General features: G+C 41.3%; 30 protein-coding genes across 32 annotated transcripts; 16 read left to right on the top strand and 14 right to left on the bottom strand.

The window, feature by feature from the left end:
• Positions 1-249: 249 nt before the first annotated feature.
• GL218_05902 (uncharacterized protein) lies at positions 250-1,486 on the bottom strand (the record flags this gene model as incomplete). Its single annotated transcript, XM_033582595.1, has 2 exons — positions 250-294; positions 374-1,486. 2 exons carry the CDS (start codon positions 1,484-1,486, stop codon positions 250-252), a joined length of 1,158 nt encoding a protein of 385 aa, XP_033434810.1.
• A 13,926-nt stretch (positions 1,487-15,412) lies between these two features.
• GL218_05901 (uncharacterized protein) lies at positions 15,413-16,641 on the bottom strand (the record flags this gene model as incomplete). Its single annotated transcript, XM_033582594.1, has 4 exons — positions 15,413-15,678; positions 15,750-16,188; positions 16,240-16,355; positions 16,407-16,641. The coding sequence occupies 4 exons, from the start codon at positions 16,639-16,641 to the stop codon at positions 15,413-15,415; spliced, it is 1,056 nt and encodes a 351-aa protein (XP_033434813.1).
• Positions 16,642-20,659: 4,018 nt separating this feature from the next.
• On the top strand, positions 20,660-22,700 carry GL218_05900 (High-affinity glucose transporter; the record flags this gene model as incomplete). Its single annotated transcript, XM_033582593.1, has 9 exons — positions 20,660-20,855; positions 20,920-21,099; positions 21,158-21,356; positions 21,419-21,427; positions 21,487-21,540; positions 21,593-22,170; positions 22,226-22,305; positions 22,362-22,521; positions 22,576-22,700. 9 exons carry the CDS (start codon positions 20,660-20,662, stop codon positions 22,698-22,700), a joined length of 1,581 nt encoding a protein of 526 aa, XP_033434812.1.
• Positions 22,701-24,255: 1,555 nt separating this feature from the next.
• GL218_05899 (putative oxidoreductase C4H3.08) lies at positions 24,256-25,247 on the top strand (the record flags this gene model as incomplete). Its single annotated transcript, XM_033582592.1, has 3 exons — positions 24,256-24,647; positions 24,711-25,117; positions 25,213-25,247. The coding sequence occupies 3 exons, from the start codon at positions 24,256-24,258 to the stop codon at positions 25,245-25,247; spliced, it is 834 nt and encodes a 277-aa protein (XP_033434908.1).
• Positions 25,248-25,519: 272 nt separating this feature from the next.
• On the bottom strand, positions 25,520-26,188 carry GL218_05898 (bzip transcription factor; the record flags this gene model as incomplete). Its single annotated transcript, XM_033582591.1, has 1 exon — positions 25,520-26,188. The coding sequence occupies one exon, from the start codon at positions 26,186-26,188 to the stop codon at positions 25,520-25,522; it is 669 nt and encodes a 222-aa protein (XP_033434907.1).
• A 6,572-nt stretch (positions 26,189-32,760) lies between these two features.
• Positions 32,761-34,043, top strand: GL218_05897 (1-aminocyclopropane-1-carboxylate oxidase; the record flags this gene model as incomplete). The annotated part of the gene is made up of 4 exons (XM_033582590.1): positions 32,761-33,150; positions 33,236-33,537; positions 33,603-33,742; positions 33,808-34,043. 4 exons carry the CDS (start codon positions 32,761-32,763, stop codon positions 34,041-34,043), a joined length of 1,068 nt encoding a protein of 355 aa, XP_033434884.1.
• Positions 34,044-36,796: 2,753 nt separating this feature from the next.
• GL218_05896 (Alpha-ketoglutarate-dependent taurine dioxygenase) lies at positions 36,797-38,139 on the top strand (the record flags this gene model as incomplete). The annotated part of the gene is made up of 3 exons (XM_033582589.1): positions 36,797-37,115; positions 37,171-37,509; positions 37,589-38,139. 3 exons carry the CDS (start codon positions 36,797-36,799, stop codon positions 38,137-38,139), a joined length of 1,209 nt encoding a protein of 402 aa, XP_033434883.1.
• Positions 38,140-38,799: 660 nt separating this feature from the next.
• GL218_05895 (uncharacterized protein) lies at positions 38,800-40,413 on the top strand (the record flags this gene model as incomplete). The annotated part of the gene is made up of 1 exon (XM_033582588.1): positions 38,800-40,413. One exon carries the CDS (start codon positions 38,800-38,802, stop codon positions 40,411-40,413), a length of 1,614 nt encoding a protein of 537 aa, XP_033434882.1.
• A 2,874-nt stretch (positions 40,414-43,287) lies between these two features.
• On the top strand, positions 43,288-44,004 carry GL218_05894 (uncharacterized protein; the record flags this gene model as incomplete). The annotated part of the gene is made up of 2 exons (XM_033582587.1): positions 43,288-43,765; positions 43,850-44,004. 2 exons carry the CDS (start codon positions 43,288-43,290, stop codon positions 44,002-44,004), a joined length of 633 nt encoding a protein of 210 aa, XP_033434881.1.
• A 632-nt stretch (positions 44,005-44,636) lies between these two features.
• GL218_05893 (1,3-beta-glucanosyltransferase gel1) lies at positions 44,637-46,171 on the bottom strand (the record flags this gene model as incomplete). Its single annotated transcript, XM_033582586.1, has 4 exons — positions 44,637-44,867; positions 44,925-45,362; positions 45,416-45,987; positions 46,045-46,171. The coding sequence occupies 4 exons, from the start codon at positions 46,169-46,171 to the stop codon at positions 44,637-44,639; spliced, it is 1,368 nt and encodes a 455-aa protein (XP_033434880.1).
• A 1,987-nt stretch (positions 46,172-48,158) lies between these two features.
• GL218_05892 (Protein tumorous imaginal discs, mitochondrial) lies at positions 48,159-49,244 on the bottom strand (the record flags this gene model as incomplete). Of its 2 annotated transcripts, none has more annotated exons than XM_033582585.1 (2): positions 48,159-48,889; positions 48,944-49,244. In XM_033582585.1, the coding sequence occupies 2 exons, from the start codon at positions 49,242-49,244 to the stop codon at positions 48,159-48,161; spliced, it is 1,032 nt and encodes a 343-aa protein (XP_033434878.1). The 2 variants fall into 2 exon arrangements, with proteins under 2 accessions (XP_033434878.1, XP_033434879.1); XM_033582584.1 differs by having other exon boundaries at positions 48,778-48,806.
• Positions 49,245-50,474: 1,230 nt separating this feature from the next.
• Positions 50,475-50,857, bottom strand: GL218_05891 (uncharacterized protein; the record flags this gene model as incomplete). The annotated part of the gene is made up of 2 exons (XM_033582583.1): positions 50,475-50,578; positions 50,635-50,857. The coding sequence occupies 2 exons, from the start codon at positions 50,855-50,857 to the stop codon at positions 50,475-50,477; spliced, it is 327 nt and encodes a 108-aa protein (XP_033434877.1).
• An 890-nt stretch (positions 50,858-51,747) lies between these two features.
• GL218_05890 (putative eukaryotic translation initiation factor 2 subunit beta) lies at positions 51,748-53,386 on the top strand (the record flags this gene model as incomplete). The annotated part of the gene is made up of 3 exons (XM_033582582.1): positions 51,748-51,774; positions 52,305-53,148; positions 53,217-53,386. The coding sequence occupies 3 exons, from the start codon at positions 51,748-51,750 to the stop codon at positions 53,384-53,386; spliced, it is 1,041 nt and encodes a 346-aa protein (XP_033434876.1).
• Positions 53,387-55,176: 1,790 nt separating this feature from the next.
• Positions 55,177-56,088, bottom strand: GL218_05889 (Vegetative incompatibility protein HET-E-1; the record flags this gene model as incomplete). Its single annotated transcript, XM_033582581.1, has 3 exons — positions 55,177-55,216; positions 55,263-55,799; positions 55,865-56,088. The coding sequence occupies 3 exons, from the start codon at positions 56,086-56,088 to the stop codon at positions 55,177-55,179; spliced, it is 801 nt and encodes a 266-aa protein (XP_033434516.1).
• A 2,360-nt stretch (positions 56,089-58,448) lies between these two features.
• On the top strand, positions 58,449-60,449 carry GL218_05888 (uncharacterized protein; the record flags this gene model as incomplete). The annotated part of the gene is made up of 1 exon (XM_033582580.1): positions 58,449-60,449. The coding sequence occupies one exon, from the start codon at positions 58,449-58,451 to the stop codon at positions 60,447-60,449; it is 2,001 nt and encodes a 666-aa protein (XP_033434911.1).
• A 1,930-nt stretch (positions 60,450-62,379) lies between these two features.
• GL218_05887 (putative glutamine synthetase protein) lies at positions 62,380-64,465 on the top strand (the record flags this gene model as incomplete). Its single annotated transcript, XM_033582579.1, has 2 exons — positions 62,380-62,763; positions 62,819-64,465. The coding sequence occupies 2 exons, from the start codon at positions 62,380-62,382 to the stop codon at positions 64,463-64,465; spliced, it is 2,031 nt and encodes a 676-aa protein (XP_033434522.1).
• Positions 64,466-65,720: 1,255 nt separating this feature from the next.
• Positions 65,721-68,818, bottom strand: GL218_05886 (Protein BOI2; the record flags this gene model as incomplete). The annotated part of the gene is made up of 3 exons (XM_033582578.1): positions 65,721-68,431; positions 68,503-68,646; positions 68,779-68,818. The coding sequence occupies 3 exons, from the start codon at positions 68,816-68,818 to the stop codon at positions 65,721-65,723; spliced, it is 2,895 nt and encodes a 964-aa protein (XP_033434523.1).
• Positions 68,819-73,499: 4,681 nt separating this feature from the next.
• GL218_05885 (Zinc finger MIZ domain-containing protein 2) lies at positions 73,500-75,068 on the top strand (the record flags this gene model as incomplete). The annotated part of the gene is made up of 2 exons (XM_033582577.1): positions 73,500-73,542; positions 73,744-75,068. The coding sequence occupies 2 exons, from the start codon at positions 73,500-73,502 to the stop codon at positions 75,066-75,068; spliced, it is 1,368 nt and encodes a 455-aa protein (XP_033434530.1).
• Positions 75,069-76,882: 1,814 nt separating this feature from the next.
• Positions 76,883-78,947, bottom strand: GL218_05884 (Pheromone-processing carboxypeptidase KEX1; the record flags this gene model as incomplete). Its single annotated transcript, XM_033582576.1, has 3 exons — positions 76,883-78,292; positions 78,345-78,705; positions 78,781-78,947. 3 exons carry the CDS (start codon positions 78,945-78,947, stop codon positions 76,883-76,885), a joined length of 1,938 nt encoding a protein of 645 aa, XP_033434531.1.
• A 1,846-nt stretch (positions 78,948-80,793) lies between these two features.
• On the bottom strand, positions 80,794-81,327 carry GL218_05883 (uncharacterized protein; the record flags this gene model as incomplete). The annotated part of the gene is made up of 1 exon (XM_033582575.1): positions 80,794-81,327. The coding sequence occupies one exon, from the start codon at positions 81,325-81,327 to the stop codon at positions 80,794-80,796; it is 534 nt and encodes a 177-aa protein (XP_033434526.1).
• A 5,014-nt stretch (positions 81,328-86,341) lies between these two features.
• GL218_05882 (uncharacterized protein) lies at positions 86,342-87,394 on the bottom strand (the record flags this gene model as incomplete). The annotated part of the gene is made up of 1 exon (XM_033582574.1): positions 86,342-87,394. One exon carries the CDS (start codon positions 87,392-87,394, stop codon positions 86,342-86,344), a length of 1,053 nt encoding a protein of 350 aa, XP_033434527.1.
• A 250-nt stretch (positions 87,395-87,644) lies between these two features.
• On the bottom strand, positions 87,645-88,773 carry GL218_05881 (Lipase 2; the record flags this gene model as incomplete). Its single annotated transcript, XM_033582573.1, has 3 exons — positions 87,645-87,705; positions 87,752-88,493; positions 88,563-88,773. 3 exons carry the CDS (start codon positions 88,771-88,773, stop codon positions 87,645-87,647), a joined length of 1,014 nt encoding a protein of 337 aa, XP_033434528.1.
• A 1,982-nt stretch (positions 88,774-90,755) lies between these two features.
• GL218_05880 (Sphingoid long-chain base transporter RSB1) lies at positions 90,756-91,892 on the top strand (the record flags this gene model as incomplete). The annotated part of the gene is made up of 3 exons (XM_033582572.1): positions 90,756-91,217; positions 91,271-91,445; positions 91,510-91,892. 3 exons carry the CDS (start codon positions 90,756-90,758, stop codon positions 91,890-91,892), a joined length of 1,020 nt encoding a protein of 339 aa, XP_033434529.1.
• Positions 91,893-94,186: 2,294 nt separating this feature from the next.
• On the top strand, positions 94,187-95,821 carry GL218_05879 (uncharacterized protein; the record flags this gene model as incomplete). Its single annotated transcript, XM_033582571.1, has 1 exon — positions 94,187-95,821. One exon carries the CDS (start codon positions 94,187-94,189, stop codon positions 95,819-95,821), a length of 1,635 nt encoding a protein of 544 aa, XP_033434464.1.
• A 4,676-nt stretch (positions 95,822-100,497) lies between these two features.
• Positions 100,498-102,480, top strand: GL218_05878 (Ferric reductase transmembrane component 3; the record flags this gene model as incomplete). Its single annotated transcript, XM_033582570.1, has 4 exons — positions 100,498-100,763; positions 100,817-100,969; positions 101,027-101,904; positions 101,966-102,480. 4 exons carry the CDS (start codon positions 100,498-100,500, stop codon positions 102,478-102,480), a joined length of 1,812 nt encoding a protein of 603 aa, XP_033434463.1.
• An 8,068-nt stretch (positions 102,481-110,548) lies between these two features.
• Positions 110,549-111,764, top strand: GL218_05877 (uncharacterized protein; the record flags this gene model as incomplete). The annotated part of the gene is made up of 2 exons (XM_033582569.1): positions 110,549-110,684; positions 110,833-111,764. 2 exons carry the CDS (start codon positions 110,549-110,551, stop codon positions 111,762-111,764), a joined length of 1,068 nt encoding a protein of 355 aa, XP_033434260.1.
• Positions 111,765-113,273: 1,509 nt separating this feature from the next.
• GL218_05876 (uncharacterized protein) lies at positions 113,274-114,674 on the top strand (the record flags this gene model as incomplete). Its single annotated transcript, XM_033582568.1, has 2 exons — positions 113,274-113,576; positions 113,628-114,674. The coding sequence occupies 2 exons, from the start codon at positions 113,274-113,276 to the stop codon at positions 114,672-114,674; spliced, it is 1,350 nt and encodes a 449-aa protein (XP_033434259.1).
• Positions 114,675-116,980: 2,306 nt separating this feature from the next.
• GL218_05875 (uncharacterized protein) lies at positions 116,981-118,299 on the bottom strand (the record flags this gene model as incomplete). Its single annotated transcript, XM_033582567.1, has 5 exons — positions 116,981-117,312; positions 117,365-117,437; positions 117,491-117,535; positions 117,586-118,154; positions 118,248-118,299. The coding sequence occupies 5 exons, from the start codon at positions 118,297-118,299 to the stop codon at positions 116,981-116,983; spliced, it is 1,071 nt and encodes a 356-aa protein (XP_033434814.1).
• Positions 118,300-123,440: 5,141 nt separating this feature from the next.
• On the top strand, positions 123,441-126,554 carry GL218_05874 (uncharacterized protein; the record flags this gene model as incomplete). Of its 2 annotated transcripts, none has more annotated exons than XM_033582565.1 (5): positions 123,441-124,125; positions 124,188-124,537; positions 124,595-124,917; positions 124,969-125,506; positions 125,583-126,554. In XM_033582565.1, 5 exons carry the CDS (start codon positions 123,441-123,443, stop codon positions 126,552-126,554), a joined length of 2,868 nt encoding a protein of 955 aa, XP_033434466.1. The 2 variants fall into 2 exon arrangements, with proteins under 2 accessions (XP_033434466.1, XP_033434465.1); XM_033582566.1 differs by having other exon boundaries at positions 123,468-124,125.
• A 508-nt stretch (positions 126,555-127,062) lies between these two features.
• Positions 127,063-128,859, bottom strand: GL218_05873 (Inositol-3-phosphate synthase 1-B; the record flags this gene model as incomplete). The annotated part of the gene is made up of 3 exons (XM_033582564.1): positions 127,063-127,363; positions 127,465-128,067; positions 128,135-128,859. 3 exons carry the CDS (start codon positions 128,857-128,859, stop codon positions 127,063-127,065), a joined length of 1,629 nt encoding a protein of 542 aa, XP_033434261.1.
• Between the last annotated feature and the right edge of the window lie 1,179 nt (positions 128,860-130,038).

The following is a 130,038-nucleotide window of genomic DNA, read 5'->3' as shown; positions in this document are numbered from 1 at the left end:
GTTACCTAGCTACCTTACGTATGTTTTCGTGCTTAAGCTCTAAGAATAAGCGTATTTTATTATGAGTGCCCGTTAACTAAGGCAAGGGGAATATAAAAAGTACATATTTAATTCATGAATCCCTAAACGTTACAGGTAGTTTTCCCATAGTTAGTCAAAACATAATTGGGGACATCTCATTCCTAAAATCCGAAGTAGAAGTATTAAAAAATTTTTATAGCTAAATGGTAACTTGGTTAATGTATCCCTTTATGGCGGTGCCGCATTGCCCGTCATATAGGCACTGAATGCTCTCTACACAACATATTAGTCAATGAAAGCCCAGATATATCAAACATGGAGTGAAGAGAATAGGAGAAACGGAAATACTTACCGGGTTTCTCGTTTGGAGGAACACAGTGCCAGGTCCTGTGAATTTACAGACCAGCCCCTCTCCACTAGCAAGTCCTCCCATGATACCACCGCTAGCTACACGCTCCATCACATATTTAACATTCCAGGCAACCAGGTGTCCATTATCGACGATATATTTCTCACCGTCAGCAAGATCCTTGCGGATAATTGCACCGAAACTGGTGATCCAAAGTAAACCAACACCACTGATCTTGTGGACCCATAGACCTTCCCCGCTGAACATTGCCTTGCCGAGTCCCTGGCGCTTGTAGTCGCGGATGACACCTTGAGTGCTAGCGACGTAAGCGTCTTTGCCAACGCTCCACGATTCCTCTCCTGTCAAGCGGATGGTGGTCATGTCGCCGAGCATGCCAGGCGCGAGTAGCAGCTCGCCGGGGCCGATAAATGTCGAGTGTCCCAATTCGCTACCGCTGGCCATCAATTTCTTCATGCTAAACTTGTACTCGCCCTTCAGCGTAATAGTGGGGCTCATGGCGATTAACACCCCTGGCTTCGCGGCGATCGGACATCCCATTGCTAATTGGATCGTGATTATCGTATTACAGTCCCTATGACTGATGCGGTATGAGCCGCCATTGAATGTCCCCACATCATCTAAAGTCGCGGCGGCGCCTTGGAATTGCGCGGCTGTAGGAGCAGGCGCAGGCACAGGCGGAGGCATTGCCGCGGGATTTGATGTTGTCCGCGAATGCGCCGGTCCCGTTCCTAGAATACTCTGTGCCTTCTCATTCGGGAAACCCTCTGGAGCATTATGTACTATATCCCCATATGCTGGCGCGGCTCCACTTGGTGGTGTGAGAGCACCTTCATTTCGAATCGGTAGGGCTCCATGCTGTGCTGGCTGAGGGGGCGGAGGTTGGTAAATAGGTGTTCCAACTTTGGGTGGCGGAGATACGCCTTGTTGCGGAGGCGCAGAATATTGTTGTTGTGAAGGAGCTGTGTATGTTTGTTGCGAAGGTGGAGAATAGACTTGACTATGAGGTTGTGATGGAACGTAACCTGGTGTGCCTGGTGGTGGCGGGTAGAATTTGGACTTGTTCGCAGGAGGGGACGTAGGCGGTGGGTAGTTCATCTGTGATGCTGTAAATGTTTCTGTTAATTTACTGTTACTGGCACAAGCTTGCGATCCTGCTATGAAAGCATACCTGGTGGGCCATTGGTGCTGGGAGGCGCTATATTATTAATATTAGCTATATAAACCAAAGCTGAAGAGTGTGAGTTAACTAGACGATCACATACGGGGATAGTAATGAGCAGACATTGTCGCACAATGATCTTTGAGCGTCTTGATACAGAGGGTATTCAAATCAAGCTGTAGAAAGACAAGTCCTAGACACTATTATTTGCCGTGTTAGTTTAGAGTCGGCATAAGACCGGATAAGTTGAGGCGGTTATGGTTGCGGTTGAAGTTGACCGCGAAGGATCGTCAATGTGCCATAAGCCCCGCATTCATTTCGCACTTACATGTAATAGACATGGATCGTATAACCATAAGTACCTAATATAAGATAGCTAAGACAGATTTCTCATATATTTGACGACTCTAGATAAATGTTTTTAAAAAGGGAAACCTAGATATTATGGAGGAGAGGTAGACGAGCAAAGCTGGAAGACGTCTTTTAGACGTGATCGACAAATGGTCGCCTTTTTGGCCGCCATCTTCTCAGGGGCGATCAAGCTGCATATGTATGTCCTATGCCTGTAGAAGGGATAAGCCGTAGCTAGACCTTGCTATACAGCTTCGCCCGGCTACTCGGCGTCGATGAGATTTACCCAATCATGAATGAAGCTGGACAGTTGTACGGGATCGAAGACTGCGTGGCCAAGCGCTACAATGTTTTGATAGGCGCTAAACTCAGCGCTTAAACACAGCCCTAGAGGAAACAAAAATTATAATTGGCTTGAAAACTTGGGGGTTATTTTGATTGGGTGTTTAGTAAGTAAAATTGGAGAGTGTAAGAGGTACTTATCACAATGTACCCGCTGAGATCTCTTCGAGCTCCTGCAGTTTTCCATTAGAACAACATTATGTACATACAGCGATCGAAAGGTACTTGTGGATACTGCAAACAATAGGGAATTTATCACGATTTACGCGTATTTGCCTGTACTCAATATTGACTACAAATGTTATGTAAGGCCATTAACTTAGCATTGTAATTTCGGTATTACGAAACAGGTACCGAAGTAATGTTACGGTGGACCATTATGACATTAGTGTTAAAATCAAAAAAATAAATGACATTATATTTAATAAAATAATAATAAAACAAAAATACAATATAAGTTCAATTAATATATGTTATATATATAATTAACATTTTTTTTAATTTTATATTATAATAATTTTACAAATATTTATTTAAATATTTTTTAAAAATTATTAATATTTAAATTAAAAAAAATTAAAAATTATTATTTAAATTATATATAATTTAATTTAAAATTTATAAAAATATTAAAATAATTATATATATATAATTTTTTTTATTTTAAAAAATTAATTAATTAAATATTACTTTTATTTTAATTTTAAAATATTTAAATTTAATAATAACATTTATATATATTTAAATAACTTTATTAATATATTATTTTAAAAAATATAATTAATATTATTTTATAATTTTAATTAATGTAAAAATAATAATATAAATTACATGTATATATTTTTTAATTAATATATTATATAACGTATTAAACAAGTGTAATGTTACAATGACATCGTATATAAAAGTTTATTATGTAATCTTAGCTTTTAAAACCATATAAAGTCTTTAAATTATTGCATTTTTTTGATTATTATTATTGATATAAATTCCTTTATTATTAATAATTAATAAATAAATATTATTTATACTTATTAATTTTATAATTATTTACATTTATTATATATATTTTCTTTTACATTAAATATATTTATTTTTTTTTCTTTAAATTTAAATTTTATTTTTGATTAATATAATCCCGATATATATTTAAAAATAAAATATTATTTTTAATTATTAGGAATATTTTTTATAAAAATCTAATATGTTAAATATATAATTTTATTTTAAGAGTTATTTAATTTTTATTTAATAGTAATTACTATAAAATTTAAACCTATAACTTTAATTTTAAAAAAACTAATTAAATATTGATTAATTAAAATAGTTTTATAAATTAAAAAATTAATTTTAAATATTTATTAATAAAATATACAATTAAAAATAAAGAAATTATAAAAATTTTAAATTTATTAAGTATTAATAATAAATTATTATTGAAATTTTAAAAAACATTTTTATTTATTAATATTACTTAATTAATAAAATCTTTATTAAATATAAAATAATTATAATCAAATTATGCCGAAGAAATATAAATAACGTTTAAAAAATATAAAATAATTTATAAATTAAAAAGCTTAAAATAATAATTAATAAAATAAATTTATATATTAAATAATATTAAGATATTAAAAATATAACAATAAATAATAATATATAATTATAATAAAATAAATATAAAAGATTATTAAACTAGGTTTATTTAAAATAATAAATAAAATATAATTAAATATTAATATAAAAAAGATATAAATCAAAACACTATTTTACAATTATATTATTGAAATTAATAATATAATATAAATAAGGAATAAACTCCATAATTATAAAATCTATTTAATTAATATTATAATTATAATAAAAAATTTATTAATTAAATTATTAAATTAAAATAAATAATATATTATTAAAGTTATTATAATAACCTTATTATTATTTATTTTATTATATTTTTAAATAATATAAATAAAGGTTAAATTTATAATTATTTACTTATAAAATAAACTTTTTATTAAAAAGAAAATATTTTATAAAAATTAAATAATCAATTAAATGTTTATAAATAAAAATAAATATTTTTTATATTTTTATATTGATTATATAATATAAAATTATTATTATTATTTATTATTAAGTTAGATATTTTTTATATTTTAAATATAATAAAATATTAATTAATTTATTAAAATTATATTTAATTAATTTTAAAATAGCGATATTTTTATTTAAGATTAACTATTATATTAAAAAATAATATTTTAATTTAAGATTTAATTAAATTTATTATTTTTTAATATTAATATATTATTTTTATTTATTATATTATTAATATTATTAATTATTAGATTTATTTATTTTAATTAATTAAAATTTAATGTATATAAAAACGTTTTATATATATTATTTAATAATAAATTAAAATAAGAAATTTTTTTTTAAAAATTATTATTTAATTGAAAATAAATTTAGATTATATAATTTATTAATTAATTTTAATAAAATATTATATTGTTATTAAATAAGAAAATAATATTCCTTAATAGAAAATTAATTAATATTTAATTAATTATTTAATAAATCTATTTACCTATTATTTATATAAATATATTTAATATATTAATAATAGATTTAATTACTTAAAAATAATTAACTATTTAAATATTAATATAAGAATTAATTTTTAATTTAATATTATTTATATATCTTTATTAAATCGTTTTTCCTAATTTATAAAATTATAAAGATAAATTATTTAATAAAATAAACGTTATTTAATAATTAAAAAATATTAATAATATTTTTTATTAATATAAAATAATTAATTAAGATTATATAAAAAAAATTAAATTATAAATAATCAATAATAATATATATAAAAAAATTAATATAATTATTAATAATTTAATTAATTAAAATTAAATTTAAATTTTATTAAAAAAAGAATTTATTATATAAAACCTTTATTAATATAAATTATATAAATTTAAATTATAAAATTTTAATAATAAATTTATAATTAATGACCTTATTAAACTATTAAATTTAATTATAAATTATATTATATTCTTTTAAAATATTAGAAATAATATAATTTAATTAATTAATTTTAATAATTATATTAATATTATTTTAAAATATATTATTAATAAAACTTTAAAAGATATTATTTATTTTATTAATTTATTATTTATTAATATATAAATTACATCTTTTAATCAAATTAAATAAATAATATAAAAATAATTTATTAAAGAAGTTAAATTATTAAATTAATAATAAAATAATAAAAGAAGTATAAATGATTTTAATAATGTACCGTAATAATCTTAAATTAATTAATTAAAAAAAATAATATTACCAACCAATCTTAATTAAAGATTTTTACTAAAAATAATAAATTTTAAAATCTTTTAACAATAAATAGTTTAATAAAATATTTTAATATTATATAAATTAATATATAAAAAACCATATTTAATTAAATCAAATAAAAATTAATTATTATTAAAGATATATTATTAATATCTATTTATATACTACTTTAAAATAATTTTATTTAATATTTTACTTAATTTATATAAATTAATTAAATTTAAAATTATAAATTATTCCAATTATTTAATTATTATATAAGAAATTTTAAAAAAGTCAAAATATTTCCGTTTTATTTAAATAATTATTTACTTAATATTTATTATTTTTATAATATTTAAAAAGACCTTTTTTTATGTTATATAACATTAAAATATTTAATATTATATAATATAAACGTTAATGGTTTTTTATATTTTAATTGTAATTGAAATATATATATTATAAATAAATATAATAAATAAGGGATAATTAAAAACTTTAATATTTTTAACTAAATATAATAATTTATTAAAATTAATAAGTAACTTATTAATATTATAATTTATAAATATATTATTAATTAAAATATTAATAGATTTTATATTAAAAGAAAAATTAAATATTATATTAAAAAAATTGCAATTAAATAATAAATAAATTAATAATAATTTATTTTTAATATTATAATTATTTAAAATTAAATTAGATATATTTTATTTATAATATTAAAAATTAAAACAATTAAATTTAAAAATAATAATAAAACGCCTAATTAATCTTTTTTTAAATACGGATAATTTTCCAAAATTATAAATAATAATAATATTATATATATTAAAAGTATAATTAAAAAAAAAATCTTTAATTAATTAAAAACTGCGCTAATAAATATTAATACAATTAAATACCAAAAAAAACCAAATAATAAAATTATTAAGGTTAAATATTTTAATTTATCCAAATTTAAAAAAATAAAAATAATTATATTTAATAAAAGTAAACTAAAAAAGCTTAAGAAAAATAAATATATTAATTAAATAAAAAACAATAAATTTATATTAATAAAACTTTTTAATTTATATAATAAAGAAGTTATAAAATTTTAAAAAATAAAACTTAAAAAAAATAATAAAAAGAAATTTAATATAACCTAGGTTAAAATAATAAAATTTATATTTAAATTTAGTAAATTTATTCTTTAAGAATTAATTAAAAGTTTGTAAAATTAAAAGATTACTTTTAATTTATTTATTAAAATTATTAAAAAATAAACTTAAAAAAATACTAATATTAATATTAATTTTTTAAAAATTAATAAATTAAAATAATTTAAACTATTTATTTTATTAATAATTAAATTTAAATAATTTATAATTAATTAATAAAATTTAAAATTAATTTTTTTATTATTAAATAGTTTAAGTTTTTATTTTAAATTATATTTAAAATTAATAATAAAAATTAAATTTTATAAAAATAAAAAATTAATTACTAAAATTATTAATATAAAAATTAAATTATTTATTATAATTTAATTTTATGCTAAAAAACATAATTTACTTTATAAATATAATAAGATATTCTTAAAAGGTTTTAATTAAAATAATATAATTTTAATAATAAAATATATTAAAGATTTAATATAATTAATTAATTAAATATTATTATTATTTATTTATATTATTAAAAATAAATATTATATAAATAAATTTATATTAAACCTAAATTTTATCTTTTAATTTTAATTAATTATATTAGTTAAAAATAGTAAAACTTTAATAAAAATTATGATTTTTAATTTAATAATAATTAAAATATCTTTATTATTTAAATTATTAAATAATTAGATTTTAGTAGATTTTATTAAACTAAATTATATATAAAAAAATTTTTAATTATTAATAATTAAAGTTTAATTAATAATAATTAAAGGCTTAATAATTTAATTAATTTAATTTCTAATAATTAATTAAATATTAATTATTATTATAAAATAAATTTTATTAAGTAAATTTTTATAAATAATTATTTTATAAATAAATACCTATTTTTTCTAAAAGAAAAAAAAGAAATTAAAATAATATTATTTAATAATCAATTTTTTCTATTTATAATAAAAATTTCTTAAAATATTTAAAATTAATATAAAAATAAACAATAAAATAATTAAACTATTTAAATTAATATATTATATAAAAATAAATTATAAAAGATTTATTTAATAAATAATATATTTTTTAATAAATTAATATTTTTTAAATTATTAAATTAAAAGAATAAAATATTTAAAAAAACTTTAAAAAATATTAAAAATTTAAATTTATTTAAAATAAATAGTTTATATTAAAATATTATCTTTAAATTTATTAAGAAATTATAAAAAATATAATTAATTTTTAAATAATTTAAAATTTTAAAAATTAAGTTAAAAAATATAAAACTTATTAATTAAAAAAAAGAAATATTTATTAAAATCTTATATTGCTATAAAAAAATTTTAACGTAAGATTTTATTAAATTTAATAAAATTAAAAATAAAATTATGTTATTATATATTATTAAGATTATTTAATATAAGGTTTAATAAGTTAAAAATATTTCTATTTTAATATTATTAAAAGATTATATAATTAAGATTTTATATAATAAAATTAAAACGGAAATATTAAAAGAAAGTTATAATTTTTATTATAATATATAATTTATTATTAAAAAGAAAAATGGTAAATTACGTTTAATTAATTTTATTATTAAATTAAATATTTAAATAATTTAAAATATATTTTTATTTAAAAATTATAATTTATTTATAAAAAAATTTATAATTTACGTTATATTTTTATACGTAAATTTATTTTTAAGTTATAATTAATTAAACCTTTTTATTTATAATTAAAATATAATAATATTTATTATTTTAATTAATTTATTAAAATTTATAATTATTTTAATAAATATAATAAATTTGATTATTTATTTTTTTAAAATAATAAATTATATATTATATAATTTAATTTTAAATATTTATAAACCTTTTTTTAATAATGTTAGTATTAAAAATTTAAATATTAAATATAATAATTAAAAAGTTTACTTAAAAATTTAATAATTTATATTTAAATATATTAAAAATGTAATATAAGTATTATTAAATTTCGAATTAATTAAAACTATAATAAACCTAATTAAATCAGAATTTTATAAATTTATAGCTAAGATTATAAAGTTTATATATAGATTTAATAAATAATTTTTAAAAAAAGTTAAAATTTTAAAAATTTTTATATAAAATATATATAAAAATATTTATAAAATTTAATTATTTTTAAACTTAATAATATATTTTTACATTTAAATTGAAAATTATATTATAAAAATTTTACCTTTAATAAAATTATTATAAAAAAAAAATTATTTATATAAAGAATTTTACAAATTTAAAATATAAATAAGCTAAAAGAAATATTAATAAACCTATTTTATTTTATTATAATCAATTATATTTTAAATTATTTAATAATATTAAAAATAAATATATTCAGAAAAGAATAAAGATTAATATTAAAATAGTTTAATAATTAAAAAAATTTTAAACTTTATTATTATAAATTAAAAATATAAAAAAAAGTTAAATTTAAATATAACATTATAAAATAAAAATATTTTTCAATTATAAAATTATTAAAATAATTAAAAAATTATTTTTATAATATTAAATTCCTAATTAAAACCAATATAAAAATCTTAATTTTTTAATTAAATAATAGTTTTATTAATTTATTAAGCGTAGTGTTATTAAAATAGATTATTTATATTAAAATATTTAATTTTAAAATAAAATATATTATAAATAAATATAATATAATAACTAATATTTTATTAAAAAAATTAAATAAATTTTTTAATTAAAAAAATAAAAAGTAGAAAAAAAATTTAAACGATTTTATTAATATTTAATTTAATATAATTACCTTATTTTTAATTAATTTAAAATTATTAAATAATAATAGTATTAATTTATAAAATAAACTTTAATTTGCAATATTATACTTAATTAATAATTAAAACGTAAAATTTCAAAAAATTATTTAATTTTTAATAATATTAAAATTATTAAAAAAATTATCCATTAATTAGATAAAAAAAAGATAAAAAATTTATATAAATTTTAAAAATAAAGTTTTAAAATATATTATATTTAAAAGAATCTTTTAAAAAAAAAATAAAAAAAATTAATTAAATTATTAAATTATTAATTATAAATTTATAAAATAAAAATTTATTATTAAATTTTATATTTAATATAATTATAAAAAATAAAATTTAATATATTAATATATCTTTATTATATATTATTAAAAAAGAATATTTAAATATATTATAAATATAATTAAAATTTATTTATAATATTAAAAAATTAATTATAATAAATTATTTAATTAATTAAATTATTTAAACCTAAATATTATTTTAACCTATTAAATTTTAAACATATAATATATACTTAATAATTACAACTATAAAATAATTTTTAAAATATAAAAATAATTATTTAATTATTTTAAAATAATATCCCTAAAATTGGTTAAATTTAAAAACATTATAAAATTCTTAAGAAAAAAGATAATTTTATAATATAATTAATTGTTAAAAATTAGAATAAATAAAGGCCTAAAATTTAAAAATAAAATTATTAAAACTTATAATAAATTTAGAATTAAAAGAATAGTTAAATCATTTTACTTTTTTTAAACTTAAAAATAAATCGAAATAAATTATAAACCAATTAAATTTAAATTTATAAAATTAATTAAAAAAATTAGTAAAAAATAGATTTAATATTTAAATACTATAATATAAACCAATAAAATAATTATTAAAATTAATAAATTAAATTTATATAAGATTATTTATAATAAACGCCTTATTTTCTCAATTAAAGTAGTTATATTTTCTTAAAAAATATTTAATTAAAAAAAAAATTAAAATTTTAAAAGATTTAATTATTATATATATATAAATAATTTAATAATAATTAATTAATATTAATCGTATTATTTATATTATTATTAAAAAATAATAATAAATAATTAAAAAAATAATTAATAAAATATATATAAATTAAAAAAAAAGTTTTAAAAATTAATAATTTGGTATTATAATATAACATTTTTAAACATATAAATATATTTCAAAAGTATTAATTATAATATAATTGGCAAAATTTTTACGTAATTAATAATATTTTAAAAATAAATAAATATATTATTAAAAACTTAAATAAAAACAAAATTTAAGAAATAATAATAGGAAATAATTTAAAATTATTTATATAAAATTATTAAAGATATTAAAAATTTATTAACTTTAAAAATAATAAATAAATTAATAAATTAACTATTAATAATTTTAATTAAATTATTTTTAAAATATTAAATATAAATATAGTGAAGTTTAAAGAAAATAATTATAAAATAATTTAACAATTTAAAAAATAAATTTAAATCAAAATATTTAAAGGAATAAAAAAAGATTACAATAATTATATTAATATTAAATTTAATAAATTTAAATTAAATAAAAATAAAAAGAAATTAAATTATTACTTATTAAAAATAAAGATATAAAGACTTAAATCAACTATTTTTCTTTTATTATTAATCAATTAAAAAATTTATAAAATATATATATAAAACATAATTTAATTAATTTAATACGTTTATTATTATTAAATTTTATTATAATAAAATTATTTTATTTATTAAAAATTTTTTATAATAATAAATTATTATAATATTTCTTTAAATATAGTAAATTTTTTAGCGTTAAATTTTTAATAATAAAAGAATTTTTATTACAATTAATTTTTAAACAATAAAATTAAAGCTCCCAAAATAAATATTATTTTATTATAAATAAATAATTATTATAATTATTATTAAATTAATTAAGTATTAATTAACAATTAAAAAATGGTTATATATTAATATAAATTAAAAATTTAAAAAACCGAAAATACTTTTTATAAATATAATATAAAACTTTATTTAAATAATTATAAACTTAAACAATTAATTTTTAAATATATTTTAGATTTTATAATTAAAATATAATTTGTTTAATTAAACTACTTTAATAAATATTTATATAAACAAAAAGCAGATTATTTATAAATTAATTTTAAACGTAATTAATATATAACATTAAAGTTTTTAATAATATTTAAAATTAATTATAGGTAATTATTTAGTAAATATATTAATTAGCCATTATATTATTAAAAAATTAAATAATTATACGTTTAAATAACTATATTTATTAATTATTAAAAACGTATATTAATTATTAAATGTTAAATTATTTATAAGTTAAAAAAGTAAAAAATAAGATTTTTTTATATTATTAATTATTTACTAATATTTTATTATTTAAAATTTGCTAAATTTTTAATTAAAACGTTTTGGAATTTTTAAATTAAAATAAAACCTAGAAATAAAAATATTATTATTATTATTACTATTACGGATATTATTGTTGTGATTATTAAATAAAATAATTAAAGTGTTGTAATTAAAAAAAAGAATATACGAAAATAAAAAAATAGTAAGTTTTTTAAAAGTTTTATTATTAATAGTTTTAAAAGAAGATATTTTAATTAATTTATCCAAAAATGATAAAATTTGAAAAATGGGGAGTTATTATAAATAATATATTATTGCAAAAATAGTAAAATAAATTTGCGATTTAATTAAAGATTAGTTAAATATTAATAAAAAAAAGTAAAATAATTGTAAAGGTAAAAATATATTTATTTTAAAAAGATTTAAACGAAATATTTTTTTTAAAAAAAAAAGGAAAAAAAAAAAAGGTATTTATATAAATTATAAATATTATGGTAGTTATTTTATATTAAAAAATATAAATATTTATACATATATATAATATTTTTTAATTAACCTATTAATTAATTAAAGTTTTTTTAATTGAAAATAATAAGGTTTTAAAATGTAATATAAAAAGGTTATTAATTATATTACTTTATTATTATCTTACTTTTTTTTTTATAATATTATTAAAAATATTTTATTTTTTTAATTAAAATAGCTTTTATTTTAATATTAAATTTAAATTTATTATATTATATTATATTATTATTTATTAATAACATTTTTTTATTTTATTATTATTAAAATATTTAATTTTTTCTTTATTAAATTAAAAATAAATAATGTTTAATTAATTGCATATAATAATATTAATTTATTTATTTTAATTATTTATATCAACTTATTATTTTATTTTAATAATTATATTAATTTTAATTAATAATGTATAATTATTATTAATAAGATTATATTTTTGAGTAATTAATTTAATAATTTATTTAATATTTAAATATTATTGTTAAAAATTAATAAAAACAAATAAAAAAGTAATTTATTTTTCGAATTTATTTATATTTTGTAAATATATAAAAAAAAGGAATAATTTTATATTAAATAAATATTAATTTTATAAAAATTAGTAATGTTTAATATTTTTAATTATATTAAGGTTTATAAATTAATATTAAATTAAATATTTAATTATTTATTTAAAAGTAATTTTAATATAAAAATAAAGCAAATTTTAAAAAACCTTTTTAAAATAATAGTTTTTTTAATATTTATTAATTTAACCAATTTAGAAAAAAAAAAAGAAGTAATTAATAAAATTTATTATTATTTTTTTACTATTTATATATTTAAATAAAAATATATTTATATATTTAATATAATTAAAAGTAAAATTACGTAACAAATTAATTATATTAATAAATAATTAATAGTAACGTTTAAAAAATAAAAATTAATTTATATACCAAAAAAAATGGCTATATTTAATATAGTAAAATAAAAAAACGGATGGATATACAAATATTAATATATCTTTATAATATATTTAATTATAAAAAACTTAAAAACCTTATTTAATAATATTAAATATAAAATAAATATTTACCTTTTATTTAAATAATATATATAAACATTTTTAATTTACCTTAATATTAAAATAATTAATAAATTAAATAAAAATTTAAAATTATTAATACGTTTATAGTTTTTAAAAGGTAAAAAACCTAAAAAAAAATTTAAATTAAAATCTTAATCTTAATTTAAAACTTTTATTATTTAAATTAAACCTTTAATATTTAAAGAAATATTAATTAAAACCTTAAATATATTAAAAATGCTAAAATAATTAATAAAATTATTTATTAATAATAATAATGTATTAATTAAAAACTTTTTAATTATAATAAATTTAAATAAACGTTATTTTTATAATCTTAACTTATATAAAATTAATTAATATAAATATAGAAAATTTATATTTTATAAATAAATTATTAATATATATAAAAATATTATTAATCAACCATAGCTTAATTTTTTAATTAAATAATTAAATTAAAATAAATTTAAAATATAACTTAATTAAATCAAATTTAAATTTAAAAAAGTTATTAATTAAACTAAAAATTATATTAAACACATTATTACAAAAATTAAAAAACGAACTAAAATTATTAAGTTTAAAAATAAAGATATAAAAAATTTAAATTATTAAAAAATATTATTTTTATTAAAAATATATTAATTAATAAATTTTATATTAAATATAAAGTTTATTTATTAAAATTATTTTATTATAATTAATATTATTAATTTTAAAAAATATTAAATAAATATAATATTATAATAATATTATATATAAAGATTTATTATATAATCTTAATTTTTAAAATTATATAAAATTTTTAAATTATTATATTTTCTTAATTATTATTATTAATATAAATTCTTTTATTATTAATAATTAATAAATAAATATTATTTATATTTATTAGTTTTATAGTTATTTATACCTATTATATATATTTTTTTTTATATTAAATATATTCGTTTTTTTTTTTAAAATTTAAGCTTTATCTTTAATTAATATAATCTCGATATATATTTAAAAATAAAATGCTATTTTTAATTATTAAGAATATTTTCTATAAAGATTTAATATATTAAATGTATAATCTTATTTTAAAAGTTATCCGACTTTTGTTTAATATTATATTAATGTTTAATAAATTATATATAATATGTAATATTTTTTACAATTATTTTAAAATTTTATATTAAACAAAAATAAAATAACTTTTAAAATAAAGCTATATATTTAACGTATTAAGTTTTTATAAAAAGTATTTTTAATAATTAAAAATAATATTTTACTTTTAAATATATAACGGGATTATATTAATTAAAAATAAAGTTTAAGTTTAAAAAAAAAAAACGAATATATTTGTTATAAAAAAAAGTATATATAATAAATGTAAATAATTATGAAATTAATAAGTATAAATGATATTTGTTTATTAATTATTAATAATAAAAGAATTTATATCGATAATAATAATTAAAAAAATGTAACGATTTAAAAACTTTATATGGCTTTAAAAGTTAAAATTACATAATAAACCCTTGCATACGATGTTACTGTAACACTGCACCTGTTTAATATATACATTATATATAATATATTATTTTTATAAAATAAATATAAAAAATTATATAATTAATTTAATAATTTTTTAATATTTTAATTAAAATAATAATAAATTTTTTTATATTTTTTAAAAAACTATTTAAAAAATTATTAATAATATAAATAAATAATAAAAAAACTTGTATATACTTTACATAGTATATTATGCACTTTTCATACTAGCCTTTTTTGGACAGCCCTGACCTATTTTCTTGATTTTGGCACTAATGTCATAATGGTCCGCCGTAAGTGTCATCTACTTTTACATATTGCCCTCTAGCCTTCATTCGTCGGTAATCTTCCTGCACAACTGGCTCATGCTTGATAGGGTGTTCCTCATCTATACAGACGGACAAGCATTCGATAACAGATTTCTCATCCGGTGAGACGAAGTAAGGAATCGAATATCTCGACTTGGTCATGGGCTTTCCGTCGATTTGCATATTATTCTGAACTGGTGGAAGGGTGACGCGGTGAAGGGTCGACTTTAAGAAGTCTTCAAGTTTACGGTTAGTTAGTTGATTTATCAAGGAGCACTGACCATCAAAAAGATATAAGACAACCAACCATTACTCCATCTCATTAGCAAATCGCCAACGTTCATAACTAATGCATTCTTCATCGGCGTCGCATCAATAAAATGGCCGGGCGCACGAGGATGTTCGACTTGTAAACCCCCACAGTCGTCTTGAAAAAGCATCGTTATCGTCCCCCAGTCTGAATGGGCTGGCATTCGTGCCACGACATTGTTAGAAAGCTTCTCTACTTCAATTGATGGATAATGAAGTAATCGTAGCTGGTTGTTAATTCCGCTATGGAAGCGCAGAAAGAAGTTTTCGTCTTCTAGGCCGACGCCGATTGCCAAAGCGCATAACAAATCCTTCGCCACCCCGAAACATTTCCAGTAGAATTGCGTTGTGAATTCGCGGAAACCAGGGAGAACCTCTCCGGGTAGCCAGACATTCGGCTGTGTCTTAGACTCCTCGCTACCAATTTCATAGCTCTCCTATTCAAGACTCAATATTTGTTCATTCGACAGGTTAAGTGAGAAGTTTACCTTAAAATCTGAGACTTTTCGGTTCTCAGTTTCTTTTAATTCGTCCCCGTCTTTGATGATATCCTGCGACACTTTCTCTAAGCCTGGCCACGAATATCCTCGGTGAACATTGGGGCCTAAATTATTTATTCAGCAACTTGCTCGTTGACTTGAGGACTAAGATTCACCTGGTGGGTGAGGAGCCATCATCTTCTTTTCTTGAGGAAGATCGAAGAGTTTCTTGGACCAACCAAACGCCTCCTCGAGTATATCACTCGGTACACCGTGGTTGACAATGTATACGAAGCCAACTCGACGGCATGCGTCGGTCAGTTCCCCGCCAATGCGTTCCTTGTCTTTTGTCGAGCCCTTCGACCATGCACCGAAGTCTACCACGGGAATTGCACCTTCCTCTGGAGCCATAAGATAAACATGGGCTTATTAAGGCCCCTCCGATGTTGGTAAGTTCTAAATCTTCAATTGCTAATTGCATTAGATCTATGAGGTTATGGATATGAATGATCGGAATTGTATGTTGCCACGAATCATTATTACATATACGGAAGTCGCCTTCAAAAGTTTTGTCCATAGGTCAGCCCTTGTCAGCTTGGCAAATCTTGGCAACAACTGTTGGCCTCAATGACAGATGTACTCCTCCATATATACCAGTTTAATATATTTATTTCACCTTGAATATATAAGCTATAATATTAAAATTTATACCATGATAAATCCAAGCCTTTATATTTATAACTAATCTAATCGCTATATTTTAAAAAATATATTTGGCTGTATAATTATCCATATAATAACGGGTAGATTTCAATGTACATTATAATTTTTGAGTGCCAAGTGGGTCAGGCCATTCACAGCTGGTCAACAGCTGTGGCCAAGCCTGACAGGTGCCTGGTATGGACAAAACTTTTGAAGGCGACTTCCGTACGCGATGCGGGGTTCCCATGGACACCACCACCCAGCTATGATAATAACACTTTCAATTCCTCTTCAAAACTCAAGTAATTATTATCTTTGCTGCCGTTGATATTAATTCTATATCATAGGTGACAGCACGCAGTTAGCAACTAAAATGTTCGAAATTAACGAATTCCTGTGCAATTACCGCTTAATTAGAAGGTGATATCGGTATTTACCTAGACTTAAGAGATAAACAACACGTTAATTCTTCACGAGTAACTCTTGTACATAATCGGCGTTAATAACAGATTATGAATTGATATTTAAAGAATATCTAATTTGTGAGATGAAAAAGAAGTTTATATATGCTTGTTGTTTTTATGTATAATTATATGATTGAACTGCGATCTAATAGGAGATCAAACTCCATGTATGATAGTTCCTTCCACCGGGCTAAGAGTTCCAAATCAGCTTGAAACTATATACTCTACGTGGAAGGTAAGAGTAGTTACCTAAGTTATAAGACTAACTTAAGCAATTTTTATCAACATCTCCATCGTGATACATAGTCTACATCTAGCTACTTGCATAACTAAGGAATATTATCAACGAGGCAACATTCAGGCTTAACATCGTCAAGTTTTGGTGCTATTCTTATATACGAAAGCTAGTCTACTTTTAAATCGAGATAAATCATACGCAACCGTTTCCTAGCCATTAAACTAGGCATCAACTAGTGGGAGGCTTTATATTCTTGTTGAAGCATTATGTCGAAATTAATAAAGACCGCAGAGGGGGAAAGTCCCTATATGGCTCCACTATCAGGCCCATTACCATCAGCAGGGGGACCTACTACTATAGCAGACATTATAGACACTCAACATTTAGGGTATAAGTTGAAAGTTCTAGTATGGGATCTGTACCATTTCGAAGATCCGGATTCATCAAGTCGCTTATGCACCGCCTTCGACAACCTTGATTTCATCGGTTATCCGTACTTTTCCGATAATGAAGCCGCATATATTTTAAGTGCACCTACCCGTGTGTATCGAGATCGGACAGATGCCCCACGTATCCAATGCGTGCGAGATGCCCTTTTCGAACATCTCGATGCATTTTATACCAACTGGGATCGGAGACAAAGATACGAAGTAGGAAGTCGATTACCTGTTCACGGAGATATTGCACATATATTTTTGTTTGTGTTTGGAATCACGTTTATACAGCTAGGCAGCATGCGATTTCAACGTCAGCTCCGCGAATATGGCCTCAAACTCGTTCCGAAGAGATCTCGCAAGGAAAACGCTTATGAAAAACAAGAAACTGGCCCGAAATGCATCGTCTAATACCATGGTAATGGTGTATATTTACCTAAAAATACTGCCTAACGTATTCTAGTGGTTTTGATTCGGTTCTCTTACCATCCAGAATTTTGGAATAGAGGACCTACTGTGGAACTATGGCTATAAAAGGAGGGGAAAATGGAGATTAAGAGTTAAGGGTTGGGGCTCTCTTGGGCCCTACTATTAGGACTGATAGCAAATACATCCTGTGTATTGATTATAACAAAGAAAAAAACATGAGGAGTATCGCTGTAATAGAGATTAGAAACGCATTGGTGTATTAGGTGGGAAATTGTCAACTACTATAAGAGGCTAAGAGGAAGTACTTAATTGTTATACTCATTAATAAAGAACTTACACGTTCGAACTGGAAACTGCACTCATCTATAGTCCGGTGTTAATAATAACCAACTACTGAACCGGCTAGCTGCGGGTTTCGAACGTAAAGAGTTAAGTCAAGTCAGTGCATAATATTTTATGGTAAACTGTGAGTAGAATATGAATACATTGCCTTAATATACGGATCTTAGGCAATCCATTTCTATCATTAACACACTTAACTCCGGTGGCCTTCCCTGGCGGGATATGCTTTAATAAGAAATAGTTAGTAATCGAAGACATACAGTTTCTAGACTAGGACCTATTTCATATGACCCTAAGATTCATCACGAAGGAAACGTTTTACTAAGGTATTAAAAAAACACTTGCATTTAATATAAGATGAACAGGTTATCCGGAATATTTCGGATCATATAAGCACTGTGCCCGAATAACGCGATGAGGCGCGTCGTATCAGCGCTAGCACGTATTGGTATATTCATAGACTAGACGTTATAGATGGAATTGTAAAGGAAGATAGAAATAAGGAAAGCTTAGCAGGTTGCTGTCTCTTCGGAGGATAATATTAAAAATCATAACAGTGAGAGACTTTTAGGATATCATAACAGGTACCTAAATTAGTCTACCTAAGAACCTAAGAGAGAATGAATGGGTTTCGAAGTTGACATTCATATTGTTAACAATAATTGAGTCCTTATACCCTCAACTCCACTTGCTATCCTACTTATTGACGTCTCCAATAACTATTACTTTAAGAGTATATGAACACTTATCTTGTTCAATGTTAAGTGTGGGAGTATCCGATGGAAATAGGTCCGAAGAACTACACGACCGTAACCTAGTTGAATATCGCGAAAAGCGGCCTTTGCTTAGGTGAGGTTACATGGTTTCTGACAAATGTCGGTACGACACAGTACCTGTATATGGGGACTCAAGATAACGACAACATTCCTAACGTGTGAAGATATTTTCTACGTAAATGCAATAAAAGTCCTTCTAGTGTAGAATTCTTATAAAGTCCAAGTAACGAAAATAGGGGTTGTCAGAAGTTCCTAACACGTACAAGTTCGTCAAGTCGACAAATCCATACTTTTGCAACACCCCCAAGTCTACCTATAATAGAGTTTCGGTTGACTATCCGCCGAGCCGGGACCAAAACGGCCCTTCGCCTGATGCCAAGGTAATAGCTGAGCTGTGACAGGCTGGGAGCTCTGCATGGCAGCCCTGCCCATGGGGTTATGGAGCTGAAGTCGGCATATATCACGCATAATTATCATTAATCTGAACATAGTCTAATCCAGGTGACATTAAAATTCGTCCCACAGCGCCCACAGCGAGGGATATTGCGGATGCTGTGTGGGATATTGCGGGGGCCCATCTTACTATTCCGGGCCTTTTCTCGAACGACCTCGATCATGGAGAAATGGAACGTGGCGATGGAACCTAGTTAGCCAATCGGAGCCTATCTATCTAACCATAAGTTATGAAATTCCGGGGTCTCCATTTGCTGTGCCCTTCGGTTGGTACTTTACGAGAGGGTCTGGAAATCAGGCTTGGCGGCTAAATAGGAAAATGGCTATAGCTATTCGTGACCTCTCATGATTTGCGCGCAATCTAGGTATAAGCTGATATTACCTTATTAACCGCCGAATCCTACTGGAACAATCGGTCCGAGTTAAAGGCCTTTAGTTATATATGAGCGAGCACATCACCATGGCCCGACTCCGTAGGATAGATTTCACTGGAGTTGAGAGACCGGAACTTGTCTCATCGGACTTTGTCTCTCTACGCGAAAATTAACCCCGGTCAATTATCATTTCGGTTCGTGAGAAAAGTTCGACAAGATGGTCGGCGGCGGCGTTCAGACGGACAATATCGTCCATCGCATGGCGATGGAGGATAAGGTCCCATGGCATAAGAAGAGGAATTTGCGCTACCTGTACTTCATGCTATTTCCGTGTTTGATGGGAATCGAAATGACCTCCGGATTCGATTCGCAAATTATCAACGCCGTCCAGCTAGTTCCCGCGTGGAGTAACTGTAAGTTTCAGGCAGCCAGAGCCAAAGCGGTCAGGAACGGAAGCTAATCACGGAAGGATTGTAGATTTCGGACATCCAACGGGTGGTTACAAAGGCATATTGGCCTCGGCATTACCGCTCGGCTCCGTTATTGGTCTTCCTTTCATCCCGCTCCTGAACGATAACCTGGGTCGACGATGGTGTGTGATGTTTGGCAGTGTGGTGATGATCATCGGGTCCCTAATCCAGGGTTTCGCTGTCAACGGTACGTGAGAAAGTGACATGAGACTGCTATAGTTCTCTCAAACTGATCATGATTGAAGGCGCGATGTATATTGTCTCTCGGCTTATCATTGGGTTCGGACTTCCCTACGCTATTGTTGCAGGATCAAGTTTGATAGGAGAACTTGCGTATCCTAAAGAGCGTGCTATTCTGACATCCCTGTTCAACGCGGCCTACTTTATCGGTGCTATCGTGGCTTCATCTGTAACTTATGGAACTCAGCAAATCCCATCAGACTGGTAAGTCTATTGCTATGAATTTCTATTATCGTGTGTCAAGTCTAATATACCTTTCTCGTTAGGTCCTGGAGGTAAATCGATACTCTGACATTATATTAAACTACCGACTGTTCTAACGCGTATATACTAGAGTTCCTTCCCTTCTTCAAATGTCGCCCTCCCTATTACAGGTTGCCTTGATTCTGTAAGACTTTCGTAGCTTACTTGCCATAGTCTTCTTTACTAACTTCTCCTAGGTTTCTTCCTGAAAGTCCTCGATTCTTGATTAGTAAGGAGCGATATGAGGAAGCCTTCAAAGTCCTAGTTACATACCATGCTGAGGGTGACGAAAATTCGGAGTTCGCCAAGGCGGAAATGGCCGAGATTAAAACTACTATTGACATCGAGATGGAACATTCGAAGCGCTCTTGGATGGATATGTTCAGCTCAGCAGGAAACCGAAGACGTGTGATTATAGGTTCTCTCGTAGGTGTTATGTCGCAGCTTTCCGGAAACGTGGTTATCTCCTACTACTTGGGCGACATCCTTAACCTGATCGGCTTTACGGACCCCAGCTTCCAAGCCAAATACAACATCGGGAACCAGGTGTGGGGTTTAGTTTGTGCCGTATTGACCGCACTTCTGGTAATGAGATTCCGCCGGCGAACAATGTACTTGACGTCCATCATTGGAATCTTGGTGATCTATGTAGCATGGACCATCTCCGCGGCAGAGGCTATCGTGGGAGGTTCAAAAGCTGCGGGTAAACTCTGCTTGTTCTGGATCTACGCATACCAACCAGCCTACAACATTGGTTTCAATGCTCTCACATACAGTAAGTACTAAGATTTCATAATTATGAGAAATATTTGCTAATAATGACCACCTAGCGTACCTTATCGAGATTTTCCCGTATGCCATGAGAGCTCGTGGAATTTCAATCTTCCAGTTCTTTGGAAAAGCCTCCCAGGTAAGATTTATGAAAAACTGGTTTTATTTATACCAAACTCGCTAACCTGAACTCAGTTCTTCGGTACTAACGTGAACCCTGTTGGTTTGGACCCAGTTACCGGCATCGGCTGGAAGTTCTTAATTGTGTACTGCTGTTGGATTACCGTCGAGGCCGTTCTCATTTATTTCCTCTGGCCCGAGACTTCGGGCCGTACCCTAGAAGAGCTTGCCTTCTGTAAGATCACCTTAAGATTTCTTAGCTGAGACCATATGCTAATCGTGAAAATAGTGTTCGAAGACGACGAGCGTGCTCACGCTGCGACGGAAGCTGTCGAGAAGCAAATCCATCATGAGGAAGTCAACCACCACGAGGAGGTAGACGTATCCAAAACGGCTAGCAAAGACCAAGTTTAAACCCCCAAATGTTGCCTCTGATATTATAGCCCATTTGGTCCTAACTTCGTTCACCACGGAAGATTCTAATCTTGCCATGGGTTGAAGTATTGAATGAGTAGCTTCAAATATTATCTTAAATTAAGGAATATTAAGTGGCCTCTTTCGGGGACTGCAACTTGAATACATATTAGAGAGATACGTATGTGTCAAAAACCTCAATTGTGAATGAGTACACCCTTTTTGATTTTTCATTGACGTCTAAATCCCACAGCTTGTGGATGATATCTCTTAATATATATTCTCATTATTAAACACTTCTCTCTCGGGTACTATATCAAGCCATTGCTAAAAGTATTAGTCACTAGACTATTATGAATACCTTACGATCTTTAATCTCGATATCTTTATTTAATCATGTGATAGGACCTTGGGGAGATTACCGTGGATAAAAAATAACATCGGAGTTTCAATTCAGTCATAGTCTTCTTAATAGTTGGTACTTTAGGTATCAATACCCATACAAATAAAAAGGGGGTCTGTGGTGGTAAAGGGGAAAATCTATTGGCTGCCAGAGATAAATCTCGATGATATGCCCATGTGGGTTATGCGCTGGTCGCATACGAGTTAAAGTCGGTTCGTCATGTGAATGAATGAACAACTTATCTTACAAAGAGCCCTTCTTAACACTCGTGTCAAGGATACTGGATTGAGTTAATGAGTGTGGTTTATATATTCCGTAGACCAATAACCTTCTATTGAAATCTTTGTTACATGGTAACAATTAGGAATTATCTTGCCGAGTGGTTGCCACGCGTCTCCATCAGGCTCTGAGCCGCATGGAGCTCGCAGTAAAATAATAAGTCGCTCATACCTCTTTGTGTTATGTATGTGGAGATGGGTAGTATGTAGAAGCCGGATGTATGAACCTGTGTGGTATGTTACCAGAGAACCAAACATATTGAAAGAGTGGTTGAACGCCACTGTCAGATCACGGCTGCATAATTGATATCCAATACATAGAATTAGTTGACTAACTACATAGGTAGGCAGATACCCCGTAGATCATTCCGTTATGGTCTACCAGTCTGTTGGGAGCTAGTTAAGGGGAGATAAGGGGGTACTTCTGGCTTCAAGCGTAAAGGTACATGGATGACACCGGAGCTCGCTCCGTAGAAACTAGGAAGGATGTCGGCTCCTACTTAGGAATTGCGACTGATGACATTATATGACGATTTCATTGTGAATAATTGCATAGTAAGAATAATTTTCTGATTTAAGCACTATTACGCCAAATAACGTAGTGATAGTACAGTTCAATTAACAGCTGCATCGTAGAGTTTCGTATGATCGGAGTCTGAAGACCTGTTTTCATAGATGTCCTTCCGTCAACAGTATGATGTACCTAGCTCATAAGATTATGGTATATATATAGTAATATTGGTAGTAGTGATGGTATTGAGACGGATGAATACTACTCACCATGAGGTTGACGCATTGTATGAGAAAAGCACTGATGAGTATATGAAGTGTCAGGCCGGTCCTGTAAACACGATCGTAAACAATTAGACGAGACATGGATCCGAAGCCAACCATGACCCATATCCCATCTTCGGACTCGGACCCCGGACTGACCCTCTATCGACCTGCTGGCAAGCTCGCGGAGAAGAAAGTCCTCATCACAGGGGGAGACTCGGGGATCGGTCGGGCCGTAGCGATTCTCTTCGCGTTGGAAGGTGCCCGAGTAGTTATCAGTTATCCTCCCGAAGAAGAAGAGGATGCACAACAAACCAAGGCACAGGTGGAGAAGAATGAGGGTGAGATCTATCTCGTCGCCGGTGATTTAACCCAAGCCGCAAACTGTACCTCATTAGTGAATCGTGTGGTGACGGTCTTGGGCGGTATCGACATCTTAGTCAACAATGCGGCCACGGGGAATGAGAAAGGAGACATCGTTGATATCACCGAGTAAGCTGTGCTTGACCGGGTAAGTTTCCAATATATTAGCTAACCTCAATACCTCAATAATAGAGACCAGTGGTCGGCGACTTCGCGCACTAACGTTGATCCTCTTTTTCACGTCACCAAGGCCGTTTTGCCACACCTATCTAGCGGTGCAGTTATCATCAACAGCGCATCAGTGGACGCTTACATCGGAACCCCTAGCCCCGTAGACTGTGCTACCAGAAAGGGAGCCGTCATCGCGTTTACCCGAACGCTATCTAACCAACTGGTGAAGAAGGGGATCCGTGCAAACGTCGTGGCTATCGGTCCCGTATGGCCTCCTCTCGTTACTAAGAGAGTAAGCGAGCAAGGCCAGCAGGGGAAAATTCTAGGGAACTCGATACCGATAGAGCGACTCGGGCACCCCAGTGATATCGCGAGAAGCTACGTGTTTCTCGCGGGGAGCGAGAGCGCGTTCATGAGCGGCCAAATATGTACGTGACACCGAGAGTACTCCTCTATATCTCACGATGTTTTTATAAAAGATACGCCTATGTGCTTCGAAAAGATAATTGATAACTTATTGTAGTACACCCTAATGGAGGTATTGTTGTGGATGGCTGAAAAGGGGGATTTGTACGAACTTCAACAACATCGGAATTTTGCACGTAGGTAGTGCGTGGAGGAATCCATCATATCGGTAATGGCTATTATCATCACTAATTATCGTTTGAAGTGATACAGGTTCTCGGAGAATGGAAGATGATTCGGCATTTTGGTATCTATACAATAATATTCAGCAAGTCATAGCATTTAAAGTCTCCATAAGCGAACTATCCTTTCATCAATCTCGTAGGTAGGTCATTAATCGTCATCGTTACACGTGGCCAAACTTGTCATAGCATACAAGCTTCACGAGCAGCAGTATAAGATAGTTGCTCATGTAGTTCTTCTGCATTCTCCCTGCTCTGAGTCCCTTCATCGCGTCCTCTAACAAACCTCCTCGCGGCTTGCATCAGGTAATCGGTGATAGTCTCGCAGCCACAGCTTCCATGGAGCAGGAGTTCGTTCTTTAGGTTAATCATCTCCAACTCGAGGGAAGCTTTGTGTGCGATGAGGTAGTCATGCTGCTCGCTCATAACCCGCGCCCTTTCTTGTAGCTCCGAATTTTCCAACTTCTGTTTCTTTCGACATTTTGTCGCAGCTACACGGTTTCGCTGACGTTTTTCGACCCCAGACTCATCGCTAGTTGGCTTATTACTTGATCGCGATGACCGGCGGCTATGCGATCCAATTGGGTTTGTAGTGTCTCCTTTGAAGACCATATCGTCCTCGCGCTTTTCGTTGCTGTTTCTAAAATGTGGTCTCTGGATCGTATCGTTGCGATCTTCCCGGGCTAACCCCATTTGCTGACAATCGGGGTCCATGGGTAATGTCAAGTATTTGATTATATTGGGGCTGACACTGTAGCCTATATCTGCAGGGCTGTTTTGCCCGATGAGCAGGCCATCCGTATTGGATGTTTTCTCGAACCCCAGTGAACTGTCTATGAATTCTATTTCCATTGGTAGTTGTGGTGTGTGGAAAGACAATATAGAGACGCAGCCATGCATAGGAGATGGGAAGGTTGACAAGTCCATTCGTAGCTGGACTAACGATTTTGGGTCTACATATAGCTCGGACGAGGGATCCATCCGAATAAGTACTGCCTGTGTCCCAGTGTATGAGGTTGAGCCAGGTACATAGAGTGGTGGAAAGGTAGGGAATAGAAAAGATAGATCAAACAATAAACATGTTGATCTAGTTACATTAGGTATGTAAAGAATAGATTGTCATTTATTGCCTATCTTATTTGGATATCTCTATTGGATACAAATGTCGCAAATGGATAATAACTAACTACTCGTTACCAGGGGTAAATTTTGTGATATGCTTTCTCAAGGGAAGCTATACCGACCTAAACTATGCAAAATGGCGTAAACCACAACTGTTCGCGTCCACATACAGCTACATTATAAGGCCGCAACCTTTGGGTACCGTCATCCCAGATCTCTGGTTGATTTATCGATTGGATGGTGAATCTGACATGCCTTAAGCTTTCCTTATAAGTCTCGCGTACCTTGATGTTGAGATTCGATCTTGAACAACTTTCAGTTGGTATACGTAAGTCTCCACTAGGTAGTGTGGGTTCCGTATATCAAACGTATGCCCAAGCGGTAGTAGTGAGAGTTCTCTATTCGGAGCACAGTCCGGAGCGGGGCTGACCAATCATATCCTATATGGCCTCCGCCCCTTACCCCCTACTAGCGACGTAAGGTAAAGCGAAGATAGAATGCCTACGGCCATGTCGCGACAAGGAAAGGAAAATCTGACCTGATATTGTTTCCATACGAAATACTGATGTCACTGATTGCTGATCGGGGTTCTATCTGTTTTATCCTATCCACGTAATTGGCAGATCCTACGAACATATGCTCGCTTAGAAGGGCCTGCTATATCTCAGTGTTGGACGACATCGACGTTCCTTCGGGCATACCGAATTGCACAAAAATATAGATTGATGTAACTACGGAAATAAGTCTGTCTCGGGTATCTTACTCCGTGTTTGTGGTCCAAGTATCTCAACCAACATGTCCTTATAGGTATTTCATATTCGATGCTCGATCTACACTATATTCTGTGATAGCAAACTTTCTCAAGGAGGCTTGGCAGTAGTATCGTATTGATTTGGGAGTCGAGAAATATTACAAATCTACTATTTTATACTCTATGAGATATGTATATATTACTACCCTTTCTATAATAGAAGCATGTATGGGGGATGTTTGTGGCAGCAAGCTTCCGATCTTTAGGTAATATCAACTTTCATTGTGAAAGCAAACAAACCAGGTACCTACCATAGGGGAGGTCCGGGGGTATAGGGAATCATTCCGTATAAATGAAACCATTCTACCTGATAGTAACATGGGAATCAGCTTGGTGCATTCCAACATCGTAGAATGATTCTATTACTAAAATGATTCCGTAAAATAGAACGATTTGCCTTTTCACGTGACTTTCACGTGATATTCACGTGAAAAAGTGGGATCAAAAAGGAAAAAAAGTCAAAAAATTAAAAAGACTGGTCCTCGAACCCACTACCCTTGCGTTTGTGTAACCTAACCATTAACCCCACTATTAAGGTTAAAGTTTAAAGTTCAAACGTTTGAGCTAATGGGACGAGGTGGCCAATCTCATCGAATTATTTCATTGTGGAGATTTTCCTGTTTTTAGGCCTTATAACCTTTACATTAAAAAAAGTAAAATTTTAACTTAGAAAAAAAAACTTTCGAAAATTTTATTTTTTATTTTTTTATTTTTTTTTCATTTTAATTTTTTTTAAAAAAATATTATTTTTTTAAATTTTATTTATTTTAATAAAAAATTTTTTATTTTTAATAATATTTTTTATTTATTTTATTTTTTTTTCCTTTTATTTTATTTTTTTATTATTAAAATTTTATATTATTAGTAAAATAGTTTTAAAAATTGGAACGATTTTACGGGATGGAATGGTTTTACGGTTATAAAACGCTTTCTTTAAAATAAGATATTAAAAGTGGGTACCCAAACCCACTATACCTAAATTCTGACCAATTAAAGCCCTTAAAACCCAAAAACGTTCCGCCGCACGAAATCATTCCAGTTTTAGAACGATTCCCCCAAACCCCCCTCCTCCGCTATGGTAGGTAAGCATGTGAATTCCTATGTGACCAAGAGAAATCAAAAAGAATTCAAATTAGATCACCTTTAGCCTTGTACTTTAAACGATATGCCGAAGGGAGAAGACACTAGGCCCTTTTCCATACGAATGGACGATTTGTCGCCTATTGTCTGTACCGGTCAAGCCTTGGCTCGGCACATTCTCCGTATCCAGAATATCCTTCTGGTCAATTCTCAGCGCATAGTAGCATGAAATGCGCCACATAATGCAGATGCTTGGTTTCGTTATTGTTATATTAAATAGGTATCGTTAGCAAACGGTTATCGTAAAATAACAACGAATCTGTCCATATTAAATATTAATCTAAACTTTAACTAGCAATTACAGTTACTTATAAGGTTTAAATAAGAAAAAAGTTTCAATTTACTTCTTTTTTACATTAAGTAATGATTAACGTTTTTTTTAAATGGAACGAAAAGCTTTCCCATTTTTTTTTTAACATATTTTAAATCTTAACGGCCACTTTTTTTTGCTTTACAAGCCCCGAACTGTTAGTTGGTTAAATAAACATGACCGAAAAACTATTTATTATATTAAAACCTTGAAAAATACGGAAATAAAGAATTATAATTCCTTTTTAAACCGGGGTTCAAAAATAACTAAACCGTTTTAAAACAATTTTGAACTTAGATTATGCATACCTAATAAGTTGATAATTAAGCAAATTTTATTTTTTAATGAATCATGATAATAAGTACCTATACGCTTGTTTTTTTCACCTTGTAAAACATTTACAAGAGAAAAGGTTAAGCTTCCGTAAATCTTGTCACTTATGATACTAGAAAAATAGTCACCTAATGGTCCGCAATTAAAATACATTATAATACATTATAGTACATGCAACGTCATTGTTCGTTGTGGTCGTATTTCAGCTAGGTTTATTGTTAATACCCCTGTTGTACATTCCTAATCTCTTTTCACTGTAACATGACTTATGTTAGGTACCTAATTCATCCTGACGGTGGATGTTGGGATGTTATGTACATGCCAGCTGTCAGCTGTCATGTCGTTGGCGACATTGAGAACGTAACGCAGGGTTGCTACACGACTACCATCTGAATTGTGAGCTGCTTAAAGTATCCTCTCACATTGTATTTTTATTCCTTTCTGTTTATGTGCTCATTTTCCGGTCATTACCCACTATCCCTATGAAAGGATTCTCTTACCACTTTGTACCTTACCCCTCGATCGGATATCTACCACACTTGATGATTGGTGACGAGTGATATTGAATATGTACCTAGAATTGAAAATCATTTATAAATAATCAATAAAATCAGAGCATTTCAGAGTCCTACATCACCCACCTCATTATACCAGCTAGAGACGAGTGTATAATTGAATACACCTAGGCCTTAATTTAAATATTTACGCTCGGATATAGAATTTTAATTTATTTTCATTGCGATGATGGAAGAACTTTGGTAGGGTTGAAAGAGTATCTTGACTCAACCTAACTCATTTTAACCCTTGCTTATTGCTATGGCATTTGTACTTATAAAAAGGACTATCCTAAGATGCTTTGTAGACGTCGTAAACAAAAGGATTGTATTTCTCAATACTCACAAGTAGAAATTAGGCAATTAACCTCATGGTTACCTACCTGGGTACTTAATCTAACATATTCGACTTCTCACCGGCTCGGTCGTATCGTGATACCTAGTGCCGTCCTATTAAGTACATGAAAAGGGGGGGCATGTTACCACCCAAAGAGTATGCCGCACGGTCTGCCTCAACTTGGATGTCTGACGATTTGGCGAAGAGGAAAAAAGTCAAAAATTAAAATGGAATTCTTTCACAATAGCTAAACGCTGTGATGTTAGGATCGGGCTCCTGCGATTCGCTGTGGTATAGTCACGTGACACAGAGACATGTGAGCCCAAGGGGGTAGATTGACTATGTGCTAGTATAGGATTGAAATAATTGAAGTACTATACTTAGAATAAAATAGGCTTACTGATTTAGCAAGGTTCGACACATTAATATTTATGGACGAGCGCCTATTACAATCCCAAATAAATCTTAAATATAGGATGAGATGCAATAATATCGATGGGAAAATGTGACTAGACCTGAAGATTATACTGCAAAATCGCAAGATAAAACGGAACAAATTAATTAGGAAATATGATTATAAGGTATGGAACGTCTTAGTCATTTAATCCTACTCCATGTCAACTTTCTTGCGGTTTTGACATCATGTATACTATGTAAACAGTACCATTGGCAATTCTTATTTGGTATTAATTGAAATTATAGATGGCTCCTCTCGACCTCTACTGGTACTGTGGGTAGCCCACAAAGATTCGGTTGCACGCGGTGTGCGGTCAAAGTTTTGCATGGAGTATCCTGAAGAGCCGGAGTGGTAACTCCTCATAGTAACACGACTCCAAAATAGGCGGCGGTATTCGCGGTCCTTGTCTGAGGGGGAAACTAAGAAGCGGTATGATGGTAACTGACTAATAAGCACAGAAACTAACAGTTCGAGATAGCTGTAGAGGTTGGTGAGGTGATTGTCCAACTGGTGTAATTTTACAGATCGCAGTGTCTCAAATGCAATTGTAATCATTGCCAGGCTGCAGATGGCAGATAAAGCAAGCTTCTGGTTCGTGCCCATATTCAAGCGCCAAATCACAGGCATCGGAAGCGCAATAACTAGCAACGTCAGTAATAAGTACTTCTGTTGGGCTTAAAGCCCCATAATATCATAACTCTAGGAACTTACCAACAATATCAGACGTAACATTGAAGAAATAATCAACCCATACTAGCCTCGAGTCGAGCAATGCAACGTAGGGCGTTCTACAGCCCTCTTATGAGTAGTCCAGTTAGTATGAAGATTTCTAAAGAGAGGAGATATATGCAGTTGAACAAACCGTAAGATAATAGATTAGCTACATCACCACACTGGCCGTATACACCAATAAGGCAAGTTCCATAACAAAGCACGATGTAAATCAGACTCCATAACCAGACACGATTAAACTTGTTGTGGGAACAAAAAGCAATTTTATAAAGAAATATGAAGGAAAGCTTAACACAAAAAAGCGATGTCCAGAAGAATGTCTCGGTGGCTACATCCCACTTGCGTAGCCTAATGGCCATATTTGCGAGTTCGGACTCAGGGGGTGCTGGAGACTCGCCTATTAAAATCGAAGAATATTGATAACTCAGTGGGAGCTCAATTGTTGCGATAATCATAGCAAGGATCATCGAGAGCCAAGATATGGCCCCGAACATGTCATCCAAGTGGAAACTCTTGAGTATAATACTTCGAATGAGTAAGCGGCCGACAAACAATACAGTCGATGCGCCGGCCAGCGTCCAGATAACCACCTATAAACAAATGTTAGACCTAAAAACTAAGTGTATTCGTGTATATAGTGAATTGCAGCCTTTCATATCTCATGACAAGGATTACGTACCAAAAGACCCTCAGATGAAATGCCTTGGCCAGCCTCAGACATGTTTTATGAGTGGATGCTGTAAAACTTGAATATAGAAAGGCGAGGTGGTAATTCCGGATACCAAAAGACTTCCTTATTTATGGCCTGAGATTAATAAAATGATATATAAAAGGAAATCTTATATTTAGGCCTCTAAGAGTAGATTCTTCCACTCATTCACTTCATTTATATTGTCAGAGACAAACAATTACACAAGATATTTTTAGGTGAGCACGGTCTCATATTAAATAGCGCCACTTAGATGATATATATACCTATATATGCCTATACCGGCTGGCTGGTATATTTAACGCCGAGGTGTAAGGGATGGATCGGCTATCTCAAATGTCCCTAAGGGTATGCGACATGCAGAGCTACCTAAGGACTCGCCTACTAGGTTACCGTTGGTTCGCTTTAAGCCCTTCTATATCACACGACGCCTATTTTGGTGAACTTGGTAGGATAGTTAACCGGTCAAGCTTTGAGAATTATAACCATTGTGAGCACCTGGTGTTACAGCTTGGAGCCTATATTGTCTGCTGCTACCCGGTAGGATACGAAGTAGTAGCACCTTTTATTGAGACATTGACGCCTCATACTCCCTTATCACTTGGGGTTGTACTTGCTTATTATTCGTAGCAGATGGGCACCGCAGATAAGCATGCTCCTCATGATGCAAGGGATGAATGGTAAAGATAAACCCGTATCTGAAACCTAATAATAACATACCCATCAATATAAGTTCCGTAATGAAATTCCTATCATTTACTAATGTAGTATTACTTACGCGAGACTGCATTCATTTCTTTTTACAACTTTACCGCTTTTCTTTACCCCCAGCGCCCAAATCCTTGATCACTAGTCTTTTTGGCTATTTGTACACCTGTGTGGCTTGACCGCCATTCTCTATAACGATTACACAGAAACAATGGCATACCATCCTTCTCACGTTGGAGAAAGCCCTATCCAGACAGTTGACATTTCCCCCTTTCTTACTGAGGCTGGCGATTCTTTCGATGATTTGGGACTTGTCAGAGCTGGACAGGCTCTTGTCAGGGCTCTCCATACTCTAGGGTTTGTCAAAATCTCAGGTCACGGAATTGAAAAACATGAAATTGAGACTGCTCTTGCTTGGTCTAAGAAACTTTTCGATCTATCGTACGAAGACAAGATGAAAGCCCCTCACCCCGCTGGAAACATGCCCCACCGAGGCTACTCAGGGATCGGCCGGGAGAAAGTTTATTCTTCAGCAGATGTAGAGGCCAATACAGCGGCCGACAACATTGCCCAAGAATTGCGAAAGATCTCTGACTTCAAGGTATAAAGTCTAATCTCACTTTTGTCCTACCCCCCTTTGCCTAACCGGGCGTTTCGTTCTCCGTCGGATGCTAACCAAGTACCAGGAGAGCTATGAGATAGGAAGTGAGGACGATCCCGTGCAGCAGAACATATGGTTACCCGATGATGTACTCCCCGACTTCAGGCGTCGTATGACAGACCTCTACAAGAGGCTATACGGTGTGAGCGAGCTCTTGCTTCGGGCTATTGGTGTTGGCTTAGGCCTTAACGATGAAGAACGCACCGCACTTGATAGGCTGATTTCGGACCGCCATTGCCAACTGCGCCTATTACATTACCCTACTGTTAGCAAAAGCAAGTTACAGAATGACCTAATAGCACGCCTACCACCCCATACTGACTGGGGGTATGTCCTTCGAATATACAACCTTAGCGCGACCAGATAAACGCTAATGCTGACCCCTATCATAGAACATTTACGATCCTTTTTCAAGACGGTGGTGGGGGATTAGAACTAAAGAGCCCCCGATCACAAGAATTCCTTCATGCAGAACCCGAAGACGAAACATTTGTATTGAATATTGGTGACATGCTCCAGCGGTTTACTAATGGTGGGTAATATATTAATTCCTAGCCCTTCATTGGTCGCTCATATAGCTAATATACTCCAATACAGACTATTTTATCTCAGCCCTGCATCGAGTATCAGTCCCCAAGGTCGATAAAGTACCAGAGACGGGTATCCCCGCTCGCTACTCTATTCCCTTCTTTACTTGTCCTGACTTCACTCACGTGGTAGAAACTCTACCACGCTTCATTACAACTGAAACCCCCAGTAAGTATGAGCCGGTCAGGTTTGATGAATACGGTTCACTCGTTAGCAAATATCAGTACGGGCGAGACAACTTGTAAATAAATGTGCGAGTAGCTCAGGAAGGAGAATCATATTCTCTTCACTATGAGTACGTGAATTACCATTAAGTGAACTACACACCGCGATATATTCTTTCTCACGTAGCGAACAAACTTGCCAGCATTAACCCACGCTTCTTTTATCTCCATGAAACCTCCGTTTTAATCTGACTCGTCTGTAAAAGGGATGTCCTCCCCGTCAGGAACATCCCATTGATTCTCTATGGGGGACACAATGAAGCCAGCCTCGGCAACCTCTCGACTAACAAAGGAACAAGTTAGGGTCATAATTATTAGGTCTCTTTAACAATAGGTCTGATAAATCTTACTTGACATCAGGTACTCGCTTCACCATGCTGAGGATCCCTAATTGGTTTATTAGTGGAGTGCTCCAAGTAATCATATATGCTTATCAAATGCGTACTTCCTAAAGGTGCAGCCATAGCAATAGAGCTCAGAGCAAGCATGATAAAAATAGGCTTCATGTTGGCGATTAAAGTTACGTAATGGGCGTAATTGTTAACAGATAAGTTGTTAATAAATTGGCCTTCTAGAGGACTTTTGATGGTTAACGTGGAAGTAAATTATATGAGATCAATACTAGCGATAGATTGACAGAAGTCCCTACATAGGTAAATATATATATCCAGGATGCTTGTTGAGCGGAAGACTGTGATCCCCGTCGAAACAAATAATTGGCCGCTCAGAAACGCCCTCTCCTAAACAGTCCTATTCTTGTATAACCGCACTTTGAAGGAGAAAGATGATACTTGAATGAGTAATTAACAGATTCCTTAGTCTCTTCGCCAATATTGCAAGCCTCCTAATATATCTGTAAGCTTCCGTGATAAGACAACTATAGTTTGTGATACTTATCGTCCTACGTGGAAATATGCACACTGACCAAGAAGTATCGAAGGATCGTGCCTACATCCGATTGCTGATCATGTTGAAGTGGGTTGTCAAAGTGATTAATTCTTCAAGGTGGATTTCTCTAGCTTCTCGCGTTTCTCTTCTCCTCTATCCATCCCCACGAACCATGCTACTACGGACTATGATGGACTGCTACAAAATTGACGAAGAGGTTTCTCCAGACTGCGAGAGATTGATATACGACAATGACTCGGGAAGTGCGCAAAGCCTAGTGCCGTTTGGGCTTAGAAGATATGATTCAGTACATCGTATCATTAATTATGCCCTTACTGCAACTCTGCTTTGTTCCGTCGTCGGCGTTTGGATATACGGCGCTACTGAGAAACGGTCATGCGATTTTGATATAGAGCGCTATTATTATTATTGTATGTGCTCTTTCTAACTCGTGAATATGCTTGTTCTGTATCGTTACTCACTCATACGTCCCATAGCCCCTGCTCTTAAGGACACAAACCCCGGATCTAGAGTCACTCAGTTTAATCACACTAAATGGTCGCCTTTCAGCCCGAGCAGTACCACCTCTCTTGAATACGTCGAGAGTAATTGGACGGCCATATTGCGCGGTAAGTCGAATTCTATCCTGATGGCGAATGAGTATAATACTGTCGCTGACGCGATAGGAGTGTTAGTGGGCATGATGGGCCTCAGTGAGGAAGAGCTACGCCAAGCAGGAGGCTCGCCAGACTCTATGCGTTTACCACCAGAGAGCGGTGGTGGGTATATGGCATTACTTGCCAGTCATCATTACCTTCACTGCCTATATAAACTCCATCAAAGTTTGCACCCGGATTATTACCAAATACGCAGCGTAATGTGGAATCAGAGCGCCGAGTGGCGGGTTTCACATTGGGACCACTGTATCGAGACGTTACGTCAATATGTAACGTGCAACGCAGATACTACCGTCATGACTCACAGTTGGTTCGAAGGCCATAGAAAGCCATTTCCCGTTGCCGGAAATTCGCGCCGATGTGCTGACTGGGATGCTCACTTTCGATGGCAGCTTAACCGTCAAGTCCCTGCACCTGATAAACCGTTTTCCAAACCTCCTGACGCCGTGGAACTTCCTCTATTGTCTATATTACCCCCTTCAGGATATATGTCAATGTATTCTTCGGGATAGATGGAGAGAGGGAGAAAGGGAGAGAGGATGTATATTATCATACTAAAGGACACTCCTTTAGTCTCATCCTATCTCCGAGGGTATCATACATATTAAGCCTGGGAATTATATTGAATAGCTGCCTTAGGTAGACCTCGGTATGACACTTTCAGTATAACGACGTGACAAATCATTAAGCTGAAACCCCTGAAATGATACAATATTTACACAGCCCCATAGTCTGTTCAAAGTTGGAGTTGCGGGGATTTAGTTTATCGGCTGTCGTTCTAAGTGAAAGATCATTTGTTGATCGGACGGCTATCGAGCACGTCAGGCCGGTTGTATATGTCACAATCCCCCACATAAAGCAGCGTTGCCCCCCAGTATTGCGAATTCGAGATGCGCCTCGCCAGTCACGACATCTTTATACTATCTTGCATGTAAATGCCTTATCTGATCAAAGATGTTATCCAATCCGGAATTCACCTCCACCTAAGAGATGATATCCAAGCATATGGCGTTAGAATGGTTTCGCTTACGCCATCTACTAACCGGCCGGGCTCGGCAGATCGCTATTATATATACGTCAATTGGAGATATTTATATAGAGTTTCATATAAAGTCCAGTCTTGAAAATTCAATATTTATTGAAATACGCTGTCCTCGTGTGAACTTGACGATTCATCCTCATCTACTTATCGCCCGCACATCCTAAACAATGGCACCATCAGCTACCGAAGCCGTTGCTCCAATTGCTGAGCATATCAAGCAAAAGGTCATTCCTGACACCCAGAAGGAAACACAAGAGAGTCCAAAGGTGGAGAGCTCTCTTGCGGTCGGCGAGACGAGCTTAGAGGACGAACCACCAAAGCTTGAGACGAACCACAAGGAGCCCCTGAAACTAAGCGGTGCCCTAGACCAGTTCAAGCAGTTTGATGTCACACCCGTGATTGGAAAGGAGTTCATAGATGTAGATTTGGCTGAATGGCTACGAGCCCCTAACTCGGACGAACTCATCCGTGACCTTGCTATCACAGGTATGAGAAAGAAACGGACCCCGCGAATTGATTTAGTCTAATAAATATGCTTCAGTATCTCAACGCGGTGTGGTCTTCTTCCGCAAGCAGGACAACATTACCAATGACCTACAAAAGGAGCTAGTACAGAGGCTTGGTGAATTATCCGGCAAGCCGGCTACCTCTAAGCTACACATCCATCCCGTGATCAACTCTGGTCGCGAGCACGGTGGTAATGATGACGAGATCAGCACTATCTCGTCGCAACAAGCCAAGAAGCTCTACTCTAGGAAAGATATATGGGCTGAGAAAAAGCAATCTCAGAAGAATCAATGGCACTCGGATATCACATTCGAGCCTATTCCTAGCGATTATGCGCTTCTAAGACTTACTGAGCTACCTAAGACTGGAGGTGGTGCGTACCTTTCAATCCTTTCTCTCTTATAGTATAGCAAATAGGGGCAAAAGGAACTTGAAACTGACTTATCGAACAGATACCCTCTGGGCCTCCGGTTACGAACTATACGACCGGATCTCGAAGCCGTTGCGGGGTTTCTTAGACACGTTAACAGCGTACTACGCACAACCGGCCTTCAACGAGGCCGCAGACCGCAACAACTTCAAGATCTACTCCGCGCCGCGCGGTGCGCCCGAAAACGTAGGCGAGGTCCTAGAAGCTGTGCACCCGGTAGTGCGCACGAACCCCGTGACTGGGTGGAAGAGTGTGTTCGCCGTCGGCCACCACGTCAAGCACATCCACGGATTATCCGAGGCCGAGTCGCGAAACTTCTTAGACTGGTTCGTGCAACTCATCGTCGAGAATCACGATCTCCAGGTTCGCCTCCGCTGGCAGCAGCCCAACGACCTGGCTATCTGGGATAACCGCAGCGTCTACCACGCCGCTACGCCGGATTACCTCAACCAGGGGCTTGGTGAGCGCTCGGGTTCCCGCGCGGTGAGCTTGGGCGAGAAGCCATATTTTGACCCTGAGAGTAAGAGCCGCAGGGAGGCTCTAGCTGCTGAGGCGTCTGCAGCAGCGGCGTAGTGTGTTGGCCTTATACTCATCTAGCGGGGTTATTAATATAAGTCAGTTACTATTGCTTACATGTCTTCATTATTGAATATATGTACTTGAGGCTGAACCAATTGGATTAATTACATGGTGAGGAGAAAATACGCCGAGAAGATACACAGCAGGTACGTATCCTAAATGGGTATAATAAAGGTACCTATGTTTGATATAAGATATAACACTTGATGATCTAATTTATTAGAATGTATCATATCACAGGAATGAGGCATAACATGTGTGTGTGACAAGAAAGCAGAGTTTGGCCGGACTCGCTTCCGCCATCAAGTTATCCTGTCCCCAAGTGAAAACCAGCTTGGTTAGCAACCAATCAATTCAATATATCAGATAGTATGAGCATCAACTTGTCCTCGATAGAAGAGCGATAATGATCCTTAGCAATGAGCGGAATGGGGGGTGGGATGCGGTGATTAGTTTACACCAAGAGCAGTCTGACATAAATGCCATGGTAGTAAATAATTGGTGGAATGCTGTCGAATCGTACTTTACAGCGCCTCCAGCGGTTAGAGGAAGATAAAAGCAGAAGTATCAAAGTCACGCCACTGAGGGGTCTGAAGTATCGCGCAACTACGTGGAGACAAATCTTTCCAATTCATTATTGAAGACTGCAACAAGATGGCCTCTAAGAATATCGCAATTAATCAAACTCGGAAAGCCAAGGTACAGTGGTGGGATAATCGGGATATGCACATCCTATGCCCATGGTGTAAGGAGATCCATCGCCACGGCTTTAATGGGAACTATTCCCAACACCATCGACGCGTCCCCCATTGCGATCCAGTTTTCGACGGAAAATTTCGACACTTTGACTACGATATACAATTTCCACTAGGCGTGTTGTCAGCAGATAGCTATGAGATTGACAAGGACAATCTTCGGTTTGTAGCAGGTGGAGCTCATGTGCCTGACGACGACGACGTCATCCCGGAGGATGAGGCAGATCATTTGAGGGCTGATTTCAGGAGATTGATCGAGAAGAAACGAAAGTGGACGGAGGCAACCGAGACCGAGATTATTGAGAATTTCCCAACCAAAAAGATAGGCTTGGTGGTAAGCCAGATGGTGCAGGGCAAAATCATGTATGTTCGAGAGTACCTCGAGTCCTCCTCAGAGGCCGATATCTTCCTTTGCGGTGTCGAATCATGGGAGAGGCCTCAGTACAATGCCTCTGATAATGAAAGCGAAGAAATAAGTACGGAAGATAATACAACGGAGACATTAGGAGATACAGCATTACATATGGCCGCATGCGAGTCATCGTCTGAAATGGTTCAACTTCTTCTCTCAAAGGGCGCCGACCCTAACGCTATGAACTGTGATGGTCGAACTGCTCTCATGGAGGCAGCACTGTGGGGTCGGTTGGAAAACGTTGAAATCCTGTTAGAATGCGGGGCTGACAAGTCTAAAACATGCATCGATAGCGGAAAACTTCGGTGCGCTGCTTATTTTGCAAAGCCGCTAAAGCAGAACGTAAAGGTACGAAGGAGGCGCGCCGGTGGTGATGAGAGGCGGTCCAAACCCATATATATGGAAGATACGTATGCAAGGGATAAGGATCGCGAAGACATTGTCTTCCTTCTTGAAGATGTGGTAGACGAGCTAGGTCCTCACCAGCTAGACACATGTGTCTATAAACGCTCGCCCAACGACCGCACGATGCTCTCCCTAACGACTCACTATAGTCTTCCCAACGAATGGAAGACAGTTGCGTATATGGACCGCGGTGGAGGGCTTCCAGAAATTGCTGCCATGAGCGGTTGGTCGCATGCACAAAGCAAAAACATCTGTGTTGCTGGCCGAGACTGGACAGAGGCGGTACTCGACCTATGTAAATTAGTTGGATTTTTCCCGGAATCCAATTACCGCGACCGGGGCGTACCAGGACGATTCAATGCTTGCCACGCAGAGAAACAGCTAATTGCGTACTTTGCTCACAAACATCTATTTTTAGAACTAGGCATCCGTAAGGGGTCGGGGGTTGAGTCAACATTCTCGATGCTCACTTTGGAAGAGTTGGCGGATCAGCCGTATGATGAATACAAGGTGAAGCTTGCGAACCTACGGGAAGCATCTCCGAGTAATTCCTTAAAGGAGGCCAAGATAGTTGTCAGTAGCCCTTTATGCGATGACTGTAAACGCTTTGCGGCAAAGGTGAATCGTGTACTAAGGCTGGATTTGCGGCTATACCACCGTTGCTTGGAGTCGTCATGTACTGTATGTCTGAACTAGACTTACCTGATACTATCAATTAAGCTATATGGAGTAGGATTTGATGGAGAAACTAGTACCGCATTTCAGATAGCCACCTGTATATACAGCCCGTAAATCCTTTTGGAATTCTATTTGCTAGAAGTGATGATCTATGTAAACTTTGCATAGTCCACAAACAGAAATCTTTCTGGAAACCGCTTGCCAACAATAGTGACCAGACTATCGCATATTTTTCCATTGTCATCCTCTCTGTGAGTGTATATAAAGTCTTCTTTGTGGTGCCGTGGCTTTATAGCCAAGGCATGTTTGAAGCTTTTCGTTTTCCAACAAACAACGACTGAAAGTAATCCACGCCAATAAATTATATGTAAACTGTGCGTTATTTTGTTCGACCCCAGAGAGACTCTTTGGCGTATCTTTTTACATATCATAAATCTCTTCGAGAGGACTGTAGGGCTTTTCTTAAGCATTAGAATATACTAATCTGACACAATAATGGAGATCATTAGATACGTGGGAAGGACAGATGGCTGTATAAGACACTCGTCAACATAACCTGTTTCCTTTGGGTACCTATTCAGTTCATAGATGGTCAATGTTCCAGCACCTTAATCGGTTGTTAGTCTATTATAAAACTACCTCCTAGCATACGAGCACTTAGTTGCTTAATAATTCCTGCTAGGCAGTCACGTCAATATCAAAATGAGCAGTTCCAAGGTCCATCTATATCTCCTAATTATAGAATTATAATTCATATAACTAAGCTTGATCATAGTCTTCTCTTATATAAGGATTACCAACTAGAATAGTCAGATGATTCTTATTAATTTCCCTCAAATCTCTACATCCTTGGCACTTAACAGCTTTATCCTACGTCGAAATAACATTTCTGACAAGCTAGGAAACTTTATAATAAATGTTGAAACTGTGCCCAGGGTCAGAGCCGGGGAACCGTTACATTGCATGCGAATGTATGGGTCTACGTCAAATTGTCAATATCGGTACCCGGTTAACACTACGAGGAAATCCATACATATGCCCCGACTAACTATCTTCGTCAAAACCTCTGCTTATCGCATCACGATTGCTATTTGATTATATAGAACTTCTAGTTTGCTTCTTTCGTCAGACTCAAAAGGCTTCTTTGAAATTGAGAGATATCTTATGTTAGATGACTATAAGAGCGTATTCACACTTATGAATGCACATATTTCAGGGTCCTCTTATGCCGAAATACGCTGTGGACTCCACTATGGCCTAGCCCTGTCTGATATTGCTATTCCGTAGACGTCTAGTGTCAGGATCGATCGCTGTCGGGAAATTCCATCGAAAATACATATCCTGGCTTGGCGATGATACCCTACGGTATTGAAACATGGGTAAGGTCTTGGTCCCTTGATTAGACCAGCCATAACTCGAGCCATCCTTCTCGTCGAGAAAGGTCAAGAATCCGATGATCTACAGCATGGGGCTGGGACAAATCCCGGATTGGATGAGAGCAGACCACGTCTCAAACCATATGCCGCGTATGCATATGAATGAACTCCTCCTAGTCTCGAAACATATACGAACCTCAAACTCTTCAACTGGTCGTCTGGACCTACCCTGGCAGCCCTAGAGAAGACGTGCCGGCGCGGCAGAGTCATATTCTATCTTAATATCCTTTATACCCCTGCTCATTGACTCCCGAAAGGGAATACCCTGGGAAAGGGGACTTTACAATCGGATAGTCCTAATTAGGAACCCGAGTTACCGAGTGGTAAGAAGAATGATCCATGCTCTCTCCTCTTAATTGTTGTCTATTCCCTAAAATAATATTTTTAACTTTTCTGTTCCAAGGTTCATATTGAATAATTACCTCATAGGGTTATATATAGCTCACCGCTCTAGTTGAGTGTCTGTACCGAACTGGTTTATACCTAACCGAGATGACACCGCGTCCGTCGGCAGCAGCCGAAGTCGATAAACGGGCCGCCGAAACCACTTCACCCGAACCCGTTCCGAATACAATCGGCCCGTTATCGTCCAGCCCTTCGGCTACGGATGCCGACTCATATTGGACATTATCACAGGCACGACACCCATCTAAGACTCCAGGAATCTCATTGTTGTTATGCTGGCCATGAACTTATTAACTCCCGAACTCCAGGATGACTCGTATGAAGATGATATGGATTCGTCGCTGGGCGAGGATGAGTAAGTAAACAAAGTCTTTGGCAACATTAAATATATACATTTACTCAAATTGGTGTAAAATAGCTCGAGCTCGACTGCCTCGCTATCAAGCAGCATTTTAGAGTACCGCACGATCCACGGGCGAAGGTATCACAGCAAAAGTTGGGGCGATACCGACTATTGGTATGACCGTTCCCCATTGTGTAACAACAGGATAACTTTATATTAACCAGCGTAGGACACCTAACGATGAAATACAAGCAAATTCCATGGACCTTACGTTAGTAGACTTTGTCTGGGTCATAAAATACAAAAACCTAGTACTTACGTCTGAACAGCCACCACACACTCACACTACTACTACACGATAGGATATTCCTGGCCCCCATCGGCAATGACCCTAGGAAAGTCCTAGAAGTCGGATGTGGAACAGGTAAGCCTCTTTGCCTCTCCCTTCGCAACTATCATACTAACAGACGGTTGACCCGGTACAGGAATATGGGCAATGTAAATTCTTCCCTTCCTTGCCTCTCAACCTACTCGCCATTTTCATTATACTCTTCTTTTCTCCCCCTTCCTCTTCCCCTCTCAAACCCATCCAGATTCTAACCCCACCCTTCCAGCGACTTCGCAGACGCCTTCCCACACTGCGAAGTAATCGGCACCGACATATCACCAACCCAACCATCTTGGGTCCCGGGTAACCTGCGTTTCGAAATGGACGACTTCAACCTAACACCATGGACCTTCCAGCCCGCCTCCTTCGACTTCGTACACCTGCGGTATCTCTGCGGGGCAGTCCTAGACTGGGACGCAGTATACGCCGAAGCATTCCGGGCAGTGCGTCCCGGTACCGGCTGGGTCGAAGCTCTAGAACCCGCTCTGCGCATCCGCAGCGACGACGGCACTGTCTGCGAAGGCGACGGCTCGGCACTTGCAGCTTGGGGACCTCTTTTCGAGGAAGGTGCCAGGAGGTACGAAAGCAAAACTAGGGTCCCGGGGAGTACGAACCGGGGGCCCTCGAGGCCGATGAATATCGTCGAAGACGGGACGATGGAGCGCGCGTTTCGGGGCGCGGGGTTCGTCGATATCGTTACGCATACGATTAAGTGTCCGCTTACGCCGATTTCGAATGATCCGCATCTGAGAGAGGTAGGGCTGTATGCGCATGCTACGATGGAGGAGGGCATGGAGGGTATGCGTTCCCTATTTTCTATACTCAGAATCCTTATACATGTGTATAGATATGGACACTAACAAAGAACTACCTACTCTATAGGTTTTCTACTTTATCTCTTCACGCAAGGTCTGGGCTGGACCCACGAGCAAGTCATACTCTATCTAAGCCGCATACGCAAGGAGCTGCGCGACAGGCGGAAATCGCCATATTCACTAGTTAAGGTGATATACGGCCGGAGGCCCGAGAGTAGTTAATTGATCATTTTCAACTTAAAGATAATATAGGAAAGGAATATGGGCATATGCATAATATGCCTCGGGTTATTTGGTGGTAATACAATCCCATTTGTCCAGCATCTAGCATAGCGTTTTCATAAAGTCATGTATAGAAGCGCCCAGCATGTTCAGACGCGTTATAATATAAAACGCACGGGAACGTGTTCTGTTACTTAAAATCGGAGCAATCTAGCTACGATCTGCACATTATACAGCCAAGTCCTACAGCATAATAGTTATAATCTAGTCCTTTCACTTTAATACCTCTAGTTAGTACAAGACTATGTTACTTTCCTCCCAATTTCAGCGATTTAATCCTCTAGCAAGGTCAGCCCAGTATGTAATACACTTGATATCCATCAATCCACCCTTTCCATGCCTAAATTATATGTCGTTCGCGTTCATGATGCGTACATGCTTTAACCCCATGTCATATGGAGTTGCTGTGCCGCTCTACACTAATTATATCTCGGTTTACCGTCGATCCCAAAAGGGGTCAACGCGCCTGATCACCGAACCCATGAAAAACGCGTATTCCCCAGATGCCCAAGCTCCAAAAACCCCATGATTCTTGTACCAAGAAAATTACCGAAAACGGCTTAGTGGCCAACCTATAGCAACAACGTGCCGCCTAGGGTGAACAGACCAACAATACCAGTAAGGACGAAAATACTCATATCCATTGGAGGAGCTGGTCGGCCAGCGGCGTTGCCGTTGTCGCCGGATGCAGTTGCAGTTACAGATCCAGCACCAGGTGAAGCGGTCCCAGTAGAAGTACCTTCGGCATCCTGAGAACCAGCGCCTTTGAGGCCTGGTCCCTTACCGGCTTTCTCGTTCATGTACTAGAGTATTGTTAGCCCCTTTTTTCGAGCCAATGAAAATTGAGGTGAGATGTATACCTTCTCAGCTCCCGGGGGAATTGCGGGGAGTGCACTCGCGTCCCATCCACCGAGATCCCAAACTTTATCGACCGTTGGACAAGCAACAGAAGTAGTGGTGGAAGTAAAACCACCATTGCCAGTCGGAGCTGGATACTTGGACAAAGCTGACGCTAGCTTGTTGAATTCGGGCTCTTCCTTGACTGAGTCGGACTTTCCAGAGACCTCAACAATGCCGTACCCATTGCCCTCTCTGCTATACTCGTACACGAGACCACCCGAGTAAACAGCAGACATCTGATCGCTCATCAATGCATCTAACTCCCCAAAGTCACGGGCGCCTTTTATGCAACCCCACTCCGACAGGAAGATAGGCAGACCGTATCCAGTGAAGTTCTTCACCTTCTGGTCCCAACCAGATTGCTGGAAGGAGGACGGAGCACACCAAGAATAGTCATTCTTAGACGGGCTGTTAGTTTCTGATATCTCGATTGGCATTAGAATAGACTTACAAAAGCGAAAAAGTCGCTCCGCTCGTCATCGGTACCACAATTGAAATACTGCGCAGTCTGCATTCGGTTGTCGCTGACATCGGCAGCCGAGTAACCAACAGGAATCTTGCGATAACCGTGAGAGCCGATGTACTGTCTCATATCACGAGTAGTAGCCTTGACGTAAGGGGCTGATTTTACGGAATCGGGTTTGTCGTTGATGACTTCATTTCCCGAAAAGAAAGCAAGCGTGTTGTCATATTTTGCGAACTCGTCGATGGTAGCAAAAACACTTTGGAGATAAACATCGTTATACGACTGCCCTGGCTTGTCTCGGTTTATAGAGTATTGAGGGTTGTTGACGTCGAGCACTAGGTAAATTTTTGCGTCGCTCAAAGCTTGCATACACTCAGCATGGTCGGCCGAATTGTCGACGGAGTAAACACGAACTGTGTTCACACCGAGTTCCTTGAACTTGGCGATATCCCTCTTGCACAGGTCGGTATCAGACAGAGGATCGAGATTAGCGGAAGAACCACCAGGCTGGTAGTCGATACCTCGAATATAGAATCGATCGTCGCCGGCCCAGAAAGCTGTTATCCATCATCAGTCTCCAGCCATTACCTGCAAAGCGGATGTTGGTATCATACCATTTCCAGACGCGGTTACCGTAGGCAGAGAATCAGCACGTCTAGGTAACTCTTCTTCGGTAGGAGTAGGCCCTGCGTGGACCATGCTCGCCGCTGCCAGAGCGGATGCGAAGGCGAACGAGCGCATTATGGTATCGTTATTATTCCAACTGGTCAATTGCTTTTGGTTTAGTCTTAATAAAGTGTTCCGTCAAAAAAGAGGAAAACACGTGATATGTTATAATCCCAAGCGAGTGAGGGAAGTTTGAATACCAGCAGCAGATCCAAGATCAGGGGCACGAACTATCAAAACGATTGAATTGGAAGACGAGATGCCAACAGTAACGAATGAGTTGCCAGAAAGAAAGGGGATGGGAGTCAAGAAGTTAAACAACGAGTGAAGGGTGAAAAACTGTAGACGTGGAATGAGAAAAGGAGAGTGGAAAGAGGTAAGAAGTCGTTTCCTTGGCTTGGAGATATTTACGCCGCCCAGAAGTCAAGAACAAGGAAAGGGGGAGTGTGGTAAAAGCAGGTGTGAGCCAACTTGGCTACATAACAGGGAAGGAGGGGGTGTCTGCAACATCTTGAATCTTGCAGTTAGGTAATGGTGGCATAGTTTATGTACGAAGTAGTTACCGTCGAATACGAAGTTAAAAGCATACTAAGCACGCGTATGCATATGTATAGTATATGTATCCCTCAGGTCTTAAACCGAGACATTACGAGAGAGGGCTATGCATTTTGTGGCGTGCATCGTGTAAATTACATACCTACCTAGGTACCTTTGTACAACAGAAATCCGAGAACCGTTCAATATATTATAAATATACATACCTGGCTTATAAAAAGAGGTATTCGAATTATTTCTGATAATATTAGCACAGAGAAAACATACAACAGTAAGCGTCTTCATCTATCTCCATGCGCATACCCGCGGACGCCTCTGTTGCACGTATTGAAAAAAACGAGGAAGCATCAAGATAGTGGGTTAATCTTGGCTTGATTGGCCGACGTCACTGCCAAACCCGCCAATGCTGCATTTTCTCCGGGAAAGGATCCACCCTGTTTTACAGGTCCACTTTCTTAAATGGACGCCCGAAGAAAAAAGAATGGCGATGCGAAGAGCGCGTAGGTATGTACATGTACGAGGTAATGGTGTGTCCGTAGCATTATTGTTTTTGTCATTTTTCAATGTTGAAAGCTTGTCACACCACCCGGCAGGTCCGTGATCCACGTGGGATTCGTATCCGAAATTGGTTAAGTAGCTCGTGATAGTTATATGTACTGCCTTGAGTGAGGACCGTAATTTCTACGTATCAAATTGGAGTTCGTAAATAAATACATAACATATCAAAAGACGTTGCAGCATCAAACAGTTTATTTCCTCGGAAAATGAATCCAATGCCATATTAGACCAACTTGCATTGTAAAATGTCCCAGCTTGGCATTAGTGTTCGATTTTAGCTCTCGGGTTACTGCATCGGGGTGGGTTCATGCCGTCATCTTGGTCAGCCACTACCGGCAAGCCAAGTTTAAGCTCAAATACTTGGCCCAGATGAAACAAGGCCAGTATCAAGCGAATACATGTTTTAGATGACGATCTTTGAATAGTTAGGATACCTATTATATCAGGTACGGGCTCTATACCTATGGGTAAGTAAATTGGATAAGCACTTTCACTTTTTTTTTTTAAAATCCTTCTCTCAAATATATTAGGAAGGTAATCATGTACAGCCTACTCGCCTCGTTGGGAGATATGTAGATCTGTACCCTGAGTTCAATTATTGATAACAGTCATATAACTCTCCTATCTGTGTACAGTGCAAAGTCAGAACTAAATATGCCCCCAAATTGATAGGGGTCATATATGTACATTTCACGTGTTTCCAATAATAGATCCCCTTATCTTTTACACAATGCAAGAAATTGTTTTATCAAACAAAGAAGATATGTATGTTCACCCCTACATAATTAGAGCATACAGGTCTATATACATATACACTGTGACTACCAGTCTTCTCCGAACCATATATAAAACAAGATCCGGGTTATCCCAACACACATATTACCAAGCATTCTTTTTTTATTCCTCTACCGGTCTCCAGCCGGACATCCATAGCGCCTGTTGATGTTGTCTAATTTTGTTTCTGCTGCGGTGATCCACAGGCTGTGATCATAATCCTCATTCGTTCTTCCAGGTCGTCGAAGTACTGCTGTGGAGGGTCGTAAGGACAGCTCAGAATTAGCCCCTGAAAGGTGACACAGGCCGTAGCGGCGTATTTCATTATGGTAGCGATAGCGGAGATATAGGCAAATTGTGCAGGTAGGTGGCAAGCTGCTGATCGTGACGTTCCTTTTCCGGTTTCGATATGATCCACCCAAACGTCCAGATCATCGTACATGTCGTCGACGACGTTAAGAGTGCTACTGGCATCGTTGAAGAGCTTGCTCCAACGGCGTTGCTCTTTGTCCGAGGTGTTGAACGGCGTCGAATGGAAGCCTGTCGCGAGGTACTGGATTTCCTTGGCTATGGCGTCGAGATCAGTATAGAGCGACCTCATATCAACTCTAATACGCATAGCAGTTAAGCGGTCTGCAAGATTGACAGAGGGAGGCGGCGGGCCTCTTGGGTCGTGGGCTCTATGTTGGTTTGAGCCGGGAACTGGTTGTGGCTCCGGCGTCGTACCGGGCCTCTCGAAGGGGGACGGCATGTCGTGTGGGGTTGAAGAGTGTGTATAGGTCTTAGATCGTCGTCTAGCCCCATGCGCTCTTGAACCACGGGTCTCATCAGGACCGTTAGGCTTATCATGCCCCCATTCCTCGAAGTAAGGCTTCCCGCGATGATTAGGCTTCGCTTCGTAGCTACCTGTGTGTCTGTTAGAAGAACTATCTTTAGGATATCTGCTCTGTTCGTACTTACCGCTGCGCTCCTTCCGACTACGACGCTTTGAACCTGTATCACTGTCATGACCAAGATCCTCGGCGCTTTCACGATGAATATCGTACTCACGTCTTAGAACCTCGTCACGGAGAATCTCCCACGCCTCCGAAACCTGCTGAAATCGCGCGTTGTTCTCCGGTGTGTTTCCACCTTCTGCCTTATCTGGGTGGACCTTTCTTGCGAGTTCTCGGTAGGCTTTCTTGATGTCCTCTAAACTAGCGTTAGTCTCAACGCCGAGGACCTTATATAGGTCATGGTTAGGGAAGCTAATTTGAGCCATGTTGAAAATCGTCGGTGTAGATGATGGAAATGTCGGTTTGTCTTCTGCGTAATATCGTAATACTATTGTGTGAATGTTGCTTGAATGTTTAGTTTTTGGAATGACTTAGAAGAATTCGTACACATATTCACCAGTCGTGCTGGTTTATTATGTAGTATCTCCAGCCAGCTGAGCAATTTGCATATACGTGAATAAGATAGTCGTCATTCTTCGTGATATTGTTTTGGCATAAACCTCAAGTCTGCCGACAAAGAACAAAACAAGGCTCATGTTTATTATATCCTACTCTTCTCCCCCTGGCCATTTTCGCAAGGCTATACACGTGGGGCTTTACTGTTAATACACGACTTCTTACGTGGTGTCTAATCGCAATTTGGTATTCCCAAATATCCGCTATGGCGCCAAGAGTTAAACGTCACCCACGAGGATATGCCAATTACCCCATACATACATACCGGTATTTGCTCATGTGCCAATAAGAGGAATTGGCTAGGTGGTAGACCCATAGACATTGTAACCCATTGGATCGAATTCTGATCGTAGCTCATGGGTATCTGAATATCCTGCATAGTGCCTTTTGCGGCTGAAGGTTGATAAAGGGATCAAATATTAGTTCTATTAATAATAAAAACCCATATTGGGCATGTCTAGGTTGGGAACAACACACATGCCGAATCTGTAACACTTCGAAGGTCTGGCCGCAAAATCAAAGGTGTTTATTGCGAGGGCAGCGGGGGTTCAACCATTTAGAGAAACACTATGGATTGTGAGGTGTGGGCTAGAATTGAAACAGGAAGGCTTACTTTGTTACTATTGGATATCCAGTTAGTTTCGATTACCTATGGCTCCTCTTAACAGGGCAGACTGATCTAGCGAGTTGGACAATTGGACGACGTGAATTTATTTCTTATTATCGTGGCACGCTAGGGCCCCGGAAGAAGGCATCTTTAAAGCCAAAGATACTGAAAGATTCTCGGAGCTGCTGTTAGGCTCTTATTTTGCTATCTCGGATGAGAATCATCAAGGCCTAACGGTAGCACGGGACGTATCCGGAGTTAGGGACGGGCTGCCGAGATGATAATTTTGATTGCTTTTAGCATCATGGTGTCACATGCCGACGATCCCCTGTATCCACATCAATGCTCTTATATACACAAATAGGGTACCATCCGGTCTATATCCGCAAAAAGTGTCCCTCCGAAAATCTAGGTAGACTAGAAATCTGATTGTTCAAAGCGTCGCCGCTGCTTCAACTGCACCTGAAGCTTTAAATGCCGTTTTATTCGTCCATGTGATTTCAACATTATGCATCCATTCCATATATCGTGCCCAACCTATTTAGACAAGTGTCAGCCCAGGACTATCTACTAATAGTGATTTGAAATCATACTCCAGTAGGCAAACTTGCGGCCAAGATATTTCCCAGCAAACGGTACCAAAACCATAGTTAAGAGTAGTTGTAACTGTTCTAAGCTCTGCTCCCATTCCCTTTGCGCATCGAAATCGTCATCATCGGTTGTGAAGCTTTCGGTAGAGGTGGAAGGGAGGGAATCGACATCGTCATTATCGGAGCCCGGCGTATCGGGCATGGCGAAGGAACCAGAAAGCGACATAATTCGAAGGTGAAGTGAAAGATCGAAGGTTATCTATGCGTCGTTAAAGCTCGCGAGAAAGCGGCGGGACTAGTCGCTATTGCTAACAAATCCGATGCATTGGGTTTCACCAGCTTGGGGGGGCGGCTAGCTTATCCCCAATACACAATCAAAGTTGAATAGCGAATGCAATGAAATAAGCAGAATACCTAAAGGTGCAAGTTGCTGTATTAAGTGACGCCCCTTCTGTTTGTGGTAGTTGATAAGTTGGAGGTAAGCTACTAAGCTTCTATCTGGTGTTAGCTCCGAAATACGTACCTTCTTTAAGGCCAATCAAATACGTAGAACACTTGCCGACCAAAGTCAACTTGTTATTGGAGAGCTTACTTCCATTTAGTGGGGGAATGATGAGATGCTGTAACGTGGGGTGGTAAGACAATTAAACTGCTGAGTCATAAGCCTGCCTAAGTCTTCTTCTACCTATCAACCCTGGGGACTCCTTATTGGGGTTGGATGAGATTCAGAAGTAGGTACCTAAGGTAGGTACTCCAATGAGGCGGTAGAGAAAGTTGAAGGCAACAAATTGATATGCATTTCTCTCCATCGTAGGGCTCAAACGTCATAGGATCTTCCTGCGCTCCTAATTTTTTTTCTTTTTCGATCTATCCAACTTCAACAACCTCAACTTCTGTCATTTCCAAAAAATCATCCGGGTTGAGCTAAAATTAAGAGGAAGCTTCCTATCACCAATTCGAGTGTCAACCCACCATCACTATATTGATCGCCACAGATATCGTCCTACAACATCAATATTATTTCTTGGGCGTCGACAATTACTGTGACACAACCTAAATTCTTTTTTAACAAAAGGCTAAAACCAAAGCAAGGTCAAATATAGAAAGACAGCAAGGATGGATGCAACAGATGCAGCAGATACTGTAAGTTTAACTTGACATATCTCATTATTTTCACAACTTCTCCATTTAGATCGCAGGTGCTGGATACAATTTGCCTGATCATTTTTGACTTCACTTATCGATCGGGACCGGTGTTTGCAGCCGCACTGTCACCACCTGCACCCCCTTCTTGGGTCTCCCTTCTATCCTCTACATATCCTATGGTACTTCCTGCATGTACTCGGTTTAGGTACCCTCCCCCCACTAAGCAGCAACAAGGGGATCCGATAAGACCAATACTTTTGCCCCTCCAATTCCATAGGATATAATTGTGGGCCCCACTACTTTATACATTGGAGCCACATTGAAAATTCCGAGACACAAGCCACCGCTCAGAGTCATACTTTCCAGTCATACCTTCCCACATCCAACGTTCAACTCCTGGACCATCGGATTTCATTTCGACACCAACCAACTTTAAATATCCTCCGACCGGCGGATTCCTATTTACTTCATTTCTTTACCTCGATAGGACCGGTTAAGACATTCTTTATTGACATAACTGTAACTAGCAGGAACAACGTCCCTCAATCCCCGACCGTAAACAGCGAAAATCCGTCGTTTTTAATTCCGAAGCTCTCGTAGTTGAGCCTGACGGCAAGATAGTCACCATGGCTTCCGAAGATACAAAGGACACTGCCCTATCCCATACACCTCGTACGCCGCCGCTCTCAGCCGCTCTTGAGGCTTTTACTGATGCGCGAGAAGCTGCCGTCGAAGACGCTGCCCCTCCCACCGAAGAAGGCGGTCTTGATCTTCTCAAGAAGAAAAAGAAGAAGCCTAAGAAGACCGAGGATGCCGAGGGAGAAGAGGCAAGCGGTGCCGCCGACGGAGCTGCCGATACCGGTGGTTTAGACTTAGCCCTGAAGAAGAAGAAGAAGAAGAAGGCAACCAAAGCCGACGAAGGCGACGAATTCGCTGCCAAGCTCGCGGCGCTCGACCTCGATAAGGAGGGCGGTGCGGAGGGTGCTGCCGACACGAAAGGCGAAGAGCAAAGCGGAGATATGGAGAAAGGAACTGGTATCTGGAGTCACGATGAGACTAAGGCGATCAGCTACGATTTGCTCCTCAGCCGCTTCTTTAGTCTATTGGCTCAGAAGAACCCGGATCACGCCTCCAGCGGCACACGAAGCTACAAGATCCCACCTCCTCAGTGTTTACGTGAAGGTAACAAGAAGACTATCTTCGCCAACATCCAGGAAATTACCAAGAGAATGAAGCGAAGCGAGGAACACGTCACCGCCTACCTCTTCGCCGAGTTAGGTACAAACGGTTCCGTCGACGGTAGCAGACGATTAGTTATCAAGGGTCGATTCCAACAGAAGCAAATCGAGAACGTCCTGCGAAAATACATCAGTAAGTCACCTCCCCTTGTTCTTTCGTCGTATTTGTTTTTGTCTACGGTATTTCTAACTAGGTTATAGTTGAGTATGTTACCTGTAAGACGTGTCGATCTCCCGACACAGAACTCAACAAGGGAGAGAACCGTCTCTACTTCATCACGTGCAACTCGTGTGGATCCCGTCGGTCCGTCACCGCTATCAAGACCGGTTTCTCGGCCCAGGTCGGCAAGAGAAGGAAGATGCAGGGTTAAGCTGTCCCTCGTTCCATTAGAATGGTCTCTATTGCTCTGTTAAGAGCATGTTTTCGTATGGACTGCTTTTTCAACCGTGCCATAGCGTATTGTACGGTACCCTTATTAGTTTAGTTTAGGGGCTAGACAGGAAAATGGAAAAAAGCATTCACGTATATATAATTAATACTCTTTTGTCTTATTTCGTGATCTGTGGGTGAGGTGCCTATTTTGATTAGGCACTTACGTTATATGCCCAGTGTAATATTAGTGGTTTGATTCGCTCGCTATTCCATAATTTGAAAGTGTTGAAAATACATTTCTAGACTTTTATAAGAATATATACAGCACTAAGTGAAAGGTACCTAGACATTTCAGGAACAACGTAATCATACATAGGGACTAAGGGGGCGGAGAAGAGGGGATTGTTCATCGGTCATCTTATCCGAGCTAGCCCTCTCCGAACCAGTCTCGAGATCTTGTCCCGCCTGCGTTCGTCTCCTCTCGCCTCCTCCTGCCCAGGTTCTTCTAGGAGTCTCTCGTTCCATTTGTGCTCATCTGAGTTTGTCTCATTCTGTTTGAACTCTTCTGAGCTCGTCTCGTCCCTTCTCATCTTACGCCATCCAGTCTCATCCCTCCAAATGTATCCATCGTCCTCCCGCATATTACCATAATCCACTCTCCCTTTCCAATCTGGAAAAAAATAATTTTGGTTTAGCTGAGGCTGGATTATAATATCTACTATGTCGATGGGCTGCTCGGGATCATCCCCAATATATATCCGTTCCGTGGCGATGCGCACACTGGGCCCATACCTACTTCCTATAATTGCATACTGGTCAGGAAATCCCATTGTTCTCCCGCCCTCTATGCTATGCCAATTATCCCATAAAAATTCCAAGGTCCTATTGGCGTATCCGTACTGAGTTTCCGTAAATGCCAGCTTTGCCTCTTCCGCATCTCCTTGATCTTCTTCGTCCTTTCGGTTTTCTGCCATAGCAGTGGCATCTATGTGCAGCACGATAAAGTGTAACTTATCCGTACCGTTATGGCGCTCCCCCACACGACTTATACATATCGCCAAACCTATGGTGATATCATACTGAAATAGAAAAGCCACGATACGACCCTGTGTCGGACGTATTTCCTTTAAGATAGAATTGCATTGCTGTTTCTCGATGGTCTCAGCGGTACGAAAAGTCTTAAAGTTCATGGAAGATACAAGTCTCCTCATGATTATATCTCCAGTATGCGGCTGATAACAAGGCTGACGTTCGACGATCAGTTTGCTGCAGTGAATATTCAGCATTGAGCACGGGAACTTTTTAAGTGTAGTAGATTCGTTGATAACAATCTGTTGCGTGCGTCCATAGCTACCCGAACAGGTAATGAGAGGAATGCTAACTAACATAAATTCGTTCTCATCGTAATACCCACATGTTAGTATCGCGGATTTCATTTCTCGCTGCCGCCCCAAAGGTAGTCCATCACTAAAGGAGCAATAACTATGGGTTTCATTCGGCTCAGTAAACTCGGTAAATTCAAACACGGGTAGTTCTAAATGAATTGAGGAACCAACAACGGTTGGCACCATTCGTGGACTATATAACAACTTGAGTAAGCAATTAACTCTTTTAAGTTGAAGAGAGTTAGGCACCATCAAGAAGATTTCACAAGTGAGACGGGAGAAAGAAAAAAAGGTAATGAAGCGGACTTGGAATTTACATACGATTTCCAGTGACGAAAATATAATTGATAATCCCAATGGCATACAAACCTTCCTGAACTCTTGAAGTCGACTGGGCTCTTAGCTAGAAGCCCAAGGAGTGACCCATCATCTTCCGGGTTGTACTCAATAGGTTCGTAACCTAGTATTTGGGGGGTTGTTAATGTGCACCTAGAAAACCGTTGAACAACCGTTCCCCAAGCGAATAGTGTGTGGTCCTCCGGATACGCCTTTACCAACGCCTCCTGCAATCTGAGGAATGCACGGTCACCCTCACCGTATAGAAGGGGCATGTTCACGTCGAATATACCAAGGAGACAGTATGCCATGTCTTCGTCACGCGTCGTTTTCCTGTTTGCCGCCCATGACATACGCTGTGCTATACTGGCGTTTTGTGTGTTCGCGCTATCCAGATATGTCTCCTCGATACCAGTAATACTGGATATGAGAGCCGAGAGCTGTAACTTTGTCCCAATTTGGCACCAGTCCTCAGAGTAGAATATCACGTTTTCGGATGCTATTAGCTCCTGTAACGTCCATCCGCGCTCATACCAGCGACTCTCAGCTATCTGACTCTCGATCGTTGATAGAGGGCTGTGTTTCACGTCGGCTAGGTAGGCATAGCAGACAGATGCTTCCTTATACCATCTGAACATCGAGTTGATAGATTCGGAGAGCTCAGCACTGCTAGTTTTATCAATGCAGCAACTACAACTTGGTAAATATATACTCCTAAGCGTAGTGTTTCCAATGGCTTTTTAGACCAGACTCACGTGTCGACCCAAACCCAATCAAGACCGTCTTCGACTGCCTGTTGACAGCAATATTCTATTTTTCGGAAACCCTTCATCTTTTTAACTTTCTCGCGCTCTCCTTGCCAATCCTGAAACGACACTTCTTCCTCGCCCCAGGTATGTGATAGTATGGCATAAGGAGGGATATCGGCACGTGAAGGGAAGAATTTCATTTCCCCGCTCGAGGAACTGAGAAGACGCATGGTTTATAACGAAGCTTTAACTTGACAAATCTAGTAGATATGTATATAAACTTATATGACTCTTAAATGGACAGCGATATAACTATCGGTATTGTATTTTGATTTTTTTCTTCTCAGGTACGAGAGAGGGTAGCGAGGTTGATTTTAAGCCATCGAGTAGAGGCTGTGGAGTTATGTTGGATCCATACCTGGCGGTCAATAACATAGCCACCACCAACAGCAGAGGCTGAGTTCGGTGATAACGTCGGGCTGGAAGATATAAACAAAATATAAGGCTAAAAGAAGAGGTTATCCTTAAAAAAAATTAATCTAACTAACATATAAAGTCAATGTCAGTTACAAAATATGATTTATTATGTATGATTGAAAAACTAACATTTTCATAATGAAGCATTGAAAATAAAAGAAACCCAAGTCAACGTACCTAAGTACATTATTGCAAACATTAAAATAGCCAAATACCTAAGTACCTAAGTGTTACACCTGCATATCTAAACCAAATCCTAAACCACGACATCAGTCTGGTTAGGTGATGGATGATTTAAAAAACAGTAGAGTTAATATCGTAATTAGCTTTATCCGCCAACATACCCAGGGATTAGTTTATCCTACTCGGTTTCTATTCTAGAGCATATTACAGCCATAAATTAGAGGATATATTATGGTTCATTGAGATATAGGATTATTATTATTACTTTAAAGAGTTTAAGCTAACTGGGATAGTTAACTTATATAAGGTCTATGGCTTGAGATATTACGATTACGGGCTTGTATCTATTTGAATAACGCATAGTTAAAACATATATCACTTATAATAGGGGTTCTAGTTATGTATTGTCCAATATGGTAGAAGAACGATACATATTAGGTTCATAGACATGTAAGTAAAGGTAGAAACTAGACGACTCACTCCTAAACTCACTTAGCAGGTAGCAGATGCTGTCTATGGGCTGCACACGACCTATTAAATTAATTACCTTCAGTTATGTACCTCCAGTTACGTACCTAAAGGCGAATAGGAAAGAGCCATACCTTGATAATGGTTGTAGATACATGTATCTGAATTTGCAGCTTGGACCATGGCAACTACCTCAGCAACTGCTTATCATATAATTTACCTAAGGCAGGAACCGCATGTGTCATGAGAAGGAAGGTACCAAACAACTTTAAGGTGGTGACCTCTCCTGCCAGAGTCATTACAGTGAGGTTCCACTTTCGCAGCTCCTTATTGGGTGGATTCGTAGACTACAGCTCAAGTTCATCACATTTGTCGTCTTCCAATCCGTTTACAGCCGTCAAGGTCTCTGACGCACAGCGTTCTTTGGTGACAATCAACGACTTTTTTTTTGGAGTTGTTTCCTCTTTTTGGACTTTATTGATTGATTAGCCCGGACCACTAATCACATGGTAGCTAGTTTTCGAGCGAGAAGTCCATCTACAGTGCTCGAGGTTTTTCTTCCACTTACTTCCTTATATTTCCTACCTCTCGTCCTTGACTCACGAGGTTTCAAACTTTGCCTCGCATCTGAAAAACAGCAAACTTCGGTTGCTACCGAGCGGTGCCGTCTCCGAGCCTTTAAACTTCTATAAATTGCGACCTCTACCCTTCCCTTCCTCGAGTATTTGTCAATCAAGTGAGCAAAGTATTCAACAGCTAGGCTTTATATCAACTCTCAAGTCATCCTCATAAAAACACGAAGTACTCTTTACTGGCCACAAACTTCTCTACTGGTACGTTACCGCCTACAAGTTCTACACATTTGCACCCGATTCTTCGCATCCATTTTCTAGATCTGACAACCTTCCACCCCTCCAACAAGTTTTCTACCCGTTCTCGAATTTCCATGTTCCCTTTTATTCATAAGCTGGTTACCTACACTTTACCCTACCTTAATCTTTCCCCTTCATCATCCCAAACATCTGACAATATTCCAACTATACGTCCTCAACTAAACAAAAGCCTGCGCATTGCTTCTACTTAATAATACCTCCCTTTCCTTTTACAACTAGCATTCACTGTTCAATTCTCTAACTTAACCTTAAGCGCGTTCTCCTCAGTCTACTGCCCAATCTCTCAGAATACCCAAGTCACTTTGCCGCCAGCTGGAACAACCAATAGGGTATATGCACTTGACTGGTCCGTAACATCACTCTTCCATAACTCGAAGGTTAAACGCGCTAATAATTTAGCAACAGAAGCAGACATCGTACGGCTCTACATACTCCCCGCCACCATTACTTTTATTATAAAAACGACGCGGCTTGATGTAAGTCTGCTAGTTCCTACCTAATCTCAGATTAGGTGAAGTAATATGCCATAATTTGCTAACTATGAAATTTTGTCTTTCAGTTTAGTCAACATGCGAGCTGCACAGATTCTTAAGGCCAAGAGTAAGGCCAAGGAACGGGCCAGCGCCCTTAAGCTCAGTGTCAGAACTGATCTTCATATTGAGGATCCTGCGTCGAAAATCCCGACCGGAATGAGCTTCACCCAGGTAGCCTCCGCTCCACCTCGGAAAGTCCAGTTTGACACAACGAACGAAGTGCCGTCCGTGCCGAAAGCGAGCGAAGCCATGATGAACTCTGATTGGCGAAACAATCGCCGCAACGGAAGCGGTGCTCATCTCACAGTCCCAGCTACCGCATCCGTGGAAACGACCGAGTTCCAAAAGGCCGGTGGCAAGAAAGTCAAGAAGCTCACTATTGATACGGCTCTTGCTAATCAGATGACTGTTCGCCGGTACCGAGATACACCTATTGACCCGGATTTCATCCATTCTGCCCCCATAACCAAGAAAGATTACGTGACGGCAGACAACGACATTAGGCCTGATAGCTCCGAGGATGTCCAATATTCTAGCAACGATACAACTCTCCCTTTTGTTTCACCTACTACCAACATATCCACGATTCGACTTGAATCCCTGACGCCCATCACTAGCGAGGGCTTCCGGCAATTTAACATCATGTGTAACGATGACCTAGATGAAGAGTCAAAATTCGGAAACAGTGATGATGCCTACTGCGACAAGTATGGTCAAGTTGACATGGCAGTAAGAGCAGTCCCTGTCGTTTCCTCGCACAATAAGAAAATAGGAGACCCTGCCTTCCCAATTGCCACAGTACAAGTCATCAAGAACTCCAAGAGATTTTCCCTTGCTGGATGGGACGGCGTCGACCAGGAGCTCGAGAAGAATTTGGCTATGCTTCAAGGCCCACGTACAGCTGGCCTTCCAGTCGAGAAGCTTAGAGAAGAGTACGAGTCCAGCTACTCCTCCGAGGCCGAGGTAGCAAAGAACCAAGCACGTTTCGATGCTCTCATCAGCAAACTTCAAAAGTCATCCGCCAATCGTATCAACGCGCAGTCGGTCATTGATACTAAGCCCTCAAATTCTCCCAAGAGGCTAGAAGAGAACATACCTTTGAGCAAATCAGTCTCTCACGACTCTGGGGTCAGCGGTATCAGTACAAAAACATCGCAGAGCCAGGGTACTACATTGAACCCAAAAGCTTCCGAGTTCCAAATTTCGCCTAGCCTCGGTATTAATTACCAGCCAGATCTTCGCAGCTATCCACTGGACCATAGCCACAATGTACCTTTCGAACAGAATGGCTATAAAGTCACATCTTCAACGGATAGCGGCTCAAATGGAACTCGCTCTGCGACTGCTGATGATCTAGAAAAGATTTATGCATTCATGGACGATTTGAAGGCACAACTGACACGGATTGAGGCAGGGTCTCAGCAGCGCCCAACAATGCTGGAGACAAGTCTTATGGCTCAACTAAGTCATATCCAGAACATGACCAGCCAACTTGTCTTGAGTCCTGTCCTTCAAGGGCCATCTCGAGATACTCAAGGCATTCAAGGCATTCACAGCTTGGGATCCGGGCCTGGCCCATGGTCAGGAGTTCAGACAATACCAAATGCTCAATCTCACCACAATGGCAATGGTGCATTCATACCCCCTTCGCATGTTCATGACACACAGGCGCCTACATTCCAGATGGGACCGCCTCCAATGCCGTACGGCCCAGGGCTCAGTGCACCACCAAATATAGGATGCCAGGGCTTTACGGGTCCCGCAAATCCTAGCCCTCTACCCCTTCACGCTCAGGCTCAGATCGCGTATGGTCCGAGACCTGTGAGAAAGCCTAGAGGACCCCAACGCCCCGGCGATCCAGTATTCACTCAGCAGCAGCTAAATTATGAAGAATACTTGGAGAATAAACGGGCATCAGACCGTGCCTATGCTATGCAATGCCGCGATCGCCAGGCGAGACGTTTCCACCGACAGAGAAGCCAGCCCTCGGCCAGTTCCCAGATGACAGCGCCCCTCCAGGGAGCGATAGCCCCTTAGGTGATGCCAATCCCTGAAGCAACTACGGCTGGTGTGACTGAGGGATTTTGATCCTTTACCCAATATCTTCTATTAAGTGTTCACCCCGAAAAGGGGGGAGTGAAGATATATGAAGTTGTCTTCAGGTGGATTTTTTCTACGACAAGAACAACCCGTTTCTTATCATACCGCGAAAATATCTTCATTCATGGTTTCAACCCTTTTCTTTAACGTTATCATATCCTTAGATGAGCCTGCGATTAGGGGAAGATGATCCCTACCTCTCTAGTTTATCTAGTCTGGCAGCCTCGCGTCCGGTTTCACACGTTATACCCAGTCTTTTCTTTTCTGGACTTTTATGATTACATTTTCACTAGCAACGTTCAACTATCGCCTAAGGAAGATACCCCGGTAACACTGCTTGCACCACATCGGATGCATGGTGCTCACGCCCCTATTCTACGTCCGCATTTTGTCTAAGGGAGGAAGAGTGGCCGGGCTGGGGATATTGAATAGGATCTTCCTCTCCAGTATGCGGTACTTTACTTGGCATATCGAGGCAAAATTGGCCTTATTTTAGTGAAGTCTTAAAGGAGTGGATATTTTTTTACTCCAAAGTAGGTTACCGGTGATCCTATCATTACACTCTCGGTTAGCTAATATGTTTTAGTCGGATTATAACTTTTTACATGCCCTGATTTCTAACTGGTAGGAAATACTGGCATTGCGTGTATAAAGAAGGTTCCATTCGATACGGTTTTCTCGGCTCTCAGTTGATCTCCAATTTCAAGCCATTAGCGATAGGCTTGTCAGACAGCGATATAGATACGTAAAACAGACGAACGAGAACTAAACAACAGGCTGGTACCATATGGAATCAATAGAGGGCAGAGATATCATCATCTGGCCCCAATTCAGCGCATCTAGTTCAAGAACATTCTCAAGTTAGGTTCTCTTGTTTATACCTGGTCACTCTCAAGGCAAGCGACATACACATTGACGATCCTGAATTAGGTGTCGTTCATGGCCAACCAACTTGCAACTTTGGCCATAGCATCCCGGGGGACGGCAAAGGGGTAGGAGTTGAGTGTGATTTTGACGAGGCACAGAAATGGTGACTTGGATGTTCCATCAAGCCGGTCTTGAGTTACAGCTGACATTAGGATTCGGAAGCGTTATGTGGTTGATTGCCAGGATAAATCATGATACCCTCTAAGGAAATACTTAGGTAGTGGTTTGCTTTTTGCTGTCTAATTAAGTTGGCAAATGATTTTTTATTATTACAAAACGATTGGCATGCCATTTGTAGAATTGTGACATTTATCTGTGCTACGATATGATTCGTATAAGTTGTGAATAATGTTGCAAACAGTGATCTAGGTAGTCTATGCGGCTGAACTGTCGATCTTCAAGTTCGTAGAAGTCTGACGAATCGGATGTTTAGAGACTTTACCGAGTATTTCCAAAGTATTAAATCATGTATGGAATTGGTGGCTTACATAAGGTAGAGCATATGTGGGTCTAAAGACTAGCGCGTCTGTTAGCCCTTGCGCGTCAAGCTTACAGCACCCCCACCCACTATGTACAAATGGGAACCACAATGGAGACTTTCGTAAGCTTCCATTAACTATGCAAGCTTAGAGAATTAACCTTCATCTTTAACACATTTAACATATTTAACACATGGAGCGGTGGTAAATCTTAACCTACCTCTTTCCTAGTTATCTTCCTCGGGGTTATTCGAGAATGCGCTTCGTCCGTCTCGTACTCGATTTTATTTGATTTTCTTGGTCGCTAGTGCATTTCTATGATTCTCTTCTCATTTACTTCGATTGTATTAGTTTGATATAATCTCTTCTTTTTCCTCATCTTTACGAACTCATTAATCAGTCGCCCCAAATACTGTTGCGGTTACCGTCCTTCTCCCATTGCTACCGTCGCTACCGTCATAATGTCGACTCCGATGCGCCACGGCCCTTCCCAGCAGGGTCGTACGCCCTCCCAACACCCTGTCGCAGCTCCTACGCCTCAAGCATCAACGCCCTTCTCGAACTCCCAAAACGCCGCAGTTTTTTCTCCTCACGGGCCTAAGTCGTCACCGCAGCAGTTTAAGAAATCTCCGGCGACTGGGACCTCGGGTACTATGATCGGTACTGCTAGTTCAACAGCAAACTTCGATAGTCCATCCGCTGCTGCTGCTTATAACACTTTAGGAATGGCCATAAACGATCTCAACTTAGATAATATCAGCGTTGGAGGATTAGTTGCTGCCGCGGGACGGACAGATGAAGAGGATCGAAAAAAGAGAATGGAGGCTGTCATTGCGGCCCTTTGGGTAGGTGATAGTTGATATTATTAGGATCTGGAATTGGGGGCTAACCATGATATAGGCTCAGAACAGCAGCAGAGTGAGCAATCAGGGACTAGAGAGGTTGGCTATTCACCTTAATCTCGAGTGTTTATGGGAGGATATGAAAGGTGCCGGCGAGAATGCCAAGACTCTGATCATAGCAGGACAGACAGTGGCTGTCGAAGTCGGTATTACTAATCACATCGTACATCAGGCCGCTTTGGCGTATACAGATTCTATACCAAGCGTTGACAAGCACGTTGACAAGGCATCGGCTATCCTTCTAAAAGATCTCTCGCTCGCTCCCGGTCAGAGTCCCTTGACCAAGAGACTTACACAATTCAGAGCAAATCTTGAACGTCTAGCTAACTTAGATAAGTTAAGTGTCTCTCCAGGTCTTAACTGCCACGAGGCTATAGCAGGCATCTGGGAGAGCTTAGAGAGACTTCACCGATGGGATGTACAGAAGCTTCGTGAGAATCCATCACTGAGTGATATATCCGATGAAAACCTAAGAGTCTATGCTCTTTGCCTTCGCCATGGATGTCCCCTCATGCATACTCGGGGTCGGATCGGTTTAAGCCTCGACTACTGGAAAGAGAGGAGAAAGCTCAAGTCTACAACAGTAGATAGCGAAGACGCCCAAACGTGGGGGATTTTGATCGAGTGTGCAGCTTCCAATAGTATGGTCTATAACAGCCCGATACGGGTGTCTGACAAATGGATTGGAGATAGAATTGAGAAATCCAACCTCACGGATGAGGAAATGATTTCAGCTACTGGACCAGTTTTGGATTGGGTAGAGCCGCCTAACACCCTTTTACCGCCCTCAGAGGAGTCAAAAGAACATGGGCTTGAAGGTACTGTAGGCCTATCCGGTCCTAAGCCACCTGATGTCGTATTTATGGCGACCTTTGACCCACCGGTGGTAGTCTCGCATGCTGTCGCATTAGAGATTTATAAGATTTCGGCAACCAATGCACCCCTATCAAACATTACATTTGACGCATTGATATTTCCTATCGTTAACGGCAGCTCCTACGACCCTAGCGAGCCGCGCGAGGTGGTATTCACACAGACAGTCCCCACCTTTATCAACAATATCCATGGCGAGTCTCAGCTAGAGCCCGTTTTAAAAGCGCACCGTAACACATTATTCATATATAAGCCAGTCTACGGGCAAGTCCTCAGCCAAATTCCGTTTTCGCATCCGAAGGATCTTGTCATGCTGCTCCCCGTGCTCCGCCAATATTCCTTCCTCTCTCTCCTCTTAGCCAACAGCTTTAAAACCAAGGGTGACAAGCCCACTGCGAAAGAAGCAGACGAAGACAACGACGCTCGCTTATCGCGTACCAAACATAACGAGTTCGACGACTTCATGGCGCGACCTGATGCAAAGAGCTCCGTTGATAAGGCCCTCAAGGTAGATATTACGCTTACGGCCCACCCCATTCCCCGCATCGCGCTCGTGTTCCCGTTTAAAGCGCACACGGCCCACATCAATATGGAGATCCAGCTCGGAGGCCGTGTACACATCATTACGGACAATATCTTCAACGGTGACATGGGACATATCGGGGGAGATATCGGTAATAGGAAGAGGATGAAGAGCGATTGGGAGCATGCGCTGGAGACGATGGAGGACTTGGGGGCGTGGATTGAGGTTATTAAACATACGCTTGAGTAAGGGGAAGAGGGGGTATACGAGTAGGAAAGAAGATGGGTTTAATAGGATAGGATAAGTGGGTTTAGTAGGATAGGATGGATGATGGGTGGATGGGTTGTAATAATAGGATGGGGACGAAGGTGAAGTTCGGTTACGATGGAGAAAGATGAGGAGAGTTATGAGTGCATGTATGGTTATGATACCCCCTTTTCTTACATACGTCCCGGGTAGAGCAGAGCAGGGTTAGATACCTGAGTTAAAAACTGCCTCGTAGGGCCGGGACGGTGGTAGGTAGGAACTAGGAAAATGGATAATGTGTTTGCCTACTCAATACATGCTATGCTGTTTTATTCTAGTTCACTAATCGTGCGTTTATCTTTGGCTAGCCATGACCAATATAAAGATCGAGATTTGACTCTGGCTTTTAAATTTCAGAACGGGTTGAAATACTAATCGTAGTCTACCCAGCTGATATCAGGCTTCAATGAACATACCAAGCGTAACTTATTCTTTTAAACGCTAGTTTAACATTTATTCGCACATACTATACATACACGCATCTATATAGATGACAAAACGGGCGCGCAACAGCAGCCTACTTTAGGTATCTAGGTACTCATGATATATAAAAACAGGGCAAATAGTAACAGCAGTAGCAATTATATTTGCGCATTACACATCCCTTAATAGGTCCATCTCTCTTTCTGGATGCTTCATGGTACATTGTTATTAAGGCTTATCTATTGCTGCTTCAATGGGTAATATTATACCATGCAATCCGCGGCAAGCCAAGTCTTCGTCATCGTCTTTAGGACAACGGACGCGCAAGATCCCATTGTCTTTCCTCGCCGCACACCTTAATAACCGTTGCCCGAGACTATGCTCAATTCCTCCTCCTCTTCCTGCTTCACCCTACCGACTCATAGGTTACTGATAGTTAGGGTAACCCTAACTTTATATTACCTGGTCGTTGGATCCATATCTTGCTTTCGTTCGTATAACTGAGGTATCGATGAGGGGGATATTTGGGGAATAATTAGGAAAAAAAAAATGGATGACACGCTAAAGGGAAGAAAATGTTATATGTAAGTCTGGGCCCTCGACTCTGCTCCTGGCCCTTACTAAGGAACCTCTGGATGATAAGAATAGCTGGCTGGCTTATCGTTCAACGAAGAAATATAGAATGCCGTAATTCGAAGAGAGAAGTGACGATAGTCTGGTTTCTCCTAGAAAAGGAGAACCGAACCACCAACGCTACGGATCAAATGATAAACCGCTAGGCGCTCTGAGGAGAAGTCAGGATGGCTACACCATCGCTCTTCTCACTATCGAGTGTCGACTGCTTAGTTGTCGTGCTATCGACTTTCGAAAGGCCTAACTTCTCGAGACCGGAGACTGCACTATCAACCTCTCCAAACGAAATGCCCAAGCCGTTCTTCTTCTCATCATCGCCATCCTTCGCACTTTCTTCGACCTTCTCGTCAAGATTCATCAGAGCGGGTGGTCGGTGGCGCATTGCACGTGCTTTGGTAAGCGATATTGTCTTTTGTTGGTATGTTGTTGTCATCGGCTGGGTATCGTCACGGTCAATGGTGGCCTTTACCAGAGCTGCCATCCAAGTTCGTCCTTGCTGTAGATTCGGAACAGCAAAATAATGTATGGTTGGCTTGGTAAAATTGACTGCCTTGGAAAGTCCGGCTCGGGGAGGCATGAGCTTAAATATGAACATCGAATCCGTACCCTTCTCGGCAGGCGAAACGGTAGCATTATCTGCAAGAGTTGGGAGGTTACTGTCGGCCGGCATGATTGGGGTGTTACTAGCTCCCGTCAATGTGGCGTGTAGCCCGGTGAGTCGTTCGTTATCGGCTGGCAACACGCGATGGAATGAAATGTCGATCAACCCTTTCTCCTCGGTATCGTCTTCCGAGTAATAATACGCCAGACGTCTTCCCTTAAGGACAAAGAGCCGCGGTTTCCATGTTGTCATCAGGTGTGAGCTTTTCTTCTTCATCCATCCACTATAATCTGCATCTTTAATTGCTTCGCGTGGACTAATCTTCAGCAGGCCGCGAAGATAAGCACTTGTTTCCTGTTTCGTCTTTTTCCCGCTCTTGCGACTGGTGGTAGTAGCCGTCGAGTATGGACTTTTTCCTGTGTCAGGGGAATCAATCTCGAAACTCGGGCCACCCGAAGGCGTACTAGAACCGGCCCTAGATGGAGATCTCAAAGGCGAAGCCTGGGTAGAAGAATCGGTTGGCGACCCGACTTTTGTGTTACCAACCATGGCATCGGAAATCGCCCTCAAGCCACCAAACTTACTACTGGCATTGGACATCCAGTCGCCATGAACGGCCTGTCGATTCGACGTCGAGGTAGGCGAGCCACCGTCAAGCTTGGTGACTGTTGGGTTAGGAACATCCTTGGCAGGGGGGATAGGCCGCACAGATTCGGTAGTATTAGTAGAGGCTGTCCGTCTATGATCCCCAGATAGACTGTAATACATTTGCGCGGCGCTCGGAGGTGTCGAATCTCTGGTTGAATCAATACTTCCGAACCTAGAACGCCTGGCAATAGCTGTTGCGCTTCTAACGCGTTGCTGTTCTGTATAACTTGACTTGTGAGCATGCGCAGTGTTGCTTTCGCGCTTCTTAAGCACGTTGCGTTTTCGACCATCAACTTCAGTACCAGAGAAATAGCCACGATCAAGGTCCAGCGCCGGATTATGTGCGACCTCCGTATCAGATACATTCACAGCATCACCCAATTCAGTTGATGACAATGGCCTTGGAGGGTGGGGAGAAGAAGCTGCACCCATAGTCCAATTGCGGTCGAACGACGGTTGTTTCTTATGTGAAGGTTCGGTTCGCGGAAAGGTACCTGAAGATATAAGTTTCGGTGTTCCAGCATTGACAGGAGGGGCAAGTCTAAAATCGGTAGAGGAATGCCGTCGCGAATGGTGCAGTTCTCGGACGGAGGCTGCCGAGGGTCTCTTGTGATGCGACGATCTTGTTGGGCTATCTTGGGCACCTCTAGGAGATTTGGGAGTTAGAGGCGCCATTGATTCCATTTTTGGTGTTTGAGAAAGACGTCTTGCATGAACTGAGCCTGGTCGACTTTCAGACGAAACCACTCTCTGCGAGTTTGTCAAGGTATTTGATCTGCTCCTCACTCTTCCACCAACTTTGAAGTCCTCCGACCCCGCCTCACTACCATAAGTTTGTGTGGTTCGCCTCGTAAGAGTGCCAATCCCACTCACTTCATCCTGCAAATTTTTTATCTTTTGCCATGTCTTTAGTCGCCTCCCAACAGAGCCGAGGTCGAACGCCTTAAGAAATAGCGACGATTGATCCATGCCTAAAAGTACTTCGCCTGATATTTCCTGGTCCTGAAATACTTCGCAATGCTTCTTCTCTACACCGAGAGTAAACAAATATTCTGCCACGTCATCGGCAGTCCAAGCTTCGACTTCGTCACGAGTATGCAGGACTTCTTCCTCCTCGTCGGTCTCCTCGCCCTGAATATAAGAGAGTCGATCCGGTAGATGAGAACTATATTCGCTCCCGGAATCTGTTGTATGATGGAGTGCGCCGTTCTGCGGGGTCGAGTGCAGGTCCGTGATGTGCTCGTCGATAACTGTCAAAGTCTCATGCAACACTGGATTCTCCTGACTCTGCGCATTGAGACGACCTAACCCTTCGCTACTGCTACTACCGTATGCAAAGCTTTTGCTTATGAGAGGCGCTATAGGTGCAGGTGCCGTTTTCCCATCGGATTTTATGGAATTTAGCGGTAGGGTTACGGGAGTGGCCTTTGGTGAAACAGATGGAGCAGCTTGCGGGGTCGAATTACGATCCTGAGTCGGTGTAGTGGTCGATGACGGTTGGCTGGATATGGATGATGTTCCATTGGTGGATGAGAGCGAACTCGCGATCGGTCTTGGTGCGGTAGGTGAAGCCGCGACACCCCTTGGTGCCGGTCGCGTATATACTACAGAGGACCGATCAGTTGCGATTCTATCGCAAGTTATACGCAGTCTTCCCTGCGGTAACGCTGCTTACCTTCTGGAAACAAGCCACTATTACCATTCACCATATGGCGACCCAAAAACCACCCATCACCGAATTCGTCATCGCGTTCGATTAATTCGACACGGTCGCCTTTTGCTAGACTCAATTCGTCTGAGCTTCTAGCCTGGAAGTCATCTAAAAATTTCCCCCGTTAAATGGAGTTTTTTTTTTCATTTGCGCAAACCATGGTATTGGAATTTTCCCATATCTTTTATAGCCAAATTGCAGATACGAATATCTCAAATAATGAAAGGAGACCAAACTTACGGATGACCACCAAAATATCACCAGCGTCTGGTCTCGCCATGATGTCTACGACGGGAATGCGCGTGGTGAGGTCTCGAAGATTACGCCGGACTCAGGGGAGTAGCATTCAAACAACGGTCGTGTAAACACCTAGGGCTGAAAGAAAAGGTGGCGATCCTGATCCGGCTCCTGGTTCCGAATGGACTGCGGAGTCTATCGAAGACCTGACTCGAACAATGTTTCAATGGTGACGAAATGCATCGATAAAAGCGGCCTTTGATATGGAGAAAAAAAAAGACTACTACAAAATAATATATACGAGAAAGGGTCGGGTGGGAGTACAATCGTCTCGTGTTATTTTGGCTGTGGATCTATGTCGCCTCTACCGTCGCCTTCAGCCTTCGGATTTGGGACTTCGAGTTTTGGCTAGAACCTGAGGACCGTTGTCCAATTGGGTGTTCCCTCCTTTTTACCGTCCTAGTCGCACCAAATTCGCGAGTACAAGAAAAAAAAAACCCAGACTAGGGGAAATGAATGGACGAGGCACAGGCCTACGTCGCTCGGTAAATGCACATAGGAGTAAAGAGGGGGGGAAGAGAAAAAAGGGATATAACCAATATCTATCTCTCAAAGGAAAACGCAGACGATGATGTAGTGTTTTTTTTTTCTTGAGGACTGAATTGAAGGATATGGAGGGTATAGATTTGACGAAGAACCTATTGTAGGATTTGAACGCGGATGGATGGGATGAGAGAAAGCAACCCGTTTGGATGGGTTTTTAGTGGACGGATCACGGAGTGAGCTGTGAGGGGTCTTTTTCTTACTAGGGTCTTATGGATCCACATATATGCAGTTATCCGTTAAACATGTAAGTTCCCTAACCAAAACCGGGCCATGTATATTTTATGTTGTATGGAAGGACGTACCGAGGCGCCTTAGTTACTAATGTAGGTAGGTAGGGTAGTTACACCTATTGGCATATTACAGTTCTTAGTATAACATATAAGTACGGATTATGTATACCTCCATTGAATATGCCTTCTTTCTTAATAGTATCAAATGCTCGGTTATTCATTTCTCTTTTTGGTATTAACCCCGATCTCCTTTCAGTTGAGTAATTTTATGTGTATATGTGCTTTTGTCTAGGTTACTAAGCTGTTAGCTTAATATCATATTTATGTATTTATATACTTTATATCCCCAAATCTTCGGCGGCCGAGGTAGTTCGCTAAGCTGAATTTAAGAAATATAAAATGAGATGGGCATTTATAACAATTACGCAATCTCATTAAAACGTATTCGATATCTGCTGAGTTTTTAAACCTGTTTGAAGTAAAGGTTTAAGATTAATACATAAACCAAGTAAAGTGAAAACATTGATCGGGAGTTCAGACCTCTTCTCAAAGATGTGTCTTGAATACCAGGATATCCACCACTGGGTTGTTTTCAGGGCCATGCAGGGCAAGGCTCGATTTCCAAGATCGCCAAGGGCCGGCCTTGCAATCCAGTCCCGAGACCATCCCGAGACTACTAAAAGTAGGGTACCTGATGATGTAGTCTCGGCAATTAAATATTAGTCTACCCGGTTGTTTTAGATATTTATAAAGCTGTTTTGAAAGGGTTAACATATCTAGGTTCGTATAAGATCAAATATCAAACATACATGAAGTAGGTATTATATACTTGGGTATATATGTATAGGATATTGGCTGAAGCAAAGGAGTTGATGAATTGAATTAGGTACCATCATGTTGTGATCGTAAATTGGTTAGGCTTTATGTACCTTTAACAATCGGGCAAGCTTTACATGTACCTACAAGTAGATAAGTGCAGCTTTTATTGTTTTTCATGCACGCTAACGAAATAACTACTCCGCAGTGGAAGTGCCTTATCCTTGGAGTAAACAGCACGTAATACATCTTACATGTATGTATGTACATATATGTATACTAGGGGTAACTTCCAAAACTTAAGTGTTTGGTTATTTGGTTGTTTCCTTCAAAACCTCACACTAGTACATACTAGAGATCTTAACGTCGATCCGTACCATGTAGGCCGGCCTTGGACCCAACTGTCACATCCTTGCACGGCAGTAGCTGCCAGGGCTGCCAAATTGTTTGTAGCCGCCTACAACCGCCGTGAACTTGACCCTTGAATTTGAACTTGAATTTGAACTTGAACTTCCACTATCTACATTCACCCACCCACCGCCGTGCCGATATTTGACAACTCAACCATTTGTATATACATTTGTATATGGGCATCTTCAATAGCCGAACACGTAGCCTCCATTTCGCTCTATCATTATCCTTATATATTCTTGCTATTTCCTATATTACTTATGGTGCGTTTGTTTCCTCTAACTAGCTGCATAGTATATTCTTCTTGCATTTGTCTTTTATAGCTTTAGATTAGACTCTTCTGTAATTATTTTATATTGATTATATTGACATATGATTTCCCAACTTTAGTATTCCGTACTTAAACGTTTACGATACCGAGGAGGACACGAAGGTCAACTTGTAGAGAAATTATTAGAAATCACGAATGACTGATGGCGCCAACTGGGGGGCAACGATCAGGAACAGAGACAAGGGCGGGATCAAATATAAACTCCAATGTGTCGTCGGACCGACAAGTTGCGGCCTCAAACTCTACTCTAAATGCCTGGGTTGGTCGTCGACAACCTTCATGGCTTACGAACGCAAAACCCGTGAAGCCTTCTCCCCGTCCTCCGCAACCACCTAAGCAACCTATCACCACGGAGACTGTGCGCCCCATTGTCGAGACAACCCAGCCCGTCTCAGTCCCAATCTCTAATACCCCGGTGACGACGACTACTCCTGCCCCACTTCGACAACCTCGTCGTCCTCAACCTCCGTCGGAACCTCCGCCATTACAAACACAAACACAAATACAACAACCACAAACATTGTAAGCTATATTCCAATACTATCACCACCTACGCGTCGCGACCCTTTCTAGATCTCCACCTAAATCATCCCCCCAACTCTCCCGATAAATCACCCACTACTTGATTCATAATTACTAACTACTGCATCCTGTGACGCGATAGAACTTCGGCTACGCGTACCGTACTTCCGTCGCCTGCCCCTAGTGACGAGTCTAGTCCAGGCGTCACCAAACCTCAAAGTGTGCCTGCGGTGGCCAGACCTCAACTCATCCTTAATACCACTTCGGATGACGAGCAACAAGCTCGAGCTCGGGTCCCTACACCCCGTCTGCGGACAATATTACAACAGAACAGAGATATCTCAGTGTCCCCGAGGGCATCCACCCCTGCTAGCATGTCCCTCAATACGCCTCCTACACCAAATTTGCTATTACCCAATAGTAATTTGGTACCTTTAGAGGACCCACCTGCTAAGAGGCAGCGTCATGGGTATGTATAAAGCCTAGCTATCTTACAACAATCGTGCTTGGCGATATTGGGGAATTTGATAACTAATAGTATTTACTATTTTAGCCACCCTACGCTTCAGTTTCTCGCCGAGTGTGGAGCATTCGTAGCGCTCGACAACCGTCTTCAATCTATAGGGGGGGTACAGAATCTAGACCCGGCAGTTGAGCGACCCCGATATCAACTCTTACTAGACTCTTCTGAATCGGGTGACCTCTTCTTCGTCGTATTACACCAGGTCTTTTGTATCTGGTCTAGAAACCGAGCTCAAGCTCGTGATATCTGCATGAATTATGGGCGCGACCCAGGAGAGATGGACAAGGGGTTTAGCAGCTTGGAAACGATTCTTAAAAGCAACGTCAAACTGAATCTAGACCACATCAACTTCTTAGCTGAGTTCCCAGCTCCGATAGAGGAATTGCTGAGCAAGGCTAGATACAAGGCCACTCTCGGGCGAGTACTTAATTTCCTCCACCGAATGGCTCTTAATTGGCACAGAATACTCACAGATCACCGAGCAAAGGGCTACCCTTTCCTTCTAGGCGAGCTCCTTGATGAATTTCTACTATACTCTCCCATACTCCAGGGAATAATGTTCCGCGCCTCGAGGAGGAGTATAGGGGCCGGAGATGGACCTACTGCAAAACGTATGGAGATTCTATTCAAGTCAGACCAGGACTATCATCTTAATTATCCTAACGACTTCGCTATAAAGCCCCAACCTCCAAGGTACCGAGAGCACAACGAAAATCTCATCACTGCGTATATGTCTATCCTTGTTTCCGCGTACCAGTCACAGGGCTATCGAGTGGACCAACAATCCTATCCGACTGGACCGCCTAATATCCAGCAATCAAACCAATACCCTTATCCATACATTCAGATGGGTTCTCCGACCAACTCTCAATTTATTTCCCACGCGAATCCTCAGATGGGTGGTCAGATAAGCCCTCAGGCTAGCTACCTAGCGAACCCCCAGATCAGTCTTCAGATGAACACCCAACTTAATCGACAAATAGATCCCCGAGTGAATTCCCCGGTGGGTTATCAGATGAATCCCCAAATGCGGCAGAATTTCTATCAGGGTTCCCTACAAGTACCTCAGGCTGCCGATCCTGCCTTTACTCAAGGTACGATGCCAGCCACGATACCGCCTTCGTACATACTATCTTCAAACGCCAATCCAGCCAATAGCTTAACAGCGACAACGCCGTTACAGCCGAACCCCAATTACCAGAGGACATGTACACCTACGCAGTCTGCTCAATTTAGTCACATACAACATCAAACAGTGCGGAGACTTTCTCAACCAGAGTCTTATATGGCGCCAGCATCTCCACGGCCTATTGCCCCTGCTTTGACAGGTGCGTACGGTAGTCAAACTCATCAGGTTCATTTCACTGGACAACGGGCGCAGAGCCTACATAGACTTAACAGTCAGTCCGGGCTCTTTCCCTCCAGTCACCTAAATCCCGGAAACCAAATTCCAGACTATAATAGTTTCAATTCCGCACCAAATACACCAACGACTCCGCAGCTAAGGTACTCCACGACTCAGTTTCAAGGAAATCAACTCCAGGGGCCTAATTATACTCGATCGCTTTCGGATCCCCGGGTGCAACAAAAAATACCGTTTGCCGGTCATGACGATAACCTTGACCGTCTAATTCCGGCGCCCGGTGTAACTATCGATCGGCGAGACTATCCGTATACTCAGTATGACAGAAATTCTGTTGCGATGTCTCTTCATCAGGTTCATCTGAGAAGCCCGAAGCGAATACCGCAAGAACATGACCCGGGAAAGCTGGGAAGGTATTATCAAGCAATCAAAGAGTTCACACTCCCCCCAGTGGCGATCCCGCCTCAGTCATATTTATATGAGTTTCATTTTGAGATCCCGGAACATCAGTTTATTCAGCTAGTAAAGGAAGAGGATATACAAGGCGAACACTTGCCTGTAAGTTTATTCTCCAGTGGATCTCTACGTCTCCGCGTTCGATGCTGTCACATGAAGAAGACGCATACCTCTCTCAGCGACACTTGGGTCACTACTGAAACAACTTGGCCGCAACACATTTTTATGGAACTAAACAATGAGGTCCTCAGTATCCCTCGGAAGTCGCACTTTTCTAAAGATTTACCAATTGAGGCTTCCTGGGCCGCTATCGCAAACAAGAACATACTCAAAGTCTCTATTCCAAAGATTAGTGAAAACAGGGAAGAACCTAAACCCGGTTGGGAATTTTATATTGCAATTGAGCTCATTGAAATTCTCAGTCACCGTGATGTGCTTCAGATGGTTAGAATGCATCAAGTACCAGCAGATGCGACAAGAGAGGTAATCAGGACTCGTCTCGTGGGAGCAAATGGGTTCTCCCAACAGCCTGCGGACGAAGACGAACTTATGATGCTGAACGAATTATCTATCGATCTCATAGATCCTTTTTCCAGGGTTATGATTAAAGTACCCGTTCGTGGGAAGTCATGCACGCACCTTGAGTGCTTTGATCTCGAAACCTGGCTGAATTCTCGGTTGGGTAAGAAATCGTGCAACTGGTGTAACAACACTCCCGGAGGCTGTTCGAAATGTCCCAACGAACCATCTTTTGTAGACAAATGGAAGTGTCCACTTTGCCTCGCCGATGCGCGACCCTATAGCCTCGTCATTGATGAGTTTCTTGTCCAAGTACGGTCGCAGCTGGAGCACCAGAATTTATTACAGGCGAAGTCGATCCTTGTCTCCCCGGATGGGACGTGGAAACCGAAGGAGCAACCAGCGGACGACGATGGAGACGTTGATAGTGAGGACGATGGTAACATATCAACCGGAAGACTATCCAAAGCACATCAGCGCATAGAATCTGGAATTGAAGTTATCGAAATTGATTGATTCAAGTCCCATAGAAAGGAAATTAAAGAATATTAAGAAGAGGGTGCGTTCCCAACAATGGATCATCAGTTTTAGGTCCAGCCCAGGCGACGAAGCAACCACAATAACATGAGACCAGGATGTGTCTGAAATCTCAACTTGTATTTTGTTTCTTTTAACTATTTCTTTTGGTCCGATATGGATTCATTACGGCAATCGTTCGTTTGAACTGATACCCCTCTGTATACCCAAGTTTTGCGACGCGGAGTTTTTCGATGATAATGATTTTCTTTTCCCGGCCATACGTCTACGTAGTGTCAGGCACTGCTATACAAAGGAGCGAAGAGGATATGTTTAGGCCACCAGACACTAGCAATGGAAAGGGGGACGGTTAGGAAAAGGGAAAAGGCGTACGCATCTGTATTTGTGGAGGTATGTCTACGGACTACTTGCGTTGAGTTTTCGGTCTATTACATACGTGGCATTGAAAATCTCGTCTAAGGAGTCGTCAGCTAAGCTAACAGCAAGCGTCTACTCGACTATACATAATACGCATTTTCTAAGTGACAATCCTTATGAACGAGAGGTCGGCCTTGTCGGCGTTTTGAGCCAACGACACAAGAGTGGATAGTATGTCAGGTCAAGGACTACTAACATATGATCTGGCGATGATTTCTCTTTCTTGTGGCACCTCAGGAGTGTCTGCCTCAGGACAGGTTCTTACTCATGTATCCCCTTTTATATTAAGGGTTGACCTTTTCTTTTACAAGGAAGACACCAGTGCGTTCCAGACAGACAGAGGTAGCTTTCTATAGTAGGCAAGACCACAAATGGCGAAAGATTTATTCACCTTGATAATTATGGCGATATAGTGTGAAAGGTCTAATTGTAGAATGCTAACGTAGGGTAATGATACAATACTTGTTAGTTAGAAAGCTCATTTCTGTAGATTTTATGCTATGCGACAGGATTTTTAATATTTAGATAACCCCCAAGATCACAATATCCTATCTTCATCTCGTATAATCCTATAAGCTAAGTTAAAACGTATTGACCAAAGTTACCTAGTTTACCCAACACCCGATGTCAACGCAGGAATAAAATAGTCTTACCTTCCTAGTTAGTCTAGCTACAAAAGACACCATCGTCTTAACCAGCTTATAACCTCAGGCCATTCTCACAAATAGTTTTGGCGGGGCGTGAGTATACGAAGCAGCGATTCGACCGTACTAGACCCACGACAAGACAAGCCCCTCTTCGTATTTGCGACTAGCTTCAATCGCATATAGCCGCGTCATTTTTTTTACGACAACGACCCGTAGTCTAATAGCCTAAGAGGGCTTTTGATTTTGGGCTTAGGTAGGGAGTAGAGGGGTGGGGAGGAGTAGGATGAGAAATACTAGTTAGAAGATACCATGAGCTCAAGATCCTGTGATCTAGACAACATGGCAAACTCCAGGCCTATCTACGAACCAACCACACTTACACTCAGTAATTGGGTAGGTACCTATCTAAATAAATCACACATAGTCTTCCTTGACACCTAGATCTACAAGCCCAAGTAATTTTCATTTTCGATTTTATTCTTTCCGCGACCCAACCCAACCCTACGCCTATAAGAACCAAAGCCCAAGCCCGCTATGATAGTAGATAGTTACAACCGCGGAGGCGTAAAAAAAAAAGATAGGACAAGACAAGACAAGACAAGCGAACGCTTCCGTTTTCCTATCTTAACCCCCCTTTACCCTTGTGCCAAAAAGTACCAAGAGGCTCTACTCATGCGCCAAAGAGAAATATGCCCGCCTGTGCTTCATACCGGTCGATCTCCAAGGACTCTAGCTCCTACTTGACGACTGGCCGGCGCTAGGGCCGGGTTTCCGGGCAGTCCTCTCCGGCTCCGAGTCGTCCTCATCCTCGTCCTCACTTTCGCTATCGCTTGCGTTTCCCACGCTATAACGCTTTTCTTTGCCTGCACCTGCGTCTCTAGGTGTTGTGATATGTAAATCGTCTAGCTCTCCTTCATCGAAATCGCCTGTCTCCAAATCGCGGTTGTTTGCTGCCCTCCGGGTTCGGAAGCCCTCCAGCCCAGTGGCGCGCGGGAAGTCAGATAGTATAGGCAGACCTGAGTACCCGACGTTTCGGCGGCGGCCGCGCCAGATCATGTAGCCCCAGATAGTAGCGCCGATAACTACGATGACTAGGACAACTTCGCCTGATCTCTGGTAAGCGGCCCACTTGGCATCGCTGACCTCCTTATCCTTAGCCGCCTGGTCGGACTCGGTGTGGTTGGTAGCACCGCCTACAGTAGTATCAGGTAGTTTTTCGCCATCGAGAAAACTCTTCGAAGGTATACCCCCGATTTTGCTAATATCGACTCCCATGAACCGATCAAGCATATCGCGGGTTCGGCGCGGATAGTCGAAAGGCACCATATGCGACGAGTTGTACAACAATACATAGGTTAGGTTACGAGCTTCCTGCCAGAAGCCGGCTGGTTCACCCTCAAAGGTCCAATCGCGTCGCGGTGCCCAATTTCCTGGAGACAATTCAAACCCTTTCCCACCGTTCCATTGCATGTTGCTTATGAAGGCTTCTGTACCCAGATGGTTGCATATAAGGTCTTCCGCACCCGAAAAGAGAAGCACGTTTACTTCCTTTATGAGGTCCGGTAGAAATTCGATAGACGGCTTTCCGGCATTCCCCCTGAGCGCATTGCCAACAAGACCGTTACACTCGGACCATCCCGTAGCTTTATTCTTGTCGATGTGTAGTGCACTGACCACTTCTGGCTTTCGAAGGTAGGGCGTAACGAATTCTAGGTCGGGGGGCCAATTCATGCCACAGCTCGGATACACATCCTTGAGTCGGACGTCGTACATGTTGAAGCATTCGTTATTACCCCCCGAACCTTTCGTTTGGGTCAGGCGGAGAATTTCCTGGAGCACCTTTTCGCAAGTATCGACATCCACACGATGGGCAGCAGATGAAGCTAAATCTTTTTTACACTCGCGGTATTGAGCCTCAATCCCGGCGGCTAATTCAGAACCCTTCTTGACAATATTCTTTTCGTATGCGAACGATAGGTACGCCTCGTACTGCTCCGGAGGAGAGATCCAGCCATTTCCGATCAACAGGCCTTTCAGATTCCACGGAGTTTGGGTTTGAGGTAGCTTGTTTCGCTCGAGAATCGCCTTTGCAATATAGGGGATATGCTGTCCGGCGAACGATTCACCCGCGATGTAGAGCTAAAGAATTAGTTAATATATTGTAATAGAGGGGGATATTTTGGACTTTTACATCATCGTGCTCGTATTCCGGGAAGAGATTGTACCATTTTTCAAGGAAGGTAACGAACTGGCTCGCCATATCGTCAAGGTTTTGTACAAAGCTGTTGGTATCGACATAACTGTATCCGGTTCCCACGGGGTTATCGACGAAAAGCAGATTCGCAAACTCATTCCAGCTACCATTGTTATACTGTAAGGTATTCTCGTCCTTCAAGCGATAGGGACCGATCTCCATCAATGCGCCATCCTCGGAACTGCAGCCAGGTCCTCCGTTTAGCCATATGACGGTGCGCTGTCGGTTTGCAATGTGCTGATTCTGAAAATGCCAGAAGAAAATGTTCCCGTTGTGCTCTGGTGTGATCTCGACGTGTCTATGGGCGAAGAGTGAAAGTCAGTAAGACAAGTTGGTGATATATGTCAGGTATATGTCAGGGGTCTTCACTCACCCAGCATGCATCTTAATCATATCCCCCTCGGGTATACCTGGCAACGAGTGAACATAATAGTCTCCGGCACTCTTTTCGGCGTTGGTTATCGATGCCCAGTAGGCCAGTCCGAGAAGTGCGCCGGCGGCAACGCGCACCGAGCTCCAGAGTGAAGCTGGAGGAGGCATAATTGCAAACGCCGAAAAGGATTCTCGGGTTCTCACTATGACGTTAACATCCGTTATCTATACATCCATCAAACTTGTTGAATTGATTGTTTTTTCGAATAGGTTGAAGTTATAGAAAAAGGTAACAAAATGTAAAGTTAGTAGCCAAAAGAGCTAAAACTGATTATGATTGAATGTACGAAACACAGCGCAACTCAATCTATGATTTTAGGATAAGGAAGGCGAAGGTGGCCTCTGTACACGACGAGCTAAGCCAGGTTGTTTAGGGACGTATCTTCTTACGATAGCGGCTAATAAGGGTCGTACGGATCAATGCGGCAGTGGCAGTTGCAACTTGCAGCTTGTAACTTGCGGCTCGATGTGGATGTAAAAGCAGGGGCGGCTTACGTTAGGTACCTACAAGGTAATCTTTTGATCTTCTTACAGCCAATCAATTTCAATATTAAATAGAACACCTCGATAAAAGAATACTAAGGTAAGTACGTATAGGATATCTTAGTACTAAAATGCATTAAATTTTGAGCATGCGAGCTCATTCCTAATTGTCTCATATCATAACAAGTACTGATATCATAAGGTGAACGGGCCAGGAAAGTACAAGGTGAAAAAGATTGACCAAACCCGCGTTGGCGCCGGACTGCATAAACCAAAACCAAGGCCAAAAACCTTCACCTTTTCTTTTTACAACACTTACTTACCTACTTCAGTTACTTACCTACCTCAGGTAATCAACCTATACACACATAGATATGCCTTGAAACGCATCGCACAAGCTTTTCTACACTAGATACTAATAGCAGCAGTATCATTATCACCAGTTCTACAGTTTTGAACAAGACTCGTGTTGTCTTGCTTCATTTCCAGTGGAGATGACAACAATTCTCATTTATATCACTTCAACATATATCCCACCATTTCTCTTTTCCAAGCAATACTTCGGCTGCGCGATATCCAGACTTTCGGTAAGATAATTTCCAAGGAATCGGTTGATATCGCTGCATCGGAGTATGGCGGCAATGATATCAAGCTTGGAAATATCACACCCCGAGACAGTACAGTCCCTAACCTCGGCCATTGCACTATTTCTCGAAAGCTGTTCTCACATCATCCTGAAGGCGAGGTACGGTATGATACCAAATGCCATGCTAACCAAACATATTCCCAGCTGTGTATTGTACGGAAGACAGACATCTCGAGAGTCGCAAACTAATATCGCATGCTTTCCTTAAACGCCTTCGCCTTTGTTATACGGATGAGGTTGGGGTATATTCCTATGTATACCGTACACTCCCAAACCCCCCATCAAAAATCCAGAACTGAAATGACGTGAAATCCGACTCATGCACCCTAGATGTCTTTTTCTTCCAACTTGAACCCTTATGAAAACCTCATACGGTTCATTACACTATTACGACGCCCTTCTACTGAAGGCTGCTTGTTTCGTTTGCCTAAAGGGTGAGACTAAAGAAAACCGAGGTATCTTATGACGGTAGATACTTATTCTGACTAGACATGATATCTAGCGCACCGGTGAGCGAAGCAGTTTTCGCCAAATGTATCGGGCGAGCAAGACACACTTAACCCTCGCGCTCGAAGTCAGAATGATATAAACCGTCAGGGGTCACTCTCGAAACGTATGCTATGATCATGTCAGCGTGTATCGAACCAGATTGCAGACAACAAGATAGTGACGCTACCTGAAGAAGTCCATCAAGGAAGACTATTAAGCCAGATGGCCCAGGTAGATTGACTAACCCCTATTTCCTCAGCCTTTTTCTCAGCATGATAGCAATTCTGTATACTCGCCGAGAAATACAGACTAATCTGCTGTCTTATACTCTCTTCACTATTCCCACGGCGCTCGAGCGATATAGTTGACCATTCCATTCAACGCATTATCGCCTTCTTCATCGGTAATAAGTTTTGCGTCTTGAAGCGTCGTCAAAACGTCTCCGACCCAGCTCTGGCAATTCCAATCCAGCTCGGTATTGTTCAAGTGAGTCCCAAGAATTGCGTCGCGTAGCCGCGTATCGGCCTCCGAATTAGTCTCAACTGTCGCAACTGCAAGTCGCCTATAGAAATGCGGTCTCGTTCGCGGGTGAGCTTGATTCCATACTTCATTCACACTATAGTGAGGGTAGCTGCCCTGGATTCGGACGGTGAGGTTTTTATTCTCGTTATCGTCGAAGACTATACACAGCTCTGTGACTCGGGTAGACTGGATATCGCGAGGGTAACCCCGGAATATTAGGATCCAGAGCGTTTGCGAGTGGCCGACGGCATTTGGATCCCCCTGATCACCATCCAGTTGAGTCTGCTGGTTTCTGTCCTTGCCGTTATTTCCGTCCCGGCGTCCGGCCGTGCTTGAGACGATACCCATTGGAGCCTTGAGCATTAGAAGAGTACTAGAACCACCTGGAGAGGCCCTGGCGTCCGGTGGTTCTTTCGCAAAGCTTACTATGACCGACGAGTGTTTTACTTGTCTCTTTAAGGGTCAGATCGTGTAGATCATATCCTGGATCGAATACGGCGATGGACGACCGGCCTTTGTCGTGACAAGTTCTAATTATTGCAACGCGAACGGGTAGTTGTCTTTGTCTTGTCGTTATCGATGGGAGGCTTTCAGGAACAGCAGAAATCTGGCCCACCCCCAAAAGGATGTGCGGGTGGTGGTAGTGGCCTTTACAGACACACCCACTCTGCCTACATACCTAGGTACAAAAGGCAGAACAGCCAGTAGACTATCTTACATAGGTACTCACATATCCCGAGCTCGCAGGCAACCCCGGTAAAGCGATGACAATCACACCGCAAAGTTATTCTCCGATGTACAGGAAATCATCTAATTACACAGATCAAAACGATATATGCATACGATCACCGTGACTTGGCAGAATTTGGCCCCTCTCGAACCCACAAATTGGTACACTTGGAGACACCGAAGTTTGCTTGGTACAGAAGTCTACCGCCGGGCACATTCAAAGAAACGGTGGAGTCTCCTACCTAGACATATACATCAAGGTAATTTGTAACCCCGTTGTCTCCTCTAGACAAAGATTGCAGATATGGCTAGAATGGCTTGCATGGATTATGCAGCCCGGCCCCATCGAGCGTTCTAGACCCAGGGATCGTTTCGGGTGAATAAGGTGACAAACGGGAAAGGATTGTAAGACCACCAGCGCTATACGATTTTGCGCTTCTTCCGACACCATTGTGTACCTACTGTTTTACAGCTGACAGTCTAAACAATAGAATTACCTCCGTTTCAGCTTAATTTGGCGCGGAAAAAAAAGTCTGCAATTTTTTTTAGCAGATGGGAGAGAACACAAGGTTCAAGGCGCGAGGAAAAGGCCACAGAGGCGTACGCGCATATCATTCCTCCCTTAGGATGCACTTTCGCATCCAACTATGGGCCTAGTAGGAAAGATGGATGTCAGCTGTCGATCACTCATACGATTTGATCTCACATTCCTGCAGCTGTCCGATTGAGTACTATTAGTCCGACTACCATATTTGTTGTCCGGCTTTCAAAAACTGATGGTCGAAAGAATACCTATTATAATCCCTGAATTAGGTATTTTGGGGGGAAGCTTTATGCTCGTCGCCACATTGATGTACTAACAAACCGTTACTAGCATAACCCGTCGAATAAGGCCGAGGACGACCGCCGGTTTCGCGTGCCTATTAGGCAAGTCAAAATCACAGGCACCCCTTTATTAGCAACAGGAAATGCATGTTTTTCTTATTATAACGAGCTATTTGAACACCGAATAAGAAACTATGCTTAAGTAAGAAGGAAGAGGATATCACCACTGCCCTAACTTCGTTGCGTTCATGTGGTATATTATTATTATGCATGAGGACTAATGCGTGAGTTCGTTAGAATTTGGCGAATCCGCACATATCGGCGATCTCTCCGCGTGTACGGTCCAGGGAGGTCGGGGATGCTTGACTACTAGGTACAATGCCTGTAGCAGCCAGGGTAAATAATCAGCGAGCTCGTGACGGGTACTCCCACCTTACGCATGTCTGTTCACCTTAAGAGCCTCTTTGAACCGCACTTGGATTGGGCACTCGGGCACATGACACTACGGCTGATTTTAGAGACACTGCGCGCTATCATGGTCCGACTTTAGGCGAGTGACCAGCCAACTCCCAAGGGGAAAGCTAGATTCGACGTGTGCTGAATATGTCTACTGCAACCGCGCCTATCTCGTCCTGAGCATTCATCTATCGCTCAACAAGTGGGTGATGCTGCAGCCCACTATAGCCTGGCGCCATTCCTAAGACCATATCAACCAACGATAGTATGCATCATATATATCTGGGCCATTGATTCGCAATAGGTTTACATCCTGAGCACGGTACGGTCCTCTCCGACTACACGCCCGACGTATCACGCCAAAGAGTATCGCAGGTCTCCTATCTTTAAGGCTGCGATTCGATATAGAAAAAGACTTATATGTATAGATGATCTGATCGCATTGTTCTCCCGGCCTACTGGCTTGATTAAAAAGCCACCTAGCATGCTTGGTATTTTGCATAACGCACGCGGGCTGAGAGGTCCTGAGGGGCAACTCGCTTGGTGTCCATATCATATCTATCTCAGAATGCACCCAGACTTAATATCCACACTGTAAGTGCTTTCTACCATGATAAATATTTGGAGAAGCTTGGGACGGTAGGATAAGACTCTGAGGAACACCAAATACTGAGTTTCGAGGTCACTAAACAAAAAGCCATATTACTCCCTCAACTCGCGTCTCGGGGCATTCGCCGTCTTGGTCGCAGACTACCATACACCACATTAAAAACAGCCTCTTAGCAGCCTTGATACGGGCCGACTGGCTTAGCTATGTATCAAGCGATCTGAAAGGGATGTGCCTATCTCACATTTGATACCTTCTTTACGGGACTCTCACAAGCTGATCTTGACAAATATCTATATAAATCATAAGCCGTGATGAAAAAAAAATTATAGTATCCACGTGTCATGCATAAAGACGCCGGTGGTGTATGATTACACATTCGGCCGTGCAAGGCCAGAGGTGTTTCAAGACTATTATATCAGTGACTGATCACATTCTAGCTACACGTATCATAGGATGCCAGGCGACGCTGGACCTACATACCGAGCCCAATAGAGGAAGTACTAACGATGTTGCTTTCGCTCTCACCGCCAGCATCCAATTAAATCCGGCTATCTGGAGTTCCCGAAAGATAGCCTACACCTCTTCTTCAGCGGCTGGGTGGACTGTTCCAGAAGCATCCTACCTATCAGGGGAACCTCCAAAACCACGTGAATTTCGCATCGCTGATTTCGCTTTGACGATACGGTATCCCGTCTGCCAACCCACCAGGCAGGCCCAGAACAGTAACCGAGCCGAGATGCCGGAGGACGTCCCTCCCCCCTACCACCGAGAAAATCCGCTAGACTAGATTGGGGTTGAGGCTATTCATATTTTGCCTCCCACGCCTCGGGTGGTGATTCAACAGTCCAAACCTACCATACCATCGGGTGCGTTACATGTATAATACCTCTACTGCCGCAATAGCTGGGGTAGGTACGTAAACCCTATCTAGCTACGGTAGGTAAGTTGGTATATAAGTAGGGAGGTAAGTCAGTGGACGGACAAGACATGCAAGTCGAGTTACACAACTACGTTCACACTTACACAGAGGCTGATTCAACAGCCGGAAATTCTTTGCGCTCCTGTGTGGGAAATGGCTTTATACCCGACGCTGGTGTGTAGCGTACACATGTGCACATGCATCTCAGCCTATAGGTGGGCACGGTTTGGTAAGTAGCGAGAGGTACCGTACCGACGCGAAGATCTGTGAGACCACGAGATCTAAGAGCATACAAGGGTGACCACCTAACCTATACGTTGATATATTTTCTCTTGGAATGCCTTTTTCGGATCGCCTACTCAATCGCAAACGTAGTACAGGCTAGGGAGACCTTACCTTATTTTCGATGACAACGAGCCAAGTCATGATACCAGCGACTCGTATCGAAAATAATTTATGGTTGGAGGTTTATTTATGTCACATATCATTTTCCGCGGGGCCAAGATGGTTGTGTATTCGAATACCTTGATATATCTTACGTACGGGGATTACTCACGTTTAGTGTAGCGCTCACTCAACCCTAACCCTTTTCTGCTACCTCTCCTCCCCGACGGGAAGAGTATTTTCCATCTATAAGCGCACAAGAGAATTATAAGACATCTTGGAGCACACCCATCGTCGACCCGAGATAGAACTCTGAGCCAATCTCATCCGTCTACGCCGGGACCAAGGGCACGGGACAGTTCGCCTAGCATAACTTACAGGTCATATTTCCCTCCCATTGTTTACCGCCACCAAGCAAGCCAGCCAGACCCTCGATCGAACCGACCTCGCACAGACGGCGTCGTGCACCCTCGTGCAAGCCGTCCAGGCGCGTGTTTCGTATAAATTGGGAATGTCTCCACCGCCGCCTATTTTTGGCTCCTAAAGCTATGTCTCGCCTGGGAGATAATATCGGGGTACGAGATTTGTTCGAATCCGCCGGTTTGAGAAGAGGTAACCGTGCCTACTTCCTGCGTATATATATGTAGATAGGTAAATAAGTAGGTATCGTTAGGTATTGGGATCAAGGCACGACACGTGGCTCGTGTTTGCTTTTCATACGCATACGCCCAGTTGGTGGTGACCGTTGAGGCTCAGCCACGAATCCTGAGGATGACATAACAGACCTAGTCTAGTATCGTGGTAGGTATGGACGTCGCGAGAAGAGGTATACTGCTTGAGATACGTGTCGCAGGCACCCGTCGTCATAATGTGCTGCTGTTTTACCGCCTGTGTCCCACGAGATATGGGACACTGTCTTACGCCTCCACGATCGTACAATACTAGCTTATATGAGAACACATATAATTACCCAGATACCTAACTTAAAGGAGTAGGCTCTATTATGCCACGTAAGGTTAGGAAGTGAACACTCTGGTGGGTCATGTTCAATCAGTTAGGTCATTTCAATCATGACAACCGAATAGAAAAACAAATACCAAAACCAAGAGCAATGAGGGTTTGGCTTTGAGAAACATTTGCGCGTATGTATTCATGCGTCATGTCAAATCCTCTATCAGGTAAAAGATAGAGAATTATCCAAAACTTTGAGTTGATAGGTACTTAGGCACAACCAACACAATATCCCGAGACCCAACGTATATCTATCATCATACCAACGCCGTAACTCCCACCTTATAGTACCGAAACAAATAAGGCATCAACCATTGCTCGTCAACACGTATCCAGCAGAACGCTATAAAACCATGAAAAGCGTCCTCAGGACGCTGTACTCACAATTCTAGCGTCGCCCACATGTGAATTAACCTCGGCGCATTGTTTTACTCCCGCGGGACACCAGACTGGTTGAGGCGGAATAGGATATCGACTTTGTCAAACGGTAGCTGTGGGTAGGACTCTTTGATACGCTGTAAAATGGCGCGTTTGCACGAGGGGCACTGACCGCCATCCATAATGGCAACGAATATCCGCACGATGGACATGAAGCCCGGGGGACCACTATCGTGCGAACGTGATAAATGTAGCCTATGCGGCGCGTAGGCTAGCTTGTGCAAGAACCATACCCACGCAATCAGGATTTCCTCCGGGCTCGAGCATAATCCTGCAAGTTTGTACCGGCTGTTGTACCGGGACCCTCCGATGAGGGTGGCGCTGTTATAGTTCTCCCATTCCAAAGGGTCGCGCTTGGAGAAATTGCGTATGGCCTGGGGCACGTCGCCGATAGTGATGCGGGAGCCGAAAATCCATTCTTCAAGGGACGAGGAGCGGATGGCGAAGACTTGTCGCAACAGAGGTTTTTGTGGATGTACGTCGGTTGTGGCTTTTGGGCAAATTACCACGGAGAGATGGCGGGAGGCCATATCGTATAGGAACTTCTCCTGGCTAATCTCTAAAACATCGGTTACCCACCCTCTCATCCCTACAGCGCGCTTTATCCGCGCAAGATTACCGACAGGGCCATATGTATCGTCCTTCATGACACGGTATTCTTCTAGAGACGTGAGGAACCCGACGTCGATAATGTCGTGTGTAGAAATATAGCTGCAAGTTATATACCTGGGACTCGTCAAAGGTCTCGATAATGGCACGAGATTCTCCAGAGCGACCATTCTACTCTGGTGGCAGACTTTGAGAGCCACGATGCCCGGCGGATATTTTGGGACATCTTTGAAATCGGGGGTTTCGCCGCACAAGTCTCCTTCGGATGGCTCTGGGAGCTCGATTACTGGACAGCGGGCTTCATCCACGCGGATCATCGTGATAGGTAGAGTGAACCTCCATATCGTACATTGAACCTCCGTTGGCAGGTCCGCGAAGAGGCTGAACTTGCTTAACAGCGGCGGGAGGGCTGGTTGAGAATTGTGGCCGACCATGGTGGGTATCTTAAATATATAGGTTAGTGTACAGGTTGTTTTCATGTTAGATAATTATGTTGAATTGACGCTAAAGCTGAACCTCTAATAGTCTAGGGCCATTCTGAGACCTGGACGATTATATATACACATATCTGAAATATAGAGAATTGGTATTAAGTCTAGTTGTTGAGGGGGGAATTATTCGAACTAACTCTATAACCAAGAAACTTCGCGTAAGGATATAAAGCTCTTGATGTAGACTTCAGAACTATAAGTCCTCTTTTGAGAGCATATCAACTATATCAAGATAAAATGCTATCGCATTGAAGCTTTTACCAATTAGCAAGTATAAACACGAGAAAGGCCTAAACTTACTTTGGTCCGTGACCCATCCATTTTGACAAGGTCCATTTTAGATGGTTTGTCCAGTTGATTAAATCTAGGTGACTGACACCAACTAGCGTCCCCTTGTATGAACCCCATTTCGAACTTGTTACACTGACAAGACCATCATTAGGTCCCTCTGTATTGCTAATAATATTGTGGGAATGACGGAAAGGCGAAAAGAGAGGGGGCCGATCCATCATGGCACCATATGAGAAGTATCGAACGCTTGGGTCATCAGGGGTCCGTGGGTTGAAACTTTCTGTCATATATGCCGGTGTAAGTTGCTCGAATGCGCCCGTATCCATACCTACGCCTCGAACAAGTTGATATATACTTGGAAGTCTGTCGACGCCGATCTCTTTGAATACATAATCCGCAAAAGCGCTCCCTCGGTGAGGAGTAGCGACGGTGACTAGAGATTTCACGTCCACATTTTTAGGTTGGAGATGAGAAATCATGTACCTGGCGTCGAGTCCACCCATAGAGTGAGCAATGATGTTCACGCTCTTATCCCGCGCAACATCGGCAATACTATGAGCTAACTTCTCAGCTCTTTGCTCGATACTTCCGGATGGAGGCACAGTTGCCGTTATAACCTCAACCCCATTAGCTCTTAATGCATCTGTGATGCCGCGCCAATAATGAATGCCAGGGAGCCATCCTCCAGCAAGTCGAAGTTCGGCGAAGCCTAATAAGCCATGTGCGAGGACCACTGGATATTTAGGAGTAGCTAAGGACTATGTCAGTCATAAAGTCTATAATATATTGGATAATATATTGGGGATGAGTCGCTCTGTACCGTAATGTTCTCTTAAGGTAGCATAATCATCATATATCTGTTTTCCAAGGTCCTTCAGCCTCGGATCGTCGTGTTGGGAAGAATAAGCCCTTGAGCTCCTTGGCGACAACAACCGAGTACCCAGGACTAAATTATTATATACACCATCGAAGGAGCGAGGAGAAACGAGGTATCTGCGGCAATGGCTTATAGCACATCGCGATAGACTCATTTCTAGAGCTTCACCCTCAAGAGATGGCTGGTTGTTGATGATTAAATTACATGTTATGGTTTATGTTGATTCAAATGTAAAAGTTAATGAGATCAACGCCCCACGTAATACGTCATGCATTAAACCAGGCACGATGCACGTAAGCGAAAGCGCGTTAAGAGGTACCTATGGACCAGGGCTGCCTCTTACCTAAAGCTAATTTAAGTTTAGATTTATATAACTAGCAATCTCTATTCTTCGACATACGGAAACTTTATACAACCCTATGACTATAACTAATTGTCATAAGTGTTAAAAGATGTACTTTATAAAAATAAACTTCAATCATCTTAAATATACCTGTTGCAAACTCAAATTATATAAAAACAAACACCAACAGCGGTAAGTAGTAAGAACTTTAAACCGATCTTAAGCCTTTTTTGGTCCTTCCTTTTTCGGAGGCTCCTGTAAGGCGTAGTATTCGCCCACTGGCCTATGTACTGTATGTATGGGTTAGCGTGGAGAAATCTCTTGGCGGTATCTCTTAAGCACGAAATTAGCGTCAGTAAAGCCGAACGGGTTCGACCACTAAAATTCAATTCTTCCACGGGTCGCATAATCGGTCGCATATGTTGAACCTCAGCTAACACTCCTTTCTTCACTATTAAACATACCTATGTACCTAAAGTAACCACCAACACGCATAATATCCTTACACGATTCACGTGAAATCTAACTCATTTCTACCTTTTGTCGTATTTACTTTTTCCATCGGTTAAATAAGGTGAGTCTCGCGGGACCCGTACTCGAAGCGCAACGTTGCGGTTCCCGCGGCTGTGAAGGTGCAGCGTGTTACATTCGGCGTGTTTATCGCCAACAGTCGAGCAAACAGGACTACATTATTGTCCAACCAAGTATGTCCGGGCGTCAATTACATTCGGCCGTTACACTATGCTTGCTCTACTTGTCCGATCATATCCTATAGTACATAATTATTATATGATGACCTTTAAATATATAAGCTTCATCTTATCTTTTACGTCCTACGGGAAGGGAAAGTCTAATAGATCTTAGATCAGGCTAAGTATATGGCCTATCAGACGGTTTTATCTCAAAAAGCGAAGGAGTACAGTTTAACCTCGAACATTTCTCGTACAGTGTTCTACGGCCAACAAGTCAAAAAACATGGGAGTAACTCGCGGCCATAGACGTGCTGATATTAGCCGCGCTGATTTCCAGATTCTCTATATGATTGGCCACTGTTGACATGGAGTCTATGGTCGAACCGTACTGTCGGGTCAGCCTTCGCTCCCCGTCGAACCCCGATTGAGTATCTCGCAGACCTGTTTTCATGTGAAAAGCACCTCGAGAGGTTCTCCCTAGCCTTGCTTGGAGATCGACCCAAAGTTCTGTTGTGTCCGAAAAAGAACACACCCCGGTCGAAGAGATGTACATAGGAAGCCGATGTTGCTCGGCCCGCGGAAAACTACTTGGACACCATCTATACCGATATTCTCGTTTCTCCACTGTAGATGCTGGTCTTACAGAAAGCAGACACATAGACGCCGTTTATGGACTATGGATTGGCTGAGTGGATCTGCGGTGTTCCCCTGTATAGACAGGTATCGTCGCATACCAACATCTTGTGTGCCCTCCTTGTGTTAATCATCTCTCCAATCCCAGAGCGGGCTGTGGAGAGAGTAACCACCACGATTACGATGGGATGTACCTTTTGCAGGGGCCGTCCTAGATCTTCTATCGGCTCATCACGAGGAAAATTCATCTCGGGCCGGTACATAGTAGGGGTTCGTCCGATTGCTTGTGCTGTTTAGGCATCGCTGTGATTTCCTCTCTAGGTACTTAGGATACCTAACTGGATTTGTGATTCTGGGTTTGCCTTATATCCGCATGACATCTAGCCGTCTTATAAGCTTGCTCCCCCTTCTAGGACTTTTCTCTTCCCCCAAACCGTCGTCAGCCGGAGCCGACAAGAAACATGCGATATGGCGAGTTCTACGGATTGCGTCTCGGGCCGCTGCTCACGGATCTTTCTCACATACGAACCTTCCCTCGCTGGAAGTGGCGTTTTCCTAGCCTTATTTGCCGTTTTGATTCCCATCACATTAGCCTTGGGGATCAAGTACAAGAGTTCTGTTTTCGCTACGACGGTGGTGACGGGACTCGCCTTAGAAGTGGTGGGCTATATCGGTAGACTCCTGTTGCACAATGCCCCGACCGATAGGAGTGGCTTTATTCTATTCTTGATCGGAACTATCATGGGCCCGACGTTCATCTGCGGCGGTATTTTTCTTACAGCGCCGCAAATCGTTACCGTCTACGGCGAAGAATTCCGCTCGTGGAGGCCGGTTTGGTATTCATTCGTACTCTATATGCTTACGGCTGTATCGCTTGTGCTCGAGTTGGCTGGGGTGCTCGTCTCGACAATTCAAGATGACCTAGGAGAAGTAGGTTGTCACGCTTGTGTTAGAAATGGCCCATGAGTTTAACTTCTATCTAGGTTGATATAGGCTCCCATGTCCTCGTTGCCGGGCTAGTCATTCAACTTATCACCCTGGTTATCTTTATTGGTCATGCTGTCCTGTTCGCGATCGCCGTGCAGATGAGACACCACATTCTAGATATCAAATTTGCTGGCATATACAATAGCAGATCTTTCAAGGTCTTCTTGTTTGGTAAGGAAATGCGATAACCACATACCTACAAAATACCAACAGGCTAACTTCCAATAACACATAGCATTTACATTTGCAATTCTCTTGCTCGTTCTGCGAACAGCCTATCGAATCGTAACGATCGCCGAGGGATTTAGCAGTTCGATCGCGCAGTCAGAGACATTGATACTGGTACTCGACGGGTTGATGGTACTACTCGCCACTTTAATACTGCTAGCATTCTTCCCGGGGCGAATTCTGCGAGACTCAAAATCCCGGACATTACCTCGTAGGTCTCCCAGAACGCCACTTCAACCAATACGAGTAGCCCCTTACGACTTGCCGTCGACCAGAAGCAGCCCGACTTATAACCAAACAAGTATCAAGTCTTCTACGCCAGGCCATTCTCCAAGGAAGTCAGCACCGCCTCCCCCGAGGAACATGGTGGACAGTGACGCCTTATGGTAAACGAGGGCGTTATATATATAAAATGGTTTCGGAGATCACATAGGAGATCGTGTAGGAACTCTATCGGTATTAGGAGGGGGCTACCTAAGTGGTATGTAATGTTTTCAATCACTACATCACAGGCTGGTTGTGGTGGTTTTTCGGTGAACATTTTCTATTATTGTCATATACCCTTCATTTGGATATTGCAGGGTTTGGCCTGAGGGGTACTGGGGCGTCACTCATTTAAAGTTGCTTATTCTTGCGTTACATGGGCGTGGGTTTTGGCATTGAGGATATCTCCTTTTAGCAGAGCGTAAGGTCGTCACTTTGGGATGGGTTTGCGTTGTGGATTTAGTTACCTTCTTTTGAACCATATTATCATTACGTCTTTAGCGACTTCTTGGACAATAGAATTTAAATTGACTACTATTCCCTATGCTATGAAGATTTTCATACTGTTCCTCTATGTGGCCTACGTGACAAGTCTGCATTACTCAACTTTGGTCGTAATGCTTGGTCTAATACAGGCGTTATTAGAAAGGACTGGAATTGCAATCACTGTACCTTGGGGGCATACACTATGTATTTTTATAAAAACTTTGTGTTCCGGCCGAAACCTATCTACCTTGCTTCCTATCTGTAACCAATTCTGCAATCAAGATGCGAATAATATGATACATAGGAGATAGTATAGTAATACGTCCGTACCAGATAACACACCTAAGCTATCACGCCAAGAGCTGCACTGCGTAACCATATCGTCTCCGATAAACTAGCCCACCGCAAAATCTTCTTTGTCCCAACCCTCGGTCCCGGCTCTGCTGTCGGCACCGGTATGAGCCAACCACCGGCTTGGGTTAGCAGTGCCCGTTCCTTTCATGCCCTGTAGATCGGTTCTTCTTATTGGCCTCCTTACTAAACACTAGACTGGTTAATGCGACCGGACGTATTGTTATCTTAACCTTGACATCAAGGAAGATGATTACTTGTCAATAATTACTTGCGGTATGGGGTCCCGGACCGCTAGTCGGGGTCTATGATCGAGGAAACTCTATGATCTTATCGATGGAGGAGGGGCAGAATAGGGGTAAAGGTCATTTACCTATGTACAGGAGAACCAATACCGATTATTAGGGATGGCGAGTGGGCCGTCGTAAGCGGCGGGTAGCTATCGAGCTAGGAATATTCTCCGATGGAGGAGTTCTTGTAATTAGCCAAGGGCCCGAGGGGTGCAACGAGTTCTATCCCTTGCGTGGGAAGATGCGCCAATTATCTTCAACGCGCGCCACTGCTGCATGAGGTGGGCATACGAAGTGCAAAAGTCTAGATATTCGTAGGATGAACGACCTAATCAACGCTTCACAGCACTTACCCCTTTTCTGCTTAGTTGGAGTTGCTATAAAGTGTTAAGCCTAACAGGTAGTTTTTTTTTTTCGACAGTCTGATATAAAACATGCCAAAGCATATCTCCATGATGAATATCAAGCATGTCCTAGTGAAATTGGTTACTTTGATTGAAGTTGGGTAGTCGTTATATCCAATGAGGCCGACTTACTTTTGGAACTTTAACTAACAGAATAGTATAACATGAGAAGCACTGCTCTAAAAGCCAAATGTGGGCATAATATTTTCAATTGTACTTTAGAATAATAGTTTGAGAGTTGATATTTGTGTGTAGTTAGTAGAAAGGGTATACAGTTGCCAGTAAAGGAAAAATACTATCCACGCCTCACCCTTCTTTTAATCCTTTAGAGTCTAAGTTCTAAAATTTACGACAGCCAAACTCAAGACGACCAGTATCTTCATCTTGCACCGGCTAGACTTTCCTGGTGCTTTCCCACGAGTAACAATACATTGTCCTATATTTAGAAAGCTTTAATTCGATGTTTGGCACAATATGCTTTGCCCATAGAACGTTCGCTTAGACTTCCACAAAGCCCCGGTTCAATACAATCGAATAGTACAATAACTTTTATTGTGTTCTATTTACAAGCATCTTCGAGATGATAACAATGATTCTGTTTCACAATACGTTCTTCAACTTTGAAAATAGCTTCATTGTCTATAGTTTCCAGCGCAGCAAACTCTTCTATAGTTTAGGAAATCTAGCTATGAGAAAAAAAGTATATAATATAGATGTAGAACCTAGAGCTTTCGAATTTTTACTCATCATTTCAAATAGATTCCATATCGTGAGCATTCTGCTTAACAGTAAGAACTACTACTCTAACAAGCTTGATTATCTATAATCATCGTCTGTCCGATTAGTAACTTTTCTCCTTTTACATAATCTTTATTCAAATATAAACAAGATGGCAGAGACTGAGCCTCAAGGCCCCTCAAGCGCTGCTGTGCAACTTGAATCTGACAGTACCCTCAATGGGTTCTCCATGCCCGACCCCAGCTTCGACCCCACTGACAACCATGCCATCAAGGAATATTATGAGAAGAAAGAGAGCCGAGGCATCCTCACCGACGAAGATAGTGTTGAAGCAGATATTGAAGAGGAGGCTGAAAGAACAGTCAAAGACTGGGAGGGGGAAGCCGGTCGAGAAGCGACGGACGAAGAGCGCGAAAATATGATGGCTAGGATCCGACAAATTCGTGCTGGCGAATGGTTAGAAGGCGTAAAAGCGCAACTCGTCGGGAAGCCTACCGCCCCTATCGCTTGGTTTAACCGCCTCGTAGCACAGAACGAAGGGATTATCCAGTTTGTCGCCAATAAATCCATTCAAATGAAACAACGGAGACAGGAGGCTGCCGACAAAATTGCGGAACTCGAAGAAGAAATAGAGAAACTGAAGGTCGCTCAAGTGGCCAGCGAGGACAGCAGCAAACTCAAGGCCCGGATCGAAGAATTGGAGCAAGAAGTTTTAAAGATACAGGACGACCTTCGGAAGGCCGAAGAAGAATTCAAGAAGCTCGGTAAAGACAATGAACTACTAAAGACCGAGCTTCAAGAAAGCCAGGACCGGGAGAAAAATCTCCAAGACAAGCACGACAGGCAAACATCCGAACTAAACGTTTGCTACAGAAACCTCCGAGATCGAGAGGAAAAGATCGCGCAGCTCGAGGAAGAAGCAAGGGAAATACGGAGAAGGGAAAGAGCTGTTAGAGATGACAACAGGAACCTCGAGGAAACGATTGAGGATCTAAAGCGCAGGCTCGAAGAGAGTGAAAACAACAACAAGAAAACACCGAGCCCAGTCCCTGCCCCCGCTCCCATTCCCGCTCCCGCTCCCGCTCCCGCTCCACCAGGTGAGTTCGACACCATGAAAATACTTCGAGAGCTCAAGGAGGCCAAGGAGAACAACACAGATTTGAAAGAGGAGAGTAGAGAGCTCCTCGACCGATGGATGGCCCAGGTTGGCGATAGGAACAACCTGCTAGAGTTTTACAACGCCGTGGGCGATGTAAGACAATCGATGAGCAACCTAAAGCAGCGGGTCGTCGCCTTCTACGCAAGTCTTGGCTACGACGAAGACAAGGTCCGGTCTGCGGGAGAGGCCCTTGATAGCCTCGAGAAGCAGATGAGCGAACATCCTGCACAACGGCTCAGCCCCCGACTTTGGGCTCTTAAGCTCGTTGCTGAGAAGCAGATGCTGGAGACACAGCTAATGACGCAAGTGGTCAGGAACGACACCCTGAACATGAAGCTTCAGATGGCCAAGCCGGACGAGCAAGTTGATATGGAGGTACGCATGGAGTACAAGATATACAATGATGCCGAGATTGCCAGGCGAGTTACAGCAGAGACGCAGGTGTACCGAGCGCATCGCCGCGAAATAGTTGGGAAGATGTTCGAATGTTCACACAGGTTGAGCGCGATCGCCGCGGCATGCCCTCATCAGCCGACTCGAGAAGGCATCATAACTGCGTCTGAGGATTGCCTGTCCCCGCTCAATATGATGAAGTCGCTCTCAACCCCTGCAGCAGATTTACGCTAAGTATCTCTATACATCGCGTCTTTAAAGTCGTCCTCGCTACCACCTCTAGCGATAGTCTTTATAGCGCGGCCGAGTGGTACCAAGAGTAGGGCCGGGGAAAGGGGGCTATCTAATAAACTGTCCAGGCGTCTGTGTAGGGATCTTCACGTTGTTTCTGCAATTGTTTACTCGTAGGTTCTGTTTTAGTTAGTAGATGATTATCAAGGTAGTTAATGCATTAGCGGGATATTTCTTATAAAACTTACTATTTCACACATACATATATCGTGTGCTTTAAAATGAAAACTTGGACATCGTCGTGAGGCCGCGCTTCTCCGCCACCCCTATACGAATGTTCTACTTCGGGCCGTTCCCGGCCATTATATTGTTGGCTACCTCGGACGCTCTCATAGCTCTCGTTGACGTAGCGCTGATCTAGTCGGAGTTTTCTGGAGTTCTGTAAGATCGATTTGCGGCGGTCGTATTAATGATGCGGGGAAAGCTCTCCAGCAAAATATCTACGATGTAACTCGAGGCTTGAGCTTATTCCGAGAGAAAGCCTAGAGGTAAAGAGACCTTTAAAAGACAAGGATCGCGAACCCACAATCAAGGGTACCGGTATAGTTGCGGAGCTATATTGTTACCCCCTCAAATTTCCTTGTATTTCGGTTCATTCAACGAAAAAAAATTTACCCCTCATGTACCTGCATATCTAGAATAAGTGGTTAGCCAACTTTGAATTAACTATGCACGGACTGAAAGAGCATGATGTTTTCGATAGCGGAACATCACTCCGTAGTCAAAGGACCGGAATAAAATAGGGTCACAACAGCGTTGTTACGTTATGGATCCGGGGATGTATGATGGACACTGGATGTAAGTACTTCCTTGTTGAACAGCAGCGTCCAGAATTTCCTAGATTTCGTCTCAGCCTAACCACCTAGGTATCTACCTCTCGTATTGACAACACCTAAGGCTCTGTTTAAACAAGCTTAATCGCTTATGTAAACGTCGCATAGCCAAGAGATTCCGATAGTAGGGGGTTGTTTTCGACCGGGAGTATGGAACGCCATTAATTATCGTGAGAAGTACAGTTGAGCTTGATATTACAAGCACGTCGGCTACTGCTGCAACTACCGCAGATCGCACGACGTCAAAAGAATACAAGCTTTATTAATTAATCCGGGGAGACACTTAGGAATAGAGTGTCTCTCCATGGTTTCCCCAGATTTTCGCCCGGCAGAATACGGTGGGATGTTCCTTGTGAAATGCCAATGCAACTGCAGGCTATCGCTGCAAATTAATTTCTGCGAATGCATAGGCGATTCTCACGCAGCCGAATGATGTTGTAGATAATTTAGGTACCTGGATAAATGGACGTTGGTGTATCCCGAAGAAACTTGGCGCCACGCAAATGCACCGACACCATTAAGCTGATGGTTATTATAAGAGAAAACATGTGAATTAATAGGCATAGTGAATTTAGTGAGGCTGACATTTGCATATCATGTTATTGTCTAGGTAGAGGGATTGCCGAATATGATTATCGAATCAACCGCGCAACGGATTGAATTGAACGTTTCCCCCCGGAGAGATGCGGTAGGATTGCTCGCTTGGTGAAAATGCCTATACACTAGGTAAAAGATAATGGTATGTTAATATATATATTTAGTTAGTCACGTTAATGGTTGTATCGGTCCTTATTTAGACTTGCATCCTGCTCTTGAGCGAAGATCCGATCTAGTAACAAGATTCGATGACTTCTTAAAAGTATTCCTAGATATATGCAATTATAGAATTGGTTAGATGTGAAATCACCAATTATAATTAATTGGTAAAAGACTTGGGTTAGATATTAGAACCGGGCAGGTATGCGAAAGAACTCATCTTGTCCTGATCTAGATTGTCGGAAAGATCGGTCAGATAGATCCGACATGCTACATGGCACTCTTCAAGTACAAAGAGCTTCATGGTCGGTAGGATCAATCCTCTTATAGAAGACGAGCGTAATCGATCCAGAGCTAAGGTCGAGTTAAAAGATAAGCAAAATACCCCTGACAAAGAAATCAGCAGTACGGGTTGAAATAATTAATTAGTTAATAAAGCAAGCTGTAGGACATCTTGCTACAATCAGTCTCTCGCCCGTGGATTAGATTATTCGGTTCTTTCTCTTTTTTATACTGACTGCCTAATTGAGCTTGTCGGTGAGATGGTTATTGGTCCGTAGTGGGAACCGCGAGCATGTCATAACCGGGGGCTTGTTATGTTATCCGGCTTGCCCGTAGAGGACTGAAACTTGACCGCGATAAAGTTGAAAACCAAGCTGCTACTGTTACATTGCTCGTTTTCAATTGCTAGGCCATGTTCCAGTCCGGATGGTACATAATTAAAGATCGCTTCTTGAGCCAGTAGGAGAGTTTCTCCACACTATAGCGTATGTAGTCTTTGTTGGCTAGTCGGAATATTTTAGCCGCCGTAGGGCTTCTTCAAGCTTTATCATTAGATTAGTCGCAATGAGGTAGGTGTAATAAATTTGATAACGATATAGGACGTGGTCTTTCACATGCTGACAAGTCGCTGACATGGTCTCGACCCGCCTGACAAATCTTCATGATGTCTAAAGATGTAAGGGAAGTGAATAACACAGCTAAGCAAAACATTTTCCTACCTAAAGACATGCTTGATGCTGACCCAAGGGCAACACACCGGAATTCTTCAACACCAGAGACCCGGTAATCAGAATGACTCGTGGAGAATGCCAAGTGTTAAGGGACCACGATCACGTATGTTGATTAAGCCAGTGATGACATCTCGCCTCTAGATAAGTATAAATAACTGTTACTATCATGGTACATCGGGCTACGAAGCTACACAGCCCGACCCCTAGATTCGCGGCCTGGAAGATGAATTTGGTGACACGTCCGCCTTGGAAGTAGACCTAGCCTGGATGAATAATCGCGAGTTTTGTCAATTCTCTGGCTTGACATTAAGGTTTTCTGTAGTGTTCAAGGAACCAGGCACCGTGACAAAGATAACGTACACCGCAGGTGAGTACATTCCTTTTCGTCGTAACCCATGGGTCTACACCCTAGCACCCGAAAGTCCAAGTCGGTAATAAGATGTCGTTCACCTGGGATTCGGACGGATTCCACGGTGTTCAACGGTAAGGCCACGAAATATCTACGGCACAGATATCTAGGAGACATTCATAGGTAAGTGGCGTCGATCCTCGCACGGAAAACCCCCAGAGTTTCGTAGGTAGAGAATTACTAATTCATGTCCTAATCGGGATAAAAGCTTGTTGACGGTTGTAAATCGTCCGGAACTTGGACAAGGTTCATAAAACCGATGTATTTATCCATATTATTATTGACTTCCGACAGCAGTATAGCTAGTTTGGGATTACGAACAAGGTTATCATTGGGTTACCAGGGAGAAAATAGAAGGTTGAAAAGGGAAAGAAATCAGGGAATGGGACGAATCGTAGTAAAGCCCGCTAGGGCTGCGAAGCATTAGGGTCGGTACTTCCTCTATTCGGGGTACGGAACGGGGCATTGGTTGTTGCGGTCCACTAACTTGGGCACTAAACTTATATCCAATAGCTTTCAATTAAGGCCCCTGCTAGCCTATAACCCTACCTTATGCAGTACATACCTACGGGTCCTTGATCCCTGATAGCCGGTACCAAATGTTGCTGACTTTGTTACACTCACCCTCACTTTCATCATCTTCTTCAACCATCTTCACCCTCCTTCTTCACTACGTCAACCTGTCAAACCAAACATAACTATTCTAAGGGTCCAGAACATCAGCCCACATATCCACATATTCCATCCCACATACACTATGTATTCTTTCTTCTATTTCCCCGAATAATACTAGTTATACTATCTTATTAACTCAGTCTAGTCCATAGCTCCGCCGACCTGGACCTAGAAATGCATGTAGCCATGTCACTTCGGCTTCATAAGCGTAACCTCGCTCCGTCCATACACGTTCATATACCTCTGCATACCTTAGTCACCCTCATAAGTCATTCGTAGGAGGCTTGCTGCTATACCCCCGAATGTATCACCGTATCTCCTTCACTCCAAAATGTAACTTCCTCGCAACCAGGAGCAGGGTTAGCTCACCACTACCGGTGAAGCCATCCAGCCCCTGTCTGATACAGATTGCATGCATGTAGAGTTGTTAATCATGGCTCTCGCTGGTGGACGAATCAATCCCGCGTCCTATATGGTACTTCCTCTTTGGGCATAGAGATCCAACTAAACGTAGTTTCTAACGGCCATGGCCACACGGACATGTGCTCAGCCAAGTTACTCGACTCCGACAAGACTGGGAGCTGCCATGATTTAATTCGGACTGCGCCCGTTCTCTTTTTTCACCCGAGCCAAGAAGGATTGCGTTGAGAATAGTTGATAGATTACGTCCACCTCCAAGGTGACCTATTAGCTGATCCACCTCATCCTTTGAAGACTCTGATATCAGATCAACGGCTCTCCACTCGGCCCCGATCTACCTACGTACGACAAAGGTGTGTCTCAACAGAGACGCGTGCTTGCGTATACTACTGACAGCACACCATACCATTGTTGTTTTATAAGACCTATCCTCCTCATTCGTTTCTTAGGGGTCCTGATCGTAGGCTCAACACATCGTCTCATTATTTCGAAGTCGTCATCACCTTTGCAACCATGAGTTCGCCGACATACGGGACGACGTCAGCGGCTGCTTCTGAATCTTCTGCCGCTGCCGCCGCCGCCGCCGCCGCCCAAGAAGCAGCATTCTATGAATACTTAGAGGAACGACAAGTTAGGAACGCAAAAATCTTGGTATACTACGCGGCCGGACTAAGTTCCCTTATTGGCGTCTTCATCATTGCTCACTGGCTTCGTTTAATAACTGTCAGACTCGGCTGGTCTCGTAACCCGATATTTCAACCATTCATTGCTATAGCAAGGTGAGCATGCCATTCCCAAGAGATGGATGCATTCTAACCTAGTATTTCTTCAGAGTTTCTAGAAGGATATTTATACAAAGCCTACCTGGCTTCACCTCCATCGGACATGCCGCCGTAGTGACCGCATATGTAGCTCTTAATGTCCTTTTTAGTTTCTACAACGTCGATTACAGCATGCCTACTGATTTATGTGCCCGGTTTGGCTGGTGAGCTCTTATACTATACTACACTTCTATTTGCCGCGCTAATGTGTGATATGTTAGGATGGCAACCGGAAATATGGTCTTGGTAGTCTTTCTCGCGCTGAAGAACACACCTTTAGCAATTTTTACGGCTTACTCTTATGAACGACTCAACATCTTACACCAAATTGCTGGATACACTACATTGGTATACACCATCTTGCATGGCAGTATATACGCGGCCTACTTTTACAACGCAGGAAGGATTTACGTCCTCCAACTCGATATAGTCACTGCTGGTATTATCCTTGGATTTGCCCTGCTCTTCACCGTTCTCGCTGGTATGATCTTAAGGCACTTTCACTATGAGCTCTTTTATATTGCACACTTGGCCCTCTTTATTGTGATTGTTGTCACTATGGGTCTACACCGTCCCAACTTCAACCCCGATAAGACATTATACGCGACCGTAATTATTGGAGCGTTATGGTTTGCCGATCGCCTCATTCGATTCTGTCGACTTGTGTATAACAGTATCAACAACGAAGCCACTGTCTACCCTCTTTCGAATGGTGGTACTAGAATAGTGCTTAAGAAGCCTCTCCTACGCGCTCGGCCTGGGAAGCACTGCTACGTCTGGCTACCGCGAATCCGCGCCTTCGAAACTCACCCTTTTACAATTGTCGCTAGCGAGCCCATGGAGCTCGTTATCAACACATATAGCGGCTTCACCAGAGCTCTCCACGATTACGCACTGAAGAACCCTGGAGCAAGTCTCAAGGTCTCGGTGGAAGGTCCCTACGGCACACTACCCGATCCTATGGATTTTGATAGAGTAGTATTGGTCGCAGGCGGCTCTGGCGCGACGTTTACATTCGGAATGGCAGCTGATATGTTGGCACGAATGTCCGAAAATTCCAAGCAGCGGATTGATTTCATCTGGGCTGTTAAAGGTCATGGTAGGCGATCACACTTGATGATAAAAATTTCGGGATTAGAAGCATGCTAATTCATACCTAGAAAACCTAACATGGTTTACGCAACATCTTCAAAACATTAGTAGCCATGTTCACGCCCCGAAAGTTGCTCTTAAGCTGCATCTTACTGAATTTGCACCCACATCGGCGATTGACCGAGATGATTCCATGGAACGACGTTCGACATCGGTTGCCTCTGCAGACACAAAGCCATCGGCTCTCGAAAGGGGCGCTGACCACTCTGCTATCAGCGCCCCCGGTTCTTCAGCCGCTACTCGGTACGAGTCCGATAAAGATGAAAAGAATATGGAGGCAATGCGACATACGGAGATCCCTTCGGCAGCTACGAGTACGACAATGCTACCTATTGCTCATGGTCGGCCGGACACAGCGGCCGAGATCAGAGCCGCAGTAGAGTCTCTAGACAAAGACCAACGAGTTTTAATCGCTGCTTGCGGACCTAGTAGCTTGACTAAGATAGTCCGCGACATTGGAGCTAGTTACATCAGGGTTGACGGACCTGCAGTTGAGGTTCACTGCGAGCAATTTGGTTGGTGATTTGCGATTTATTTACGAGTTTCACGAGTTAGGGATTTTCTTTTTCTATTAAGTACCTTTATATGGGATACCTACGATGATCTATTATCATATATGTGCTTTTTGATGTAGACGGCGCTGTTGGATATATCACCTTACACCAGCTACCAGCTAGGAACTAAGGAGGCGTTTTTTTAGAATTCGTACTACGATTATCGATCTACATAGACATTGACGTATTGTGTCTCTCATCACGGTTACAAATAATACCAAATTTACTCGAATATATTCTCCATATTTACGAAACATTTACCGTCATAGTCTAACAACTTAAAACCATGAATAGAAAGTCCGATATGTTTCTCGAAGGCCCGATGCAAGTCGTGAATCCAGCCAGCCATGATCATCACCAGGGATGAGAAAAGCTCATCCCATCCCACAATCTGTGGAGCACGTTACGGTGGACCATTATGACATTAGTGCCAAAATCAGGAAAATAGGTAGCACTATGTCTAATAAGGTAATAGTAAGGCAAAAATACAGTATAAGCTCAATTAATATGCGCTGTATACACAATTAACACCCCTTTTAACCTTATACCATAATAACTTTACGAATATCTATCCGAATATTTTTCGAAAACTATCAATATTTTGATTGAAAAAGGACAAAAATTACTGTTCAGGTTGCATGCGATTTGACCCAAAATTCGTAAAGATATTAAGACAGCTATATACACATAGTCTTTCCTATTCTAAAAGATTAACCAATCAGATATCGCCTTTACCTTAGCCTTAGCCTTAGCCTTATATATACGAGATACATAAATTCAACAATAACACTTACTTACACGTATACACGTATTCAAATAACTTTACCAATATACTATTTTAAATATCATAATTAGTATCATATTATAGCCCTATTTGATGCGAAAATAACAATGCAAGTTGCATTTATATATAGCCTTTAGCTGGCGTATTATGTCAGTATCAAATGAGTCTTATACAGAGAGGCTAAGTCTTATACAGATATACAGAGAGGCTAGCACGTGATACCCTTTATGACTACTTTGGAATCCCGTATATATATCATACATATATGACATATTATCTTTACGAAATAAATTTAAACAATTACCCAACTAATTTAATAATTTTTTCATACTTCAATTGAAATAACAATACTTTTTTCAAATTTTTAGAAAGGATACTTAAAAAGTTATTAATATAAATAAGTAATGAGAAAACTTGTATATACCCCGCATAGTATACTGTGCACCTTTCATACTAGCCTTTTTTGGACAGCCCTGACCTATTTTCTTGATTTTGGCACTAATGTCATAATGGTCCGCCGTACACGTATTAGCACGTCAACGATCTACAACTAAGTATCCATCGCTATGCATTTTCTACATGCCTTATTAGTAAGCTCTCTTACGACCCCGGCGCAACTTTTAGACCAGTCGGGCCGCTCCCCATTACCAACGAATTACATAGCTAACATCTGATTAGGAAACTAGAGATTTGATCCTGGTCTTTTGATAACAAGAGCCGGGATGTTGCAGTATCAGATTGTGTTGTATCAATCGGAAGATCATTCTTCAAGGATACCTTAATAACTTGCTCGCCAAGTCTACCATGGCTACCTTACCTACCTACCTAACCTAGTCGGCGAGCCGCAGGGTAGGTTCATTGCACCCTATACAAGCATAAATATCATCTTATCGCTTCGTCCAATCAGGGTTGTAAACAGCTGTGTTCGAGACCTGCGCATATATATGTGAAGCACTACCATAATGACGAGCATGAAGCGTGGGGGGCGTTTTCTTGTTAGTGGCTGGATGCATGGATAACCTGCCTAATGTACAGCACGGTAAGACAAGACAAGACGAGTCGGTCCCAACACCGGTATTTGCCTGGTCCCATGCACGTTCTGCCCTGCCCTGCACGCCGTGTTGGCGTCGAATAAGGGTATATCCTTCTTACGGCGAGCCAAGCGATTCACGGCCATTTCTGGTAACAGTCCTCGATGCCCATGACGAAGCCTGACTCTTCCCGGTATTTCGGTAACAAACCAAGCAGTACGCTTGTTGCGCCCTTACGCCAGCACACGTAACGCCGACGAATATAGAGGATTGCGAAAAATTTTCCTCATCGATGAGCCTGTTTATTTCTAGGTATTTTACCCTTCTGTCATACCCAACCCGGGCTTGGCCCGACCTGTCATTGACTGCCCGGCGAATCCTCTGCGTTGGGCGGCTGACAGGATCGCCATCCCAGCGCGGGCCTATCCGGATTTATAACAGGAGCCGGAGCGTGCGTGTGCAAATACCGTTGGAAAAGAAGGTGTTCTTCCCAGGGGCTGACTACCTAGTCCACGCACATACTACCTATCACTGGATATGTTGATGACGCTGGTTGTGCTTACATGAGAATCTTATATCCCCACGAAGGCCGCAAGCAACACACCTATCGGCGCGGACCCCCTCAGCCTCGCTAAGCCTAGATTGCGCGGACGGCGTGTGACGAGAGATTCGCCTGCAGCAAACAGTCTGGGGATCGGACTCCGGGGCCTGTGCGCCCCGAGGATTTACGGCTCGCGATGGAGTTTCCAGCAGGCCCAAGGTGCCGTTGGGAGATATGGCGGCGTCGAAGCCGTAGTTTTGTTTCTCCGGATGTCTCGGTAGTGTAAAGCCCGCCAACGGCTATGTATCACAGCTTCGTATTTTCAGTGTTTTTTAGATTGGCGTGCGTAGTAGAATGAATACTCCTTACTTTTCATATAACTAGGTCCAATCCCCTGGACTATTCAAATTTCACGGCTCCGATTGACTTGACCCCCTCTCCTTGGAGGCCTCACTTCTAAAGTGCACACTTACTTACTCCACGCGTAGCTTTTGATGACGACAGCACGGATCGATTCACATCACAATTGTGTTATTCCGTTGGAAGGCTTAATTCGTTCAATAATTAACACCTGGTCCGCAGAGCTCTACCGCCAAATGCGCCTTTATCCCACTTGGCGGGACCAGGATGAACCACCATCGTAGACGTTTTTTTGAAATCACTCATCCCCAGTTTGTCGCGGCGCCGTGATTCGTCCCGGGGTTGTGAAGCTTGATCTCTTGGCAAGCCACGTTCTGTTCCATGATCTGACAAAACCCCGACGCTTATCTCAACTCAGGTAAGTAGGACTTACATAGGTACACATACAATCTGGCATGGAATGGCTTGTACGACAATTACGCACCGGGCTCGTCAGAGGGCCGCGTCAGACCTCCTTCCATGTGGCTGCCGGGCCAAGAACGCTGGTATTTCTCCATTGGAATAACTTGTGCGCTTGTGGGTATATGATGGATATCGAAGCTGTGATGGATGATGTGTTATGACATTTGGCTGGCGGAAATAAATGACATTTACTCCCATCTCCGACACGTCCGTGCCGATTCGGGAGATCGTCGGGTTTAAACCCGATGCTGGATAGAGTCGCGACGGCTTCATATTAGGCAATGCTCTTCATTGTTTGATGAACTCGTCGTATACTTGAAGCCTTGTGAGTATGATGATTTATTATGGGTTTCGCAGATCAGAATTTGTACCAGCAGTTTGAGAAACTGGGTTCTTATATACTCACAACTGGGAGTGTCGCGATGATGTTCATCTCTCCTTTTTTAGTCTTTTATTCTCATTGATTAGATATTAATATTATAGAATTCAAGTATAGTTGTGGGTGTAGCAGTTTACCCTGTGCGCGTCCCAGAATGTTCGTGTTTCTAGGAGTTAAGGGGCTATAGGGATTGGTTCTTTAGACTATGAGTAAGGTATGTAGTAAATAAGATAGACTACTTATGAAGCAATCGTTAAGTATATAACAAGTCTCACACAATATAGCCCATGCATATCTCAAGTATATTTCCATTAACAATTGTCTCAAAAATTCTGCAGAATTGACATTTTAATTCCTATAATGACTTTAATTTTCTCTCCTAAGCCGGGACAACTTATCGTTGCAAACATCTTATAGACTCTATTATCCAAGGAACATTGGGTAATAGATAATACCTAACTAATCTCAGCTTTCAAAGCTTTTGGTATTCTTTCATCGCACCAATTATATCCATGTTATGAAGTTAAGCTTAAAGCGGCCATTTCGTCATTATAGAAGGCATCATAGACAATAATGTCAAGTATAGTGTCCAAGTGTTTATAGGGCCGAGGTATCTTACCCCTCTTCTTCACACGGGAAGATACAGGAACTAAACACGCTAGGCGCACTTGTGTCTAAGACTTACATCAAGAAGGTTTCATGTATAAAGGAGGTGGTGATGCAAACGGGCCGCGGGGCTTCATCCGTACGCATGTCTTAGATGAGCGTCTAAATTTCTACACCAATGATATTTTATCACTAAGATTATTGGAGCAGTATAGTCGCCACTATTATATGTGACGATATAGGCTATGGCTGCATTGCAGTTTCTAATAAAACATCTCGTATAACTACATCAGATGTGCAGCGACTTGAGACAAAGGTCATGCCAATCATGGTGACTATAGAGCTATATTGTTTATCATCAAACACTTCTAAAGATCTACATATTCCATTTTATATTATTGAGCATGGAATGGTTTGGTATTACAATTATTCCATTAAAACAACTTATACCTACTATCAATAATCGCGGGAACCCAGGGACTATTAATCTTTATACCTATTTAACTGCCTTTTTTATCTTCTTGGTTATTATTCAACTACAGCTCCACTGTTTTTAGTATTGGTACATACAAATTGGCTAAAAAAAGAGGATATTTTATACGGTATTAGATTGACTAACGCTATTTGCGGTTTGCAGTTTTAGAAACAATTTTTTCCTCTTATGTTAATGAGCGACATCGAAAAGGGGTGTAGTTGAATGCCAGTCAAGGGTATAGTAACCTTCGTCTTTAGTACCGCTGCTGCCAGGCTTAATATAAAGTGATAAATATCGGTCAATATGTACCTACATGTTAATGTAAATAAATAGTCCTGATCCAGGCAAGTGACAGCTAAAATAATTTGCATACTTCAGCGAACCCGACTAACACGTAGATAAGCGTCTACTCCTAATAACGACGATGTGCTAAATAAAGAAAATATCAAAAAGATATAATTTGATATAAGCTCTCTTGAAAGTCAAACATCTATTGGCTAAGTTCAGAGCGTGCAAATTATTTTGGTTACCCCTTGCTAGGTGTCAGGATATAGGGGTTAGGACTAGTTAGGTGACGTAGTAGAAATTTAAACTAAGCTTTACTACTTACCAGCTGGCTACATAATAGGGGTTTCCCATATGAGTTGTAGTAAAAATAGGTTCATAATCTGCTTCGGTTTACCAGAGATGAGTAAGTGAAGCGGGTTGTTAAAATTGAATTGATGTATTCCTACCAAATGTAAGTAATCTAGGTTAGTTAAAAGCAACCGTTTTCGTAACGCTTATCGGCACAAACGAGTAAAGGAAATCAATAAGTATTTTACAACATAATAAGACAATATTTAGGTATTTATCACACCTAACAGATTAGTGTTTTCTCATGAGACCATGGATATATGCCTTGACTTCATCGTTGAAAAATAAATTAAGACGGCCTTCTATATCCTCTTATATATCCACCATTATTTAAGGAACATGACAAAATACTCCATTGTGGAAGAATTCATATCATTTTACAGTATTGTACTTACTCAAGTTCATAGTCTGTTAGATGAATCCCACTGTGGTCAAATCAAAAATGGTCCGACTCAGGTTTTTCCTTGGGCACTGCTGGGCGCTGAGGGTGATTCCATCTCCGTTATAAGAAGGCGTATTTGACGGGTTTTCCCTGGTCAAAGTCGACTACCTGGCGCCGGCGCTAACTAGGTAGAGTAATGCTATAGGAAGTGGAAGATCTCTCATGTCAGGCGTTACTCTAGCTCTATCTCTCCCTGCAAAGGAGATGGTACTCTAGACATCTAATAGCGCCATTGATGCGCTCGTTGTAGCTACCTAGCTATAGCACTAATAGACGTAAACTTTCTCATCATAATCATCTCATCATAGTCTGTTAGATGTAACTAACATCACACTCATATGATTTATTTATATTGTAATATTCCTAAGGATCGGGGACTTTATCCGTTTCTTAGGTATAGGTAACATCTTTATGGATAGATATATAACTCCAAATAACTATAACGTGTCGAGTCTAAGACATAGTTGAAAAATAAATATTATGGTTTATACGACTTCTCCTCTTTATGAGAGGAGCTCTACAACTTCTTCCGTCAAAGATGTTTTTGTAGAATAGACAGAATTTCATGACAGGTTTCCCGATGGAGTTCACGGCCAAGTTCACTATCTAATACCTCTCCCGGCCTAAGACGGACGTTAGGAAAATTAAATATCATGGTTGCTATAATTTACTCGGTATACTTGTCATTTCCCTAAAGCTTCCTACTGATCTCTGGACCCAACTCGGTAGCGCCGACGAGAGTGTGGCTTCCAGTCTCGGCAGTTCGTCCGACGAAGAAGTACAATATGTTCATTATAATTTTATAGCCTAAGGGAAAATCGCGAGCCATATTTGTTTTACATAATCCAAGACAACAGGCATTGATGGTTATCCCGTCAGCCTCTCCACGCTCTTTGAGCTGCTTGATAATCCCTCGTATGGCAAAGAATGCGGCTAGCTTCACTATATGATACTGAGCTGTAATATCAAATTTAGAAGGGTTATTGAGCTTCTCTAACAACGTTTGGCCAGTTGGGAGTATTGTAGGCTCAACTACGTGAGAGGCTGAGCTATTGGGGAAGCATAGATGTGGTAGAGTATTGTGATCTGATTTACCTAGTAGCGCTCGCACGCAGCTTCGGGAGAATAAGCAAGGCTAAGAGGGTATTTGATAATACGTTAACTTGAGTACATACCTCATATCCTTCTGGACCAATAGTAATATATGATGGCTTTGCGATACCGGCACAAAGAAGAGCTACATCGAGCTTTGGCACTCGCTGGTCCAAGCGCCTAGCAAATTCTTTGACGGATGCGAAAGTCGATAAATCAACCGTCATAACAATTTCGCCGGAATATCCTGTTTCTCGTTGGATAGCCGCTTTCGCTGCTTCACCCTTTTCGGTTGACCGGACAGCTAAGATGAGAGGTGATGCGCCTGAAGCTGCATATTTGATCGCTGCTTGATACCCTAGGCCGGAATTGGCCCCTGTTACCAGCACAGTGTTATCCTGGAATGAGAGCCCATTGGAGCTGGCAGGGGGATTTTTTTCATCCCACCATTGTTCCTTCAGGGTTGCCACGGTGGTATGTTCAATAAAATTAATTGTTCAGAAAATAGGAAAATTACATTGAACTACAGTACCTTACCGATTGAATTCTTTTATCTGCTACGAGGGAAGCGAAAAACGGAGAATAAAGCGTAGCAAAGGTGTGTCAAATAATTAAAACTGTCGTCGTGGGAATATATATACCAGGGGTATAAATACACTGCGCCTCATACTAACAAAACCACATTTAACCCAAAACGATTATTATTGAAGTTATTTATAGAATTTACATATTAGACACATTTCTCATTCATCTTCAAGAGTAAATATGACTTTTATAAATCACGCCTTGTTAAAAGAACTTATTAATTTCGTATCGACGTAAGAATGTATTGGTTGGTTGAGCTCCGAAAAGCAATGTTTATTATCTAGGCAGTCAGCATTGAAATTTTTTATAATTGGCCGCCACCGCGTCTCGCGTCTATTAAGCCTCAATCGTGATAGGTTGCGTGCCGGTATCCGGGTGAGATAGGTAAGTATAGCAAACACGCCTTGCTTGGCACAGGATGTGACGTCTTATTACTGTCAAATCAAGAAGTTAGATTAAATCAGAACCCTGACGAACATCAAGCTAACGCCTTGGCAAATTCCCTTCCCGCGTTCATCATGATCCAAACTTATTGTAAAGGAGAGGTTGAAATAACCTCGCAGGTCCCGCGTCTTGGGGATAGCCTATCTCCTTATTTGCCTCCATATATTCGGTAGTGTCTATGTAAATATTGGGTAGACAATATGGCCTGGGACGATATGGAGAAGGTTCAAGAACCCCCGCCGCGGACCTCACGGTTGGCATTTATACGATCTAAGAAAGGAATTGCGATTTTCACGGCCGCCAGTTGTCTCCTTGTCGCAGCGGTGGTAGTAATTGGTACGTTCTTGAAAATTCATATTATAATGGAACATATATGGTTGAGTTGTGTATACTAACATGAAGTTTATTGGCTTAGTTCTTGCAGCGACAGGCGTAGTTCATACCGGCAATTCATCTGATGGGTCTAAGTCTAATGAACAGTTAGCCGCTGTCTCTTCACCAACATCGGCTATCTTGGTGGCCACAAGTACAGCGGCAACAGCAGTCGGTGTGCTTGAGCCAACATCGACATCAGCTTCTACTACAGCTACATCCACTACATCATCATCCTTTACGTCTAAGACTACTAAAGCCGCATCTACTACATCGAAATCGACATCGTCCTCAGATGTCTCTACATCTTCCGCTACACCAACTGTTGCAAAATCCGCCACAAACCCTAGCGATGTTCCTCTGAGAATAATGGCTCTCGGCGCTTCCATTGTTAAGGGAGAGACCTCCCCTGGTTATCTGGGGTTCCGCAAGCCAATGCGTGATCAACTTGTTGACCTGGGTTATGAAGTAAACATGGTGGGCTCCGTGAGGCTGGGCGATTTTGTGGATAACGACGTTGAGGCGTATGGGGGCAAGAAAATTACGGAGATGCATAACTATGCCAAGAAGGCCGTACCCAAGATGCTACCCAACGTGTTCCTCATAAATCTAGGAACCAACAATCTTCTACAGAATAAGGATGTCGACAAAGTGGGACAGCAGATGGAGGACATGATCGACTACTTACTGACAGCGTCCGATAAATCGACAGTTATCCTAAGCACCATGCTCACGAACAAGGTTGGCGACCTCGAGACCGAGGTCCTGGATATGAACAGACAATATCGGGATATTATGAAGAAGTTTGAAGCAGATGGAAAACCTGTCGTTCTGGCCGAGATGCATCCTAGCGAGGGCGCTTCAGGGGTTCCCTCAGTAAACGAGATCGGCCCCGACGGGTCTCACCCTACAGTCCAGGGCTACGAGATGATGGGCGGCATATTTGTCAAGGCGATCCAAGAGGCTAGCAAGAAGGGACTTATTCAAAAGCCGGCCAAGAACGGTATTCCCGACGATGGTGAAGCTGGGAGGGATGGATTCTAGTAGCCAGGCCACCGCGACATTTCAACTACTTTTATCATCAGGAGACATCATGAATACTACATGATTCTTGACCGAAAACAACGTGATGGATTCCACCGCAATACAACTATGAAGCAATTCTAGAAACGGGCAACGAGACAATCAGAACAAGACTGGGAAAATCGTACTTGGACGATGATATCTTAATTGTCGAGACGTACATACGAAATTCCATCTCATTGAAGCGGTGACAGCTCCATTATATACACGCCATTATACATAAGGCGTAACCTAATATACGACAACGAGCAGGATGTAAATATAGGCTTTGCTTCACTTACAGGGCACGTTGGGTGGATAACCCGATTCCATCCAGCCAAGGCTAAAGATATCCTTTAACCTTGCCAACATCTCTATGAGATGATGTTAATAGGCATGATAGTTTGTTTTGAAATTTACTTAGATCCTGACGAGTCTACGAAGGCAGGGGTAGGACATAATATAGGGAGGTAGATCATACACATTATCAGTCTCAACAGAATGAGACGTATGAAGCTAAGTCTAGCTTGATTCAGGGGAGGGGGTTGATGTTGATTGAATAGGACTTTACATAAGTACCTTAGGTATATAACTAACCAATTTACAACATTTATACTTTGCTTCAACTGGACAAGAGTACCTCCTAATACTACCGTCAAGTAGAGCTAGATCTACCTGGCCTAAGGCTTCATAAGCAAATGCTCCTCGAGTCTATGTTCCCCGTGTCTCACTTCTTGGGATTGAGATATCTAACCAAAGTAGGTCAAAGGGCTTCAATTTCATCCCCGATGGACGCCATGGTTTACGTGCAAAGGGCCAGACCAACCCAAGCTGATCATTTGCCAGTTCATCCCGTTACGAAATATTGTAGATGGCTTTTTCACCATTGCTGAATATAGGTTTTACTCTTCAGTTACGTATAAGCACTACTTCATATCGCGTGAGTTCATCGGGATCCCCGCGTAAACCTAGAATCCTAATGGTTAGCCTCCTGAGTTGGTCGGCCTTGGCACAACGATGAGGCTGAATTTCCTTCTGTTAGCGCAGCCATAACCAACGCTGGATCTAGCGAAAAGTTCTAGATCGATCTTAGACGGTATGTCTTTGATGATTCTCTAATCAAAGTTGATTAATCAGATAGTGTACTCAGCTGGGCGTACCTATACGGCTGAAATAGGACTCGTAAACCCCGTCCTATTTTGTGCTCGTTGGCTGTTGGCTTGAACTATGGATATTCAGCTAGTCGTCGAAAGAGGAGACAGGATAGGACGTGAGAATTGAGGCCGTCCCGGTACCAAGGTCTTGACTTCAGCTCGTGGGGTTAACGAGCCACCTAAAATCTAGCCCTCAAACCCAAGTATATGCCTTGAGGTATAAAGCCTATCCTTTCGGTTCGATTTCTCTGTGCCTTCTTTCTTCTATCACAAACTCTTACCCTCACTTCTCGACTCTCTCAATCAATCCAACCCTTTTCAGGCAATTTTATCAATCATGTCCTCCGACGAAGCTCAAGTTCAGATCGGTGGCTCGGACAAGGCCATTTGGCTCTCTTACGCAAAAGGGGTCCAGCAACAGATAGTCCCAACAGGCCTCGGTGCCAATGATGTCCTATACGTTTGCCCGCCGACCTATGTCAGCCTTGGTGTGAACGACAGGGCAGAGGACATCAACCGCGATGTTGAAAAGAACGCCGGCGCAATGCTTCCGACTACAGCCAGTGCACTGTTTGTTCCATCATCTGCAAGCGAGCGCTATTTCCTGCGTCTTCGAACTCTCTCCAATTGTATCAACCCAGTATGTCTTCGAAAATATATATACTCCTAACATCGACTAACTTGACAATAGACACCATCTAATATGACTGTCGCTGCAGATATCCAGGCCAAGATTAATGAAGCTCGCACTGACAAGGAATCTGCTGAGACCGATTACACGAACGCTACCCACAAGGCTTGGGACGATTACTCTGCATACCTCCAAAAGGCAAAGAGACAGCATCAGCAGAAAGTTCTCGAATACAAGACTTGGTCGGAAACCAATGCCTCCGATCTTGGTGATTACAGGATCGGTGTCGCGAATGCTACGTCGTCGTACCATAGCCTCCTTAAAAATACCTACGGTCAGCAGGTTCAAAACATGATCGACGTTCAAGTATCGATTGCCAAAGCTATCGACGAAGAGAAACATCCAGGGTTCAATATGCCTACTATATTTGCTGATGTCGCATCCGACAAGGCAATCAACAAGGACGATATTGCCTACGTCCCAGCTTATAGCTTGAGCGGCTATGGCGACTTACTTACCAAGTGGAAGAAATCCAGCAACACCAATTACCACAACATCAGCGTGTCTGTCAACAACAGTAAGAATCTATCATGGACTTCCTTCGGCCACTCGGAGAGTCTCAGCGATACCAAAAAGAAGGTCTGGATCGTCTTCAATGAAAGCTCCAGCTCCGAGGAGAAAGATAAGCATTCCGCCGAGCAGTTGGAGGACCAGCTCAACAAAGTCGACTTCAATCTCAAGGTCAAGGAATGGGCCACCATCCCCATCACCCGCGGGAACTGGGACCACCCTAACATTCGCAAGAACTTCAAGTTTGTCAGCGACACGCCCGCCGAGGAGGACTATGTCGTCCCCACAGCGATGCTCATCGGCTACGGCGTCGGCCTCGAGGCAACGTTCCAGAGCGAAGCCAAGAAATCCGCCAAGGATGCTATTGATCATTTTAGCAAGACCGCCGAGTCTGGGATGAGAATTTTGGGTATCAATATCCAGCCTTCCAAGTCCAACATGAGCAGCTCTTCTACGTCCAAGAGCGATGTTAAGTTCGATTCTGAAAATGGAAAAATCTCTATTAGTCCGGAAAATAACCTGTATGTCACTGTGTAATAATGTGTACCAGTACCTCTGCTAATTCAAGTCACAGCAACCCCGTCGTGCTAGGAATTCTTGGAAGTAAGATCAGGTTGTAAAGGGGTAGAGGGATTCTCAGGTTGGCTGAGCCTAGACACGTAAATAAATCGTGCTCAGTTACTCGATCGCTAGACAGAATAAGTATCTTAAGTAGGTATATTTTATAATAACTCAAATACACGAGAAGTTATCACAGATGATATTTAGCATTCACAAATATGTCATAATATTGGTTTAACACTTGAACGCCTTGATCATAGATACGTCGTTGCCTACCTAAGTACTTGGGTAAGTACCTAACCTAGTAGGTGGTAATCATATGATGGTTACCAGGCAACGAAACCGCGCGCATGCTAAGTTTAAAAGGCGCATTAAGCGCACCTTCTATCACGAAGCCCCAATCCGAGATTTTCTTGCCAACATGGCCGTGGTCTAGTGGTTAAGGACATGAAGGGCTAATCGAGTTCGAGGCTAAGTCGCGGCGACAAAAAGGCCAATTTGTTCAGGTCAAGTGCTAGGTTTGAACTCACCTTTTTTGTCCCTTTTTCGTACCATTTTCTTGTATTTCTATTATTTGCTAATTCCTTTTTTTCTTCTTTTTTTTTTACTATTCTCTTTACCTCTATTTCCAATTTTCCTGATTTTCGCATTAAAAATTCTAACCAAAAGTAAAAACTCCAACACGGGAGGTTTTCGCAAGCAAAAAAAGGTAGGCAAACAAACTTCAGGTGCCCAAGACATATTTTTAGATTGCTCAACGCGTTACCCAGACGTGTTGTTTCGTAATTGAACAAGAGTCTGGTGATCTCAATTATGTGGGCTTTTTACTGAAGTCTTACCCCTATATCTAAACCATCACTGATTACCAAATGTATTGTAGTGGTTCCACTTAAACAAAACGAATACAAGTGATCGAAGATGCGAGCAAGTAGTGAGAGTATAACTCTATCGAATCGTGGAAGTTAATGATTCCTCTCTTCGTAGCCCCCTAAGGGAACTTCTACCTATCCTTTAAGCATCCGGTCGTGTTTTGTGACGCTAGGAATATTGCTAGTATATCTATTTATATATCGGATGTACTAGCACATCACTGGAGAATAGGATGGTGTCACACGCCTGATTATCTGACTGATTGTGTTGAAATCATAAGAACGAGCTACGCACTACCAATTACCAAAAATACACACCTGTCCCAGGTTATCTGACATATCTGACTAATATGACATTACCATAGAGTATGGGATATCCGATTCGCTAGCCACATTTGAAGCCGGAACGGTGATGGGCATCTTAGAGATCAGTTTGCCGTCCAACGATACTGCCATTATCATTAGCATTAATCACGAAACTAGGAAATCAACGACTGTAACATACAACATTTAAACGTCACCTCCTGGCCTTCCATTGTCGCTTCAACCTGAAATCTAAACTCTTGGTATCTGCTTGGTAGGCTAAACCAAGACCTAGGGCGAGTTTTCAAGCCCGAGTAGTTGCATGTTATAGTTTCGATTTTTCGAACTCCTGCATACGCATTAGTTGACGGCCAAATATATTGAAAACTATTGAGAATAGTGCGAACCATTATCGGGAGTACAGAATTCCGGTGGGTCCTCGTCCAATGAGCTGACCACAGAGATATTGCCCACGAGGTTAGAATCCTTCAAACGAGGTGCGAATCTACGATAAAATTCCCTGGTGAATTTATCTCCAGCTTTCGTCTCATACCCCTAAGAAGAATAAGTGTTAAGCATAATCAGTTTAATGAAGTGAGGCCCTTACCTTTTGAATCAGCCAGTCTATACATTCAACCATACGCCCCTCACCAAACCGATTTCCCCTGACTCCATTGTGCTTCTTTGCCAGCTTATGGGACTTATTTTTGCTGTCATATTTCTCCCATTTCATGATTCCGAAAGAATCTTGGGAACACAACTTGGTGAACGTAGATGGTCCATTATGAAGACGGCGCACGCGTTCATATACAAGACCTTTGCATACGCAGAGCTGTGGCTTAGATGATACACTAAAACGAGCATTTTTGATCAATGAAAAGTTTTTGAATGCGGCTTGAAGCTGCTTCTGGACATATGGGGAAGAGCCAAGGCCGCCTGAGAGAATGATATGATCCTATTGACCAGTATTGTTAGCAGGCCGTTAACAAACGGACGTTGAGGACTGGGAGGACCGACAATGGGTTTTCCGTCCATTACCGTCTCTTCAATGTTAGCTGCGATGTCCTTAATTTGCTCGTCAAACATTGACTCCAATTGACTCCTGCAACCTTAAAGTAAGTAAGATGTACCCAGTATCGCATAGATGGTCACAAAAGGGGCATACCATTTAACGCGTAACTCCCCATTCATGATGTTAGCTTCTTCAACTGAGACATTTCCGTTCAATCCAGGTATTCCCACAAGGAAAACGTCATCATCGGCAAAAAGGCCATTGCAACTATGTTTGCAGTTTTGAAATTCTTCACCATTCATCATTCTCCAAGCTAGCTCTAACGGGTCGCCGCCCGGTAGCTCATGGCCAGCCTTCTTTAAAATTTCCAGTGCTTCGAGTGCCAGTTCCTGGAATTGGCTATCGATGTATGTGGAACCAGCGTCCTCACCTAAAACCAAGGTTAGTATTTGTCCAACCTCATATGAATGGCATCTTCTTACCAATGTTTGGTTTCAACTCAGCCAATCGAATATCGTTTTCTCCCAATATCTTTACCTTAGAGAGACAAATGTCCTATTAAATGTGAATAAAAATGCACAAATCGTGCTTAAAAGGAGTCGACTCACTATTGTGCCACCCCCAGCATCCACAACCAGCAAGGTGTTGTCATTCTATATCTAGTCAGACTTTACCCAATGGAGATTGATGGAGAAATACTCACCTGGAGTTCAATTTTATCCTCCAAGACTGAGAATACGGCAACTGCTTCAGGCTCACTAAGAGAAGCAGTCAATCTGTGTTTTGGATGATCTCCGAAACCAGCTTTTTTCGCAAGGCCTTTGAGTTTCTCGACTGTTGCCCTATCCCAGGTAGCCGGGAAGCTAAAGATGAACTCTATTGACGCATCCTTCCAGGTCTTATTCATCGGTTTTAACTCTGAGGCACTGAGTTTTTTCTCTATATGACTATAGAGTCTGGAGAGAAAGTGTTCATAGCAAGTATCAGCCGATGGCAGATCTTTTCTGGTCGGATGTTGTTGGATGGTGTAAGGTGAAGAGTGACCAAAGTCAATTTTGAACCATTTGGCATATACGTGGTTGCTAGGATATTCTGGTTGATCCTGCTTGGTAAAACCCCACGCGATAGGGCCCCGGTCGATGTCTTCTCTGTCATAAATCAGCTGCGTAGGAACCTTTCCTTCCTCGTCTCTGTTTTCCCAGTTTTTGAACTCCATTACAGGAGCATCGAGGTGTCTAGCTTTGGCAAGATTGCTATAGGCCACGGCCGTACCTGTTTTAGGTACAATGCAACGTCAGTAGGAATCAGTTGAAAAGTGAGCATTGCATTCACTAATGCGCCAGTCACTCGGTGAAGTTTACTTACCACTCATGCCCACATCTATCCCAATAACCATATCAATACGTTGTGAGGCCATGGTGTGAGACTTGAAATACGGTGTTGCTAAATTATAGCTGAGTATAAGTAGAACTAGTAGATTTCAATGAAGTGTGGGTGTTGGATAGAATCTATTATGTTATGCCAGAATATGAACAAGTCTTATATAGAATCAGTAGGCAATCAGGCTGCGTGGATTTCATCCTCTTTTCTATTTCGGTGAGGCTGCATCTCATGATCGGTTGAATCTCCATTGACCAAAAAAGACCCCCACGGAGCTGGATAAAGATGCAGATGCATAGGTAGGAGGTATGCATCGTCTTTTGATCCCCGAAACACCAGAAACGCCACTATCACAACCTATCGGCGCTTTTCTCTACCAATGATTATTGCCTTAGGCACCTTAAGAGGTATCTAGGTAGATATCAGGTTTTGAACCTATAGGTACTCTGTAGGATGAGGGGACTTGGAGCGTGCATATATCTTACATGCGACCGTTGTACGCCGGTCTCAGCCTTTTCAGCTGAACGAATGTTAGGTACCAAGTATCAATAAGCCACTTTTTGGAGATTTGTCCCTGATTCCAGCCATTTCTTTTTCACAACTCAGACTCAACAAGGTCTCTTCTGGGTCTTCCATCTAACCGCTTGTATCAAAAATCATCAACTCTGCCAATTATACGACATGTACTCATCAGGCGCTGTAGCAGGTATTGCCATAGGCTGTGCCTTCGCAAGCGCAGCTATCGTTTCCGCTGTATTCCTGCTAATATACCGCCGTCGACCAAATCTGAAGCCAACAACTCTAGAGTCAATAACTCCAGAGCCAACAACGCCAGAGCCAAAAAATCTGGAGCAAGTGCCGCGTATTGAATCCGTGCTTGACTATTTACCACAGGGAATCGGTCATAAAGAACTTAGACAAGAATTTTCTCAGTTAGAAACTCAAATCAAGACCTTCGTCGTTAACTACTTTCATACTCAATCCGTTCATGCAACAACCGTGGATACCAACAAAATACATGTCATGCTAGGCGCAACCGATAATCACTCCAGCAGCCAGTGGTCAACTCAATTATGCGACACCACTAATCGAGGAATTACGCTTAGAACATACATTGCCAGAGTTCTCTGGGCCCGAGTCGACCCACGAGGTCTTGCAGAGAGAACCCTTCTTCCTGTCGATGTTGTTCGTTGTTATCAAGCAGCGCTTCTAAAAAGCCGTAAGTTACTGAAGAGCCGCGGTCTGAAAACACAACTGACATTTGCACTTAGATCCGCCACTTCTTCTAGAGTCCTGGCGCGCTATGACTGCTTCCGTTCTAGCAGATCAATACCCACGAAATAGGCTGGCGGAAGGTGATCCACGCGCCGATAATATCAAGAGAACAGCGGCTGACCTACTGGATGCTCTGCAACCTTTCCGGACTGAAGGAGCTGAAGAGAGATCTACACGTATTTTAGAAGAGATAGTCACGAGTTTCGCGGTTCTAGGATTCAAACTCTTCTCACATATAAATACCATTGAGGTTGTATGGCCTCCCTCGTCAGCTACCCAAGTGGTTCTTTTCCCTGCTTTGAAGCAGTATCGTCTTGATGAAGGACAACGCATTGTTACAATCAAGGAAGCATCTTTTCATTGAGTACACAGGTACTTTCATTGTTTTCTAAAAATTAGGAATATAGTTACCATAATTAATCTAATAATTTACCTCACGAATATGTCAAGTTGTGATGATCATCAGAAGAGAGTGCTCCACCACGAGTACATCTAGGAAGCTATCATAATTCCTGATGTAGCTCGATTGCGGAATACTATGAAGAGGGTCGTGCTACCCATCATTGTGGCTACCTACCGACGATTCTATGGTATATACTACTACAAAAGGATTCTTTGTTACACGCCGGTTGTCTAATAGGTATCATCGAATAGACTAAGCGCTTAGTATAATATGCCTAAAATAATATCCAATAATAGAGGCAAGATAAACACTTTGATGAGACCTTTCCAATTAGGAAGTTCAAACTTGCCTTCTCTTTTTTTGTCCATCTCGACACGGGAGCTCGTGGACGGGGCTGGCGGCTATCTTGCTTCAGGGGCATAATAGAGGTATAATCACGGAAGAGTTCCGCGGTAGCTTTATTCCTTTAATACAACCTATTGGCGGTTCTCCTTATCATTTCAAAGGAACCCATGACGCCGATCTCAGTTCGAAAGTTAGAAAAATATTACCAAAACGAGCTACACTGCTTCAAACATTAGCTAGTCTTAATGCCCGTCACTCGTCTGCTGAAAATACTCGTGTAACCACCTGAAGGATTCTACGAACAGCCGCATAATCAGTTGAAGCCCTCAACCAATAATCTTAATATAATAATGTATCATATGCGTAGGTTCTTCACCGAAAGCCACTGCAGCGCTTCGGGTCACAGGCATTTCACAGCCGCGGTCTCCAAAAACGCCCAGATCATCACATATCCTACATCCTTCAGGTGAAACCCCCCCTCCCAAATAAGTTCACGCATATAAGCGACGAATGTGACCAACGAACTTCCAGGAAAGTGATGCATATGCAGCATACACGCTGTCACAAGGTCAATATTATGGTTAGGAAAACAACTTCGTTGCTGCATAGGTTATCTAGGTAACTATACGGACCAAAGGCCTGGGCGTACGTAGGAGATGAGAACAAAGGGACCTTCATCTCGTACGTCCACGTCGTGACACAAGCTACTGCATTTCATTACAGCGATACGCCGATTGCTAGTCTAATTAAAGGAAGAAGCGGCGTGACCTAGATGCAGCCATGAAAAAGAGAAGATTCAGCATTTCTCGCTCATCTCAATGCGAGGGTTCAATGGCTATGGTCGCTTACTAGGCTAGCCGGCTCGGATAGGGGCCTGATATGTAGACAATCAAGTAACAGGTCCATTTTAATGAATATATAAACATGAAGCAACGGATAGAAATAATTCTCTAGAAAAATATAACCGTATGAAACTTATTGCTTCACCAACAATCATTTCTCACTCGAGCCAAAGACTTCACTACCTACTGCCTAGCAAGCATGGATCCATCCGGCATAACAACTATCCTGTCAGCAATATGGGAAATCTCTAAAATCACAAAACAGCTCATTGATGTCCCAGAAACCTCCAGGGTATTCGTGAGGATACTTGAGCAGGTCGCTCGCGATAATGAGTATGCCAACAAATTTTACAAGACAATCCCATCACACATAAAGTATAATTGCATCCGGTTCGAATGGATAAGGGAAGTAATCACTTCAAATAGCTGTGACGTTATCGACTTCATGAAGTTCGTGGGCGAACTCAACCCGGATTCACCAAGCTTCAAACAGCGGGCTAGTTTTCTCCTAATGACAAAAGAGAAAACCCTCAACGACTGGGAGAAGAGATTGTGTTTTTCGCACGGTCGTTTATTGGCCGCGGTTAACACAATGGACGGGTTAGCTCCTCAGCCTGACTCTTCAAGAGACTCGTCTGTGTCTTCGCCTGCAGCAAGGCCTTTGCGAAGCAGAGCGTCTCCAGGACCACCACAGTGCCTCTCGGACACAAAAGATATCGGTTCTATCCTCGGTCGACTAGAAGTTGCCGATGAAAAGGCGGCTTGATCATACTACCCCTATCACCGCTATTGAGAAGCGCGGGTTTTAATTTAGCTATCTGCATTGCGGAACCCAGAGCCGTGATCCAAATCATTGCGAGCTCTTTTCCCTTGTTGGAGGAAAAGGGTCCAATTTAGCTCTTAGGCAGAAATGTGTTGATTCGAGAAATTCTTCTATGTGTTAGGAATGGATACAAGAACCAAGGCTTATAGTATATGTACCCGTGCTGGGCACGGCTAGGTAGTTTTATCTTAGTCTGCATCTTGACACTATTTATCTCTACTTTCAGTGATTTCCTATGGTATATTCTCCCAAAATTCATCATAATGATAGTTTTTGTAATCAATACGTGTAAGAAGGCTATTGCGAAGTCTGGGACTCTAATCGTTGACTTTAGGGTCTATAGTATAGGTATAAGTTGTATGTACGTGAGGGTGTGGCTTACGTGTAGCGTAGGTAGGTAGTTGTTGGATGTGGCTTAAAAAGTTCGTCTACATTAGGAACCTTCAATTCGATATGCTGCTTGGACCATACAAGATAGCCGAGTCCAGATGCACACAATATGTTGCAAAAATAGATTTACTTGGTTTGGGTTCTATCAAATCAACTCCTTATTAGTAGCATTCTCAGATTCATCTTCATGTAAGGAGATACCTATACATAGGCTATCTGAAAGGTTATAGGGTAACAATGAGGCTCTCGATAGAATGTACCTAAGTACTCTTATTCTATTTTTAGAGACCATGCATACTAAAAATTGCACTATCGTAGCGGGACAGCGGGAGAACCATGATTACCTAAAGGGGCCATGATACATTGGTACATAGGTGCCACCTATTCAGCCATTGATGTTCTTTCTTTGGCTGTATTAAACTTTTAATGTTCTTCCATGCATCTCTTTTCTATGCAAGTGCCACGATGCGCTGCCAGCGTGTTTATCCCTTCCTTCATCTTTATGGTGTAAGCAAGGCTATCTGCCCTTGTACAACGCGATGGATTCTTACGTATCCTGGCTAGCCTCTCCCTACTTTGGAGACAGCAAGGGGAGAATGTGACCTAACAACTCTCTAAAAGTAGGCTTTTAGAGTTCTATCGATTCCTATTTGTTGTCTTCGTCAAATGTTGGAATTCATTTCTGAGCAATCGATAATCATAAATATACAAATTGCGCTGCGGATGCTATGTTGGTATCCGAATAAGTCCGAGCTTTTTAGTCATAACTACCTAGACTAATAAACTGCAATGGAGGTAGATATATAAGATCGTCAACATTATCGTGTTTTTGGAGTAGCGGATAAGCACCGTGTCCGTCTCTGCCACAACCCACTACAGGATCCCGTTCCTCTGCCGGGTTCTATCCGCAGTTGATCCTCTACAGTGAGTGGATAAAAAGCGAAAGAAAATGGGGCTTTAACCATTTTGCTGTTGCTATGGTTATTCAGCACTGTGCGGCTTTGTGCTGAAATGTTTGCTATTATCGCCTTTTCCATATCATTGAATTGACCGGTTCCGTTAAGGTTATTCACCTTAATAGTAAAAGAGCAACTTCAGCTATGATACCTAAATGCAGATCAGCGGTCATGGAGAAGGGTGCAGAGGAACCGGATGCCCACTTGGCTGATGAGGTGCCCATTTTTCTACCATCGACATTCTCGCCTTGGCGTAATCCGAAGGAGTTTATTACTGGCAGTGAACCAACATTTGCTCATTCAGCCGCTCAGCCACCAGTACTGCCTCCCCAGACGTCCAGAGAAACAACAACAAGATCACAAGATATCTCCGAAGAAGATATATCGAATTCTCCGTTGCAGCAACCAACTTCCCCTTTCAACACCCTGGTAGCAGCGAAAACTGACACGACCGACGACAAACGCGCATCTCGGCCATTCGAAAACGGCATGCAGCCCAGAACGGAAGTTGGTATCGAAGCTGGTAATTCTGCTGCAGCTAATCTTGAGAAACCTGGACCCCTGCGCCGCACAAGATTCAAAGAAATGTTAGATCGTTCTCTTCCAACAACGCTTTTCAAAAGCAATTCTTTCTCTCGTATTAGTGGCAATTACGACGAGATTAGAGAAGATCACCAAGCCGCACCCCCACATCGCGAGATGGAGAATCGTGATACGGAGAATTATCCAATGGGCTCGGTCAACAACGCACGCGAAATCCCAGAAGAGAGCTGTTCAAGCTCGGATGATAGCAGCGATATCGAAATTGATGATCTCGCTACGCGATACGGTATATTCGGGTTTCATTCTCGTGCTTTGCCTACGGTATTCGATACTAACCGATCTTTCTAGAGCGACCACCCCTCGACTGCCACTCAAGGCGGGATGTATACATCAAGCATTGGAGCTGGGAATACATTGTTCTAGCTTTGTTGTCCTTGTACTCTACACTTCTAAGCGGATTGTGGTTTATAACCTCTATCTACCAGCCGCGATATGGAAGAGGGATATCATCTAGCGAGGGGTGGAAGATGGCACCTTCGACAGCCACTCTTGTTTGCACCTTAGTCGCTAAGACCATTGAAATATCATTTGTCACGGTCTACGTCGCTCTTCTTGGCCAAGTCCTAACTCGAAGAGCTTTCATCAAAAAGGCGAAGGGCGTTACTCTTGCCGAGATGACGATGCGGAATTGGGTCATCGTGAGTAAACAACTATGTACTGCTGTTTTGTTTTACTGTTCATACTAATGAGTTTAGCAACCGGGATCTTTACTTACTTATTGGGAAGGAGTTCCTTACGCAGCGATGACCATTTTAGGTGGTGTGAGTCTTCTTGCGACTCTCTGCTCCCTGTTTTACACTACGGCGTCGGACGCCCTGGTAAGCCCTAAGCTTATGTTTGGTCGGTGGGAGAATCGCGAGTTAGAGGGGCTAGTGAAGGCTTCCTATGCGAACCCTTTCTATGTACAGAAAGCTTGCTCGACCCCTATCGACCTAAGAATGGACCCCAACAATTCGGCGCCCTCTTGCCTCGATGTCCAATACTCGGGACAGTCCTATCATAATCTACTTACCTTCATGTATGTTATACTCTCTCAATGCTATTAACCTCTAGCTAACAGCCTATCCAGGACAGAATGGCAAGCTATCCACGATAATAAGACTTCAGCGATGGACAATCTCGCCTCGAGACCTGTGGGAAGGCATAGTCTATTCGACAACACAACAATGGTATCATCTTGGATCGAGACCGATTTCGGGAACCCGGAGCTTAATTTAAAAACCCACAACAGGATCATCAATAATGTCACGCTTGCGATGCCACATGCAGGCGTCTACTTGGCTGCCACAGACCCGCGCAACGACATATTGCAACCCGACGATCTGGCTGGTGTTGGCGAGTACTCAATCCGTGCCAGCGTTGTTTCACCAGTGGTCAATGTCATGTGTGTTCATATGACCCACGACGAGTTAGCACCCCTCATATACACTACTTGGCCTGACGCCCGAACGGAGGGCACCGAGATACCCGGACAGAAAACCGGCGTAGAAGATTGGTTCAACGATGTCCCGCCCCCGGCTGACGATGAATGGCTCAACAGAACCGTAGTTGATGGTATTTTTCGATGGGGTCCTAAGTATCACCGTCGACCCCCTGTCTTTCAACTGGTTAGAATCTCTTTTTCTTCTTGCTTCAATAGCCCCTAGTTTATATAAAGGGTGCTTAGTCTAACAACTTTAATAGTTTCCAATCGACTATAATATGATCACTAATACTTCAGTCGCCAACTCGGAGTCTTTGTACGTACTGGCCAAGTCGAATGCCATAGCTGAATACACGCTTTGCGAGATGCGGTCGTGGGTAACACCCAAGTGTTCAACTCGATTCGACGTCTCGGGTATATCCGGCGGCTTCATGCGGGCACATTGCGAGGATCCTGAGGACACCGACTCGTACTCTGCTGCATCGGGCAACGACGACGTTAAAAATCCCCCCGATCCCTCTATCGACTGGAGGAACCTAGCGGAGCAGTGGCGCCTTTCCATGGATCTTAACGGTGGCGTGCAGAACAATAATGCGAGCAACGCGCGCATCATGACGAATTTCATATTACGCGAAGCGGCGCTTGACCCGTTCCTACCCTCCATAGCTGAAGCTCTAGCAGTGCTCTCGTCATCAACTCTTGTCGCCGGGACTCTCGGATCGACTTACCGTATGAGTTGGGATTATCCAAAGGTCGAGATGGACTCGGGCGTCTACGAGACATTCAAGGCGTCTATGCGTACCCAACAGTATACATCCTCACACGTACAGGGATGGCAAGGCATCTTCTACGCCGTATTAGGGACAGTCTTCGCGATTAATGTAGCATGTCTGCTTTATCTCGCCTTCTTCCGCCAAGGGCTCGTGAGCGACTACACCGAGCCCCAGAACCTATTCGCCGTCGCTATCAACTCGCCTCCCAGCGTCGCGCTATCAGGGAGCTGCGGCCACGGCCCGGACACGGCAGGGCTGGTTGTACCCTGGAGCGTGAATTACTCGGCTGCCGCTAACCACTATTTCTTCGAGGAGGTGGGCGGTAATACTAAGGGTCGTGCCGGCACCCGCATGAGTATGGGGAGCGGTTCCGATCTGTTGCCAGCGAATGAAGGCCGGCTCAGGGGGAATAATTACAATAATTACAAACGGCTTAGGGAAAGCAAGTCCTGGTTTTAAAAGGGGGGTATCCTACTACGGGGGAAACGGCAGTCGGACTGAACTAATCATCTGCATAACGCTGCATTTTGCACCTTTTACATGTCTACACTAGCATAGCGGTGGCGTTCAAGGGATTAGGGGCCAAGATACCATTCGGGAGAGGGAAAACCTCCCGATCTGTTACATTTACAATACGTTAGGTGCTTTTCGCTGTATAAGCCCTCAACATAACATCGCATCGAGATGAGTCACGAGTCCCAGGACAGTACGTAATTCAGAAAATAGATAAATCCATAATTTGTTTATAGTAGATTTTCTCGTTATCTAACCTAGGATGTTGAGATCCTATGCATATGTGTCTGGCAGCGTTGAGCTATATCCATAAAAATGATATTTCCAAAAAGCGGTTATGTCGTGGCACAAGCGACTGGACAAAGGCCATAACCGAAGAATAAAAGCAATCAGCAGGGCGAACGAATCCCCCATTCCAAAAATCCAAAATCACGCCTACGGGAAGCACAGCTGTTTAAAACAGCTTATGCTCAAGCGTCATATCGGACTCGGGCTCCAAGCCGACGCAAGCGCGGAAGATATTCGTCAAGGCGCCGCGCTGCTTGGCGAGGGAGTTGACGACGGGGGTCCCGGGCGGCGTCAGGGGCGCCTTGAGCATGTAGCTCAGGATGCTGAGGACGCTGTGGAAGCCCTTGAACTCGGAGGCGGGCTGCGCGGAGAGCTTCCAGCTGATGCGCGTCATCATCTCGGCTACGATCACTAGGTCGATGATTAAGGGCGAGGCGAGGAGGGAGTCTTCGCAGACGTTGAAGATGCTGGGGGTGGGGGGTTAGTTACGTAGGTAGGTAAGGTTGATAATAGGGAGGGAGAGGAAAAAGAGGAGAGGAAAAAGAGGAAAGGAAAGGAAAAAACTCACGAAATGGTCTGGTGTCCGCCCATGAAAATCTCGGCGTAGTACTCGTCTAGCGCACGCTTGTTGTCGCCGACGGCAGGCATATATTTAATGACAACAGTGTGATCGGGATGTTCGCCCTTCTTATACAAGACCGAATTCGCCTCGACCATATCGTCGACGACGTTGCTCTTGGAAATCTCCTTGGACCGGAACTGGCGCTGAGAGCTCAAGTTCTTGCCGTCGTTGTTGCCGAGGTGGTTGTAGCTCGCAATGGAGGTCAGCTTGATGCCGGCGTTGATGAGGAAGTCGACGAGGGCGGATTTCATCTTGGTCTGGCCGGACTTGAAGTCGTCGCCGCCGATGAAGGCGTCGTGGCGGGAGGCCAGGTCGATGGCGCCCGGGACGAATGTGTTCTGCGGAGACCCGTTGATGAAGGGCGTCGATTCGAGGATGCAGGCTACGGCGAAGATGGTCGAGGGGGAGATCTCTTCGTGTCCTTGCTCGATGGCTTGGAGCAGGTTGTCTGCCGTGTCGTTGATGCCGGGGATGATGTCGGCGTAGCGCTCCGTGTTCGCGGTCCATTGCACGATGACCTTGTCCAGGCCGTTTTGCTGCTTGAAATCGCTATTTTCAGATTAATAAAAAAGCGTTCTATATATACTAGGTATGTAGGCGTGCAAGCTAGACTTACCGGATATCCTGGCGGATCTTCTCGACGTGAGTCGTAGAGGCCTTGCTCCCGGGAATGAGATTGTCGGCTCGGTCCTCCTGGTTGGCGGCAATGAAGTCGGGGTAGTAGATACTAGGGAGAGGAACCATCTGGGCCAACTCCTTCTTGACCTGCGCCTTCAAAGTAGGTTCGAGCACGGCAGCACGGTCCATAGCGTCTGCGAGGTTCATGCTGCTGATATCCCACCCGCCGATGACGAGATCGTTGGGATGGACCATGGGAAGGACGTCGTGGAATGGGATGTTGACTTCTTGCTTGGTGATGGGATCCGTACCGAGCTTCATGGTAGAGCCCATGATGACGGACCCGTAGTAGTTGGCTGCACGAGGACCCTCGCGGGTCTCCCAGACTAGGCCCCGGCGATTGGCGATGATGCCGGCGGTCACGGTGGTGCCGTTGTTTCCACCCCAACCAACAAGCATCATACCAACCTTGGGGACCTTGCGGTCAACTTTGAAATCATAGGCTGTCTCCTTAGGCGTAGCTACATATTTGCCGGCAGCATCCTGGGTGACGCTGGTGGTCCGGTAGGTATACTTGGATAGGATCTCATTGTCGGTGTAGGTCACGTTGGGAGAGCTGACCGTGAAGAGATTACTGGATGGCGATGAAGCCGAGTTGTCGGTACCGTTCGAGTGTCCATTCCCGTACGCGGCCCCCGCGTCTGCTTCGGCGTGCGGTGCCATGGTGCTTTTCTGTTACTGGCGGTATACCTTGGTAGATTTGAAATTGAGGTATCTGGGCAACCCTTTACTGAATAAAGGGCGAGTCCGCTGCGCCTCCGGGCGAAGAGCAGCGGGCTCCGGCGTACGGGTGGTGAACGCTACATGGCAGGTCAGAAAGCAAGATTCTAACTTTTCGGATTTCATAGTTAGCAGTCGGTGAAGAGAGCTTACGAGTTAAGGAGATTGGAAAACGTCTTGACGGTGTGTGGTGATCGCTGCTCGGAAGCGCGATCGTCAAGAGGTTTGAGTAGGAAGAGAAGGTAGATACGACTATGTCGTTGAACCGTCTCAAAGTAATATATATTCTTTAACTTGAAGAGCAAGAGATCAAGGGATAGAGTTTAAAGTCTAGAAGGGTGATGTTCTAACTTATGTACGAAGTAAAAGCAAACGGACGGATATGTCGGGAGTCTAGACAACCCACTACTGCTGCAGCTACGTAGTAGACTAAGAAAGACAACACATGCAGGAAAGTCTAGAAAAGTGGCACGATATCCAGTACGAAGAACAGCTAAGTCTGCCGATAGATTTGACAGTTCACGATTTCGATCGTTGCAGTCGTTGGATAGCACTTGTGGGTTTGTATGTCGTGTGCTCCCCGCCTAACCCACCGTAAGGGATCCGAGTGAACCCTTACGGGCTGTCGGCGGGGTAGTTAGGGGTATGATTGGTCAATGGGAGATGTCTTGCTGTCAATACTGAGCCGAGTTTAGGGCTAACAAAGAAGCTCTTCTAGATTATAAGATGCAAACATTTAGCGATGTCGGGTCGCTTATTCTCCTATCTGGTATCTTATATCCCTTTTTGGCTTCTCATGCTTTGGCTATGCATATTTCCGCGGGCGTTCCTTGCATTATCGTTCTCTTTGGGTGGTATTACGACGTACAGCAAGAAAGATAATGTAATGCATGCCACTTCATAAGGTATAACACCATATGACTACTCATTTTTATATATTCGACCTAAACTGTAGTATAATAATAAGTCGGACATGACATAATATAAAATACATAAGTTGTTCTTTGACGATTTATTTATTACCTTCTAGAATAGCGCTACTCGGAAAAAGAAATGATTAATCGCTCTTAATCTTACATCACGGTGATGGAATTCGAATACCGAACTATTACACGCATATAG

This window comes from Daldinia childiae (assembly GCF_008694065.1).
Source record: "Daldinia childiae strain JS-1345 chromosome Unknown Scaffold5, whole genome shotgun sequence".
In the NCBI taxonomy this organism is placed as follows: domain Eukaryota; kingdom Fungi; phylum Ascomycota; class Sordariomycetes; order Xylariales; family Hypoxylaceae; genus Daldinia; species Daldinia childiae.
Note: the sequence above shows the minus strand (reverse complement) of the source record. Positions and strands in the feature narration are given on the sequence as shown.